At 40.4% G+C, this 127,891-nt stretch overlaps 10 protein-coding genes across 17 annotated transcripts in view; 7 read left to right on the plus strand and 3 right to left on the minus strand.

Annotated features, from left to right (window-relative positions):
* Positions 1-24,446: 24,446 nt before the first annotated feature.
* On the minus strand, positions 24,447-28,911 carry nubpl (nucleotide binding protein-like). Its single transcript, XM_076107411.1, has 11 exons — positions 28,738-28,911; positions 27,260-27,404; positions 27,025-27,059; positions 26,826-26,916; positions 26,686-26,725; positions 26,524-26,614; positions 26,350-26,443; positions 25,747-25,832; positions 25,451-25,571; positions 24,929-25,011; positions 24,447-24,608 (listed from the first exon to the last, which is right to left on the minus strand). Exons 1-11 carry the CDS (start codon positions 28,864-28,866, stop codon positions 24,546-24,548), a joined length of 978 nt encoding a protein of 325 aa, XP_075963526.1. The 5' UTR covers positions 28,867-28,911; the 3' UTR covers positions 24,447-24,545.
* Positions 28,912-29,590: 679 nt separating this feature from the next.
* On the plus strand, positions 29,591-31,872 carry dtd2 (D-aminoacyl-tRNA deacylase 2). Its single transcript, XM_076107413.1, has 3 exons — positions 29,591-29,813; positions 30,704-30,773; positions 31,127-31,872. The coding sequence occupies exons 1-3, from the start codon at positions 29,682-29,684 to the stop codon at positions 31,438-31,440; spliced, it is 516 nt and encodes a 171-aa protein (XP_075963528.1). The 5' UTR covers positions 29,591-29,681; the 3' UTR covers positions 31,441-31,872.
* A 696-nt stretch (positions 31,873-32,568) lies between these two features.
* LOC142967809 (uncharacterized) lies at positions 32,569-43,508 on the plus strand. Of its 6 annotated transcripts, none has more exons than XR_012958964.1 (19): positions 32,569-32,832; positions 33,566-33,689; positions 34,760-34,896; positions 34,982-35,151; positions 35,414-35,609; positions 36,028-36,284; positions 36,353-36,438; positions 36,525-36,586; positions 36,728-36,966; positions 37,294-37,483; positions 37,618-37,656; positions 37,782-37,902; positions 38,387-38,528; positions 38,926-39,069; positions 39,276-39,369; positions 40,061-40,671; positions 41,243-41,507; positions 41,621-41,690; positions 41,942-42,007. XR_012958964.1 is itself a non-coding variant. In XM_076107406.1 (19 exons), exons 2-19 carry the CDS (start codon positions 33,566-33,568, stop codon positions 42,271-42,273), a joined length of 3,132 nt encoding a protein of 1,043 aa, XP_075963521.1. In that variant the 5' UTR covers positions 32,575-32,832; the 3' UTR covers positions 42,274-43,508. The 6 variants fall into 6 exon arrangements, 3 of the variants coding, with proteins under 3 accessions (XP_075963521.1, XP_075963522.1, XP_075963523.1); XR_012958965.1 differs by having other exon boundaries at positions 41,261-41,507; XR_012958966.1 differs by having other exon boundaries at positions 32,570-32,832; positions 41,267-41,507.
* A 359-nt stretch (positions 43,509-43,867) lies between these two features.
* On the minus strand, positions 43,868-47,111 carry LOC142967811 (uncharacterized). Its single transcript, XM_076107409.1, has 4 exons — positions 46,159-47,111; positions 45,827-46,030; positions 45,527-45,737; positions 43,868-44,740 (listed from the first exon to the last, which is right to left on the minus strand). The coding sequence occupies exons 1-4, from the start codon at positions 46,862-46,864 to the stop codon at positions 44,488-44,490; spliced, it is 1,374 nt and encodes a 457-aa protein (XP_075963524.1). The 5' UTR covers positions 46,865-47,111; the 3' UTR covers positions 43,868-44,487.
* Positions 47,112-47,630: 519 nt separating this feature from the next.
* yipf6 (Yip1 domain family, member 6) lies at positions 47,631-51,062 on the minus strand. The gene is made up of 2 exons (XM_076107412.1): positions 50,521-51,062; positions 47,631-49,960 (listed from the first exon to the last, which is right to left on the minus strand). The coding sequence occupies exons 1-2, from the start codon at positions 50,869-50,871 to the stop codon at positions 49,613-49,615; spliced, it is 699 nt and encodes a 232-aa protein (XP_075963527.1). The 5' UTR covers positions 50,872-51,062; the 3' UTR covers positions 47,631-49,612.
* A 236-nt stretch (positions 51,063-51,298) lies between these two features.
* On the plus strand, positions 51,299-55,471 carry snapc1b (small nuclear RNA activating complex, polypeptide 1b). Its single transcript, XM_076107410.1, has 10 exons — positions 51,299-51,570; positions 52,124-52,283; positions 52,377-52,517; positions 53,200-53,304; positions 53,382-53,537; positions 53,689-53,748; positions 53,918-53,980; positions 54,098-54,236; positions 54,488-54,559; positions 54,879-55,471. The coding sequence occupies exons 1-10, from the start codon at positions 51,440-51,442 to the stop codon at positions 54,920-54,922; spliced, it is 1,071 nt and encodes a 356-aa protein (XP_075963525.1). The 5' UTR covers positions 51,299-51,439; the 3' UTR covers positions 54,923-55,471.
* Positions 55,472-56,377: 906 nt separating this feature from the next.
* syt16 (synaptotagmin XVI) lies at positions 56,378-82,962 on the plus strand. The gene is made up of 7 exons (XM_076107200.1): positions 56,378-56,513; positions 69,097-69,342; positions 74,136-74,360; positions 76,765-76,991; positions 80,867-81,331; positions 81,433-81,622; positions 82,231-82,962. The coding sequence occupies exons 1-7, from the start codon at positions 56,378-56,380 to the stop codon at positions 82,542-82,544; spliced, it is 1,803 nt and encodes a 600-aa protein (XP_075963315.1). The 3' UTR covers positions 82,545-82,962.
* Positions 82,963-96,236: 13,274 nt separating this feature from the next.
* On the plus strand, positions 96,237-109,795 carry LOC142967681 (uncharacterized). 3 transcript variants are annotated; one of them, XM_076107144.1, is made up of 3 exons: positions 96,237-96,671; positions 99,525-100,133; positions 100,677-103,438. In XM_076107144.1, the coding sequence occupies exons 1-3, from the start codon at positions 96,578-96,580 to the stop codon at positions 102,479-102,481; spliced, it is 2,508 nt and encodes an 835-aa protein (XP_075963259.1). In that variant the 5' UTR covers positions 96,237-96,577; the 3' UTR covers positions 102,482-103,438. The 3 variants fall into 3 exon arrangements, 2 of the variants coding, with proteins under 2 accessions (XP_075963259.1, XP_075963260.1); XM_076107145.1 differs by having other exon boundaries at positions 96,239-96,671; positions 99,525-100,022; XR_012958943.1 differs by lacking the exons at positions 96,237-96,671; positions 99,525-100,133; positions 100,677-103,438 and adding exons at positions 108,189-108,323; positions 108,851-109,795.
* Positions 109,796-115,299: 5,504 nt separating this feature from the next.
* On the plus strand, positions 115,300-123,890 carry LOC142967708 (uncharacterized). The gene is made up of 3 exons (XM_076107201.1): positions 115,300-115,372; positions 116,632-117,321; positions 120,401-123,890. Exons 1-3 carry the CDS (start codon positions 115,300-115,302, stop codon positions 121,693-121,695), a joined length of 2,058 nt encoding a protein of 685 aa, XP_075963316.1. The 3' UTR covers positions 121,696-123,890.
* A 2,181-nt stretch (positions 123,891-126,071) lies between these two features.
* The window catches only part of LOC142967682 (uncharacterized), a 6,722-nt gene continuing 4,902 nt past the window's right edge, over positions 126,072-127,891 (plus strand). Inside the window, exon 1 of the mRNA XM_076107146.1 lies at positions 126,072-126,791. Within this exon, the coding sequence (XP_075963261.1) occupies positions 126,599-126,791 (193 nt within the window). The 5' untranslated portion in view covers positions 126,072-126,598. The remainder of the gene's footprint in view (positions 126,792-127,891) is intronic.

A 127,891-nucleotide genomic window follows, 5' to 3' on the forward strand; every position in this document is an offset into this window, starting at 1 on the left:
TCAGGAGGACAGTCAGCACCTCCAGGTCTACTAAGGCCCTGCATGGTTTTCTGCAGGGAAACGGTGGATTGTTGGAGGGAGTTGTTTCTCCAAATAAAAGAGTTCAAATATCGTGTTCAAGAGGGAGCTTTTCAATTTAGTTTTTTGTGATTGGTCATGGGCTGTGGGTTTTTTTGTTTTTCATCAAACATCTAATCGACTTATCAAGTAATTGTTTCAGAGCCACTGGCAGAAAAATAGCATCTGTGCTGCCAAAAGAGAAGATGAAGTAAGAAGTTATGGCAAAAACAAAAAGTATGATCAATGAGCATTAAAGTTACTGTGAGAAACGTTTAACTAGTTATGAAAATATAATACTGATGCCTCTACGTGACCTACATAAGTAAACGGGAGCCAACACACTGTCAGACCCTGCTGCAGCACAATGAGAGGTTTTCTAAAGGGACTCTGGTGCTCAGAGACACCACTTTAGTCCACAGGGGCCAACAGAATCAACACTTGAGGTAACTTTAAAGTAATCTGACAAACCTTGAATGTTTATGACCTACATGCAGCGTATCAATATTCATGCAACAGCCCAAATGTTGTAATAAAGTATATTACGTCACATGTGTAACTTTGCCCATTTCTGTGTTTCTCTCATTGTATAACTGTCTTTCTCATCCTGTATATATAGATGTGTCTCTTTCTGTCTTTGTGTGTCTGTTCTCCATTTCAATAATCTTCTTTATTGGCATAAATGTTAGATGAGAGATATTGCCAAAGCATCTAAATTAAAATTAAAATCCCTCTCTCGGTCTTACACACTCTGTCTGTGATGTAATTATATTGCGGATTTCTTTTTCTCTGCAAAACGTGTTTAATTATGTAGAATGTTCCTGTAAGAAAAAGCTAATTTGCTCAACAGGGAATGCAGGTTCAGTTTGTTATTATCACCATAAAGTCCTACTTTTGTGATATCTAATACAGTTTGTCATCAGAAAATTAAGCCATTCCAATTCTGATCAGGTTTTGTAATAAATCTCGACAGTAATGAAGAGAAACATTGCAGCCACTGTTAGATAACGACGGGCCGTGGGTGGACAAAGGAGTCCTCAGTGAAACTCCTTCATTTATATTTCAGTTGTTCTGGGTTTTGGGATCAATACGAGCTGCTGGTTCCAATGGATTCCCTCGAGTGCAATGCTGTGTTAATGAGACTCAGAGCTCAGAAAGACTCCACTCACCCAGATAAGAGTGAACAGACTCAGCGGGGATGGGTCACACATCTAAAATTAAACCCAAGGATAAACTGGAATCAAAAGACTTATAAAGCAGAAAACTTACAATGTTGATGATACTTTAAATCTCTCAGAAAAAGCTGCAAAATCTCCCGAAACAGTCAAAATCTGCACAGAAGAAAACATGATTAATGGAGATGGTCTGTGTCTGTCTCCTTTGGTGCATTGTTCATTTCTAAATATATCCAGCAGCCACACTGGAATCTGATACCAGAAAATGTTTCTGCAATCTAAAATGTAAAACAACGATTAAACCTGTTTGGGGTTCAGCGTGTCAGGATTAAAAAAAGGTGAGGGATTCTTTCTTTCTTAAGCTGCCATTTTGCACCAATGATGTAACAATCCCACAGGGACAAATCCACCAGAGGAGAGGAAACAGAGACCAATTTGTAGAGCGGCAGCAGCAGTGGGACAGAAAACAGAGAGCAATGTAGCTCAGGGACAACTGTCCTAAAGAATAAGATGTACAGTAAGGTATATTTATACGCCATTCATTAAAAAACATTCTGTATTTTAGAGCTGAAATGGTTCAAACCAATCAATTACTCTTTTGAAAGTAAATTACAACAATGTCCATAATCAATAAATCATTTAAGTCTTTTTTTAAAGGAAATGTATTCACTCCCTGGTGGACAGTTTGATAATAAGATCAGTATCAGTCTTATGCCTCAGCCAGTTAGTTTAGCTTAGCATTAAGACTGGAAGCAGGGGGAAACAGCTAGCCTTGATCTGTCCAGAAGTAACAATATAAACCTACGAGCACCTCTAAAGTTCACTGATCTTTATTTAATCCGTACAAAAACAAAGTGTAAATCGGATCTGGGTCTGTCCACGGTGGACCGGTCTCTGCTGGAGGATCTGGGTCTGTACATGGTGGACCGGTCTCTGCTGGAGGATCTGGGTCTGTCTACGGTGGACCGGTCTCTGCTGGAGGATCTGGGTCTGTCCATAGTGGACCGGTCTCTGATGGAGGATCTAGGTCTGTCCACGGTGGACCGGTCTCTGCTGGAGGATCTGCGTCTGTCCATGATGGACCGGTCTCTGCTGGAGGATCTGGGTCTGTCCACGGTGGACCGGTCTCTGCTGGAGTCTGAGCTGAAGGAGTTTCTGGTGAACCTGCATGATTTCATCTGGTTTCACCAGAATCCGACCGGTGGCTCCGATGACGAGCATTAAGAATAACTCTATAGAAACAGACCATCTTCTCTCCGATGGTCTCTTTACTGATGGAGGTCTGATAGAGGATCAGGACTAAACTGAGACTGATTCAGGACCAGTTAAAATATATTTTGCTGCACCGCAGCAGCAGTTGTTATTCACACCTGGTGTGAAAAAGTAAAAAAGGTATCTAGCAGCAGTGTGTCATATGCTTCAGAACCAGAGACCTGCAGAGAAATCACGTCAATAAAATACATTTTATTTGCATGATATGCATCCTCCAATCCATTCATTATCTAAACCAGCTGATCAGGTTTGTGGGGGGCGTGAGGAGGGTCGCTCACACAAATGCATCTAACCTGCATGTCTTTGGACTGCTTGAGGAAACTGGAGCACCAAGAGGAGATCCACGCAGGCGATGGAGAGAACATAAAAACATATATTTGATTGTACATTTTTACAAGAAAAACAGCCTTTATTTTAGCAACTGCATACAGGTACAAACACAAAACACATGCAAGCTTTTCACACACTCTATATCGGGAATAACTCAACACAAAAGTAGAAGTTGCTGAGAAGGTTGACTTGCGTGTGTGTGTGTGTGTGTGTGTGTGTGTGTGTGTGTGTGTGTGTGTGTGTGTGAGTTATTTGAGGAGTTACAGAGCCCATGCAGTGCAGTCAGTGGCTGCCACAGGCGACCCCTGCTGCAGGCGCTGCACCATCAGCACCTCCATATGGAATCTGCAGATATTTCACTTTCTGTCAGCCTTTCATGTTTCACACCTTTCTGGTTTGTAAAATCCTGACAGGACGTATTTTTCTTCTTTTCTCAGCATGCATCCAGATCCTTCGGTTCTCTCACAGCCTCAAAGTTTGTGGTGCTGCAACACGACATTGTCAAACTGGGATGAGTGCAGCAGCAGCAGCTCTCTTCAACCTCTGCTGACAAGGTTCCTCTGAGCAAGGCAGGATGTTTGTTGTGCATCTGTACAACCAGCAGCAAAAGTTGAGTTTCAGGTTAAAGTAGCTTTATTCTTTAATCATTAATTACAGCGAGTATAAGAGGAGCAAAACATAGTTCCTTTGGAAGCACAAACTGAGATTCAACAAGTAGTTAAGAGCAATATATTGATCACAGCAGTTACAACAAGAACAGAGTCAATGTTTGTGTTGAGGAACAAACACGAGACACATGTAGGAACGTAAGATATCCTCATAAAGTCCAGCAATACGAGTCAATTTCTGCTCGTTACATGAATGCCAACAAAACTTAGTTCGATTTCGGAAAAGATCGTGAAATACCTCACGAGGTTTAGACGGTCTTTATACTTCCTCCGTCATCATTACATGGATAACGTATGAAAGAATTTTGACCTACAACTGGTGTACAAGTCATGTTGGTTAATTGGTTGAACAGGATTTCAAATCCATCAGATCGTGGATCCAAAGGTTGGAGTCGCCACGGCTCATGCAACCAATCACATGAGGAACAAAAGAACACAGATGTCTCTTAAAGTTACACAGATAAAATACATAAAGAACAATAATGCATCCATCAAGTGTCACAAATTAAAGGAAACATGACCGATTCAGTTCTTCATTGGAGCCAAAGGGCTCAACTATGAATCCAACATGCATGTTTGCACAGTTTGCAAATCAACCGATGTGCTCCAGTCTCTTCTTTGTTCTTTAAACGTTTGCTGTTCTGGAGCTGAGAGGAACCTCATTTAGCTGCTGGAGGACACAGAAGTTTTAAAAGTCAAGCTTTATCAGAAGCGACTTCCTGCAACTCCAAAGATAATTAATTTGGTTTTGAAGGGTATTTTTCCTCTTCTGATGGAAGTCTCTCTGCAGCTCTTCATCGCTGGCTATACATATTTCTTTGATGGCCACAGCTTCTGTGTCACTGTCTGCTGGATGGATGAATATGATGTCTGAATATAAATCTCCCCGGACAAAGCTGCTTATTCACAGCAATGAGAGAACTCGATGAGAATATAAAAGCATCTGGTGCAAAACGTACACACACTGTCTGACACATTAAATCATAAGCATCATAAATGTAAGGCTCTCTGCTGAGGTGTGGAGCTAAAAGAGACAAAATGGTTCCTGTAAAACTGAGAGGTGTGATGAATGAAGCTTCATTCAACCTGAAGGAACTCCTGAAATCAAAGTCCCTCATGTGTTCACCTAACGCTGGGATCTTTAACATCTCCTTTACACGAATATTCAATTAATATACAAATATTATTCTATTTTATATTTCATGTATGTTGTGTTTTATCGCTTTATATCTCTGGATTCTCTTTTTTTACTTTAATGAGCATTTTTAGATGGAGCCTGAGGTATAAGATTTTTATTGCAAATGACAGGCAATCATTGTTGTGACAGTAAATAAATAAATATCATATACATGTTATTGACATTTCATCATGGAAGTTAACGTGCTATATTCCAATTTTATCCTCAGGTAAAACAATAAATGCAGTTTCAAGCTCAAAAATCCTCCTCGTCACATGTGAAACACGTGTCTATCACATGTTGAAAACTGAAAACCTTTAAATTACAGGCCAGAAATATATTAAATAATTTACATAAATATAAATCAATTATATAAATTCATATGATGAAGGTGTGTTTGATTTGTGAAACAATCATGTTTCCTTTATGATAGATTCACGAATGGGAACATCACATTTCTTATTTTATTTTATAATTTTATTACAGTAATGACATATTAATAATAACATAACATAAAGGAAACTGAATGGTTGATTTGAAAAAAAGGTGAATAAATGACATTTAAAATTAAAAATATATATATTTAATTAAACATTTCAAACACCACAACAAAAACAAAATAAACAAACAGAAATTCAAACTCCAGGTTGAGGTTCAGGTTACTTTTCTTCGTACCGGTAGGTAGACGAGGCATCCATCTCAACACACATTACAAGCAGCACAGACAACAAGACAAACATGATAAAAGTACACAATGCTGCACATCTCCAGTCAGAGAATCCATTATGTTTTGCTCACCACAGCATTTCATAATCTTTACCCCCCCCCCCCCATGTCACATGGTCTTAATCATAATTTGTGCCGACTGGTTCTGTATCAGACGTGGATGCAGCAGCTCTGGATGCTCTGTAGGTCACATCTGGAACAGCTACTCCACCAAAGTTGTCCCTCCGAAGTCAAGAATGATCTCCTCCGTCTGGTTGACTTTGAGAGAGACAGAGTTCTTTTTGTCCTTTTAAGCAGATCTCTGTCGCTGACTCACTCTTCTGCTGTGGAGTCATCGGCAGAAGAGTGATCGCTGTGATGTGGAGTGATGCTCATCACGGCCTGTTGCTAGGAGCTGCACAGTGATGGTCACCGGGGTCAGACGACTGGTGCTGAGTCACAATCGATAGACAGTTTCTGTAGTGAAGCTTCAGTACAAGTGGAGTCAGTGGAGTCACATCATGAACACACTGTGGTACAACGGAAGGTTTCTGTAGAAGTAGTACTAGAAGTACTAGAAGTACTAGAAGTAGTAGAAGTAGTAGAGTTACTGCCCAAATTAGTATTAGATTCACAAAACGGGCAATTTTTTAAGACATTACAAAACAATGATCCATGATACGTGATGATAGTATTTCCCATATATGTATTCCATATATTTTCAGTAGATCGTGGTGTAAATGCAGGTTTGCGTCGCCAAAGAGAAAAGGGTCCAAAAATAGAGATAAGTAAAAGATATCGTCATGAAACTTCCCTCGTTGATTACTTACAATGAGACATTTCTTTTTTTGTTTCACAAGTTTTCTGAAGATCTTATGTTTACATATGCAAATGAGGCAGATTATTATTATGTTAACTGTATATCTGTGTTATGGCTTTGTTCTGCTTCTCCTATTTGAAAATGAACACACAAATAAAATATAGGAATATATTGTACATCTTTCTTTTTGCCCTTTATATAATCCTGTAAATGTTATTGTTTTTTTTATGTTTGATACATTTTATCAGTTTAGTGTTTTGTCATCAAAGCTCTTCTTTATGCACACTTTTATTTCTTTGTAATTAATTCATTCACTTGTTCTAATTTAATTTCCAGGGTAGATCTTTGTGTCCATTTTTTAAAATATATATGTGAATTGGCTTCTGCTCATTTTTTGTGGAAATGTTCTTGCAGATGAGGCATTATTTTCTTAAAATATGTGCTAATGTTCATACAAATCCAGAACAGAAATCTAAACCAAGAACGTCTGCACAAAACCTCACAGCAGTTTAATAAATGTTGAGATATTTCAGTCTGGTGGATCGACAGCGACACTAAAAACATTTACAAAACGATAAAAGAAACAAAGCACCATTCACCAGAAGGTCATTTGAAAAATAACTGTTTTTAGATTTGACTCTTTATTCATTATTTGCACGTCATTGAGATATCCTGTCACTAAAGATGTGACTCTCCCGGCTGGTTTTAATAGTGAGATTTAAAGATTTATCAGCTGATTTCCTGCCCTGCTTCTCACCCTGAACTGTTCCTGGAGCTCTCACCAATAAAAAGATTTAAAAAGCATCACTGAGGACAGACAGAGACTCCTCCAGCCTCCTCTCTTCCTCTCTCACATCATTCAATACTAACACTCCAGGGGCTTACCAAACACACTACTATTTTTTTTCTAGTTGGGAAAATCTCCCTTAAAACCTCCCATTCTGAAAGTGAAGCCCTGAGGGTGTGAGAGCTTTGAAAAAAAGAGACATCAGATGTGCTGAGAGGACGTCCTGTCCTCCCCTCCAGCTCGGCTCCTCTGCTGCTGCAGCTCTGGAGCTTCTTTACAGGCTCGGCCGGTGTTTCATAAACCCACGTTTGTTTCTGTTGCTGGCCGGCTGCTCCTTCACCCTCATGGCATGATGTAATGTCTCACACGTCTTTGTTTTAGATTCAAACGCTCCAGCAGTTACCTTAATCCATCTGTGTCTCAACATGCTGCTCTCTGGTTGAATTCTGTTCTTTTTTTTATTTGTTTCACTTTATTACAAACATGTATTTACCTTCTCAGGTTCTTATGAGAAGATGAGAATTTTCCTGAATATGTTTACTTTTGCTTCCAGCTTTCACAATATCAGGTTTTCACGAGACGAATGTTGAGGCCAAAAGAAGGAATGGTAACAATATATCGCAATAGCTATAGAAAAATAAATGTGAATACATATTGATATTAATGCTATTGTTAAATGTAAGTTTTGTCTCTTTTATGGCAAATTAATTAGAGTCAAAATATGACTGAGTCTGTAACCACAACTGTATTATCACAGTTATCGTCAATACCTGTAGACCCGTACTTTCACTACTTCACTGCTATTACAAGAACTGCTACTGAAAACAGCTCATAGAAAAAGACCAGAAATATAATTAATAGCAGTGGTCACAAGAGCCGTAGTAGGCAAGTCCAACGTCAAAACTTAAGTCAAAACTGACAAGTCCAACGTCAAGTCTTGAGTCAAGTCTTAAGTCAAGAGTAACAAGTCCCATGTCAAGTCCTAAGTCCTACACAAGTCCAACAGTTTTCAGTCCTGAACAAGTCATAATGCACTCTTCACCAAACCTGATTTGCATCTCCATCCTTTCAAACCGCATATTTTGCATACTGCAAACTTTTCTTTGTTAACTACCACATATTTATTCAAATGAAATTACCTTTGATATCATATTTTCCAACTGGTGATCAGTAAGGTAATGTAAGTTCTTCATGGTTCTCTCCTGCAACACATAGTTGAAGTAGTACTACAGTAGTAGTAGTAGTAGTAGTAGATAGTAGCAGTACTCATAGGAACAGAGTTTAGTTTCAGATGTGTAGAAATAAGAGATTATTCTCTCATGACTTCATTAACTCGTGTCATTTTAAAACACAACTGACTCTCCGTCTCTGTGTCCGTCCTTCGGTCACGCTCTGAATAAAACTATGAAGGTCTCCTTCTCCTTGTGAGGGTTAATCCTCCACGAGGGCCTCCCTCAGTCCGGACCGGTCTATTGTGTCTGGGTGTGTGCTCAGCTGGGACGGCTGTAATACTGAACCCCAGCAGGGCGAAGCAGGAAGCTGTCTGAGTATTTATATCTCCCTGCACTGCAACAATACAAGTCCAGCAGGATCTCGCACTGACTCACCAAAACCCTCACAAGACGCCGTTTGGCTCCAAGATTATTACTATGTTCACATTTGGAATTGACCACATAAATATGGTTCTTGAAAGTACAAGGAAGATGTTGTGGACTATTTTCTTTTGGTTTTGTGTCATTTAGTTTATTTGTATTGTTGTTTTATGCTTGGTGTCTTGTCATCAAATGTTTCACATGACACGCAGATAAAAGCTAACTATTATCTTAATATATCATTATAAATATTATTTACCACTTCCACATATTTTTTATACCTTTTCTTACTTTATTTTTGTATTTAAAACACTGTAGTTTAATTACGAAATGTCATATTCGATCCCTCCGGAGTTTGTTTGTGCAAACACTGATGCAACTTTGGTTCAATTTATAGTTTCATTGCATTGATTCAACATTCATGAACTCCTTTAATACTTTAATACGTCTCACTACACACACTGATTAACAGCAGCCACTGAGTCCACAGCGGTTTACATATTCCAAAAAGCTGTTGGAAGGTGCTATAAATGTTTGGAATCATTCCTTTGTCCTCTGAAAAAGCAGAGGAAACTCCAGCACCTTATTAGTGACAAAACAGATAAATAAGAAGAAGAAAAGAAACAGCGAGGCTGAGAAAGAGGCAGCCAGCGTTGTCTTATATGTTAATGAATCCTCCTCAAAGGTCAGCACAATCTGAAAACCGTCCTCTTGTGTGAGACACAGAGTCAGAGTCCTGAAATATTGAAATGTTTGCCTCGAGGCAGTGAGGTGTAATGGAAGTCCTCCTGTTCCCAAATCAACACCTGTCGCTGCTCCTGTCGAGTCGCCTGATGAAAAAACATCTAACTCCAGTAAACAGCCTCGTCACTCACTTCAACGAGACAAACAAAAACAAAGGATCATCCTGAAAAAGAAGTGAAACGTGGCCAATTAAATATGTATAAAACCACAAGTTAAGGATAATAGACTTTATATATGAAGTGGCCGTAGTCATGGACATCACTCATTGGTTTGTGGACGTTTTGAAGCATTGAGTTCGACGATTTCGTCGTCGCCATCTTGTTATTTTTACAACCAGTGAACAGGAAGTGACCATATCTGGACTGAGGAGGAGTGACGTAGAGACGCCGTATACGTCTCTGGTAGAGACCTGTCAATCACTGTGTAGCCCCGCCCTAAAGCATCCCCTGCTTTATGGTCTGTTTGACTCTAAATGGACCATAATGTACTAAATGAACATCATGCTGTATTGAAGAAGACTTGAAACTAGAGATTGAGACCATAAACTCATGTTTACAATGTTTACTGAGGTAATAAATCAAGAGAGAAGTAGAGTCATTTTCTCATAGACTTCTATACAACCAGAGGAGTCGCCCCCTGGTGGACACTAGAGAGAATGCAGCTTTAACACATGAAGCTTTGACTTCACTCTGCAGAACCGGAGGTTGCCGCCTGCTGCAGAAACACCTACAGTAAGTACAGAAGGTGAAAGTTGAAGCAGGAAGTGGACTGTTGGGTTGTTTTGTCGACGTCACCATGTCTCACATCATTACCACGTCATCTATTGGATGAATTTAATGAAGTCTTTAACACACACAGGCTGATAAAGTATAGATCAGGTGATGTTTAAATGTGAGAGGGTTCGTTACGCTGCAGCTTTGAAGAGTCTTTCCTGAAGCTGAAAGGTCACCAGCGTGAGTCCGTCAGATACAGCAACCCCCCACCTGCACTAACAGCGAGTCGCCCTGAAACATCGAGCATCTAAAGTGTAAATGCGAAGCGTGCAGACTGTACAGTGAAACCTCTCCCAGATCTCCTGATAGCGGCACAGAGCGTTTCATCAGACGGGGGGGCTGTCTCCTGACTTCCTCTCTCTTTGATCCTGAAACCCTGCAGTCATATGCAAAGCAGGCTGGGAAGACGCGCCGCCTCGCTGGGAGCGATCGTACAGAGCAAAGAGTGGAGTAGACTGGGTGTTTTCATTCTCAGAGGTTAAAGTCTGTCGGGGAGCTTCAGGCTGACACACCGGAGCTGTGAGGTATAACACGCCCTTCTTATCATAATTATTATCTGAAACAACGACACGTAAAAGGTCCTTAAACTAGTCAAGGATTCTATATAATGACCTGACATCATCATTTACCTTCATCAATCTCTGACGTCCAAGAAATGATTAATCTTGCGGTTTCTTTTTCCTGGTGAACCTCCCTCTGCATCCAAATGCCTTGTCTTATTCTTCCCTCAGTAAGTTCATAGATTTCCCAGAATGCCTTTCAACTGTCGCCACAAAATGGGAGTCACCTTGTTTGTCAGGATCAGCGGTGTCCTCGTGAACTGAGCTGCTTTCCTCCGGTAAAGAAAACTCAACCACGCTCTTTTCCTAAATCTAACTAAGTGGTTTTGTTGCCTAAACGTAACTTCCTGTGAAGTTTATTTGAAAAGACAGTATCCCTCACAAGTGCAGTCCAATTAAGGGTCCCAGTTTCAGGAGTTTGTAAGTAAACTCCAAGCTAAATAAAAAACACACACTGTTAGCCTACCTTTGTGTCTGACTGTAGCTATATGAATATGCTACATTTGTGTTTTCAATCTTATTCTCTGTGTAGTGTTTCTGTGTTCTTTGTGACACTTGCAGGAAACAGTAGCACTCTTTTCCTAATCCTATAAAAATGGCCGACGATGACACGTTCACGTTAGACATGCGTTCAGTCAGGTGCAGGTGAAGTTAGCTTGAAAGCTAAAGTGTGAAGCATATGACAAAGTTACAAACTGACGATGAGGAGTGAGCGAGGTTCATGATGATGATGATGTTTTTATGCTGAGAGAAGAAACTCTGCTTTCTTGAATCTTCAAAGTTCCCTCTGATGGATCCTCACAGCTTCAGTCTGGTATGGATTTGAATGCCCCCGCTGCTAAGCTAACAACAAATAAAGATACACTCGTCTTTAATACAGAGAGCTCAAACACACACACACACACACACACACACACACACACACACACACTCTCACACACGCACAGCAGTATGAAGACATCAAGGAGAGAGGAAAACATTTGGTGACCTATTTGGTTAATTTCATCAGGATATGATGACTTTATCATCTTAGTATGTGGGCGGAGACAACACACACACACACACACATATGCACACGCACACACACACACACACATACGCACACAGGTTTAACTGGTCTCCATGGGGGGTCTTTGCTGCAGAGGAAGGAGCAGCTGGCTGCCTCTGATACTATTTAAAGAAGAGAGAGAGATAGAGAGAGAGAAAGAGAGAGAGAGAGAGAAAGAGAGAGTGAGAGAGAGAGAGAGAGAAAGAGAGAGTGAGAGAGAAAGGTGGTAGAAGTGCAGATCCTTTACTGAAGTAAAACTAGTAATACCACAGGGTACAAAATACTAAAGTAAAAGTAATTTTGCTGAATTATATATAGTTGGATTATAATCACTTTAACATTGCAGCCAATAAAGATGAAGAATATTTAATAACTTAATATAGAATAATAGTACATCGTCATCGAGCTGATTTATATTTTGTATTATCAATGGAATAAAAAGTACAATATTTCCCCCTGAGATGGAGTAGAAGTACAAGAACCTTAACGTTTGTATGTACTTGAGTACGGTTTGGGAACGAATGAGTGTGAAAGCTGAAAGAGAGAGAGAGGTGACAGTCAGAGAGGTGAGAGAGGAGGAAGAGAGGGAGGAGGCGTGAGTTTGCATAAAGGAGAGGAGAGGGAAGGGCGAGAGACACTGAGGGAGACAGAGGAGAGAGAGGCAGAGGTGACATTTAAAAACACAGAAGAAGAAGAAGAAGAAGAAGAAGAAGAAGAAGAGAGCAGAGAGGACGAAGAAGAAGGAGACGTGTTTTCCTTCATCTACTGATTATTGAAGTAATTTCAAACAGTGAAACTAATTTCTTATTTGTTTCTGAGATGTCTTTTGCCAAAGTGCACCATCGGAGTCGTAGTTGACTTCTCTCCATCGGTTGTCATGGACACAGGCATTTTTCGTGCGTTTTCCCACGAAAGTCCAGCAACACGAGTCAATCTACGCTCGTTACATGAAAACAATCTTTAAAAATAAACCTCCGTCTTCACAGGAAACCACTTAGTTAGGTTTAGGTTTGGTTTGGGTTAAATACAGAAGTGCCGTCACTGAAGTACAGAAGTCAAGTGACATAAAAATCAACGTTGACTTTATGTTTCACACGGGGATCGAACAGCGGTCTAACTTGATTAGTTTTAGGAAAAGATTGTGGTTTGGGTTTTAAAAAAGTTTTAAAATAAAAAGTTTGTTATGTTACTGTTGTTAGTAAAACATAATAAAGTCCTGTGTTTTCCACACCGCTCTGATGGTTTATTACTGACTGTCTGATCCTCTTCGTACACATCCAACATTTTCAAACTGTATGGGCCGAGAAAAATGGAGACCTTTGAGATTTTCGGTCTGCGGAGAGGAGAAACTGCAAATGTTTCCTCTTCACAATTCCACGTCGGCTGCGGACCGTGTGACCGTCCTGTGTGGAAAGTATAGCCGAGGCTTTAGTTGGAAGCTTTAGTCCGTCGGTTTCTAGACACGTTGGGAGGAAGACCGTGTTGGAGCTGCTAATTAGCTGAATCTACACAAACACAGAAATGTAGAAATATAAGTTTGATTTCGGAGTCTCCAGCTCCGGTTGCCAGATGGGGAGCACCGGTTTGTTTTTGGTCTTTGTGCAGACACAATGGTTTGGTCCAAACCTGGCAACCTCACCGTGACGGACAGGAAGCTGCACACGGTGAGTCACTGCAGCAACTGTTTGTGTGTGAGTTCATGTAATGAAACGAGACTGATGTGCATCTTCTTGACTTCCAAATAAATGTGTTTCCCGAAATGTTGAACTTTCCCCTTTCAAAGGTATCAAATCATCTGATGACGTAACGCTGACGAGACATTTTCTGGAAACTTCTGCTGAAACTCTGGTTCCTCAGCGTGAGCATGAATAAACATTTGCCGAATAAAAACTAACTGACAGGAACAAACCGATTGAGCCGACACGTACTGGAAGAGTATAAAAGAGTGTGTGTGTGTGTGTGTGTGTGTGTGAGTGTGTGTGTGTGTGTGTGTGTGTGAGAGTGTGAGAGCGTGTGTGTGTGTGTGTGTGTGTGTGTGTGTGAGTGTGAGAGCGTGTGTGTGTGTGTGTGTGTGTGTGTGTGAGTGTGAGAGCGTGTGTGTGTGTGTGTGTGTGTGTGTGTGTGTGTGAGTGTGAGAGCGTGTGTGTGTGTGTGTGTGTGTGTGTGTGAGTGTGAGAGCGTGTGTGTGTGTGTGTGTGTGTGTGTGTGAGTGTGAGAGCGTGTGTGTGTGTGTGTGTGTGTGTTTCCAGAGAAGGAAACAGCCTCACAATCGAAACAAAAGCTTGTAATGAATCACGTCTCTCTCAGCATTCAGTTGGTTTCTTTCCTGTAATGAGTGACCAGCAGCTCCTTCACTCACAGCTGCATCAACAACAACAACAACAACAACAACAACAACTTCACTCACGATCTTCTTCTGGGGCTTTCCTTTAATGTCTCAAAAACAGACTCAGTATTTAAACAAAGGATCACGTATAACTAATTCACAGTAACTTATCAACAGACAACAAGGAGACGTCGTGTCCCAGCTGAACATCAAAAATCAACATGATCACAATTAGTGATGTTTTTAGGTGCAACAACTGCAACGTTCGCCCAATTTAACCTCGACGTCCTACTGCTTTAATGTTTAAAAATCCTCTCAGACAAACAGCTTGACCAGGTATCACCTCCTTCATCTCTGAGAACTACAGCAGTTAGACGTTATTCTTCCTGGAGAACCACTTCAGGTCAAATGTGTTGATTTTTACCAGAGGTTTGGTTTATGACAATAATCTGCTGCTGCTGCTGCTGCTGGGCGCAGAGGGGTTTAATCTCAAGTTTCTCTTCAAAAGGCAGACTTTAACATTTTTGTGCATGTTGAAGATAATCCACGTTGTTCATGGTGTTACTGTCTTCTCCAAAAAGAAATACAAACTAAAACTAAAAACACACCGTCTTATTTTGTACTGTAAAAAAATATATATTACTAGAAACTTAGATGTGGTAGATTTTATGACTCACTTTAAACACATACCATGACATCTGTCCCATGAAAAACATTTTATTATATAACAAGGACTTCTTGATGTTTTAGGTTTTATCTTTTTTATACATACAACATACTGTTTATCCTAAAACAATAATAATAAATAATAACTAAGTCAAAGATAAAAAAACTGAAATATACAGAAAACATAAAGAGAGAGTTCTAAATAACAACATCTGGCATAGTTTATTTTTCATAAATGCATCAAAACATATGTCAAACAGTACATTTTATAAATTTAAAAGTGTGAATAAAACTAAAACAATAATCACACATTCATATTAATTAAATGTTGGTCACAAATGTCTTTTCTTTTCTAATTGAGCTAATTATATGAACAAACTGTTCTTCACTTTTCCATCAGGAGGAATCTGTTCCTGTTGAGCAGAATGAGGAAGTGAGAGCAGAAACATTAAATATAAAAAGAGGAAGAAGAAGAAAACTCTTTTCATTACTAACAGAGGAACCTCGGAGACGGCAAACAAACACCGAAGAACTAAATACTGAAACGTGAACTTCCTCCTGCAGCCTGCGGGACACTGCTTCAGGAGGAGGAACAAGACGACGTCATCGTTAGTCAGCTCCACACACAACCAGATCTTCTGCATCTTCATCATCCTCAATTCTCAAAATGTGTGGCCTTAATCCTGCATTGTACATTTTTACACTTCATAATAAAAGCATGTTTCTGTTTTCAGCTCCATCTTCTTTACGAACTGAGTAAACCACCAAAATGCAGTCGAATTGAAAACACAGTAATAATCCAGTTCATGCATTATTTAGTTTCATAGTGTTTATATTGTAAATGTAATTAGTTCAATGCGTCTTCAATGTGTTTTGAACCTGAAATGTAGCTATGTGTTACTATTAAAGGTTGACATGATTATAGTTGTTTTGTGAATGGACATGTTGTTCTGCTTCTGGTGTTTTATGTAATGGAGTGATTAAGGGCTGATGTGTTCATCATTTACATCTTTTTAGTCGTTGAAACTGAGCAAACTGACCTGATTTTATTCTCAACAGTATTTATGAGGATCCAGATATCGACAACATCTTCACAGAACAAACAGAAGTTTAAACATTAACCCGAAACATCCACAGAACAGCGTGTTCTCTGCTGGAGGTGTCCGTCCGTCCGTCCGTCCGTCCGTCCATCCGTCAGCAATATTTCATAAAGTACTTCAGTTCACCTATATCGCCATAGCAACCTCAGCCTGTTTTTAATTGGAGCCTGAGGCCAGTCTGCATCCCTTTCATCTTCACAGACAAAGACACACTGGATGCAGCTCTGCTCACGGAGACAGATACACACACACACACACACACACACACACACACACACCTACAGAGTGATGTGGTGTCAGTCCTCACTCTTGATGTTAGCGGTTCAGATCTGGTTCGTGAGTGTCAGTTTATCTCTGTTAGGTTCTCAATCTGTCGACAGCAGAATGTTGAAACAGGTTTTTTAGATGAGGGATGAGAGATGAGACGGAACTTTATTCATCCAGAGAAGAATTGTTGTGCAGCGGGACAAAGTAGGAAAGAGTGCAAATAGAAAAAGTATGAATAAGTGTGACAAATACACACAACGCCAAAAATATACACAGGTTAAAGGAAGATATATGTATGAGAAGATGTAGGCAAGTGTATATCTCCATGTTTTCTGCTGGATTTCGGTTGCACTTTGAAACACGTGGTTAACGTTGTGATCTTAAACAAAACAAAAAAGGCAATTAGACTACTTGGTTAGGTTTAGTAAACCAAGTAGTAACAATAAACGTCTAAACATAACATTAAAATAAGTCAATGTTGACTTTTTTACACTGGACACGAACAGCGGTCTCCTCTGTGAATGTCCTGTGTGTTTGTGACCCGTCCTTCCAACAAACAGAGAAAGTTATTATGAAACTTGTACGTAGTTATTTTAACCCAAACAACGATCTTTTCCTAAACCTAACTGATTAGTTTTGTTGCCTTAAACCTGAGTCGTTTCCTGTGAAGACGGAAGTTTATTTTGAAAAGACTGTATTTATGTAACGAGCGGAAATTGACACGTGTTGCTGGACTTTTGTAGGAAAACACTTTGTGCGATAGATACGAACTGTTGTATGAGGATAGATTCTTCTGATTGAAGTGATTCTCATTTTATCCAAATAACATACTTTAAAGTGTATCTGAAGCTTCAGCAGAGTTACATTAAGTGGACATCTTCCAGATTTACTGCATTGTTAGTGCACAATTCCCTCTTTGTGTTTCCCTGGATGGAGCAACACTTTACCACAGATACTTTAGAGTTTAAATCACTTTTTCTGTTTAATATTTCCATTTCAATCACTGAAAGTCCATCCTTCCATTTTCTGCCTGCAGGCTGATAAGCAAAGTAAAGACGTCAGCTCCTCCTCGAGGCGTTTCACAGACAGGTGAGATATATAATCCCTCCAGCGTGTTCCGATTCTACCTTCGACCAGCAGCCCAGAAAACCTCCCTAAAGGGGGGGGGGGGGGGGGGCGCCTGGAGGCTCGAACCCCCTCAGCTAGCTCCTTTAGACTCCGAGCTCCGCTTGTATCGGTGCTAGAGACCTGGGCAGGCTGGTCTCATCCAGCATTTGTAGCAATATCTACGAAAAATAATGCGCCGTAATTCGAAGATATCCCAGGAAAGTTTTTCCGGATGTTATCCACGTAATCATGAACGAGGAAATACAAAGAACGTCCAAATCTCACATCAAGCGAGCGAAAGAGGAGTCGTATGGGTCCAAAAAAACAACGATCTTTCAGCCAGGAGACTTGTATTTCACGATCTTTTCCTAAACCTAACCAAGTAGTTTTATTTCCTAAACCTAACGAAGTATTTCACGATCTTTTCCTAAACCTAACCAAGTAGTTTTATTTCCTAAACCTAACAAAATATTTCACGATCTCTTCCTAAACCTAACCAAGTATTTCACGATCTCTTCCTAAACCTAACCAAGTAGTTTTATTTCATAAACCTAACGAAGTATTTCACGACCTTTTCCTACACCTAACCAAGTAGTTTTATTTCATAAACCCTACTAAGTTTCCTGTGAAGACGTAAATGTATTGTGAAAAGACCGTATTCATGTGTTGCTGCAATTTCGTAACTTTGAGTAGGATACAAACCGAGGATACGCTGACCCCGTATGTACTGAATTAGAAAAAGAATTCATACAAAAGATTTGTTCCGTTCACTTTTTGCCAGCATTGTTTAAGCAGAGACAACCACAGTGAACCTGGAGCGCTGAATTGGTGGAAGGCAACATATTTTCTTTACCACGGACAGTTCTGTACCTTCGGCCTGTTTCTGTGGTGTCAGCCTCAAGTTAAACCTCTTTTATAATGCTGAAAATTGAAAAGATCTTTTTTTTTTTATATCCATTAACTACAAACTACCACACAGCCTGGAGAGATGGATGAGACATTTGTACTCCCGGTCCTACAAAGAGGCTTTTTAAGAATGCAAGTACAAAAGATGTATTTGAAAAACGGTATCTTCTCGCCCGCTCTAGGGGAAAGAGAAGAAAAACATAAAACCAGATGGATTTTATAAAATAAAGTTATTTATCGCATGGATGGGTCGTAGGTAACTTTACAATAAATAACAAAAAGGAAAAACAACGGAAAAAGGGCCTGAAGGTGTTGCTTTAATCGACGAAATGAATACAACTAAAAGAGTTCCAACGAGCTCTACCAGCCTAAATAAAAGAAACAGCAAATCCTCCATCTACATATAATATAATAAAGACAAGCATGAGACATCAACTTCACCAAGAATAAACAGCTTTTCTGAATTAGTTGCATCCTCTAACACGCTGTGTCTTGTTATAATTTGTACAAGAATGGAAATACACACAGAAAAACACAATTTGTGGTTTTGTGGTGACTTCAAGAGTGCAGGAAATTATTACGCGTGGTCGATGTTCGCTATATATATATAGATATATATATATATCTATATATATATATATATATAGATCTATATATATATAGATATATATATCTATATATATATACTGAGAATCTGCAATTATATAGAGAAAGATAATAAACTGTGGTTTTCTATATAGCTATAAATTATTCAGACACACGTGTCTGGCCCCGAGGCTTGAGGGACTCAGGTGAACCACATGGCTTATTAACCCTCCAACACGCACGCACACACACACACGCACGCACGCACGCACACACACACACACACACACACACACACACACACACACACACACACACACACACACCTTTAACAAGACAAAAGAGAGGCTCCCCATCTTTTTGACATGCGAAGTGAACAGGATGTTGCCCTCCATCTTTGTTCGATTTCCAACCAGTGGAGCACAGAGCATCATGGGAAATTAAAGGGGGGGGGGGGGGCAATTTCCCCCGTTAATTCTGTCAATCGTACACTTAGTGAAAGGAAAGGAAGCAGGATGACGAAAGGTTAAAGAGTAACTGCACTTAAACGTGTTTTTAAACTATAAACTAAATTATATAACTGTACTTTAACGAAACACATCAATGCTGGTGTTAATATTGACATTTCTTACCAAATTTATAAAAATCTGCATTTAATAGTTGATAATGACTCAGAACACCATCTACTGTTAAATCAGCACTAATCCTGCAGTCGCTGCATCTGCAAACTACAGTTTTGAAGCCTCGAGTTCGACAACTTGGCCGTCACCATCTTGGCTTTTTTGCAACCAGTGAACAGGAAGTGACCATATCTGGACTGAGGAGGAGTGACGTAGAGACGCCTTATACGTCTCTGGTAGAGACCTGTCAATCACTGTGTAGCCCCGCCCTAAAGCATACCCTGCTTTATGGTCTATGTGACTCTAAATGGACCATAGTTTGCCATCAGTGAATGTGCGTGAAGGGTGAATGACGACATGTTAAAGCGCTTTATAAGTACAAATGTCCATTTACCATCTAACATATAAAAGCCCAGTCGGCAGTTCGTACATGTACAGATATGTTAAGAGTCAAACTCACAGAATTATCAGTATAAAGAATTCTTTGCTCATTATCTACACAGCCTTGACTTGCATTTCCTCTCCAGAAAAGCAACAGTTGTATCGGTGCATGACTGCATTTTTCTGTTCGTGTGAAGCGTCGGGTTTGTGCAACTGTAGCCGATGTGGTTACAGAAAGAAAAACGAAGCAAGAGGAGACGAGACAAGAGGAGAAAATGAGAAAATAAGTGTGGAGAGAGACGAGGGGAAAAGAGAGGAGAGGGGAGAGAAGGTGGGTGGAGGGGGGGAAGAGAAAAGGGAGGTTTCACCTTGTTCTCCCAGAAGAAGAAGAAGACAGATGAGGAGCGTGGGGGTGCAGCCTTAATGAGAGGACACACACGCACACACACACTGACACACACACACACACACTAACACACACACACACACACACACACTGACACACACACACACACACACTAACACACACACACACACACACACACACACACACACACTGACACAGCACAATTGCAACCAGCTGCTGCTGTTTATCCGGACACAAGCAGAGCAGCAAAAGCAGCGATCGCTGCTCTGGGAGACTTATTGTGAAATGATGAGTGTGAAGAATCTTTTGATCTGCTTCATGAGAATCCAGAATAAAGGAAAAGTCTGTCTCAAAATTATAAAGTTACTCATTTAAAAACCACCCAACAAAGTAGAAACGCTATACTTAAACAGTTTAAACTTTAACCAAGTTTTACTCTCAGAGCTCAACTATTGTGTCGTGAACGCTTCTCAACCTTCATAAAACAGCTGCTGTTTGTTAAGTGTGTTTAGTTTCTTTCTGGGGATACAAACCACAAACAAAGTGCATTTACTCAAGTAATTAATTGAATTAAAATCTACAACTTAACAATATGTTGGAAGCTGATGTTGTGCAGCTGTTTTCATCAAACAAGCTGTGATTAAACCGACCTGCTCAGCAGCAAACAGCAGACACACTTTAGAGACTAGCTGGTGAACAAAGTGGAGCTTTCAGCAGCTAAAGAGACGAATATCTCCCTCGGGATGATGGTGGAGACCAAAAACAGAGTTAAAAGAGAGAGAATATAGGACTTACATTCATCAGGTGCAGACAACACAACTCCAAACTTAAAAAGTCCAGATCTGTTTGATTGAATTAATACAAACCGCAATCACTTCACGCCCTGACTGAAGCGTATCAGATGCGTTTTACACGTCCCACGCAACATCAAAACATCATTTTTAAAACTGCATTCTCAAAATGCCACTCAGTGCGTTAAGAAGCAGAAGGAAGTAAGCTGCAGTTCCTCTAATGACCACTACTTGGTGTTACCAAGAAAACCCCATTGAAGTGAATGGAAAAATAATTCTGATAAAATGTTAGGAGACACACAAGCTTGATTGACAGGTGCCCAAATAAATAGAGACGCAAAGTCCCTCCCCTTCTGGTGGTTCTTGATTTAGAAAAAAATATATATCATTATTATTTGATCCCGTTTGAAATGTGCTGTTAAAAAGAGTCGGTGGATAAAACTCATCAGGAAAAGATAACGTTACATTTGTGAGAGGAACACAGCTAAGTTAGCTAGCTAGCTAGCAAAGCGAGGAAACGGCCATGTTGGTGAAGTGCATTGTGGGAGACGAGAGATGTAGTTCACTGATCGATTTCACATGACTAAATGTTACAACAACAAACTGCAAGATTATCAGATTTAAGTGTAAGTCATGGCACCATTAAAAAAATATTCATAAATATTTTTTCCGAAATAAGGTCCAATTGAGCGGAAAGGGCGGGGCTTCACCTCTATTCAGCATTTTTTCGTTTCTCGTTTTGGACAAAGATGAAAGAAACATCTCATTATGACTTTTATTATATATTATCATTATTATATATTATCACTGCCTCTGTACTTTGTTTTCATCAAACAAAAGCTGTCGTCGTCTTCCTCCAAACTATTTTCTTTCTGGTATTGTTTACGAATCAAAGTCTTCACTTGTGATCCCAAACAGAGGAGAAGAAGAAGAAGAAGAAGAAGAAGAAGAAAAGGAGGTTCTATGTAAAAGTCGACTCTCCTACTCATTTTCTTCTTCTTCTCTAATTTGGGAATGCAGGGTGTGGTTTTCATAACAATGAGGAGTTGTGTTTCATTTCACTGCTGACTAAAGCACAAACACACACAAACACACAAACACGCACACACAGACACACACGCACACACGGACACACAAACACACACACACACACAGAGACGACACACGAAACTGACTCAAACAAGCATCTTTACATTCAGAAAGTGCACTCACACACACACACACACACAACCACACACTCATACACAAGATGCATGTGAACAGCACACACACACACACTCGCACAATAATACACGTAAACACACAAAATAATGTTCCATTCACTCACACAGAAACCTGCACACACACACGGACCAGTGTGTATTTCATGTGCATGCAAATGTACAACATTGACTGAACACAAAGACGCCCAACACACACACATACACACACACACACACACACACACACACACACACACACATGAGGAGGAGGAAGATGGAGAAAGAAGAAAATGAAGATAAGAAAAAAGCTGCCGGATGAGTGACAGACAGGCAGCTGAACTCCAGTTGTGATTCGATGCACTTTGAGGATATTTGAATAATCACTGTGATCTGGTGCACTGATTACATTTATTCATCATCATTAGTTCATCATTATTTTTGCTATGAGGATGTGACGAGCATGAGGTCAACTTTGATTCAAGCGAAGACGAGATGAGAGCGTTTAAATGCTCGTTAGTATCCTACACGACTCTGATTATCCCGGGGTCTTATTTTATTACTACGTTTTATATATAACAACCTATGATGTGTTTATATGATATAATGCACTATACGACTAATTTACCCAGTAGTACACAAAGTATCTCAAACTGGCTGCACATTGAAGAATATTACATTAAAATGCTCTTACATGTATTTATTAGTGATGGAAACAGAATATTATATATAAAATAAATAAAAGTGTTTTATTGTTGTAATTATGATTTTTCTGGTAAATGTAAAATGTAAATGTTATCGCTCAGGATTTCTGTTTCAGCTTCTGATGAATTGGTTCCTGTGAGGTAAGAAGTTAAAAAAAGTTTCTTAACATAACGTGAATCAATAATATATTTCGACCCGTTATATTATTCATGTTTCTGCTCTCAGCGGTGATGACTCACACGCGAGGAGGAGAAGTTATTAAACACATCTTTCTATCTCTGCAAGAGCTTTTTATTTCATAACCACACTCTTCATTACAGTATTTGACACGAGATATCCAGGAAAAGGTTGTTGCCGAGCGGATGTAAAGTTTCAGGCTTCGTCTCCTCCTCGTCTGTCTGCTTCGTCTCCTGAGCTGAAAGAAGGTTAAATGAGTTTGATGTCACGTCTCTGCAGGGAGAGGTAAATTAAACATGTCGACTGATGGGTCGACATCCTCGTTCTGTGTGTTCTGCATTCATAATTTACAAACATCCAGAAGCCTCACGCAGTCACACATGGTGTGAGCTCAGTGGGAGGTTTTTAAGTTTGTAAAGCATCAAGGTGAAGATCAACGTGTGGAGCAGGTAAGAGGAGCAGATCGGTGATGGTTTTCTCCCATAACTTCATTTAAAGTGGCCATCCCTTAAGATTGTCAGTCCTGGTTGATTTAGAATTTCTATTAGAGTGAAAACAAAGCACTTGTGCTCAGAGTTTATCTGTCTGGAGTCTTCGGCTGCATCCGGAATTCCACACTAGCATGATATTTTTTTGTGTCCACAACGGAGAAAAACCACAGACTGTATCTGAGAAGTGGTCGTAGTCATCGTGACGTCACCCTTTGGTTTGTGGACTGATGTTTTGAAGCCTTGAGTTTGGCAACCAGTGAACAGGAAGTGACCATCTGGACTGAGGAGGAGTGACGTAGAGGCGTCGTATACGTCTCTGGTGTCGACCTGTCAATCACTGTGTAGCCCCGCCCTAAAGCATCCCCTGCTTTATGGTCTGTTTGACTCTAAATGGACCATAATGTACTATACAACCAGAGGAGTCGCCAACCATGATCGTTCTGCCAATAAAAGAAAACACTGACTGACATCAACAGCAGAAGACGTAACATTAGTGTGTCTGTGACCTTTATTCAGACGAAAGAAAACGAGCTATTTCATGTCGTGATGACATCTTTTTATTCAATATGCAACAAGCTCCCTCTGCTGTTCGTCTGTGGAAGTGCGACATTAAAGAGTCATTCAGGTTATCTTCTCCTGTCACACTAAACTAAGAACATCTTTCAGAAAGATACATCTCTGGTGACCTGATGTTTCCTCGTGGACTCTTCTGTTCGCTGTAAGATTAGAGAGTTTATTTATCAAATTACAACGACTCTTATAAACCGAAGCTGGAAGAGACAATCTTTTTATGAACATTATAAATAATCTCGCCTTTTTTATTGGAATTCTCGATAATGAAGTTTAAATATATTTAATAGTTACCTCTTGCTGCTTTTTAGATCACGCAAAGCTATTACAAATATTTAAATGTCATTTTCAGAAAATCATTTTCAGGCTTTAGTTCATTAAATATCATCTTTATTCAGTAAAGCTATTGTACTAATACACACAGTACACAGTAGTGCTTTGTAATTAACTCATTGTGCGTTACGACAGCAAAGACGTTTGTGTTTGTGTTTGTTAACATAAACGTGTGTCACATTGTTTGTTTGTTTGTTTGTGTCACATGACACGGAGTGTCTTCATGTGTCTCACAGTTTACATCAATCAAGTGTTGACTTCCTGGAGTCTCTGGACCACAGCCGACGCCACCTTCCTGTATGCCTCCGCCTAGAACACACACAGACACACACACACACACACACACACACACACACACACAGACAGACAGACAGACAGACAGACACACACACAGACACACACACAGACACACACAAGGAATGTGGTTTTTAAAAAAGTTTTTTTTTACATTGAAATCTTTCATTGAGTTTTTTGAATGAAGCTTCAAAAGTCTGTCCTCATATGTTATGACATCATAACCCTAAAAACTCCACAAATAGAATAATGTTAATCAGGATTACAGGCGCTGCTGCAAGTGACCTGCTAATATCAAATAAATAAAATAAAATAAGACAGAGTGTAATATAAACCTCTGGGCTGTCAGGAGAAGAGACGACCACAGGAGTCCCTCTGTCTGACGTCTCTCTGATGTTCAGATGAAGAGGAACGTCACCTGCAGACGACACACGGAGATCCGTCAAAATGAGAGAAAAACACCCAAGATTTTATATTTCCTGTTTTCCTCTTTACTGGAATAATAATTCATAAAATGTACAAAGAAGATTTTAAAGAGACAAGATGACTCAGGTGCTGCTAACTTTTACATTTTAAAGGTTTGGTGAACAATTTAAAAGCAAAGAAAACTCCATCTTCAAAGTATGAAAGTAGTATTTTTTATAATAACTATAATAAGCCTGTTTTCTATACAGACAGAGAAAGACTTTTGGACATATTCAAATACAAACTGACCTGATTGTACTCTGATGTTTTAGTTCTGAGGTGTACACGTGTACGTCTCTGATAACTAACACTAACACTACAAACGTCTCATGAAAACCTCCGTCTTGGATTTTAAATTAACAGCCAATGAACTCGCTCGTCCTCCGACTCACCGAGTAGTTTGACCCCCAGAGTGTCAGCGAGCTGTCGGGCCCCGTCGGAGCCGAAGATGTGAGTCTGGTGGTTACAGTTTGGACACTGGAAGACGCTCATGTTCTGCACCAGACCGAGAACCTGCAGGGGACATTGAACACAACACGGTGATGCTCCTGTTACTTCAACACGCACACACACACACACACACACACACACACACACACACACACACACACACACACACACACACACACACACACACACACACACACACACACACACACACACACACACACACACACACACAGGTTACCGGCACGTGAACTTTCTTGAACATCTCGGCTCCTCTGCGAGCGTCCAGCAGGGCGATGTCCTGCGGCGTCGACACGATGACGGCACCTGCAGAACAAAACACAGGTACGACTTCACACTGAGCGACTTTAACTTCTCCTAACAGGAAGACAGGAACTCCTTCAAAATAAAACTTTATCATTTTGCTTTTTCTTAACTGTTGGTGTTCGTTGCAATTGTTTAAATCATTCTATACTATATTTTTTACTTATTTATTTGTTTTTACTGTAAAACACTTTGTTTTGAAAGGCGCTATATGAATAAGGTTATTATTAGGATTATTAATAACATATTCCAATATTTTTAAGCCTCAATCTTTTACTAATATGTATAGCCATTCTGACTACGGGTCATGCTAACTTGCTTTTATTTCAATAGTTTTTTAATTATTATTATTTTTTGTATTATTAATTGTATTACTATTATTATTGTCATATTATTATTATATTTATTATGTTTTATTATTATTATTCTGATTGTTATAATTATTCTTATTGTTATATTATTATTATTATTATTATTATTATTAAATGAGGAGTACCGTATCAGTGAGCGTCTGACTGACCTGCTACTGGGACGTTCTGGGAGATTGACAGTTGGACGTCTCCCGTCCCAGGAGGCATGTCAACCACCAGATAGTCCAAAGACCCCCAGTCCACCTACAAACACACACCTCCAGTCTATTAGAATATACATATATACATATAAATATCTATATATATATAATATTTATTCCCACCTGTCGGAGGAGTCTCTCTATCGCTGACATCACCATCAGCCCCCTCCACACGATTGGAGCCGCGTCGTCCACCAGGAAGCCCATCGACATGCTGAGAGAGAAGAAGAAGGAGTCAGAGCAGAAGAAGAGAGGACATGATTTGTTCGGACTGGAAGGACTCACCAAGGAACCCCGTAGTTTACGAGAGGGATCATCAGATTGTCTGGAGGAAAGAGGAAGCAAACATCCATAAAATAAAACCACCAAACCAGTAAAAAGAAACGATCAGGTGACTTTGATTATAGATAAACGATGCGCCGCACTGTCACTGAGCTCCGGGTTTCCCTTCAGGTTCATCAGTTTGGGAATCGACGGGCCGTAAACGTCCGCATCCAACAGACCGACGGTCTTCAGCTGAGAGACGGAAAGACATCACAATCAACCTGTTTCTAAAGGTTTTACATCAACGATTGGCGAAAACATAGACAATGTATTAAAGATGTTTGTGTAATTCTTCCTCACCGGATCGTTGGCCAATAACCCGAGAGCTAAATTCACTGCAGAGACAGAAAAACAAGACATGAAACACGTCCAACCGGTTGGAAAGTATTTAAAAGTAACACCGTTTTTCTGTTTCTGTCTGTTTTTCTGCAGATGCACATCATTGAGCATCAAATGTGTGTCGGACTAAAACATCCATTTCAGACTCCCACAGCTTTGTCTGGATGTGTTCAAGACCAATACGAGTCGTCTGTACCTGCGGTGGTGGACTTGCCGACGCCCCCTTTCCCCGAAGCCACAACGATGACCTGTTTGACCCCCGCAACGGGCTTCTGTTTGGGGAGACCTTTCGCCATCTGCTGCTTCTGCCTCTCCTGTAAGGCCTTGCTGTCGACCGACCTCTGTGAGGAACACACACACACACACACACACACACACACACACACACACACACACACACACACACACACACACACACACACACACAGACACACAATGATTCATTCCAGACCTAGATCTGTTTGATCTATCAGGAAATTTAGGATTTCTGTAGATTTCAGATGAACAAAGTTAAGACTTAAGGACACTTTGGTTATAGGAAAGAAATGACCAAGAATTTTAAGAAATATTCCCATAAAACACAAAAGCTTAATTTGCTTTATAATATACAATTTTAATACAATAAAAGCTGCTTTTTGGATCATATACATGCATAATTTACCAGTAGTCTAAAACATATATTGGTACTAGCGCTGCGAGAAAGGGAATGTTAGATTGATATAATTTAACGTGGAGTTTGGTGGAGAAAAGGTGCTTTTAAAACTGTCTGAAACTGTAAGAAACAGAGTAAATGTATCTTCTTCACAGTTCAACTGATCTGATATCACTTCCTACTGTAATAAGGCGTTTTATAGGTTTATTTCATCCTTTAATCGTAATTTATTAATGCTTTATAGATCAGTTAAAGGTCATTAATAAGAACTTTTGGGGTGCCAAGTTGTGAAAAATATCTTTTATTGGTTTTGACTACAGACTACAGACTACATAGACTTATAATACTTCTGTATTTATAACTGCAGGCTTATTAGAAAGTGAGAAACCATTTGATTTATTAATGGTTTACATGGTTTATAAATGATCTATAAAGCATGATTGAATGATTAATTCAATTTTGATAAAGACATATGTTAGAATTCAACTGTTTCTAGTACTGCTTTTATAATAATAATAATAATAATACATTTTTAAAAAATTAAAAATTAAATAATAATAATAATAATACCTTATGCTGCTGTTAACATAATTTGAATATTAGAAAATAACAAAACAAAAAGGTAATATCTCATTAACACTCTATTAGACTTATTTATAAAACAAGTTATTGGTCAGTAACAGTATTTGAGAAGCTGCGTCTACAAGTAAAACCCAGACGAATATAAGTAAGCGCACTTCCGGTTGTGAGGTTGAAAAATATATCTTTAGCAATTAAAAGTACATTACATGTGTGAAGAACATATTATCGAAAGTAAATACATATGTTGACATTCAGTTATGTTTTAGGAATGTATTTTAAATAATTTAGTTTAACCCCATAAAAATAAAATAACAGTTATCGCTTTTATTGTGGAATACTTCCGGTCTTCTTCTTCTCGCTTTCTGTCTAGCTTTACGTTAGCATGACGCTGTTAGCTAGTTAGCTTAACTGAAACTCACAGAAGCAGACAGAGATCTTACCTGGCAGCGCGTGAACTGCACACGACACGCAGGTCCCGGTTTTACTTCTGTCCCGGTTCTTGAGACCGAGAGTTTATTACCGGATGCTCTCAGTAAATGAGACAGTCTGCTGTAGGTGAACTGAGCCATGTTTAGCTGTTTGGATGCTACTCAGCTAGCTAGCTTGGCGCGCGTCAAGCTTGCGCAAAGTACGCATGCGTGTGTTTTTTTTTTGTAGCTTTCTTTTCTTCTATAAAAGATGTTTTCTAAATTTAATAAGTTTTGTCTTTTGTCTTTTGTCTTTTTTATCAGAGGTAAATATTGTACTTTTTACTGTACTACATCTCAGAGGTAAATATTGTACTTTTTACTGTAATACATCTCAGACGTACATATGGTACTTTTTACTGTATTACCTCTCAGAGTTACATATTGTACATTCATACTTGAAACCAAACATTTAATTAATATCTGCTTGATTTAATAAAATAAATAGCTGAAAGTGTCTTAACAAAGATGCATATAAATAAATAACAAAACGGTATACTGTCAAACTATTATATGTTTTAATTGACTCATGTATACTTATATTTTAAAACACGTATATTTATTTTGTTGCTCTTGATAGTCCTCGCTTTGCTCTTTTATTTTACCTTGTCTAAGATTTATTTACTTTATGTACAAAAACACTTTCATCTCACACAAGAAGGCGATATTTATTTACTTTAACTGTTGTTTTGTGTTTATTTTCATATTGTTTATCACAAGCTGATCGGGGATAAAGAAAGAAAAATAAGAAATGAAAAACTGCGTTAATAATACGCAGCTTTGAGCACCTTTAGTTGACGTAATTACGGAAGTGAGTGGCGTGAGTTTTTCTCATGATTTCTCTTTGAGGTCTTGAACGTCTCTGTCAGTCGGCAGTGTTCTGTGTTTATTTATTGCATTACGATCTTTAATAAGTGATGACGGAGAGAGGCGGCCCGGCGGCCCGGGCGGTGCTTCAGCAGTGTCTGCAGGCCAGACTGCAGGTGAGACCAGCAGAGGAACCCTCAAAGGAACCCTCAAAGGAACCCGCAGAGGCTCAATTCGTCCAGGTGAGAACGTCTCATGTTGTGTTCATGAACATCATGTTCAGTGTAGTATTCACTGGCATGATGAAATACTTTGAATTAAGTTTTAAAAGTTAAAGAAAAACAAGAAAAACAAACATGAAGCACATTTTGAGAACAGGGAAACTATGAAATATTATTAATATTAATATTAATATTATCAAGCAACATTTTTATTCATAGAAGGTACTAAGTGCTGTACAGGAAGAATACAAATAAAATAAATAAAGTATATATTATAGGAGAGACTTTATTTAAACAAGTAGGAGAATAAAGTGAGCAAACCACAAAATAAAAAGTTATTTTAACTTTTAAACTGAAGGAAAAGGACAGCTCTGTTTTCCAAGTGAATCTGTAATTTCATAAAGTTTATATCAAATGTAATCTCCAGTTTTTATTTTTATCAATCAGATTCAATTTGACAAACAGTGTTTGTACCAATTAAGGGGAGACTTTAACAGATATCATAAGGAAACTTCACCAGTTCATTACTCGCATTAAGACAATTATTTTATATATTACAAGTTTTCTGTAATGTTATGTTTAAATATGCAAATGAGACATTATGTAATGGTGACTCATGGTGAAATCTACAGACACAAACAGAAAGTAGTAAAATAAACACCTGAATGTGTGTGTTGGATGATTTCTTTCCTCTAGTCTGAAAGAAGACGTGTGTTTTGTGAGACTTTTATTTTTAATTCTAACATCATAGAAGCAGTTTCAAATAGCTGCAGAGAGTTATGATTTAAGAGAGAGAGAGAGGTAGAGATGTGTGTCATTAGAGTCACAATAATAAGATAAAATAAAGGGACATCTTACGTGAATGCTGGCTGCTCATTGGTCCACGTCTCTGATGATGCTTCTTGTTTCAGATCGACAGAGGAATGGTGATTTATATCTGCTTCTTTAAAGGAGCCACGGACGACATCCTGCCCAAGATGGGTCAGTGATGCCATTTAACCTTTGACCTGCATATTATAATAACATAAAGTGTCCATATCTGGATCAGTGTGGTACATTATTATTATATCTACACGTTGCACATATTTTTTATACTTTTAATATTTGCACATTTCTTGGTCAATGTTTTGCACTTTTTCATTTCAAAACCAACATATTTTACATATCTTCTGACATATTTTTCCCATTTATCTTGATTTTTTTTCTCATTATGATCCTTGGCTTTTGTAATACAGTTTTTTTCTGTTCTCTCACTATGTGTGTTGTTTTGCACCATGACACCTTGGCTGTGCATCCCTCATTCTGAGGTGTGAATATCTCGTCCTCCCCTCCAGTGTCCACGCTGTTGAACGTCCGGCTGTGTGAGTCCGACTCGGGGAAGACGGTCTCGGTGTCGGAACTCCCCGGCAGCCTGCTCATCGTCCCTCAGGCCACGCTGGGCGGGAAGGTCAAAGGTCGAGCCATGCAGTACCACGACAATATCGGCAAAGAGGACGGCCGGCGGCTCTACGGCGCCTTCGTCTCGCTGTGTGAGGAGAATCTGGCGGCCTCTTCTGCCGAAGTGAAGGTGAAACACGGGACGTACGGAAACAGACAAGTGCTGAAGCTCGACACCAACGGACCGTACACACATCTGATGGACTTCTGAGGAGTCGAGCTCAAGACTGTCTCTTAATTCACGTCTAAATATCCACCAACAAGGCCACAAACAGACTTTATGTGGTGATATTTGATTTATGCATTTATGTCTTTCTAGATTACATTGGATTATGTCACAGTTTGTTGTGTAACCACAACAGACGACAGTAAATAGAATACGAAAGTCTCAAATTAATACTTAGTTTAATTTGTCCTCTGTGAGCCACAGTGATGCAGGATGTGAAGTCTCCTCCGGACCAGCAGGGGGCGCTCAGCTGCGTTTCAGGGACCGGAAATAAACAGCACTCAGTAAACTTGGGTTACAGCAGCTTTTACAACCTGCGTCAAACCTGTTTCTCTGTCAAGTCAGCGGCAAGTGGGATCAATGCCACTTCCGGTTAATCGCTTTTGCTGCCAAAATAAAAGGACAAAAATAACGGCATATATTGTAACGGTTGTTTTTCTTTTTAAAGACCTAAACATTTTTTGGCAATCGATCTGAGCGGTCTGTGTCTCATGAGTAGGACCATGTTGTTCCATAAGGCCCTCTTTGTACAGGAAAAAAAGAATCATTGTGAACATGAACATTGAATAGAAAAATCATGATTTCTGTGATTTATCTTTTATCTTATCTTTTATCTTTTGTGAATTTATCTTCATAGAACCAATAATTTAACCTACTGTTAAAACCTTTCAGACAACGAGAATTTGAAGTTGTGAACATTTAATTTGATTTGATTTTTTTGTTGTTGTAAGATGATGACCATGTTCAAAATGCTTAAATTTGATCAAATACGTCTTTATTGATCACCAGAGGCTCAAATGTGGTTGTTTCAGCTGAACAAGGACGGAAATAAGTAAACGTAAATAGAGAAAGTTAAGGAAAATTGTTAGAATAATAATATTATACATTAAAAATTATTTATATCTAAACAAATATGTAAAATAAAAATTGATTAAATTAACAAATCTTTATTTATTTAGAAAAAATGTCATAGGATTACAAATGTTCTTACACAATGAACAACAAACATGTGCTATACAGTACTTCAAAATCTTGTAGCAATTAATGTATATATTTGAACATAGCTTAAGATATTTTCCCTCACAAGTTACCAGCTAAACGTAAACTTTTATTTTGAAATGTTCCATACCGGATAGAACAAGGTTGCTACCGCTAGCTTAAATATGCGAACCACCAAACGCCACATTCAGCTTCTAGTTTGACCTGAAATGTAACACTTTGCAGAATGTACTTCGACATTTAGACGAAGTAAAAACTATGTAGCTCGTTTATCTCAACAGTTGAGTGGAAAAGTAACGCGTTAAAAGTTGAGTTTTGGCTGAAAGTTGATGACGGTGTAACGAGGATTTTTGTTTACCGGACGAAAGATGTTCTGAGGTGGGAAACGGTTTTTCAAAAACTTACATTTAAATGATAGATTTGTTAAATGAAAACGAGATCAATCGTTATGTGTTATGTGTCACAGTCATGGTGATAGTCTGTGTTTGTTTGTTTGGGTTTTATTTCACCTAGATCGATATCATTTAGTCAATTAGTCAATAAATCTATCTGGTTGTTTATTTTCCCAATTAATCGATTAATTGCTTATAAATTGTCAACAATAATCACAATAACGTCCATCACCTGACTAACAAAGTGATTAATGTCTTAAAACAGCTTATTTTTTTTACTAAATTAATGTCCAAAATTCAGTTTATTAACAGCAAGAAAGGCATTTTTATGTAATAATTAAAAAACACCAACTGATCATTTTGTCTGTGCTGTGATCAATAACATGCTGATCACATGACAGGAACTAAAAGGGGTTAAAACTGATTATAGAAATATCTCAGGGTTTTCAATATTAAATGTATACAAGTTTAAAAATAATTGGTATTTTGCATATTAATTATCACTTAGACAAGTTTAGCATTTGTGAAAAAAATCAAACGATACCAAAACTGTTCAGTTATTTTCCTGTTAATCAATACAAAGACTTTGAAGCTTCAGATCAGATTGACTGATATAATAATTATTTTTGTGATGATTTGAGTCACAGAGTGATCCCTCTCCTCTCTCTCTCCCTCTCTCTTCTCTCCTCTCCTCTCCTCTTCTCTCTCTCTCCTCACAGATGCCGTCCTTTGACTTATTAAATCGCGTGGAGCTGTTCATGCGAGCAGGAACGTTTCCCGTCGAAGCATCAAAGAGCTCAAAGAAAGTAACCAGAGCTGCCAGCAAGCACTTCATCTATAAAGGTATTTAAATATCTACGCATACAGGCGCTTCTTATACGCTAAAACATTCTTCTCTAAATATATATATATATAATATATTAAATAATCTTGATATTGAAGTGAAAGCTGAACATTTAAGAGACGGATATCAGAAAAACTGGACGAGTAACAAACTGTTTAAACTGACTCTTTAAATATAACATAACATAATATATTAAAAAGCAGTGCATTGTGTTACACTGTAGCTCAGATTCTGTTGCTCCTAAATCAGCCCTGATGACGGTGCTGGATCTCCTCTCCTCTGGACATTTCATTGACAGAGTGACTTATAAAGTGTGTTCCAGGAAGAATGTTTAAAGTATAAACTTAAAGGAGACACTACAGACATTCTGGTCTCAGACCGACAGGAACAACATTGGACAACAAGTGGCCCGACGGCCTTGGTGCTGGAACATTCTCATACAACTCAGTCACAGTTATCTTTGGGTGAATTCTTCTTCTGCACAACAATAAGAAAGACACATCTGAAATATATACTCTACTACGTATACTCTACTATGTAGAAATATCTACACTAAGTAGAAATGTACCATTATAGGAAGAATGTTTAAAATATAAACTCACTGGACGGAAGGCAATTTTTGTGTGACTGATAAAATGGTAAAAAAAAGTATTTTATAGAAAGTATCAAAAAACATGAAATACTCGCTCACCTACTACCAGTGTTTTATTTAAATAAAAGTAATTTACAAAAAAACTCTGTTACAAGTAAAAGTCCTTCATTTAACATATTTTAAGAACAAAAGTATTGGCATCAAAATGTACTTAAAGTACCAAAAATAAAAGTTCTTATTCTGATTATGGATCATTTTTGAAAGAATAATAGATTATATTACTAACCTAAAACAATACATCATCATTTATTAGTTTATTTATATTTTGTATTAATAATACGAATATGTAAATGAACTAAAGCTGTCGAATAAATGTAATGGATTAGAAAATGTAAATGGTGGTACCAAATCAAAGTAAAAGTATCTAAATACTTGAATACAGTATACTTGACCCTGAAATGTACTTCCGTCCTGCAGATGGATGTCTGTTGCGCTTCTATCGAGGTCGCCTCCTCCGCGTTGTGAGGAGCGACGAGGAGGTGAGGGAGATCCTGGTCCGATACCATGACCACAACAAGCACGCCGGCCGGGTCCGCGTAATAAAGGAGATAATGGTGAGTTCAGATGAGATGGTGTTGATCCAAATAGAACATTTTAGAGGGATTCACACACACACGTACGTTCCTCTGCCCCGTCCAGTTGATGTACTACTGGGTCGGAGTGACGGAGGCCGTGAAGACCTGGATCCAAGCTTGTGCCGTCTGTCAGAGCCGAACTCCCCCCGAGCCGCCGGCACCGCGCGTCCAGTTCTGCCTGGCTTACGGCTGCGATGCCTCCAGCTACGTTTACCCTCAGCTCAGCTTCCACAGGTCGGATGCCACACAGTTACAAAAGCTGTTAAAAACTAAAAATGATTCTCTTATTGTAAAGTTTTGTCTGATTTATTACCTGGGTGTATCTTCCGTTTATTAGCTCTACATTGTCAGGCTTATTGGCAGTTCGCAAGTGTAGGAAGCGTATTTAATGAGAATGAAATAGGACCTAAGATGGAGCCTTGTGGTGCTCCACAGGCAGACTTTCCTCTTGTTCAGCTTTGTCTCAGCTTTAAAAAAACAGAACTCTGTCCTGCAGGTTTCCGAAGGACAAAGAGCGAAGGAGAAGGTGGCTGGTGGTGTCTCAGAGGGACGAGGGCTCGCTCCGCACTAACTCCTGCCTCTGCTCCAGACACTTTGAGCCGCCCTGCTTCTCGCTGAGCGAGGAGGGTCAGCTGACTCTGTTGCCGGACGCCGTACCGACCGTCATGCCGGTGACGGTGCAGGAGGACGAGGTGACGCAGTGCAGGACCACACACACACACAATAAGTAGGCAGCAAAAGATGGCGTCTGCACAGCTGCACAGATAAAGACATGTGTGACTGTGCAGCATGCTAAAGACCAAAGGCCAACCACACAGGAGCTCACATTAATAAACAAAATGCAGACAATAACAGCAAAAACATGTTTTCAGGAGGACGCAAAGGTTTAAATGAATGCCTCCCAACCTTTAGATCTAAAACCTCCACAAGTGATAATGAAACAAACAAAATACACTTTAATAATACATTGTTAATATATGTAGCCTCAAATTATCTTAGTTTGGTCCCTTTTTAAACTAATCACTCCTGCGAATATCAATTCATGCTCTCAATATACTATTTTATTATTATTTATATTTTTGACTTCCTTCATCCTTCTTGGCTCTTCAGGTTCCGGTCCCTTCAGACGAGGACTTCCTCCAGTCCGGCACCCTGGAGGACCTCCTCTCCACAGCTGCTGCAGAAACTACGGACCCCTCTGAGCCGGCCTTCGATCCCTCCGAAGCCCCCGTGGAGCTGCAGGAGCACCAGTACTGCCTCCCGGGTCCTGATCCGGACTCCGGGGAGGTCCAGACCGTGGTGATGGAGCTCAAGAGGAGGAAAACCGTCATCGAGCCCAGCTTCAAGGCTTACAACCAGATCGCCAGGTAGATCCCCAGAGACCACCACGTGTTTGTTTTAGCAGATCGTGTGTTGAAATGTTTTTATGTTGCAGGTATCTGAGCCACAGAGTCTTACCGATGCAGAGCAAGACAGCCAGAGGCGGTTTGAAAAGGATGGCCAAGCGCTTCGGCCTAAAAGGTGAGAGGAGAGACTGATGCAACACACAATCACTGGTTTTATCCTTTTATTATAGCACCTTCAGAAACCTTTCTCTGCTGTTTCAGATGGAGTGCTGATGTACACGCGAGTCTCTCCTCCTCTCAGAGTGCCACGCAGCAGAGAGGAGGTCTGCATCCTGAATTAATCCTGTACAAGCATCTTAAAGTTAAAGAAATCTGGAGCATCAAACCAGGAACTAATGACCCTCTTTCCTGTTTGAATCTCAAAAATCAACACCTAACCGCGCTGCCTTTTTTCTGGTTCGCAGGTGAACTCGATCCTGCAGCAGGTCCACGACAACCAGGGTCACTACGGCCAGGGCATCTGCCAGCGGATGATCACCAAGCACTTCTACTGGGCCAGCATGACCCGCGACCTGGCCCGCTGGATCTCCAGCTGCCACACCTGCCTCAACAGAACCAAGAGGAAGTGGCTCCGCTGCAGCGTCTCCACCTGCACCAACTGCTGCGGGCCGGTGGAGAGAGGCCTGGGCCTCACCTTCCATAAGTAGGAGCACGTTTCTACATATTAAAGGGAATGTTTTAAGTGGAAAATACATTTTAAAAAGTGCCGGTACTCCAATAAACCGTCGTACATGCTTCTACATGTGTATGTTGTGTCAAAAACAAACCACGACTACAACTACCAGTCGCCTCAAAGAGACAGAAATACATTTTGTGGATTTGTTTTATATTTTTGTTTATTCAGTGAAGAGAAACAAGTGATGCATTTAAACCCAGTCAACAGAAGACCTGCAGTTTAGGTACCATGTGGTGAATTATGTCGCTGTATTACTTCATCTGTGTTCTTCCATCCGTCCGTCTTTACCTCCAGGTTTCCTCTTCACAACCTCGCCCTGCTGGCTCAGTGGCTGAAGGCCGTCGGCCGTCCCAACTGGCACCCTCGTCTCGGGTCGTCCGTTTGTTCGACCCACTTCACCGAGGACTGCTTCGACCGCAACGGGGAGAAGGTCACCGTGCACCCGGACGCCGTGCCCACGCTCCTGGTCCACGGCGACTCAGCGGTGAGGCTCGGAAGTTACTTTCTGTACATTCGGGATCAGTGAGATGACAGAAGAGCGGTAGATGTGCAGTCTGCAGTCGTAAAAACTCCTGCGCTGTCTGTTTTAAAAGCTTGAGTTGTGTTTTTCCTCCACAGACGTCGTCCAGAGGACCGACTCAGCCTGCAGGGGAGGAGGTATGTTCTAGCTGGGGTGATTATTGAGGGTTTAACAAACTATTATATGTATCAGAACCCCAAAAAAAGGTGTCAATCCAATGTAATGCTTTGCACTGCCTGCATCTCTTTCTCTTTTCTTTCAGGCCTATTTTGCCAAGTACGATGCCGTGGAGCTCTACCTGAGCAAACGCACGTATCCTCCTGGACTGAGCTACGTGGAGAAGAACACCTTCAGGAGGTTCTGCAAGCAGTTTGCCATCAAAGGTTTGTAACACATTTAGAATAAATGACATGTCAGTAAGTTTCTCTATGATATCTTTTGTACCAAAGTAAGGCTGAACTAAACTCTATGGTGTCTATATAGTTCGTGGTGGAGCTTAAACTCTGACAGAAGGAATAAAATAAGCTTGTGTGTCTCATAGACTGAGACATAAACACGAGTCACACAGGTTTGCTTGATAACAAAGTCATTTATTTACAGCTAAATAATCAAAGCAAATAGGTGGAAGGAATCTTTGCCTTAAAAGCTGCATTCTCTCTAATGTCCACCAGGGGGCGACTCCTCTGGTTGTATAGAAGTCTATGAGAAAATGACTCTACTTCTCTCTTGATTTATTACCTCAGTAAACATTGTAAACATGAGTTTATGTCTCAATCTCTAGTTTCAAGTGTTTTTCAACATCATGCTGTAATACTTAACTATCCAAAGATAAACTTCCCTTTCATAACTTGTTCTCTGGTCTCATAGACGACAAGCTGCACATCGTGAGGGGCGACCGGGTGCGTTTGGTTCTGAGGAGCAGGAAGCGAGTGGAAGCCGCCATGACGGATTATCACAACGAGCTGAACCACCTCGACGTCAACAAGTGTCTCAGACTGCTCAATGAAAGGTGAGCGGGAAGTTTGTGTATTTATAGCCTCACTGGTTGTTACTTTTTAAATGGATTGAGTTGAAATTTGTATTGAACATCCTAGAAACCTTACATTAAATATGCAACATTTATTAATAATAACAGTTGCTGAATGTTGTACAGTAATCAAATATATATAATAATAATATTTATATTTACCCGAACGAAGAATCTTTAATATTCAAAAAATACTACCTCCACCAGTTTTGACTTTCTGTGTAGTATTGATAAAGTTTTATCACATCTGGAAGTTGTTTGTTTCTGCATAAACAACTGAGTGCCACAGATCTTATAAAGGAAGCTTCGGAGCCAAATGTGCAAATGTTAAATATTCTGCTGTTGTTTTAATTTCCACAACATGACATCATGATATCAGGTACTTCTGGAAAACCATGAGGACAGATGTGCTGCAGTGGATCAACAGCTGCTCGCAGTGCAGCAGGAGGAAGACACCAGTCCACCGATCAGAGCCCAGAGAGTCTCCTCTGACATCACCACAGATACCTGATGACGTAGACAGGTGAGTGGCTTCCTGTTCCTGCAGGAACACTGAGCTTCAGTCCTCGAGCGGGAACAAGTAGCAGTAGTAGAAGTAGTTGAAGTACTTGGAGTATTAATGCCTGCAACAACTGCAGTATAACAGTGTCAGCAGCAGCATTGAAGTTCATACAGTTTGAATATCGTTGTGTGCTTCCTGTTTCTGTTTCTCTGTGTGCGTCCTGACAGCGGGAAGGACGGCGACGATGACGAGGATGATAATGGTGGTGGTGAAGTTGATGATGAAGAAAGGCAGCCGGAGACGACTTCAGAGGACAGAGTGGTAGGTTTCTCAGCCCCGGACGAGCAGGACGACACGATTCACACTAACTGTAAATCCTTAAATCCGCATTTTTTGATGAACAATCGCAGTCGATGTGTCGCGTTTCCTGTTGCTTTTTCACAATTAAAGCCTCCCCGTGTTTCGCCAATCGTGCGTTTTTAATGTGAAGCAGCAGCGACAGGTAATGTCGGGGGGTTGGGAACAGTAAACCGCGTGTTTGTCCCCATTTCCTTATTCCACATCTTCGTTTCCTTCACTTGCGAGGGAATCCTCAGTGAGGAAATGGGACATCATCATGCACTGGGTGACAAGCATTAAGAATAACGATATAGAAACAGACCATCTTCTCTCTGATGGTCTCGTTTACTGATAGAGGTCTGATAGAGGATCAGGACTACACTGTTTCATGACCAGTTCTTCACAGTAACGTTAAATAATAAGTATATATATATATATAGGATGGATATTGGGATGAACCCAGTGAGACACTAGATCACATGCTGCATGTGTAGTTTGGTCACAAACAATAAAATCTACAATACAGAGAGATAATTACTGAATTTAAATACATTGATTGACTATTTCTCTATTCATGATAAAACATTGCTGAAATGCTACATCTCAGATCCTGTTCCCTTCACACACTGTTTTGAAAAAGACAAACACTCTAAACAAACTTTCTGATTTCCAGGAGAACCCTTTGCCCCCCCAGCCTGTGACTCCCATCAGTCCACAGCCCAGAATCCCCATCCTCCTCCATCTAAGAACTCCCATCAACTTCCAGCCCAGAACTCCCATAATCCTCCAGCGAGGGAATCCTAACTCCTCCTTTGTGGCCAGACTCTTGTCTGTCAAGAGTGGGATGCGTCCACAGTGTGAAGTCACCGAGAGCCAAAGCAGCATCCAGGTTCAGGAGGACCAGACACGGCTTCAGGACCAGAAAGAGACGAGTGGCCCTCGGGGCAGTGCCAGAACTCATCACTTTGTCAAAGTCCAGGACAAAACCAAACCTCTCTCAGAGTCACATCCTCCACCTGAGCTCCCAGCACAAGCCCCGAGCGAGCAAAGTCAGCCGCCAAGTCAAAGCAGAGGGCCGACGACCGAGAACCGAACCCGGGGCCGTGGCGGCGTCCAGCGCCCGGTGAGGAGAAAGAGAGAGCCGGAGGCAGCGTCTTCGGCTAAGAGGAGCGCCGGCGGAGGCCTGGAGCCTGTGGTGGCCCCGAGCACCAAACCCTGGCCCGTCTTCACCATCGCTGGCTCTTCCCCGGTACAGCCAGTTAATCCTCTTCCTGAGGTAGACGGGTACGTACAAATACCAGGCGGCAACCTCCGGTTCTGATAAGTGTCTTAAAGCTGCATTCTCTCTAGTGTCCATCAGGGGGCGACTCCTCTGGTTGTATAGAAGTCTATGAGAAAATGACTCTACTTCTCTCTTGATTTATTACCTCAGTAAACATTGTAAACATGAGTTTATGGTCTCAATCTCTAGTTTCAAGTCTTCTTCAATACAGCATGATGTTCATTTAGTAAATGATGGTCCATTTAGAGTCAAACAGACCATAAAGCAGGGTATGCTTTAGGGCGGGGCTACACAGTGATTGACAGGTCTCTACCAGAGACGTATACAGCGTCTCTACGTCACTCCTCCTCAGTCCAGATATGGTCACTTCCTGTTCACTAGTTGCAAAAAAACAAGATGGCGATGGCTAAAATGCTTCAAAACATCAGTCAACAAACCAACATCCTCTTTTTATTTACAGTTTATGACAAATACTGAACTATTTAGTTAATTGATGTGTCTTTATAGTATTAGTAGTAGTAGTTGTATTATTCCTGTGTATGTATTGACGGCTGAATACTTGTGTATGAGCAGCTCTGCTCTGTTTTCGAGGACCAGGAGGCTTCAGGCCCGGACCGTCATCCAGCAGTGCAGTCAGGCGAAGGTGAAGATCAGACCAGCGCTGGACGGAGCCGACGCTCAGTGGGCCGAGGTGGGTCTGAAGGTTCCTTCTGTTGTTTGTTTTGTCTGGATGGAGTTCCATGGAATCTGCTTCACACATTCATGATCCTCAGAGGATGAATCTTGGTGATCCTCTTGACTTTTCATCACATTCCAGACAACCTCAACTGTCCTTTTGGTAAATGTCACAGAGCGTGCTAATATGTTAATAATAGTGGAGATTCAGACATAAAACAAAAACCCTTTTATTTGTTAAATACATTTCCAGTAAACGACGTGTGTGTCCTTCAGATCCAGGAGGGGATGGTTGTGTACGTGTGTTTCCTCCACGGAGCCACCGAGGACGTCGCTTACGAGATGGGTGAGATGTGTTTTATTAATAATAATAATAATCTGGTTAATGCTCCTCCTCACATGGGATGTGCAGTGTTTATTTTATCCTGTAAAGATGTTTTTATCTCTGTGTGTATTTGATTCTACATCTGCTACGTTTCAAGAGGCTATCATCCAATAAATTCAAATTATAAACGTCTTTGCAGTCTAAACATGGACCAGACTTTATATATATATATATATATATATATATATAATTTCCTGTGATCTCCTCAACAGCCAACAGTCTGATGACGACCAAACTTTTCCGAAAGGACTCGGGTCACTCGGTGTGCGTCCTCGACCTCCCGGGGAGCGTTTTATTTATCCCCCAGGACTCCCTGCTCGGCGAGCCGGTGCCCAGGAGGAGGAGGGTGCACCACAGGGGCGGCTGTGAGCTGTGGCGGGGCGCCCAGCTCTTCTCCAGCCTGGTGGCCGCCTGCAGGGAGTTCATGTCCGGCTCGGCGAAGTGCACGAAGGCGGGCGCGGTGGTGGAGCAGGGCGTCTACGGACAGAGGCAGGAGATGGTGCTGAACTGTGAAGAGCCGCTGACGCTCCTGCTGGAGTTCTGAGGAACGACCTGCTGGATTATTCGACTTCTACGAGTCCTTGTCGAGTCCTTGTGTTACTGTTTTCTCTCTGCAGAGACATCTACATTTCAGTTAATAAACGGGAAACTTTTTGGACATAAAAAGTTCCAAGAACTAAACTCAGGAAGTAAAAAACAACAAGACACTTCAGTACTTCTTGCGGTGCTTTGTTTTTGATCCTGCTACCTTTTCTTTTTTTTACACCTTTATTAACTTTATTTATTCCCTGGTTCCTTTGAACCAAACGCAGGTTCAGAGTTCTTCAACACACGTCCTGATCCTCGTTGTGGAAACACACCAGTAGTACTTTTACTGGTTTCTTTGTCTCATCTTCATCATCACATACGGTATTCTTCTTTCTAAAGAAGCGCAAAGCCTTTATTGAGAAGTCTGTAAAACTGCAGCTGAAAACCCAGAAACAGATTTTGTTTCTCAATATGATGATAACGTGACAGCGTGCACGTTTACATCAACGCTGAACTCACGTCTGTACAGCAGTTGAAGGAAAGGTCTGGTGTGTTAAGTGTCCTCAGACTGTAATAGTTTATCTTTTGTTCATGTTTATTCTGTATAGATGAGAGAATATTAAATACATATTTCTTGTAAAAAAAAAGAAGTGTGTTTCATTCTTTGAGTTATTGAAAACATTTGTTTTGTTAAATCAGTTGAACTCACATGTTGAAAAACACTGGAGGGACGTTTTCCAAACTTAATCCTTAATTCTGACCAAAACTGACTATTTAATTATAAAACTATTTAAAACATAATCAGCATAAGTAAAGAGAAACTTCCTCGAGATAATAAAGACTTAAAAATGTCTCATTTATGTCGTGTTTGTAGACTGATATATTATCATACTAATGTTTCAGACAGACTCAAAATCTCACTTTAAACGTACTTAAAAGTATTTCAGTGTGAATTTAGAATGCAGATGTTTTATACACTTGATGATTTGGGAGAAAGTTGTTAATGTTAACTAATATTTTAGGGCCGTCTGAAACCTTTAACTTACTTATCTCTTTTATGAATAATGTATTTAACTTTTTAATATAGAATATTTGTGCATTCATGTGAAACTCAGGAAAGATGTTTTTAAATCTCAACAGGACTGAATGAAGGTTAAATAAAATAAATAAGTTGTACTTTATACTTCATCAGTGCTGCCCTGGTAGTATTTCACTATTTTCGTTTTCGTTATTAAAATATTTAAACTGATACTCTACTTGTCCTGTTTAGCTTTATTTGTATTTTAAGTGTTGTGTTACATTTTGTTTCTGAAATGGTCTGATCAGCTTTTATGTATCGTGTTTAGTTTTATTGGCTCAGATTTATTTATTCTTTGTAACTTTATCAAAGCCTTCGTTAAGTTGACCTCTTGTGTTTCTGTGGCTCAGATCCTTTGATGCACATTCTGTTAACAGTTAATGAAACCTCTTTATGCTAATGAAGAGAATCATCTTTAATAAGCGGAGATTATTTGATCTAATTTACCAAAACACAGACGTGAAAATAAACTCAGTGGACAAAAATATATTAACACAAGGAGTCAAAAAGTCAAAGAAAAAGAAATACCAAATGAAATGATAAATTGTTCTCTTTTAATTGAAAATCATTGTGTTTGTAATCAAATGTTTTACACGATTTCATTTTACTTCAGCGTACAGTCATCCAACGTCACCGTCTCACCTTCAGGCCTTTAACTAAATAATAACTGAATATAAAAGAATCAACTGAACAATCACTCGTCCAGCTGCTGCACTAAACCTCTCTAAAGCTGCTGCTGATGTCTTTCTTGTGTTTGTAACTATTCAGACTGTAACAGACATCACATTCATGAGAAAGAGAGTAAAAAACAAAGCAAAAAGAATAAAAAGCTCAATTCGGCTCCATTTACTGAGAAACTAACCGTGTGACAAAACGTCTCTCTCAGCTACTTAAGTGGAGTGAAATAAATAAAAGAAACGCAGAACTCAGACAACCAAAGTGTCTGAAAACAGCATTTTTTATTCATTAACAATAAATTTGTGGGCTGTGAATGTAAAGGATCTGTAAGCGTGAATATTATCCATGATGTTAAAGTCTGAAGACCTTCAGTACGCTTCACTAATGTTTCTCTTGATACCGGCTCTGTCGTCTTCTTCGTCTTCTTCTTCAGGAGGAATAAAAATCGACTTCCCCTCCCCTCCCCTCCCCTCGTCAGTCGCCCTCCCACACACAGTCGCACTCTCGCAGCGGGTTCCTCTGGCGCATCGTGGTGATGACGGTGATCCGGTTCTCCGACAACTCTCTGAGCTGGTTGATGAGCTCCTGGACGCAGGGGCTGGGCCAGGGGTGCCCGTTGAGGTAGTCCCTCAGGATGAAGGAGCGCTCCACCAGCAGCTCCAGCTGCACCAGGTGACGCAGCCGGTGGAGGCTCAGCAGGTCCTTCTCCGGCTCTCTGCGGAAAAACCTGAGAAAGAGGACGTCAGACGTCTTATAATAACTTTAATAATAACTTTATTTATACGGCACCTTTATGACAGACGAAGCAAAGCAAAACAAAAAAAATAATAATAATTTAAAAAGCAACGACATCACATAAAAGCCAGTCTTTAAAAATGGGTTTTAAGAAGTGATTTAAAAGCCTCATCTCCTCAGGTCACCTTTAGTTTTGATCCTCCTCCTGAGGATCTGAGGCTGCGAGCTGGATCATAAGGGGTCAACATGTATTCTTTATATTTGTGCTCTAAACGTGATCAGTAAAATCTTACAATCAATTCTAAAACGAACAGGGAGCCAGTGGAGAGAAGCCAGGAAGTGATGTCATCTGATGAGAGAGTGACTTCAGGTTGATGTGTGAGAGAGGAAAGGGAGTTACAGTAGTCGAGTCTCGAGAGGATTGGTTTGAAGGAAGCAGCACTGGAAGACTTTGTGGTTTGAAGCTTAAATCTGAGGCATTAAACAGCAGGAAACTAAAGCTATGTGGTGTGTGGAGAGGAGAGCTTCCTCTGTGGTTTGCACTGTGGTACCATCAAAATATTTTTGTTTCTAAAGAAGGTAAAGTGATTCCAGTTTTAAGCATATTTTGATGATTATCGGGATAATATTTTGAATTATTTTGATGTGACTGGTTGTAGTGGTTCTGGTCTAAGAATTTGAACGTGGTTCCGGTCTAAGAACCTGAACGTGGTTCCGGTCTAAGAACCTGAACGTGGTTCTGGTCTAAGAACCTGAGCTGGTTTCACGCCTGGCTCACCGTATCCTGAGCGTCCTGAGCTGAGGGAACAGCATGGGGATCCGTCTGCAGAGGCTGCCGCTGGAGCGGTTCTGCTCGATGTCCAGGTGCTCCAGCGCCGGGACCTTCGGTGCGATGGAGTCCATGTCCTTCAGGGTTATGGCCACGCGCAGCGTCAGCCTGGTCACACTGGACGGAATGGTGGTCGTGTAGACGGCGAGAGAGTTACCGCCTGAGATGACAAAGCACAAATGATATAAATGTTTAAATAAGAAACAAACACAACGTCTGCAGGAGCAAAGGAGGAGCTTTGAGACTCACCGATGATGGTGAGGGTCTCCAGCTGTTGGAGCGGACTCAGCCAGGACGTGAGGCGGCACTCGATGCCCTCTCTGATGTACCTGTAGCGGACCGTCAGAGACCTCAGCGAGGTCAGGCTCCTCAGCGCGTTCTGGGGCAGGATGGTTTCTGGGTAATCAACCAGCTCCAGGCTGGTCAGCGCTGGGCCGCCGTACCGGGCCGCTCCTACGGGAGGAAGAGGAGGAAGAGGAAAAGGAAGAGGAGGGTTTGTGTAGTAAATGGACAAAATATGCAGTAACAAAGAGGCACCACCGCAGGTAAAGAGGCACCAGGTGATCAGTTTACCGGCTCACCTGGATGCTCCGGGTCCGGTGGACTGAGGTAGTCGTCGGGCAGCGGCTCCGGCGGCTCCCCCCTCATGCCCCAGGACAGGTGCTTGAGCTTCTTCAGGCTCAGCAGCAGGTTGTGGAAGACGTTGCAGGGCACCGGCCTCACGGTGTCTAGCCCGTAGCCCTCCCCCTGCTGGTGGAACAGCAGGTACCGCAGGTTGACCAGCTGCGACACGGCGTCGATGAAGTCCACCGTGCACGGCAGCCGCACGTTGCACGCGCTCAGGTGAGTGAGCCGCTCGTGCAGCTGCGCGGTCAAGCTCCACCCGAGTATCGGCTCGTCCCAGGTGGCGTTGCGCACACCGAGGTCCTTTAAGTCCGGGAACCGAGACAGGTTGTCCAGGTATTTCTGCTTGTAGGTCCGACCTCCGTCCACGAACACCACGGCGGTGAGCGACGGCAGGAACTTGACGAGCCGCCGCCACTCTTTGCGCCGCAAGTGTCGCACCGCCACGCGGGTGAGCCTGCGGTAGTTCAGGGTGTCCCAGAAGCCGTAGGTGTAGCGGCGAAGGTCGGACAGCACCACCGTGTAGTCCCTCCACAGGGCCGGGTGGTCCGCCAGCCTCTTCAGGTGCCTGGTGCACGCGCGGAGCGTGTGCTTCTCCTCCGTGCTCAGGTAGCTAAACACGTAGACCCAAACTTCGGGTGGAAGCTGAGGCAGCCCCTCCATCGCTTCTTACGAGGCCGCTTCAAGTGAGCGGAAAGCGGGTACAATAACAGCTCCGCGTTGAGACCATGGATGGATGTTTCTGTGATAAATCCGAGATTAAGACCGGAAGCTGCTGAAAAACTTCCGCTAAGTGTGATTTAAAATGTAAACAACCTGTTTATTTATCGTTGAAACTGATATTAGAGCTGCAATCGCTGGCTGTTTACAATGCGCCCGTTCAGAAACCGTCGCTTTGTGATGACGTCGATTGTTATTCAAAAACGAAAAAATGTAAAAAAAATTAAAACGTTTCCTTTTATTTAGAAAGTATGAAACATATGTGATGGATACTGTATCAATAAAATAAAGTATATTTTAAAATATAATACTATATATGTGTGTGTATAATGTACCCGGAAAACTTGTTAGAAAAATTCAAACTGAATATTGTGTAATTGTCTTCTAATCTATTTCTAATTGTAAAGATTTGATTTAATAAGTTAATTTAATAATAAATCAAATACGTTAATTTAATGACATGTAATTTAATTTAGTAATACATTAATTCAATGGGAAATAAATAATCTTTATTGTATTTATTTTAAATTTCATATATTTTTACATCTTATTGTAAAAATATTCTCCAGAACAATCGAGTGAAGAACCAAAGCTTGCATTAATAGAAAATTAATAGAAATTTACATATGTTTGATGTTACATCAAACATATGTAAATGATTAAGATGTTAAAACAAACTGTTAGTGAACAGAACAGTATGTGCATACAATCACAGCTGATGAAATATATTTAATTTTTCTCTTTTGTTGATGCAACCTAATACATATGAATGAAAAGAAATCAACAAAGAAAGCCTAGTGATTTAGAGAAGATAAAGAACAGGTCATGAGGAAAGTAGAAGCATTTACATCACCGTGACGTTTACAAACAAAACCATTGTCTCATTGCTCTATTTTCTATAAATAAGTTTTACAATTTTTTGATGAACCCACTTTTCCTGAACATGCTGCATCTGCTTCTATACAGCAGTTTGTGACGTCCTACATTTCCCAGAATGCCGTTTAACTCTGCAGGAAGCATTAACGTCATGAAAATAGAATTTAACCAATCAGCTGTAACACGAAGGTAAAGATCATGAAGATCGAGTCATCCTCCCTCCAACCAACAAACACGTTGTTTTACTTTTTCTTGTTGATACAGAAATCATTTCTTCCTGTAGGATTCTTTAACGTCGGTGTAAAATCTTGGTTCCGTTGAGAAGCTTTCGCTCTTTAATCCTGAGGGACTTTAAGCTAAACCCTGTTGAGATGTTTATCTTCCAGAAAAAGAGACACAAACCATCTAGTCTGTTTTAAAATGCATCTCATAACTCTCCTAAATCGTCTTCTCTACCAGGAAAATCTGACTTCTTTAACGCTGGTTTGTTAGTTTTCTGCAGCCATGAGACTTGAGTTTCTTTTCTCCCTCAATGTAATGACCCCGACACACCAGAGAACCAGCACAGACAAGAGGCTGACTGATGAAACACGGCATAAAATAAAGAACGTAACGCAGAGAGCACAGCAGACTGCCAACGTGCAGCATTGCCTGCGTCAGAGGAAATAACCTGATAATCAGGCTCAGTTACTTTGTTTTCACCTCTTAAATTCAAATTATTGTCTCTGCAAACATTTTACCTTCTGCTCATCTGTGCAAAAGACTTTACCCACCGACAAACATCAAAAACACATTGGCCTGTGCAGACACAAAGTTTAACCAGAACTACACACACACCCGGTGAAAGTGTCAGTTTCAGACTTTATCCAGTCCTTGAAGAAAGAGTTTGATATTTTTGGAAGTACATTTATTCCCGTTCTTGCCGAGAGTCTGATGAGAAGATTGCTCTCAGTGTCCGCACCTTCTGGGGATTAACCCCCATAAAATGGAAAGAGGAAATACTGTTTCAACACTTCAGTTTTCAAACAAACAACATAAGGTGGTCATCATTTAGAGATTCAGAGGTGTTGGTACGTGTGAACAGAGCCAGGCTAGCTGTTTCCCCCTGTTTACAGTCTTTATGCTAAGCTAACTGGCTGTAGAGAGCTCTGGAGGCCGAGGGCTCCAAGGAACCGAGCCATGAACCTAAATATTCCCTGCTCAATAACTAACACTTTGTTGCGTATCAACACCAGTCATCCGCCTACTAAAAAACTAAAGTACGCCCCAAAATACTAAAAGAAACATGCTGGAACAGGACAAGAAGTAGAACTAGATTTGGCCAGAGATGTTCGCTAACAGCTCGACAGTCGAGCATCTGCTAATTGAAGAATGTAGTGTGAGAATGAAAGCGGAGGATGTTTTATTAAAGAGTGTCATGAAGACATGAGGTTTCCAACATACCCAGAGAGACCAGGAGGAAAACAATAATAATGTGTGAAGCCCTGTTAGTTCAAACATTCATAGAGCATTTATATATACAAGCATATGGACTTCAGCTTTACAAAGCTCGTAAATGTGAACATCAGCCTCTTAACTCTCCATCTGCAGCACAGCGTCCACCGGACTCCTCTGGATCCGAGTAGGAGCCACTGCTTTGCCTGAACATAATTATTTTTTGAGTTTGATGAGTCTAAGAGCTTCATCAGAGGCCCACAAACACTCACAGTCACTTCAGTAGTCATTCGTCTTCGTTCCAAGGCAGAAAACGGTGTTTGTTTGAGTTCCTTCCCTCATCTTTTGTCCGTTGAACAAACACTTCTTTTCGTTTCTCTTCTACTGTGACGGCGAGAACGTCAGGACCATCCACCCGATCACGAAGTAGAAAAGGAACACCGGGTACACCACCAGCGCCTTGCGGTTGGCCGGCTGGCTGTCGGCGAGGAAGGCCGTGGAGGCGAAGGTGGACCAGCCGAAGGAGGCCGTCACCACCACCAGCCGCACGGCGAAGCTGACCGTCCCCGAGCCGGCGACCAGGACGATCCGGCATACGGCCATGGCCGCCGTCAGAGGCATGATGCAGTACCCCAACACACACAGGCTCTGGAAGAAGGAGATGGTGCCGCCCAGCAGCTTGGAGTTGAGGGTGATAATGATGGAGCCGAACCAGACGATGACGAAGACCTGCACGAAAAAAAAAAATGTATTTCAACATGAAAGTGGATTCAGAGAGATTTAATGCATTATATAAGAAACATATGCAATAATTGAGATAATCAATTCATTGTTTGTTATTTAAGAACAAACATTCTTCAGGTTGTGCTTCTTAACTCTAAGGTTTTTCTTCTTTTCTTTATCTTATGCAATAATAAATGGAAAACCTTTGGACTGTTGGTCAAACAACGAGTTGAAGATGTTATCTTAGACTTTAGAAACTGTTTTAAGTAAGAAGTAGCCTATAATATTGACGTTACCTCTGAGATGTAAGTTAGTGGAGTAGAAGTATAATAGTAGCATAAAAATACTCAAGTAAAGTACTTTGAAATTGTACTCAAGTAAAGTATTTGAGTACATGCACTTAGTTGCTTTCCACCACTGATAAATCATATTTTTTACTCTGTTACTTTGATTGCTTACCTGTATCGTAATGCTGCTGTAGCGAACAAATGGCCCCTTACGGGATTAATAAATTATCTATCTATGAATCTATCTAATAAATAGTACCATTAAAGTCTAATAAATACCTCAGCGAACTGCGGTCCTCCCTGGTAGTCGCTGTCGGCCGCTCCGCCCTGCAGCAGCAGAGCCAGCGTCACGCAGAGCAGCAGCGGGCCCCACAGGTCCCAGTCCCGCAGCAGAGCGGTGCTCCTCTTCGGGTACAGCACGTGGATGAACTTCTTACCCACCGCACGCAGGTCCCGCAGGATGGTCTCCCGCACGGGCTCGTCCAGCGTGGAGAACTCGTCGTCGTTCCGCCGCCTGGTGGAAGGGCCGACGGGCACGGAGATGTCTCCCTCCACCGGGATGTCCTCCGAGATGGAGACGTCCGACAGCCCGGCGAACGGTCTGCTGGCCTCATCCGATGCAGCCGCCATTTTGCTCTGGAGTTTGTCGGTAGTCTCTCAACGAAGGGAGGTAAAGATTAAAGAAATACAAACACAATATACAGCGACAAATGTTCCTCTAAAACTAGTCGACTCAGTTCCAGTTGATCCAGTTTCTCTAGCTGGTCGGTGACAGTCTGCAGCTCCACGTCAGCTGAGGGTTGTTTACTTCCGCCGGACGTGAGGCACGCATATCCGGCTGGTGCATTCAGGTGCATACTCAGAATCAGCTTTATGGGATTCTAAAAAAAAACGAGGATTGTTTTATCAGTCACACCAATAAAAGTAAAATACATTATTAAAAACTTGAACAACGTGTGTGAGTGTGCGTGTGTATATGATAAAAGAATACCGTACATGTATAAAATAGTTTTACTTCCCGACGGTCCACGAAGGCATCACGAGGGCAGGCGAAGACGTCGGGTACTGATGACGCACTAAACCGTCGACGGTCGTTTTTAAATCGTGTGTCTTGTTTACATCATGGATGTGTCCGTTAGTTTGGTCGTTTTTAGTACTTTTTAATTCGTTTTAACGGTCGCCGGTTGAAGCAGGTGGGATGGACTTCTGTAAGAAGCACGTGAAGTCGGACTGCGTGGAGCTGCTGAGCCGCTTCCAGGGATCCGAGTCCGTCCGCTTCCAGGTTTTCTCCAAAATATGGAGAGAAATGGAGTTCTCACAGATTTTCTAGTAAGTTTACCAATAATATATATCACCTTATGTTCTAATATAAGCAGTGGTGCATTTCATTGTTTAAGTACTGTACTTGAGCACAATTTCGAGGTATTTGTACTTTACTTGAGTATTTCCATTTTCTGGTACTTTCTACTTCTGCTCCACTGCAACTCAGAGGAAACTTTATTGATCTCTTGGTGACATTCACAAGCTTCCTGGCGGTATCTATATATATGTATGTATGTGTATATATATACATACATGCATACAGCAAAAAAAATGGTAGAAATACTCTGTTTTAACTAAAAGTCCTAAATTCAAGTAAGTACAAACGTATTAGCATCAAAATATACTTAAAATACTTAAAGTAAAAGTACTCCTTATGCAGAATGGCCCGTTTCAGGATCATATCTGTATTATATTTTGGATTATAATTATTGAGGCATTAATGTGTTGCAACTCTAACGTTGCAGCTTCTACATATTTTCATCAGTAATGACAGAGTGTGACTTAATTAGACATTTTCCTCATTCAACACAGTGTGTCACATGTTGTTGTTGTTTTGTAGCGGCACTGTGAACCACCAAGAGCAGCGAGCGTTCTGCCGTCTGATCCTGGACACCGCCTACATCTTCTTCTTGCCTCCGTACAGCTTCCAGATCAGAGTGGGAGGACTGTACCTGCTGCACAGCTTGTATCAATGTCAGATCACCTCGCCCCGAGAACAGGTCAGGAACACAGCACACGGTCTCCAGAGGGTCGGCCATTCATTCATTTGAATCACACGTGACGTGAAGCTCTTGTTGTGTTTCTGGCTGCAGATCCGTCTGGCGCTGAAGGACTGGGAGGACGTGATGAAGCTTGAGAAGGACGCCGTCAATGCTCAGCACCACGACGCCGTTTACATCCTCCGACAGCTGATGTTGCACAAAGCTTTCAGCTTCACTGCCATGCCCACGATGGTGAGCAGCCTACCTGACATCAACACACACGTTCACATTGGATATTCACTTTAAACCCTCAATATCATTGAATGGAGGAATGTTGCCTTTTAAACAAGGTGAGTTATGACCCAGAGTGCAGAGTGGGATCCTCCAGCCCATTACATTTGTGTATTAAGGATAAATAGCAGACATGTCTGATTGATATGGCCGCAATTATTCTACGAAATTATTTTACACAATGCAATACAACGGTGCTTGAAGTAGACAAAAATAAGGGCCAGTACTCCTCTTTTTCACATGTTGGCGTGTGAATCGGCCGATATCAGATAACGCACAAAAAATCTGAAAGACAAAAGGTTCTATAGTTGAGTCATTATTTCACTATTTCATTAGTCGCTATTATTTCATATCACAGCCGTCCTCTGAACATTGTTTACCCTCTAAAATCATACTCTGGAAATCAAAATAACAGATTCAGAAAACCTTTCAATAAAATCTCGTTCATTATGACGAACAGTTCACGAAGTATTTTAAAAACACGTGTACTTTGTGTCGATAAATTACAGCACCGTCATCATCATCATCCTCCGTGCCGTGCAAAGACTCGTCATTTAGCTTGCAAATTCACTTATTCTCCTCTTTGTGCTTCTCCTTTCTTTCTTTCTTTCTTTCTTTCTTCCTCCTCTTCCTCTCCTGCCAGCTTGCCTTCAAGAAGAAGAGGAAGGTGGAGAGCTTGGCGCTGTGTGAGGAGTTCATGGAGCGACCGTCTCGTCCACAGGAGCTCATCAACATCGAGCTGCTGGAGGTGAGCAGAGAGCTCGACTCAGACACTTTAAAAAGTACATTATTAAAAGCATTAAGTTAAGCGTGTTGTGTTTGCAGGAATTGTCCAACATCGATGAGCACTACGGGAAGCTGAAGACTTCTGTCTCTTCGGAGTCGGAGCCGGCGGATTCTTCCATCAACCTGATCCGTAAAGACCTGGTCCCACAGCTACGCAGCACTGTGGTGGATTTCTACAAGTGGCAGCAAAGGAAGGTAAGACTTCTCTTCAGGTGTTTGTTAAAATGACACCCACAGTTTGGAAACTACAAGAGATGATGTGGTTATTTTAATGCTTTTAAATTGTTTTACGATTAGTACATTATGTAGTTTTTTCCACTCTTGATGTGACGTTTTGTCTCGTCAGAGTGGTCCTGATGAAGATGAAGATGAAGACAGCGGTGAGGGGCCGTCATCTCAGCAGGAGGTGAGTTACATTTCATTCAACTTTACTGAGGGGTTTAAAGCATCACTGGTGCACATAGATGCTTCTGAAGGATATTAAATACTCAAACTGACACGAAGTCCTTCAGCTGTAATAATAACTTTGTCCAGACGGCGGCGCTGTTGACTGACCGGCTGTTTTGTGTTCTCAGTGCTCCAAAAGAGCCCAGCGCCTCGCCTCCATTAAGTCAAAGGCATACGGAGAGGCAACAGAGGTTTGTGTTTCCATGTTAGATTTTCTTTAAATATGTAAGATTTCTTGAAAATATGTTTTATGCTAAATGTCTTCAAGATGCAAAAATATGAAATGTATGTATCCCTGCGTCTCTCAGGCCTCCAAGTCACGGCGCCATCGTCAGGTGGAGGTGGATTTCACGAGTAACGTGGCCGGACCCTCCCACTCGTCACGTTACTCCAGAACAAATAAACTGTCACTCAAAGCCAGAACCTATGAGAACGTTCACATCTCAGGTAAATCCCTCCTGCAACCTCCTCTTCATCTCTCAAAGTTAAGAGAAGAAGAGATGAAATAAAAGGAAATAAGAATAGAGTTTACACCCATCTGAAAGCAAATCAGACAAAGAGGTTGAGTTCTGTTTTTTGCTTTTTTGTTTGATGCTGAAATGTTGTGAGTGAAGCATGAAGACTCTCCAGCATTTTGTCTCGTAGCGTGAATGTTTTATTAAAATATTCCTCACGTACTGCAACTCTCTTCTCGTCAGGTGACTTGTGGAAAGAAGCCGGGGAGATGACTCAGATCAAGTGTCTCACCACAGTGGACTTTGCTCCTAAAGGTACACAACCTAAAAACTTTTACTTTTACACTTACTACAGTTGTTTGAGCACTGTTTTCTGGTCCACAGCGGTCTGTTAACATGCTAATATGCCACGTTTGCATGGACCTTGAATGTCTGTCCCAAATGTCATGACCATATATCTATTTCTTTGGCAATAAAACATTTACCAGGATGAATCTTTCTAAGCTCAAATGACTTTTTCTCTGAATGCCAACTCAGCATCCACCATATTTTACTGTAAAAATCTTATTTTGTAATGTTCAAATGTTGATATTTATTTCAGAGTCCTGTCATGACTCTTTTTTTTTTTTTTTAGTTCATTCAGGAAAACAAAACCCGGTAAAAAGATTCAAGTGGTGATGAAGACCGTTCAGAAGTCAACCTGCATCTTGATACAGCGACTGTTTCATGTTTTAAAGTGTTGAAATAGATGATTGTTATTGTCATGAATTTCCTTTAATCTTAAATGTTCTGTATCATAGAAAATGTGAATGTTGTTTTTTACATTTTAAAGTGTTTTACATTGTTTTTTTAATGAGCAGTCTTTATAGTGACTGTAACTTAAGAAAGAATATTGTTCTAACTTATGTTCTTATTGAATGCAGTGTTTTGTAAAATGTAAACACCAATACGTTTTCTTTTTGCAATTTTACAGCCATCACTTGTTGAAAATGTACCCTGAACTTGTCTCTTAGTCGGATACCTTTAACCTATTTCAGTAAAGAAAGCTGTCGGTTGTGTCGACTAACTTATGCACAAAGTTTAGTAGTGTATATAACTATAACATTTTCCAAAGTTCATCTCTCTGTGCAGCTTCTTCTGTGAAAAAAAAGTTCAAACTGGATTTATGTTCTGCAGCTTTCATGAAGTTTAAATAATTTTATATAAAAGCTATTGTTCCTTGTGTGACATTTGATTCAGACTAAATCATTTGTGTATATTTCATATTGAAAAGCTAAAAGTGTGTGGATGTCCCTGATTTTGCTATTTAGTTCTTCTCCTTGGAAAGCATTTGGTAAGTGTGATACAATTGTTCATTTTACAACACAACTTTATATTGTGACAGAAAAACAGACATAGACCTTAGATAAGACCTAAAAACAGCGTCCAGCATTTTTAATAATTACCTTCAAATCAATTGTTAATTATCATATATTAATTTGTTATTTCATGCATTTAAATATGTAATTTAAAAGTACCTTAACTATGATAAATCGTGATTTCCACTAGAGTCAAAAGCTCTCATAAGCTAAGCGGCCTAGCTAGTTTACTAGCTAAACTTAAGCCTAGTTTAGCCTAGCTGATTTGTTAATCTCTTTTTATTCCCTATGACTGAATTTAGCAAACATTACTACTTATTTAGGACAGATGACAAAGCGTTAGTTAATTAAAATGTACATCTCATTGATTTTTTTGACATTTATTGTTTAATGTAAGTAAATGTAGCTGAATTAGCTAAAGCTAGCCGTGGAAACCAGCTAGTTTGCAGCATTTAGCTTTTGTTTTTAGCAGTTTTCTTTTCCACTATACATTTGTATTTGATGTTTTTCAAATGAGTCAGCTTTTGTCTTAACTCATTTGTAAATAGATATATAACGTTATTTAGTGTTTTTATTTTTTTGTCATTGCAGGGCAGCACTGATGCACAGTTCAAAGACCATGGGCTAAATGTGTGAAAGGTAAATGTTCTCCTATTCTTTCCGAAATTGGATGAATTTAAGCAAATTATTTCGTGACTTTAGGACACAAATCTACATGTAACAGGGGAGGGGGGGGGGGGAGGGGGAATCGTAATCTTAAGGTTGAAATGACCAAATGCGTAGAAACCCCGTTGAGTGTGGATGTTTCCGACAGCACCTGAAGGCGTCACGGTTCACCGCTGTGTGGCTGCAGATCTTTGCGGGTCTGGAGGATGAAGAGCGTGCGGGATGCTGCTGCCTCGGTTCCGCTGGTAGTCTGAGGGGGAAACATCCGCAGCCATGGCCTCGGACAGTAAGTACGGCCGTCTTCCTCACCCTGTGGGCGCCTCTAATGTTGGTTTAATGTGTCAGTGCGGGAGGTTGCATGGATGCTGTTTTTCAGCCTCTACCCACTGTTTCTTTATGTCTGGCTGACTGATAGCGACAGGATGCGTAGGCCAATTCACTATATTTTTACCAAATACTGTCGTTTTTCCTGCGTTTTATCCACATCATTGCCATTTTAGGGCCTTTATCAGCCTCTAAACAAAGACATACTTGTAATATTGCTGCAGTATTTGTTCCTGTGTGGTGTTGTACTCACTCGTTTTAAACTATAAGATATTCCGGGTTTGGATTGTTTATGTAAATCATCAGAGTGGTTATGATGACACAGTATGATTTTAATGTGTTGTCATAGTGTGCTGTTTTATAACGCAGGCCTACAGAGAGCCTGCGGTACCTTTACTGCGTGTTTTCTTATTATTATTAATTCTGCTGTGATGTTATACTTCACATAATCTAATATTTGTAGTGTAAATAGATGCACGTATAATTTTGAGATACTTTTACTTTACTCAAGTATTTCCATCTAATTTATTATTCTACTGCATTTCAGATTTTAAAAAAATACTTTGTGACAAATGCAGATACTGGTTACTTTACAGATTGAGATTATACATAAAGTATGTTGCATTGTTGTTGATTAAACTACCAAAATGAATATAAAGTAATTATCTCCACCTCGAGCTGCAGCGGCAACATTAAGCTGCTGCTTACAGTTAATATAAAAATAATAATTAAAAGTGTGAATTAAATAGTAAACTCAGCAGAAATGTCAGGTGTCATTTTTATATTTGATAAAATACTAAATGAAAGAACTTTAAAATGCCTTTCATATCTTTAAGTCTTTAATTTAAACTCTAGTCCAGTGATTTCAATCAATTTGCCCTCAGACATTGTACCATCTGGATATTTAATGAACCTTTACAGATTTATTTAGAGCTGCAACTAACAATTATTTATTCATCTAATGATTTCTTTTTTTTTTGTTCAGGATAGTGATTTTTTTCAAATACTTATTTTGGTTATATACTATTTAAAAAAAAATGAAGATATTCTATTTACCATGTTGTAAAATGACAAAAGCAAGCAAATCTTCAAATGCAAGAACACATAATCAGCATTTCTTTACTTGATGTATGACTTAAATGATTGATTAATAGATATTTTCTTTTACAACTAATAGATCGACTTCTTCTTTCAGCTCTAATGTTTCCGTTCTACTCATCTTTTCATGCATGTGTTATTACACATTATTAAATAGTGTGACAATCTACCTGAAAACAAGACTGAAGATATAGCTGCAATGTTCATAACATCCCATAATAGATCATTTCACAGTTAAACATTCCAAATGTGTCGGCGGGGAACGTGCTAAATGCAGAATAAGTTAATCGTTTATTCATGAAACATTTTTAGAGACTCTGATCTCATAACCGTCTGCTAACCAGGACAGTTTTCTGGATCAGTATTGGTACAGAGGAGGGTAACGTGGTGCGAGGTCAGCGGTGTACATTCACGTGTCAAAGTTCACCAAAGTTGAATTTGACGCCACATATTTGCTCTCATTATCCGTGAGAATCCAGTGATCACTTTATGGGAAAATACATTTGAAACCATGAGAAGTCAATGATGAATATTAATACCAAAGGTGAACACCAGGTTTCCCACAAAGACAAATGTCATACACAGTTTGATATGACTTATATAACACGTGAACATAACCTCCCTCTCTACATGTGTGATGAGTGTTGTCGGGATTCAAAGTGGCATCGAAGCGCTCCATTAAACAGTAGGAAGCAGTCGGCCATGTGCGTCATGCCGGTTCTGGTTATTGTGGCCTACTTACAGACTGCTTCCATGTCTAATTCATGGTTCTCTGAGAGAGCAGCTCTCAGTCGGGACTCGTGGGTCATATTTATTGCTGCTGACAGGAAATTGAATCCGTGTTTGTTCCCGTTTGTTTGAGCACTGGGGATGTTGATGGGAAAGCAGACTCATATCGGTCAGTTCCAGACACTTTCTCTTTGCTCTGCAGGCACAGAGAGATTTCTCAGAGGGGAAGATGTTACATTTGGTTGAGTTAAACTTACAGTGAGTGAAGTTAATCATGTCACAACTGTCCACTAGGGGGCGATATAACTCCACAACAAGCTGGCAAACCCTAACACCTTTATAACCACTTTAAAATGTACCTTGAGGAACTTTTACCTGGTCCTGAACCAGTCTCAGTGTAGTCCTGATCCTCTATATGAACCAGTCTCAGTTTAGTCCTGATCCTCTATATGAACCAGTCTCAGTGTAGTCCTGATCCTCTATATCAGGGGTGTCAAACTCATTTTCACTCTGGGCCACATCAGCATCATGGTTTCCCTCAAAGGGCCGGTTGTAACTGTAAGACTGTATAACTGTAACTACTCCTAACATATTGTTAAATAACTCTCTCTGCATTTGATTATTGTTTATTCAAGTGTAAAAATATTGTATATGCAGTTATATAAATGTAAAATGATATTTAAGCACATTTCTGTTATTATAACATAAATCATTTTAATTTAGGGTTAGGAAACCCACATTACTCTATCAAAGATCAAACTTTTAAAGAAAATAACAAAGACAAATATCATCAAACAAAAGTTATTACATTGACTTTGTTCAAAGCTATTTTTGTCACCTCTCTGCATCACTAATGTCCCCGTCGTCGTCCCGTGCATGGCAACTACATCCAAGAGCTCCTCACTGAGAGTCAGGTCTTATAAACATGGATAGATGCTCTGTGTCCGTGTTGTCTGTGCTTTCATCAACAGCTAATGAAGAAGACGAGTACCTGCTCGTCTCTTAGCTAGCTGTGTTGTTAGATTGCTGCTAGTTCCTGAACTCGGTCTGCGATGGTGTTTCTTCACAAACTGACATTTGTAAAAGTCTGTATCTGGTCGGAGCTCACCTGCTCACCTACCTTTAGCAGCACTGGGCTGTAGCTTCTGTAAATATATTCTGCTGTGATTGCACTCTGCCTTTTAATTCTTGGACAATTTTATGTTTTTCTTGGAGGCTAAATTTAGCTCCGTGTTTGGTGTCAAAATGCCGACGTGAATAGTATTCCTTCTTCACCGACACGCATCATAACACAGAAGACAGACCCGTTTTTCTCCTTGAAGCACAGACATGTATTCGCTTTCCCATCTTAAATTACATTTTCTTCCCTCTGCATCAATTTTTCTCTTCGTGGACATTTTGGGATTATTTGTCGATCTTTTTCAACTCAATCACTTGTTCGCGGGCCACATAAAATGACGTGGCGGGCCGGATACGGCCCGCGGGCCTTGAGTTTGACACCTGTGCTCTATATGAACCAGTCTCAGTGTAGTCCTGATCCTCTATGAACCAGTCTCAGTTTAGTCCTGATCCTCTATATGAACCAGTCTCAGTTTAGTCCTGATCCTCTATATGAACCAGCCTCAGTTTAGTCCTGATCCTCTATCAGACCTCCATCAGTAAAGAGACCATCAGAGAGAAGATGCTCTGTTTCTATAGAGTTATTCTTAATGCTCGTCATCGGAGCCACCGGGTCGGATTCTGGTGAAACCAGATGACATCATGCAGGTTCACCAGAACCTCCTTCAGCTCAGACTCCAGCAGAGACCGGTCCACCGACAGACCCAGATCCTCCAGCAGAGACCGGTCCACCGTGGACAGACCCAGATCCTCCAGCAGAGACTGTTCCACCATGGACAGACCCAGATCCGGAGCTCCGGAGGGAGGAGGAGAGCTCAGCTCGAGCTTCTCCTCTCTGGGAGCCGACACCGACACCACGCTGCTGGAGACCCAGGACGTATTGCTGGACCCGCTGGAGGGAAGGGAGGCACGGGAGAACCAGAACCAGGACTGAGAGGAGCAGACTGTCAGACCCTGCTGCAGTAAAATGAGAGGTTTTCTAAAGGGAGTCTGGTGCTCAGAGACACTACCACTTTAGTCCACAGGGACCAAGTTTGCCTAAGGAGGCTTTAATAATCAGCCCGCTGGTCTTTGTTGTCGTGTTCTGCAGCGCTTCCTCTCGCTTGTTGTGTCTTGGTGGTGTTCAGGAAGACGGGTCCGCCTCGCCCTCTGGGAGGCAGGAAAGCGGCGCTGATTGACGGTTCATACGGGACGCGGGTCAGATTTCACTGAGAGGACGACGAGGACAGAGAGGTTAAGTTTCTCCTCTTGTTTTTGGGGAGAAGACAGAAAGGAAGGAGGAGGTGAAGACATGTCCAGTGAAGAAGGAACTAAAGAGAATCATGGAGAGAGTGAGTTTTGATTTGACCGTCTTATTCCTGGAAAACTAGATGATGATGATGATGATGGTTGAGCCAAGTTTCTCATCTCTTCATTGTTTCCCCTGCTGTCTTTCCATTTTATTCTACTTTCTGTTGTTGATGGACGGAGAGTCGATGCAGAGACGCTGAAGCTTGTTCCAATATGTTGCATCGTATTTAATCAATGAGATCCTTTACTTGAGTAAAAGCACTACTGTAACATATAAAGTATTCAAACTGTGAATGTTCTACTATCAGATTATTATTACGAATGCATTCATGTAAAAGCAGGATTTTACGATTGTAGCTTTTTGAGCTGGAGCTCATTTTGATTATTTTCTCCATTAATCGATCGATTGTTTTGTGAAAATAGTGAAAATAGTGAGAAACGGCGTCAGAATTAATCAGAGCCCAACATAATTTATGTTTTTTTGTTCAGGAATCATAATCTGTAAAGCTGTCAGATAAATGTAGAGAAGTAAAAAGTGTAATATTTCTGAAATGTAGTGGATTAGAAACAAACATAAGCTTACAAAGTGAATTGTTAAGTTTAAATGAATGGTTCCCTGTTGACCTGTGACCTCTGGTAAACAACAACAACAACAACAACAAGGGCCCACGTCACGTTAGTCCTCGTTTTAGATCAGATTAGAGAGATTTATTTATTTTTACAAATACTGATGAAATAAAACAAGACTAACCAACAACTATTAATATTATTTGTCTGTAAAGGAGAAGAACACGATGGTCCTACTAATTTATATAACTTAAATAATTAACGTAATGTTTGTCTCATATACAAATAATCATCTTATTATAGAAAAAAAAATCACAACATATTTTAATCCTGAAAGTCTTTCGTTGATAAGTTTAAAGTGAAAACATGCTGTTTGAAAAAACTAAATCTAAATCTGTCTTGCTCGTCCAAAAATGTTGTTATTATAACCTTTATTAAATTCAGTCTCTTTTGTGAGAGGGATCAGCAGAAGAAGAAGAAGAAGAGCATTCAGGTTTTATGAAATGTACTCTTTCATATTTAGATCCCGAACAATATTGCTTTAGTTTAGACGTGTGATGGACCAAGAGGATCACGTTTACCTTCTATTGGATGTTAAAACCTAAAGCTGAAATACATAAATACGTGTTGCTGTCGTAGCGGTGACATGCAGCCTGTAACCAGCAGGTGGCGCCTCAGCATCAGTGCTGTAAAGCTTAGTTTTATGGCTCTGATGATCAATATTTGTGGCAGATTTTAAACAGATTAATGGACATTTAGGAGAACTCCTGAATACTGTAGGAGTCATGAAATTCATGAAAAATGTAATGAAGCAGGATTCTTTACAGCTGAACAATGAGATTTATTATCAATCATGACAGTAACAGTCAGTAAAGATCAAATATAATATAAATATGTTTTTTCAAAGAGTAAAAGTATTATAAATAATACTTATAATAATAGTAATATATAAGTATAAATAATGTATATAATTATTATTATTATATTTAATAATATCAATTATTATTATAAGTACAATAATATAAAGTATAATAATGATAATAAAAGAGCCAGGTCACATCAAAACTGTGTTTAACTTTAACTCAAATCAATATATATATTCATATTTGATATGTTTTATATGTTCCACTCTTTCTTACTCTGCACTGCAGCTGCTGCACAGCAATATCCCTCGGGATAAATAAAATCGTAACGTAATTTTGTATTATACTATTTTATCTTATATTGTCTTTTATCAAACTGTCTTAAAACTGCTGACATTTGCGGCGGCAGTCACAGACTTCAGGCTCTCTGGTGAAATACAATAATGCAGTTCTGAAGCTCTTTTAGACGAGAATAGATGAGACCAACGATTGTTCTGCAGATTTGTTCAGTTTGAGACTTTACAGATGTGTGGCTTACATTGTTTTCTTGCAAAAAGAAGCGTAATGTGGGCGGAGTTAAGTGTTCAGGACGTGTGTTCTGTGGATGTGAGTGACTTCAGATGCCTCGTTTTCTACTTTGAGCTCCTCTCCTCTTGACTTCTTCTTATTCAATCGTCTCTTCATCTCAACCCTGGGAAGATCGTTGTCATCCTCTCGGCCAATTGGGACGAGCAGCCGGACGGCGCCATGGAAACATGAGGCCCTCTTACATGTGGGTGGGAAAAGGCAAACTCATTATACCTTAATAGAGCCACTGGGCTGTTTCCAGGGAAACTATGTTGTTCAGGTGCGTCTGCCTGGTGGTCAGTGGGTTTGAGTCAGACTGAAAAACACCATGTGCTGATGTCTCTGGGTTGATCTGACCTCCAGTGCTGAGAACAACAACAGCCAGTGAACGTCACATGACGGCTCTGGAGATCACAGAGGATCTGTAGGTGTCTTTGTCCGTTAACAGAAGGACGAAGAGGGGAGGAGATGTCTCCGCTGTCCATGGTCCTGAAAGTTAAAGCCCTTTTTAGTGTTTTGCATATAAAACATGTGATTGACAGATGAAGCACTGCTTGGATGGACATGAAACTCTCCTGGTAGAGCTGCACAAGATCATAGACTTTATGTAGGAAGTGGACGTAGTCATGGTGATGTCACCCATTGGTTTGTGGACATGAAACAAACCAATGGTCGTCGCAATCTTGTTTTTTTTTTTGCAACCAGTGAACAGGAAGTGACCATATTTGGACTGAGGAGGAGTGACGTAGAGACGCCGTATACCATAATTTACTAAATGAACATCATGCTGTATTGAAGAAGACTTGAAACTAGAGATTGAGACCATAAACTCATGTTTACAATGTTGAAATAATAAAAGCTGGTGGTCTTAACGTAAACCTTTAGGGTCATGACATCATCAAGAGTGTTTCTATATTGACGTAGAAACACTGAGGAAAAGATTTTAAACATACATTTAAATAGGATTTAAACTCCAGTTTGGTGTAGAAGAACTTGACCTCCACCCCATCCAACACCTTATCGAAGTTACTGTCATCTGTAAAACGCTGCAGATCAGATCAATAACAACTCAACATTTGGATAAACTCATGTAGAAGCAGTAATAAATGCTGAAGTCGGCCTTCTTTCACGTAAAACCTCCGTCTGAACGTCATTGTTTTGGAGAAGCTTTTGTTTTCACACCCACAGACACACGAGATGTGTTCAGTGAGGAAAGAACAGAGAGAACAGATACGGTTTCTCGTATAGTAGATGGTGGTTTCTTTAATAAACACATTTAATGACTTAAAATTGAATTTCCGCAGTGATTTAACATCTCAGATTGGTCCTGATGATGATGATGATGATGATGACATCACCATGTTCATCATCTTTAGGAGCCACAGAGGAGGCTCAATAATAACTTTATTCATACAGCACCTTTAAAAACAGAGTTTACTTTGTGCTTTGACGGACGAAGTAAAGAAATAAAAACAACAGAAAGATGAGACAGTAAAATAGATGAAATAATAACATCACTCCATTCGATAAGAACAAACTAAGAAACACAAATAAATATTATATATAAATATATATACAAAAAAAATGTAATAAATTAAATTTAAAAAATTATAATACATTTTTTTAAATAATAATAACAATAATAAAATAAAACAGTAAAAAGACGACATCACATAAAAGCCCGTATGTAAAAATGGGTGTTAAGAAGTGATTTAAAACAGATTATGCAAGTTTACATATGTATTTGTACTTTCAAAGTATACTGATACTTGATACTTTTACTTCAGTAAATTATCTGAATACTGAGGACGTAGCGTTCAGCTGTGTGTTGTTGTAAATAAGGACACACACACACACACAGCCCTAAAACTAATTACCCACATTAGTGAGTAACAGCAGGAGCTCCGTTTTATTCCTCGCTAGAAAAAGAAGAAAGAGGAAAAAGCACTACAAAGCTCCGTGTTCGTCCTCTTCGGGATCTTTTCTTAATGAGCGGTAACAACGTGGCCTTCGTCGTCTTCTTCTCCTCCTCCTCCTCCTCACATCAAAGTGCTTTCTTCTCTCCTCTGGAGCTCCTCACTTCAAAGCCGGGTTGGAAAAGTCAGCAGCTGCATAGTAATCAGGAGATTTAGTATTCACACACACAAACAACCTTTTCACTACCGTGTCGCTGTCGGATTAGCGGTGTTGTGAGATTTCTCTCGTCTCATTAGCTCCGATCCGATGCCTCTCATATTGACTTCTGGGTCACATCGCCTCCTTAATCCTCATTTGTACGTTCATTCTTCATAATTTGATTTTAAGACGTTCGACAAACTGTTTCATCAATAATCAGCTGATCTCCTGCTGGGCCGACAACACGACTCACCTTCCGCTGGGATTATTTTTAAGATTCATAATCTAAAGTATACAAATGTAAATGTTGTTGTCTCTGAGTGAGGGAAAGAAGAAACGGATGAAACTGAAGCTAAAAACTGAACTTTTCTCAGTTTTATTGTTATTGTTTTTACATAATTGAGGCAAATTGAGGTCACTTAAACCACCACAAATCCTCCTCTGTGGTCCACAAATAGTGTGTGTGTGCGTGCGTGCGTGCGTGCGTGCGTGCGCAGCAGGTGTGAGGCCAGACCTTGACCCGGGGGTTTCTTCCTGTCCATCTGGACGTGGACAGTAGGAGACTCTCTGGGTCTCCAACACTGAGCTCAGTGTGTCTGTGACAGTCGGAGCAGCTGAGAGGGGAAACTCCCACTTTACGGCGGCACCCAAACACACCGTCCAGACGTTTACTGTCACTCTGTGCTCATTTTAATTAATTAAGAGTCGTATTCACAGTCGGCTTTTCTACATTCTTTCAAAGAGGTCTTAGTCCTGAAAGATATATTATACCTTCGGGTGAACCCCTGAAGTCATCCTGCTAGTGTGGACTAAAAACAGATAAAAAGATAATTAATTAACCAGCGATACATCAGCACCTGCAGGTTTTAAAAGGACAGGAGCGTCTTCTCTGTCATGATGCTTTTCGTTAAAGTGGAACTGTGTTACAGAAGTGTTCTCATGCTGCGTCTGTCATGAGTTAGTCTCTCTCTGTGGGAGTGAACAGCAGCTGAACATAAAGAAAGTGGGTCGAGAGATTGTCGTGTTGTGTGTGTTTTTCGGAAGAAAACACTGCATGTTTCATGTTATAAAGTAGGGTGTTAGTTGAGTGGTTTGGGGATGTTATGGCCTCTTTCTCAGGCAGCGTTTTAAGATGAATGTTACTGTATTGGTCAGTTTAAACAGCCTGATGCTCGTCTTTCCACGGTATCGGTCCATCGGTTATTGTACCATATTTATTTTATTTTATTGGTTTATTTGGCAGGGACATGGCACATTAATAAAACATTCCTATAAATGCGCCAGAATTAGCCAAAAAGGCTATTTTTCATCTGTAGTCACTGGACAGATGTTACAAAGTCAAACAGAATATAAGATTAAAAGTTACAAAGTTCTGCATCATTTACCCCTTTACAAGCATGCAGAAACAATACGAGAAGAGAGAATATTAATATGAGAAACATTCAGGACACTCTTATACTACATTGAATCATATAAAACAACACGTGCAAAGCAAATAAATGATGTTTAATTAAGTTAAATAGAAACATGGACGAGAGACAAGATTATGTTGTTACTTTACTTAAGTAACATTACTGTTACTTTTGTTTTTCAGGTATATTTTTCATGCTAATACTTTACTTAAGTAACATTTGCATAAACATAAATGCAGCACGATAAAGGAGAATTTTTACTTTACTCTAAAATATTTACTTATTACTTTTACCAACATGAAAACATGAATATCTAGAGCCAGCATTCTGGGCTTCAGTAGAAACATTAGAGCTGTCCTCCACCAAAAGAAATTCTTAGTCGACTAACATTTGTACGATTATGTCGACTAATCGATTAGTTTATTTCACCGAAAGATCTGTAAAAGCAGCACTTTAGATAATATGTTTACCAGAGTTCAGAAGTCATTCAGCATGAAATATTTCACTATTTCACGAAAGAAATCTGAGTTGACGAAGACCAAAACCACCGTTAAGTCGTCTGTAGATATAACTGTCTCATTCTAAGCTAACAAAAACACAACGATTCTTATTTTCAGGTGATTAAACACTAAATAAAAGACACTTATTATATTATATATAGTCGTTATATTGAACCCCTGAACGCTGCACACTGTACCTTTAAGTAAATGATCTGAGTACTTCTTCCACCACTAAAACAAATACTGGTGCATGTGGAGGGATGGATTAAACCAGCTGCTGTTGTTGCTCATTATTTCGCACACACACACACTGTTGCTTGGCGATGTGATTGGATGTTTTCGGCTGCAGATTGACGAGGTGCTTCTGTACAGCGTGGGAGATTCAGTTTCTATAAACGTGAAAAGAGAGAGAGAGAAAAACACACACGGTGGTGTCTGAAATACATAAAACATGTAATAGTACTACACTCTAACACAGAGACATACACACACACACACACGCACACACACACACACACACACACACACTCACACACCCCTACGCCCTCCAGTCCTTCCTTTGGCGTCGGCTCTCTGCAGGATGTGCACTCGTCTCCGTTTGCTGCCATTGATTCACTTCTCTGCTCTCTGAGACGTTACCGTGGAAACAGGAGACTGTGGCCCCCCCCCCCCCCCCCCCCCCCGGTTATTTCTATTCATCCGTGTTTCAGAGTAGTACGCCTCGTCTCTCTCTCTCTCTCTCTCTCTCTCTCTTCATCTCCCCTTCAGCTCCTCTCTTCCTCCTCTTGTTTGTTTACTCTCTGTTTTGTTTTCAATCATTCTGGTTTCTTCACTTCCAGCTTTCATCACTCTTTTCATTCTATTTCGGTCCAGATGTTTTTCTGCCTCTCCATCATTTTCTGGCTTCTCTCTACCTGCCATTTACATTCATCCGTCTCCTCCTCCTCCTCCTCCTCCTCCTCCTCCTCCTCCTCCTCCTCCTCTCTATTTTCTTTCACTGCAGTGTGTCGAAACTCTGATTAAACACCAAGTTAAACCGCAGTCTATGAAGAAGAGTCGTAGTAAGTTTCACCTTTTACTGTCACTCTTCCCCATTGTCATGCTGGTAAAAACTGAAAATATAGCCAATACGAAATATTCAGTCTGCGTTCTTAACATTGCAATGTACATAGTTGTAAATGTAAATATAAATATACATTGATTATTTGCACTTTAGCAAACATTCATCAAAGCCTCTTGCACTGCTGTAAGCTGACATACAATTGTAGATAAACCTGTTTAAGTAACATATCAAACTGATATACGATGTTTAACATGTCCAATGTCAAATAAATGAACTTACGGTCTTTTTTCTTCTTTTATATTTTACTCTTCTTTACTTTGTGTTCAAAGTTCAGATGTTTGTGAGATCTTTTTTCAAATCTCTTTTCTTTTTTATGCAAAATCAAACTTTTATTGTTTTTGCTCAACTGTCTTGTACCAAAGTCTAAAAAGTTTTTTTCCGGACATATTGGCAGCATTAGTTCACCAAACCTTCCATGAAAAACAATCGTAGCTTATCAACCGTAGCCGGACACAACGTTAGCATGGTCAGCTAACTAGCTGACTGTTCTCCTTGGTCTGGGAAATAAAACGTTAACTAGCAGCTCCATCCTGCTCTGTGTTTATCCGGTGAAGCTCCAGGAACACGAGTTAGTCCTCATCCTCAAATGTGTTTGTGAAACACATTGTTTCACCAATCTAACCTGAGACATCTGAAAAACAACGTGGCGACGGCCGTATTCCAACATGGCGTTAGCAGTCAGCACCTGGACCGGCGTGTTGTAGACGTAGCCTTTAGCGCAAGCTATCGGCCCGGCGAGCTTTGGGGTCGTTTTTTGCGTTCTGGTGTGGACGGAAAATATTTTGTAAAAAACGATTGTCCAATCAGAGCTCAGCAGCTGAAGCTATTCAGCCAGTCGTGTAGATAGAATTTATATTTTTTATTTTTGTAGACAGTGCCTTGGTTGAGGACTTTATTTGTCTCAGTAAAGGAAAAACTGACGAACAATAAATTCAGAAGAAAAAAATGTTTATTTAAAATTTTTGCTTGAAAACAAAAAACACCTGTGTGCTCTTGAGCAAGGCACCCAGGGTAACTCAAATACTAAAGTGTCACTCGTTCTGTCTGTGTGCATCACATGTACCATGTGTACTGTGTGTGTGTTTGTGTGCGTGTGTGTGTGTGTGTGTGTGTGTATCCAGACTGCCTGTTTGTGTGGTCTGATCAGTGTGTCATTGTGTGTCCCCTCTCCCTCTCCCTCCTCCTGCCAGTCCCCCCAGAGGCCATCGGCTTCCTGTCGGCGGTGGGCGTCTTCATCGTGGCGCTGGCCGTCCTCTTCCTCTTCATCAACAAGAAGCTGTGTTTCTCACGCGTCGGCGGCATGCCGTGTCTGGAGCACCGTCACACCCACCGGAAGAAAACCCGCCAGGGAATCCGCCAGGGGCTCGGTGAGTGAATAAATATAAAAATATCTGAATAAATATTAATGTATTTGAATGCAGTTTTGGAAACTTAAGGTACTTCCACGTCACAGAAAAGAGTGTTTATTTTTTATATTATTTACATGAATACTCTTGCTTTCCTACAGAGCAGGAGTAAGTGTTCATGCCATTTATTCGTTTTTTAACTAACAGTGACATTGTTAAATATTAACCATGTCTTGTTGCTCATGAATATATCTGCAGCATTGAGCTGCAGGTCTTCTCTCTTTCTCTTGTTCTCTCTTTTACCTGAAGACCAACAGCATATTTTGACATTTAGTCGAACAGATGTAGTCACAAGTCTTTGAGGGTTTTTTCTTTTGCAGGACTTTGTATGGATTTATATGAAGGACGAGTTTGGTTGTGAACTAGTTTTTAACAAAAAGTTGAAGAAGTGACCATATCTGGACTGAGGAGGAGTGACGTAGAGACGCCGTATACGTCTCTGGTAGAGACCTGTCAATCACTGTGTAGCCCCGCCCCTAAAGCATCCCCTGCTTTATGGTCTGTTTGACTCTAAATGGACCATCATTTACTAAATGAACATCATGCTGTATTGAAGAAGACTTGAAACTAGAGATTGAGACCATAAACTCATGTTTACAATGTTTACTGAGGTAATAAATCAAGAGAGAAGTAGAGTCATTTTCTCAAAGACTTCTATACAACCAGAGGAGTGTTCATATTTTCTTAGCACTTGAACTCAAACAAAACAACGCAGTAGTGGGCGTTCTTTCAGCGTTTACTTTCATTTAGACTCAGAAACAAGTGTTGTTTTTTTTTGCAAAGCTTGCCCTGATATGTTGTTCTGCACGTGTACTCGTTTCCCCAAATCTCAAACATGCAACATCAGCAACAGAGCAACAATAGCCACATTTATTTTATGAAATGAATGTTCCTTTAACATACGTACTTATCAATCTTCCCATCTCTGTCTCTCTCATAAAGACAGACAAACACTTATTTCCTAAAATATTTCTCGTCAAGGTTCAACCTTTTATGTAACCTGAAACATCTCGGAGAGTGCGTGGCTCCTTTATGCGTAATGACTCCATTTAAACTCTTCAGTAACAGAAAGAGAACGTGGGTGAGTTTGTGTCTGTGCAGCGGTTTCTGTGGGCGAGTGTGTTTGTATGTATGAGAGAAAGAGTCGAGTGAGTCAGCGGCCACGAAGCTCTGCAGCAGCTCACAATGAAAAATATTAACATTATAATAACCTTGAAGAAGAATTCATCAAAAAAAGAAATTCCAGGAAGAAAAAGAGAGGAAAGGACACTCAGTTTCTTTCCATCAGCCAGTAAAACTCTTTTCTTTACTCCCACTTGTCAAACACTTTGAACACCCAGAGCAAAGGTTCTAAAGGTGAACAAAAGAAGGTAACAGTGTTTTTACATATTGGATTAAAGCAACCAACTATCCCTTGACTAAGCCACGCCACCCCCCCCCCCCCCCGCTGCTACTCCGTCAAGGTGTCAGAGCTACGTTACCACGGAGCCCACACTGTCACTAACTGCAGTCCCTGAAGACATATTATCTAACTTTTGTAAAAAGCCATTTGACAGAGAAGCAGACAGAAAGGTCTACATACAATATGTGTTTTGACATGTTAAACAGGTTAAAAAGATAAAGATAGAAGATAAATTGTAAAAGTGAACCAGCATATCACCTGGAGATCGAGACAAAAGACAAATGAAATTAAGGAACACTGTTCCTCTTTATTCACTCTTTATTTACTTCTTTATTAAGTTGAACTCTTAACGCCGTCCCGTCGTGGAAGCGTAGCACCCACCCTCCGGTTTCCCCTCAGGTAAACACTGTTATCCCTCTCAGGACGTTTGTACTGTTAGCGATGTTAGCATCGTTAGCTACGATGTTGTCATGTTGAGAGCCGTTAAGAAGCAATCGAAATGCTCTCAATCTCGTATCTTTGCACCTTTAATACTATAAACATTTTAAGTGGAGTCTCAATTCAGTGTTGAACTGTGCAAACAATGACAGTAAAGCTTTTAAAATATTGTGATAACGTCGTTACAGTGAGAGCTTCCTCCATGTGGGCTGAGAGTCATTTTAACTCAAAGTTTGGAAGCTTCTTCTTTTTTTTCAGCTGAAATAAAAACGGTTTTTTGTGCTTTATAATTAGAGCAAAAATGAAAGAAAAGAAAAAAAAAAAAGTAACCAGCAGGATGTTTGAATCCAGGACTGTGAGTCAAACAGAGCAAACACTGGTTTGTTGATTCTCACCTGCAGTAGGTGGAGTCTCTGGTATTTCCAGTTGGTTTCCTGAACAAACAGCACATCCTGTTTGGACTCCAGCGGGCGAGGTAAGGCAGGCTGCTGAGTTACTTTATGTTTTAGTCAAATTATATGTGAAAATGTAGCTTAAACCTGGAAACTGTAGGCCTGATTGAAATAGCTTCACTTGAACAAAGAACAATGAAAACTCTCACATGTATTCAAGTAGTGCGTCTAAGTACAAATTCAAGTTGTGACTTGTACTTTACTTCAGTGTTTCCATTTTTGTGCATCTTTATACTTCTGCTCTACTACATCTAAGAGGTAAATATGGTACTTTTTACATCACTAGACCGCTTTAGTTACTTCTCAGATGACAGTTCAAATTAAACATGCACATTAATGCAGCAGTGGATATTAATCCAGAAACATCAGATATAATAGTTAAACATTTTGCTGATCAAGTACTTGTAATAATAACATTAACTTTATGTATATAGCTTCTTTAGAAACAGAACGTTTACAAAGTTCTTTCACAGACAAAACAAAGAAAAAGCAGCGCAATATAACAACAAACACAAGACAAACTAAGAAAAAACAAACAAATAAAAAAAAATATGAAAATACAACAAGAGAAAAAATGTATGAATAAAACTGTGTGTGCGTGTGTGCGTGTGTGCGTGTGTGTGTGTGTGTGTGTTACAGTTGCATGTGATCACTGAGCCACATTGCTCCACTCTGGAGATCTTTTCTTTGAATCCTTCAGAGGACACACATATACTACACACGTATGTGTATGTATATATATATATATATATATATATATATATATATATATATATATGGTGGGCGTGGCCTGTACTTCCAAGGAGAAAGTGGGAGTGGCCAGGGTTCGCTTCCACCGCCGCGTCAGTCATTCAGCTGTTGCTATCCAATTATGGTGAAATTATGACGCGAGAGCAGTGACCCCCCCGCTCTGCTAACAGCTTTCTATTCAGTTCACCAGAGAGAGACGGGGCGAGCGGCTTTGTTCTCTTCTCACTGACTTTATGAGTATTTACAGCTCGTAAAGGAGCCATTATTTTACCAGAACACGGTGGCTTTAACATACTGAACCTCTGAGCTGCTTCACAGTGGTGAAAAAGGCACTTTTTAAGCCCAGATTGAGGTCGCTTTTTAAACCTGTACAGTTGGTTTAGAAGGATCCGAACAAAGCAATCGTATTAAATAACCGCACTGATTGTGGTCACTGATATCATCATGAATCGTGTAGAAATATATCACGCTAATGACATTACAGCACAAACACACCCATTAAGTTTTGCAGCTGAGTGCAAAGTTTCGCCGTCTTCGCCATTTTGTTTTTTTTTGGAACCAGTGAACAGGAAGTGACCATATCTGGACTGAGGAGGAGTGACGTAGAGACGGGTATACGTCTCTGGTAGAGACCTGTCAATCACCGTGTAGCCCTGCCCTAAAGCATACCCTGCTTTATGGTCTGTTTGACTCTAAATGGACCATAATGTACTAAATGAACATCATGCTGTATTGAAGAAGACTTGAAACTAGAGATTGAGACCATAAACTCATGTTTACAATGTTTACTGAGGTAATAAATCAAGAGAGAAGTAGAGCCATTTTCTCATAGACTTCTATACAACCAGAGGAGTCGCCCCCTGGTGGACATTAGAAAGAATGCAGCTTTAACACATGAAGCTTTGACTTCACTCTTCAGAACCAGAGGTTGCCTCCTGGTGGGAACCTGATCCGATCTCAATCTGACTTAACTATGAGATGCACTCTGCAGGTGTGAAAAACACCAAAGCAAAGAGAAAAAGTTGAAGAACACGTCCTCTGACTTTGACCAGAGAAAATAAACTAAAGGTTTTAAAACTCTGTTTCAGGACAAAAATACTTTAAAAACTAACCTGTTTCGTTTGGTTGAAACAAACTCTGGTTTCCTCCTCTCCTCTACTCTCTTCCTTGTTTCCTCTGCTTTCATTCCTTTACTCTCACCTCTCCTTTCTTCCTTGTTTCCTCCTCTCCTCTCCTCCTCTTTCTTCTTTCCTCCTCTCCTCTCTTTCTTCCTTGTTTCCTCCCCTCCTCTCCTCTCCTCTTTCTTCCTTGTTTCCTCCTCTCCTATTTTCTCCTCCTCTTTCTTCCTTGTTTTGTCCTCCCCTCTCCTCTCCTCTTTCTTCCATGTTTCCTCTCCTCTCCTCCTGTTTCTTCCTTGTTTCCTCCTCTCCTCTCCTCCTCTTTCTTCCTTGTTTCCTCCTCTCCTTCTCTTTTTTCCTTGTTTCCTCCTCTCCTCTCCTCTTTCTTCCTTGTTTCCTCCTCTCCTCCTCTTTTTTCCTTGTTTCCTCCTCTCCTCTTTCTTCCTTGTTTCCTCCTCTCCGATCCTCCTCTTTCTTCCTAGTTTCCTCCTCCCCTCTCCTCTCCTCCTCTTTCTTCCTTGTTTCCTCTCCTCTCCTCTCCCAGCTCCTCCTCTTCCTCACCCCCTGTGTTTCCCTGTGTTTGTCTCCCTGCAGTGAGCAGCTACGGTGACGATGAAGATGACGATGGCGTCAGCTCCTCCGACAGTGAAGAAGAGGTCCTGAAGCAGTTCGAGATCTCGGTGTCGCGTTCGCAGAGTTTTCGTATTTCGACGGCGGCGGCGAACATCAGCGAGCAGCAGACGTCGCTCGGCCGACGCCACAAATTCAGCCGACTGTCGGACCAGGAGGAAGGCAGCACCGAGCCGTCGGACTGTGAAGGTTCATCATCTGCACACGTTCTAGTAGAATTATGACCTGCTGTCCATTTACAGATCAACTATCACTGTAATGCTGTAAATAAACCGTGCACATTGATTAGTCCGGTATTCAAAATACCTGGACCTAAATTAAATTATAAATAAAAAATATTAAATAAATATTAAATTAAACTATAAATATTAAATACATATTAAAAATTAAATAAATATTAAAAATAAATATTAAATATGAAATACATATTAAATATTAGATTAAAGTATGAATATGAAATATTAAATATAAAATAAATATTAAATGATATGCTATAAATATATAATGTATTTATTGTTGTTTCTCAAACAATTAGTTTTCATGCATCATATTTTTTATCATATGTAGTTGTTGTCAACTCCTCTTCTATTAATAATAATATAATAATAAAACGTATATTTTGAAGAGCGCTTGACTTAAAGGCACTTTACATGGTAAAAACAGAAACGGTAAAAGCACCAACAACAAAAACAAAGCAAATAAATGACATAACAGTAAAAAGACAATAACATAACTATGCATCACAGGTTAGTATGGGCTGATGTGATCTCTGTTTGTTTTGAAGTATTTTGTGTATTTGAGTGGAGCAGAAATCAACTGTTTCTTTTTTTCCAAAAGGAATCAAAACAAATTAAATTGTTTGCCTCAAAGTTTTCGCTTTGAGGCCATCAGAGGACTTTTGTTGAAGTTAAATTTGAAACAAGGTTTAATTCACAATAAACGACCGCGTCTCCAGTGTAGAATTAAGAAAAGTAGAAGGACACCTGATGATCCTCAGAACAATCTTTAAAGTGAATGTTTCAGGCCTGGTTTTCTTCTCTCAGCTGCAGAGAAACCAACAGATGCACCACTAATCCGTCCCAGTGTCAATGAGCCAAAAGGCCCCAAAATAACGTATTTACTGCAGATTAGAGGCTGTAAAGAGCTCAGAGAGGCTCAGTGAGATCCACCGCTGCAGCTTTAATTAGGACACTCGTTAGTCCTCAGCTGGTTTGTGAAGGAAACAAACAGGAAACTTTTATTCTAATCTCGCTTTTGTTCAATTAGCTTTTTTTGTTGTTTGATCAATTTCAGGTAATCATGAAAAACTGGAAAAAAACAAACAGACGACAAGATTTAAAAACATTTGTATATTTTACTATTTATGTAATTTCTTGGGCGTCATACTCGATTTGTTTGTGTCTTGAGATTTATAAAAAGACCATTTCTTGAATGTCATCAAATAATCATCATTTTCTGTAGTTAAGTATTAAACATAGATTGCCAAAATGTTTAGTAATGTGGTTCCTAAAATGTTCTTCCTAAAAAATTGTGATTAATGATAATCTCAACATCCAACAAAACATAATCTGGATTATTATTTAAACCGGAATCAGGCAGCGTGTCGCAATCTGATGGTTTATGTTTTCACACGCTGACATTTCCTCCTCTCCTTTCTTCCATGTTTCCTCCTCTCCTTTCTTCCTTGTTTCCTCTTCTCATTTCCTTTCTTTTTCTTCTCTTCTCTCCTCTCTTCCTTGTATCCTCATTGTAAAAAAGGTTCATTTTAACTCCGCTTTGTTTTTCATATTTCTTAAACTACACGATAAATTCAGAAAGAAAATAATCATCAGTTGCAGCAGTTTGAACTCCACCATCACTTTTCCCTTTATTGAGACTTTATTAATTTGGTTTCTTTCCCGGGAGCTTCTCCTCAGAGCTAGTAGCTAGCAGCTAACTTGCTAACCAAATGGCATCACGCTAATTATCGTCCCAGTTGTTTTAAAACTAGCAGCTGGTTGTTGGTGACATTGTTCGGTTGGGGTCACTCTGTCTCAACTGGTATTTAAATCCCGTCTTCAACACACACACACACACACACACTGATGACTCACCTCAGCCCGTTGCCATGGTTGACGCCCCGTGCAGCCGTTGATATAACAGTCAGACCGACCTTAATGATGGTGAATTGGAGATAACTGCTATTGATTGGTCCGAGGTACGGCCTGTTCTCCGAGTGCCTCTGTCTCGGGAAAAGGCCACGGTGTGACGGATTACACAACATCACCTCCGGGAACACACAACACTCACAAAACGAGGTTCATGGAGCTTGTGAGACCCAAAATATTTTTTTGTAGGTTATAGTTGAACGATGTTCACATTTATCAAACTGATTCGAATTTTAGTTATTTATACATTTTATTTGATTAAATTCTGCAGTTAATTACTTGCAAGTGTGGAAACCTAATTAGATTAACTAAACTTATTAGATATGAAAACAGGGCGTATAATTGCAACCCTTCTCAAAACGACTGTCCTCACACCCACAGATGTAAAGCCGACCGCCAGAGGAGCCTAATGCTGACTTTCCTCCCATGTTGCCTTCTTCCTGCAGAAATGGAGGCTCAGAGCCAGCAGCGGGGTTTCAAGGACCCGCTCTCCGCCGCATTGGAGGAAAGCGAGAGTGCGTCGGCGGTCTCTCTGAACAAAACCGCCGGTCTCAAGGCATCGGGTACCGGGGAGAGTCCCGCCCCGAGTACAAACCGGCAGGCCGCAGATGGCAGCGAGGAGATGGAGACGGCCGTGGACGTCATGGACAGCTCCTCAGCCTGGAGCCCCGAGGTACTGCAGGCACTTTGACACTCCAACTGTTTTGTGCTTTAGATGATGAATGGATCAAAGTTTAGAGTGTAGAGAGCAAAGACTGTATATAAGAAGTGGACGTAGTCATCGTGACATCACTCATTGGTTTGTAAACTTGAGTTCAGCCGTCTCCATCTTGTTTTTTGCAACAAATTAAAGGAAGTGACCATATTTGGACTGAGGAGGAGTGACGTAGAGACTCCGTATACGGCTCTGGTAGCCACCTGTCAATCACTGTGTAGCCCCGCCCTAAAGCATCCCCTGCTTTATGGTCTGTTTGACTCTAAATGGACCATAATTTACAAAATGAACATCATGCTGTATTGAAGAAGAATTGAAACTAGAGACTGAGACCATAAACTCATGTTCACAATGTTTACTGAGGTAATAAATCAAGAGAGAAGTAGAGTCATTTTCTCATAGACTTCTATACAACCAGAGGAGTCGCCCCCTGGTGGACACTAGAGAGAATGCAGCTTTAAGACACTTCGGTATCGGCTTCATTCTTCAGAACCTGGTAGAGAGATGGAAACGGCAATTCATAAGACAAAAGTGTTCTAAGGAGCATAACATGTCCCAGATTAAATTCTCTGCTGCATGTCTTTATTCTTGTTCTACCTCCACGTTTCCAGTCTGTTCTGACTGTCGCCCCAAAAAGACGTATAATTAAAAAACCTGGATCCAAACAAATCTTCCCTCTCGTATGTTTGAAGTGGACGTGGGACAGAGTTTAGGTCACGTTGTCTCTCACGGCCACGTGGAGGCAGAATGTATAATTTTACTTTTCTAAAAAGAACTGCAGCAAGAAAAACTCTCCAGACCAGACTGACTAATATCAGAAAACCATTAACTTCAACAGATAAAAATAGACCACATGGGAAGTACACGGGAGGAAAATGGAGGATGTTTTTGTCAGATTAATTTACTGCCTTTTGAAGCTTTATATGCTTTTAGTTCCTGGAAAAAAAGAGCTTTCGTCAGCCGAATAAAGGTAAAAAAATATAACTGGGAGCCTTGAATGATTGTAGATGTAGTTAAGAAGTTATAATATACTGTTGATAAATAAGTGATTTGAGTGGCTGCTAATTAAGTTTCTCTTCATATAAAAATGCAGGTTGTTACTTATTAACTGTTGGTGGAGAGTTTAAGGTGTAAAGAAGTGACAGTTGGTTTAAATCTATTCTAAAACTATTTGAGACGAAATGAGAAAAACTCAAAGTTCAACATCATCTGGTTAATTAAGAGGAGTAGAAATCAGATTTATTTGATTGACAGAAGCATCTCATTGTTGCCTGATAATCAAACTTTACATTTCTATGCTTTATTTTTCATTCATTCAGGTTATCACGTTCTTGTTACCTTATTTATCGGTTATATTGTTTTGTTTTGCTCTAAGCGATCAGTATTGATTGATGTATCTCTAGTTAACGGCGAAAGATGAATATCTTATTTCCTCCCGTTTGAACTGTGCCATGAATTACTCATATGATGTTTGTCAGTATAGAAGATCATTTTCTCGGTTATCTTGGCTTGCTCGTCAGCCTCAAGTGGCCATTCTAGGAACTGCAGTTTTTCGTACTTCCGTGTTGGCTTCATATATCAGCCTCGGAGCTTGGAATGTTTTTTCACAGCAATCGATGAAATTAGCAGATTTATTCAAAGGTCTGAGTCGAAGCTAATCTCATCGGCAACAACAAACAGACAACTGTAAATTGTAATTTATATATAAATTATATTAACTTCTACCAGCAATTGTCCACTTAAACCAGTGAGGAGTGTGTTTATGTTGCACCCCATCGCTTACACCAGTACGACCACTAACAAGGGGATCGAAAGGACTCTTTTTCAGGGCCTTTAAGAAGCAATTTGCAGTGATTTTATTTCTATTTGTATTCACAGACTGAGACTTTACAATCTAAAAGACAAATCTTTAGAAAACCTCAACAACATTTCGCAATTTCTCCGCCCCCCAAAAATAAATAAATAACCGTGGCAGGAATTACCTAACGGGGTCAGTGAGCTGACCGCAGCCCTTCTGTTACCCATCATGCTTGGCAAAGGTATCATCATCCTCATCATCCTCATCATCCTCACTCAGCTGTGAGAGGATTATCACTCTGCCATGTTATCCTCTCAGGTTCATGTTGGAAGAAACAAACCAAACACGGCTCACTGAGGCCTCGAGGTTTCGTATAAATAGTTGATATTTCATCTCGCTCTCCGCGCCACCCTAACCCGGCTAACAAACAGAAGCTCATGAATACTAATCACTGTGTGTATATGTTTGTGTGTGTGCGTGTGCGAGCATAAATACGCGCATACATCTACTTAACGTGTATTTCTGTGTGTGTTGGTTCATATAGGAGAGTGGGAATGTAGAATCTAACAACCTCTCAGTCACCGAATCACACTTTGAAATTGGGAGCAATCTGTGCAGCAAACACCTCCCACACACACACACACACACACAAACAAACACACATATACACACACAAACAGGGTGACACTGACATCTAGAAACGCTTCATAAATAGCGGATGAGTTTTGGATCCGTGGAGCTGCGGAGAGCCGTGGTAGCAGTTTATTTATACAGTTGTATAACAGCGCTGCCGTTGCTAATGCTAAAGCTAGCTCTGCTGCTGCTGATAATACTACTATCTCAACGAGTAGCGCTAATATTAGTACGAACACGAATGCAAACGCTGCTAACGTTGGCAGTCAGTAAAAAAAACGCATATTCAGCCAATTTATTGGTATCGTTACTTAAAACATACACGTCGACATAAAAAACTCAATGTGCTGGAGGGGTATTAAATATCATTAGTATACTTTGAATCTTTGGAATAACTGACATCTTTTGCAAAAAATAAATCTATAAATCAAATACTGCAAGTACACTTCATGTTAAATACTTAACTTCTTATATCACAATATCTGTAATATCTACATACTACTACCAGTAACACTACAAGCACTACTATTTAAGTACTGGAAGTAGTAGCTCTACTCTAAAGATCAGCTGCAGAATCACATGTAATACTACATCTGTAATACTTAAACGTGGCTTCAGACTGTGGTATTTCTTCCATCACTGTTTACTTCATAGTGGTGCCTCGTACTTCTTCTACAGCCTGCAGAGGAAGAAGTAGTAAACATGAATTGACCTCCTGACCTGCACGTTCAACAGACTCGAGCGGCGGCTACGTGATTATCTTATCTCTATCTGAGGTTGCCATGTCGATGCCGAAACTCAGCACGGCTCTGTCAACACGCGACGCAAGCGATGTTGTGTTTGAGGAGGAGGAGGAGGAGGAGGAGGAGGGCTCAGTTTCTGTCTCTGAACATTTGAGACAAGCTTTTGACAAATGGTTTATTTTTACTTTGTCTGTATATATAACATAGAAAAATTATAAGAAAAATAGAAATAAGTATAGAAAATGTGTCCATTATATTACAATATACATTGTTCATACAACAATGAATATATAAAAAATAAATAAGAAGTATGTAAACTACACTATATATATATATATATATATATACAGTGTAAATAATAATACGAAAAAATGTGATCTATGATTAAGTTTGTTAAAATGCAAGAATTTAAAATCACATTAACAATTTTCAATATTTTTTACAGAATCAAGTGTTTTTTCTTGATTGTGGTGCAGAAATCTGCATTATTTATTCATTTATTTATTCATGTGTTGAGTCCTTAAGAGAGAAATGTTACTGTTGCACCAGTATGGAGCAACAAAACAAACAAAAATAATGAGCAAAAGAAATACAAAACTTATAAACAATTACAAATACACTTATAAATAAGCTTGATGTGTTTTATTTCCCCTTCTCAGCAAGAGGAGCCTCCCCAGGACGAGGTCTCGTCTCAGTCGGCGACCTCTTCCCTTCGCCCCCCCATCTCCACATGTGGAGACCTGGTCCTCTCTCTGGAGTACCACCCCGACACAGAGAAGCTGCTGGTCTCGGTGATCGCGGCGCGGGACATCCCCGACAAGGCCCGCAGCGGCATGGACTCCTGGCAGGTGCACATGGTCCTGCTGCCCGCCAAGAAACAGCGCCACAGGACGTTGGTGCAGAAGGGCTCGCTGCCGCAGTTCAACGAGACGTTTCGCTTCTTGCGCGTGGAGCCGTCGGAGCTGCAGATGTCGGCAGTCAGGTTCAGGCTGTACGCGCTCGGGGCGTCCCGGATGTCCCGCGAGAGGATGATGGGCGAGAAGGTGCTGCGTTTAGGCGGGCTGGACCCGGACGGAGGGACGATGGAGACCACGCTGGTCCTGGAGCCTCGCAGTAACCTCAAGGTGAGGTGGTGCATTTTTTGTGGGTCTTTGTGCTGCAGGTTTGTGTCGATGTCCGCTTCTTCTTCTTTTTCGCTGCTGCTCACTGTGTTTGTCTCTGCCAGAGCTTGGACTCCCAGATGAGTCTGTCCGCTGTGTCTCAGAGCGACAGCGCCTCGTCCACTCAGTCTCTGACCCACGGCGGTGTCCCCGAGCTGCTGGTGGGCCTCACCTACAACGCCACCACGGGACGCATGTCGGTGGAGCTCATCAAGGGAAGCCACTTCAGGAACCTGGCCATCAACAGACCACCAGGTCTGCTATCTTATAACTTAAATCATGATCACACACATACTGGATAGTTTATACCAAAGTCTGTGTATAAAACTATTTAAAATACATTTTATTTGTCCTCGGTCATCAATTAAACCCAGTGTTTGTGCGCAATATTAGTATTTTACTATGTAGAGAATTAGATTACAGGATTGTTTCAGACTCGAATCCGGACTGAGAGGGGCAGACTGTCAGACCCTGCTGCAGTAAAATGAGAGGTTTTCTAAAGGGACCCTGGTGCTCGGTGACACGACCAATTTTGGTCGTGTCACGACCAACAGTTGGACCAACAGAATCAAGACAAGATGAAAGAAAGTTTATTTAATAACAGCAATAAGTCGCTTTATTCAAATTGAGGATTTTGTTCTCGGTTGTATTTTTGTTGTTGTTAGATACGAGTAAGAGGGGCTACAAGGAAAAAAGGCTGAGAACCACTAACACCTCTAAACTCTAACACACAGAGATATGTGTTTCGAAGTTAATCGATAAAGGTTATTCTTATATACACAAGTTGGGGAAAAGTTTATATTAGATGCTAACATGACAGAAAGAGCTTCACGTTAGTATATCTCCCTCTTCCTCCCCTCCAGACACCTACGGCCGTCTGACCCTGCTGAACTCGGTCGGTCAGGAGATCTCTCGCTGTAAGACGTCGGTGCGTCGCGGCCAGCCCAACCCCGTCTACAAGGAGACCTTCATCTTCCAGGTGGCGCTGTTCCAGCTGTCAGACGTCACGCTGCTGGTCTCCATCTACAACCGCCGCAGCATGAAGCGCAAGGAGATGGTGGGCTGGATCGCTCTGGGCCAGAACAGCAGCGGCGAGGAGGAGCAGCTCCACTGGCAGGACATGAAGGAGAGCCGAGGACAGCAGGTCTGCCGCTGGCACGTCCTGCTGGAGGCGTAACGCCACCCACATTTAGGGTTTTGTAAGAGGAAAGGGAGTTTATTCTTTTTACGTTGGGGGAATGGTTTTGATCGGCGCACCGGATGCTGCATGTGGCTTCAGAGGGGCGATGGATTGAAGGACTTCTCAGAGCAACACTCCACCGTCGTCGCATCTAACAAAGCTGGTTGTTTTGCTGTCGACGAGAGGAACAAATTCACCCGCTTCCGGAGGCCGAAACAAGATTTGAAGTCATAAAGAAATGAATAGAAGAAAAGCCTTCAGCGAGGTTCCACGACAAGTATTTATTTTGTTGTGGTAAAACCTTTATGGATTTGAAGGTTTCGTCTTTGCAGAAGATCCGTCGGCCTCCAAGAGGAGCTGAGAATGTGTCCCACATTTATAGCTTTTTGTTTTTGTTAAAGCAGCTCAGCTGGGAGACGAGGGAGCTGCAGTTTAGTTTTTGTAGTGAAATGCTGTGTTAGAAAGTACACACAAATTAGAGGGGTGTGTGTGTGTGTGTGCGTGTGTGTGTGTGTGTGTGTGTGTGACTTGTTATTTCTGAAGCTTGCTGTTCTTTTACTGTTTGGCAAATCAATGAAGATTTCTGAACGAATGCAGACAGGAAACGCAAAGAAGCAAACGTCCTGAAAATGTAAAACTGAGAATATAATGGTCACGTCCACTTTAGAAAACACAAACAAAACAATTAAACAATAATAATCAATGAGTCAATAATTCAACGTAACTTGTATCAGACATTAAATCACTGACATATCCTCATTTTATTTTCACCTCCACAGCTCGAATTTGGGCTTAAATTAACAAACTAACTTTCTTCACGTTAACACATAAAACGAACAGCAAGCTCATATTTCCAACATGTTTTTCTACTTTTAGTAGCTTTGACTGGAGCTCTTTTAATGACGTCATCTCGTCTTCTGCAATAGTTTAATGGTTCTCCGCTTCTCTCGATGAAGTAATGTTCTATGGAAACATGCATTAATTTGCATTTTCTTTAAGCAAATTTTCTAAAGATTTGGTGAAGATTTGCGCTTCATGTGGATGGAAACCTCATCCTGAAAATACTGAAACAAACACGAGAGTAGAAGTGAAGATGTTAGTTGTTTTTTTGTCAAGTGGGAGCAGGAAGGCGTCTCATTCATATTCAGCAGCACTCATTCATATTCTCCCCCCGACTCGTCTGCTACTACAGGAGGCAGGAAGCGACCGGCAGCTGGAGACTCTTAACCAGCGACCTCCTTCACGGAGGCAAAGCTCATCTCAACGACCCGTCGACGCTGAGCTGAAAAGAGGCTTTAAATATATCGCTGCAGCTGTTGATGATAACATGCGATGAATTACCCTGGAAGTGTGTGTGTTCTTTATCCCCCCCCCCCCCCCCCCCACGCTCACTTGCTCTGTGGTAATTGGTAGTTGTATTGCTGTGGAATCGTACAGTGCTGCTGATAATGCAGGGGATTATATTTGTTTGTGTTGACAGATACTGTAGCTCCAAACCCCTCGGGGGGGGGGGGGGGGGCTGGTTTATTTGAGCGTTTGTTTTCTTCAGGCAGGTGACAACAAAGCTCTCTTTAGAAAACGAAGAACTGCAGCTCGCTTTGAAAAAACCTGCAAAAAAAAGATGGTCTGTAAATGACTTTTAGAAAGTGAAGCACAACAATATATATAGTCACAAAAGAAACCCCCCTTTTTTTTTGGTGCCATGAACACAATACAATGTTAACAAAAAGCCCACAAAGGACGTTAAGCATTAACATTAAGCTATTGCTGTATGTACAAGATGGAAGAAGATAAATGCATAAAACAAAGTATGTGAACAACCACATACAATGTTTATAAGTGAAGACTGTTTCTGAAGATTCAAATGTTGATGATAAACCCGAAACCTCGTGGAGCACATGACTCCAACAAACTTTACCTTTCATAGTTTTAACTGACGTGTTTGTGAAGCAGATGTTTGACAAACAAAATGTCACAGATTAACACAAATGACCCACCACATGAGAAGAACCTGTCCGTCACGATGAGAACACAATGATTTACTTATTTTATTCAGAGGAGTAAAGACTGAAAACAAAGGTCTTTATATTCAAAGATGAATGAGACGTGGACGAGCACAATTCAATGGACGCATTCTATATCTGTTTAATGCAGGAAACGAGCTGTAAAATGCTGACTGTCTTGTGTTTGAACTGGAAATATCTGTGATGATGAAGACTACTTCAGGTATAGATGAAGCATCGGGGGGAGAATAGGAGTGCTGCAAAGGCTGGATGGTTTTTATTTTTCTTTAATTTGAATTCTTTTTTGTTTATAAACACTTTTCAAAGACCAGAATAATGGGATTTTGAGTTTAACCTACATTTGGGCAAAAAAAACAAGTTTACTACAATTAGCTTCTGTTTCGTTAGCTTGTTTTTCTTAGTGGCTATTTCTCTTTTTACAGTAAATGGGTATTTAACCGCTGTATGTGCTGCTAAAACAATTGGCCCTCCTCCTTCAGTTACTGTTACAGCAACAGTTTTACCCCTCAAAATTAATAATAAATCATTTGAATGGCAGCTAATTGATATTAGCTCTGTAAATTGTTGGCAACGTCTCTATCTGACTCGTATTTCCTGCCAATGCAGCATCTTAAATATGCATTGGCTGCATACATGATATCATGCTAATTTAGCTCTAAAGGCTAAAGCTAGCTTAAAGAAACTAACATTGTTAGCTAGTTAGCCATAGCAAGTTACAATACAAGACTACTTCATAGAAATACATGTTTTTACCTCTTTGAACAAAGGTTGGATTTTCTCTTCATTTATCAAACAAAATCATTTATACAATAAACTCCTTTGTGGATTGTGAGTAAACTGTCCTCAAACCACATTAGGAGCAGGATAGATGTTCATGTTAAAAGTGTCGCTAGGTTACTACTGTACCGCTAGTTAGCGGGCCTGCTAACGTTAGCGTCTCGCTTTAATCCCTTACAGTTTTCTTCTTGTTTTTAGTTTTGGAAATGAGAGAAAATACTTCGGAGTGCAATGTTTAAATCACCAAAGCTAGTCAGACCTAAGCTGCTAAGCTATGATTTGACAGTAACTGTTTGGTTAAAGGGTTAAGCTAACGGTCAGTAGTTTAATTTGCAATTAAATTTGATCAGTTAGCTAGCTAGCTAGCTAGCAGAATACCTAACTTTTTGTGTTTTAAAATTAATAAACTCCAAGGCAGTTTTGCTGTGTTTAGGTAATGTGTCTTTTAATGTATTGCGTCATACAAATTAATTTAAATAATTGTTTTGTGAAATAGCAAAAGCACAGACAGTAAATGTCATATTGTAGCACAACAAACTGTGCCAACACATGTTTTTTTTCCAGCATATTACAAAACGGTATTCTAGGTATCGGTAGTATTTATTGCCAATAAGTCACCTAAACGCTGGTCTAAATTAACTACTATTACATGTTGATACCAGCACTCCTATTCTACAGGCTTCATACATGTGAGTGTGAATAGTGACATGAATTTACTGCACAGATTGATATATTTTATGCATGTCGAATTGTTGTACAGAATCTATAATATCTATTATATATTTTATAAAATAGTAAATGGTTAATGTTCTATTTGTATTGACACGTCTGCATGCTCAGTTTGAGATCCCAGGTTGTATTTACAGATCGATCAGATTGTGCTGCCGATGTGATGCCGTCGTAATACTCTGATGAAGAAGTGCCTGTAACATTTTTGAGATGACACATATCCACCACGAAGAAAAAAACTAAAACAAACAGATGATCCAAATTTGCATGAAGCCTTCTTGTTGTTCCCTGTGAATGCTGCTGTAGGTCTGCATGCATGGAAGGTGGCTGCAGGCCCTGAAGTCAAGGCCTGGACCAGGACTGAGGTTCAGGTCCAAGTCAGACCAGATTCAGTCAGGTTCAAGTCCACAACAGGTCAGAACAAAGACCAAAGTCAAGGGAGACGCCATAGCAAACAAAGAATTAAACTTGTTAAAAGTTATTTTTTAATACGATGTTTAAAGGAATAGTTTTTGTGAAATACGCTTATTTGCTTTCTTGTCACAAGGGCAGAACTGGAGTCAGTGCATCATTAGCTTAGCTTAGCATAAAGACTGGAAGCAGAGGGAAACAGATCTGTCTAATATTCAAACCTATCAATCCCTCTAAAGTTCACTAATTAACCATTTTTATCTGGTTTGTTTAATAAAGATTTGCCACAAGTAACTCCTCGTAAAAACCACACACCATCTTCTTAACAGTTCTGTTTTTGTACGGATTTAAACATACAAGATGAGTTCGTAATTCGTGAACTCTAGAGGTGTTAGAAGAGCCAGGCTAGCTGTTTCCCCCTGCTGCCAGTATTTATGCTAAGCTAGGCTAATCACCTCCTGGTTCTGGTTCGGTACTCACCGCACACAAGTGGGAATAATGTCGACCTTCTCATCTAACTCTCTGCAAGAGAGCAAATAAGCATTTGCTTAAATGTAGACTATTCTTTTAGATATACATCAAACATATTTTAAAAATAAAATTCAAAGCATATTCAGAAGACCATTTACGGTCAGTCTTGAGTATTTTTTGGAATTCTTCTTTTAAAACCAGAAATTAAAGAAGCGGTTATAATCTTCAACCAAAATCAGGACTTTTTAATCCACTGTCAACAAAAACAAGATTATAAATTGAGTTATTTTTTTATAATACAATTAAATATAATATCTATTTTTTTTAAGTAGAACACAGTCCCATTTTCATTTTCTGAAAGTCTTGTTATGGTCTTAGATGTTCATTGACATCCAAAGTGGAACCTTCCTGTGGAGACTAGACTGTAGACCTGTAGTCCTGGTCTGGTCTGGTCTGGGTCGTGCATGCTGAGCCGCCACCGCACCCAGAAAGCACTTTTTGTACCAAGTTTTGTCGTTGCCAATAAAACCCAGAAGACCCTGCTGTGGGAACGTCTGTCCGCCATCTGGTTTCTTGGGTCTCCGTCCTGCTCAGATGTCTTAATTCTGAGAACGAGGCTTTTCTAACCACCAGTTAACAATAACAACAAGTTCATCCCGCTCTGATTGGTAGTAGAGATTTCCAGTTTCACTCAGGAAATCACACACAGTGGATTACAGATTAGGGTTTTTTGGGGGAAAGTTTAATCTTTGGCAGCAGATTTAGCCAACAAACATGCAGTGTATTTATTTGCTGTTTATTTGCTGAATAGTATCAAGTGTTCAGTTCACCGTTATTCTTTCTTAAAAATAATATTATTCTTTATTTTTCTCTCTCAAATATTTTAAACATGACACCAGAAGCTGTTTTATGTTCCTGATTTAAACGATCTGTCACTGGGTCACTTTATAATCGACAATTTATTCTCCGAATTTACTGTTCAAGGACATTTAATAGCCAAGAAATAGTCAAATGTATCCAATATATATCACTACTTTCCAACAACATTTACAATAAGATTACGAGTATTTCAGCACGATACAATATCAGCTTGGTGGCATTGTGTTTTAATTAAAAATCTCCAAAAATAAGGTTATTATAGATTATTATTATTATAAAGAATATAACTTCATAACGGTGTTGAAAGTTTAAATCCTTATAGATTCAAGTATAAAATGGGTGAAAGTTGCTTTATGTGCTGGTGATGGAATACATTCTGTAGTTTTACTTTTTTTGTCAGACATTTAATTATTTTTGTCCTGGACAATGTCTGATAAATAGTATTTTTATAGATGTATGAAAGAGCTGATAAAAGAAACCCATAACAAACCATAAAATAATTTAAATTTTTACAAGAAATACTGATTTCTTTTTTATTAGTCATTAACAATATTGGGAAAACTAAACAAGCCAATAAATTAATTCCATTCAGCTTTAGTTACATTTACAAGTATGAGAACCGCTGGACTCAACAAACAAAAATAAAGCTAAAAACAAAACAAACATAACAGGGTATTAAGATAAAAATAATAATAATAACTGTTTAATCACTTTTTGGAAGTGGTGTGCCTTGTGTCAAACAAAACAACAGAAGATATTTGACTTGTGGAGGCGGACATTTGTCTCTGTGGCTCTGTGTCGGTAAAAAGCAGCACACACACACACACACACACTCTCTCACAGACACACTCACACAAACACACACACCTATACACACCTACACTTATACACACACATACACACACGCACACTTGCACACACACACCTACAAACACACACACATGCTAGGAAGACGAGGATTGATGCTGGAGCGTCATCGCCGCGCTTACTCTGTCTCCTAGCAACAAGAAACATCTGCCTCCGCGAGGACCAATGAGGGCGCGCGGAGAGCGGAGCGTGTTGTCTCGTGTTGCCGTGAACGGGATATTTTAGGAGGAGAGTAGCGAGCGTCTCACCCCGGAGGGAGCTGGAGCTGTCTGTCTGTCCGTCCGTCCGTCTGTCTGCAGGAGCCGAGGGAGCCTCTGACTTCAGGCCGAGCTGGAGCGTCGCTGAGTCGGTGTGAGGACGGTAGATGTGGCGCCGAGGAGCGGAGGACTTTACCTGCAGGATTTTACTGACCTGCTGCTGCTGAACGGAATTATTTAAAGGTAAGAAGCTTTAACGGACATTTTTTTGTTTGTGGATTTAAACGGTGGTGCATTTTAAAACAGCAGCTGTACTCGTTTCTAAACTGAGATTAGAGGCGAGTTTATTTGTGCAGCACCTTTCAAACATGGAGGCAAAGGTGAGGAAAGAATAAAACATATATAAAAACACTAAGAATAAATTAAATTATTAGATAAAATAAAGTGCACATGGAGAAAAAATATTATATTTTTTAAACAATATTTATCTCAAATTAAAAATATTAAAAAAAAATATATAGTGAACATCTCTGTTCTCCAAATAAGATTGTCTTGATTTTTTCTGATAAAGTGAAGGATTACGTGTTGATCAAATCATCCTCATAATCCTAATAATATAATATAGTAAAATAATGTATTTGATGAACAATGCTTAAAACAGGGCGGGAAAGTTGATATTTGGTAACAGTGAAAGTCCTGTTACTTTACTTAGTTTATGCACATTTTACACCAATCTTAATGAAGATAAATGTGGTTTTAAGGGAGAAAACATGTCGTTCTGTGCACATACACTTCTGCTTTTAGTGGAAGCATTTGCTGTAAAAAGATCGTATAGCAAGTGTTGCATCCACACACACACACACACACTTCCCACGCAGCCTCTCTCTCTCTCTCTCATGTTTCCATCATCATGCATCATTCTCCCACAGATTAAATATTCGGGCTGCAGTTGGATGTTAAAAAAAAAACAGTGTGAGTCACTGCAGCAGTTTCAGGAGAGCCGGCGTGAATGTTTCGCAACGATAAAGCTTCCCACTGTGTTTATGATTGATTTGTGGCATTTAGAATAACACGCGCACACACACAGACACACACAGACACACACAGACACACATACACACACACACACACACACACACACACACACACACACACACACACACACACACACACACACCGCCCTCTTATCTCTCCTCCTCCTCTTTCTTGAATTTCAATGAGCTTTCAAGGACAGCAGATTTTCTGAAAAGACAGCTCTATAAATATTATGCAAAGATATGATAAACATTAAAGAGGGCAAATCAGGATATCATTCAGCTCTGCACTTACAGTTTGTGAGTATACTTTTAATGTGGAAATATGTCAGAATAAAATGCAGATGTTCATTTACATCACTTTACAAATACATTTTCAACACGTTATGTTGTTCCCTTTTCGTTGTTTTTAATACATTTCTATTTATTTTTTCACCTTTATTTTCATTATTGATACATAATTTTATTGACATTTATTTTATTTATTTTAATTTTATTTCATCTTTTATTTTTTACTTTTTTACCTGCTGACAGGTGTAAAGGCGATGATGAGATGAACCTTTACAAAGAGAGCTGCAGTCATGTAAACTCTGATTCAGACTTTACATCAAAACATGTCAGTGTTTTTGTCAGAAGTTAAAATATAAAATTGTAAGTAGGGTAGTAGTAGACTTATATATCCAGGTCGCACAAATGTGATTTTGGTTGCCAGCCTGACAGATTACAGTCACGGCTAGTTTCTGCATTCATGCTCTGATGTTGTGGTCCTGTCTCTCCTTCCATCCTCCTCCTCCTCCTCCTCCTCACCTGTCTCCTCCCTGCAGGAGTCTGAGGGCGATGTGGAGGCTCAGATCAGCTCAGACGCACTGATTCAGAGAGCTGAGCGCCGGCTGTGGAGCGTCAGCAGCAGGTAATCACATCTGTCACCTCATTTAGCCCAAACGGCTTCACGTGAGGCGATGTCACGTGGTCGCTTTCATTTACAGTTTGGAGGAAAACGGGTGATTTAGGGGCGCTTTTGTGACATAAACCTGTATTCATTTATGTCTTTGGCCACTTGGAGGCAGTGCAACAAGCTGTTTTTTGACAACAAAGATTAATCTTTCAGCCAAGAGAAGTGAAATGAGAAGTCAACGTTGATTTATTTTGTCACACAACTTGCTTATTTCAGTAATGGCACTTCCGTAGTTATTTTAACCCACAACAACAATCTTTTCCTAAACCTAACTCAGTATTTCACCATCTTTTATTAAATCTAAGTAGTTTTGTTGCCTAAACCTAACTGAGTTGTTTCCTGTGTAGATGGAACTTTATTTTGAAAGTGTTGCTGGACTTGAAAACTCACAAAAATGAGAAGTAACTTCTCATCAGATATCACACACGGCTATATGATGATACGTTGCTTATTTATCCAGTAGGCACAGAGAAACTTAATCGGAAATCCTTTTAGCTCTGTTTTTGGTCTCCACCAACTCCTGAATCGTCCGTCTCTTTAGCTGTTGAATGCTCCGCTACAGCTCTCTAAGTGCAGAAGCTGCATCGAGCTGCAGGGACTCTTTGTGGATCCGTCACTAAATGACACATTTGAGAAGGATTATTATGGATTAGCAGTTTTTAAAGGTGAACCAGGAAAACGTCATTAACTTTGTTTCACTGCATTTTAGTGTCAAATGGTCAAAATGTTGTTTCACATAAAAATCTTAACTCAAGGTTAGTTTATTTCTCAGTAGAAGACAATAACACTTGAAATAATGAAGGCACTTGAAAATGACAAAATGTAAACCACACTTTGGTGTCTCATTGTTAGCTGTTTTTTGTGCTTAATTGCTCAGAAGACTTTATTTACGAATACAGTAGTTAAACTACTGTTACAAAGGTTTTCAAAGTTTTGGAGGTGAAATATAACAGAAAATATTTTTAAATACAACATTTTGATAGAGATATTATTGTTCCTCACAGCTTCTTTTAATCAGACTTCTAATTATTTGACTTGCTTTAAAAAGGTCATGATAAGCTTAATTTAAATGTCAGCTCAACACATGGATCATTTTGCTTATTGCGTCTCAGTTGATTGAAAGTGAAATGGACTTTATATATAAAACATTAAGTACTGATGAAGCTTTGAATGTACCAGAAAACTGAAAGTAAAACCTGAATGATACTCTTTGATTTTGTTCGTGCCCTGAAATTTTCTCCAAGCTCACTGTCAATGTTTTGAAACTCAACTATTCAATAATAGAATGCAGTTTCCCAGCATTCCCTCTGTTGCATTCATGTAGTCTAATGTTTAGTTTTGTTCCCTCCAGCAGCCCCTTCCCTGTGAGAGAGACCAAACCATTCAACAACGTCGAAAGTTGCTTACTTCAAGAGGAAATATGCGGAGGAGGAGGATTTACACGGAGGCCTACATGGATATTTTCAAAAAGTATGAACCTCTTCTCGTCTTTCTTTTCAACATTCAAGTTGATCTTCGTATAATTTGATTTGCTCCGTGTTGAGAAACCCTGACCCTCAAGTGTTTCTTGGTCTTTGCGTTGCATAGATTTCTTAACATATTTCCGTGTGTTGTCATTTTTTCTTCACCATCTCCTCCAGCGGTGCTCGTTTCTCATTACATTAATTTCACTCTTTACATGTTTGTCCTTCGGCTTTTAAATCGCTGCACACAAAAGACTCAATCACACTCTTTAACGCACGTTCTCCTCTTCTATGCAGATCCAAATCTAAGTGTTTTCCTCTAAAATTCTCCTTCTAAATGCATGAAAACTTAATGAGACACGAGAGAAAGTCTCAACAGAGGGTGAAACTACACATTTGTACCTTGAGATGATAGTTTATGTCATTGTTATGTCTGATAAAAAGAAAGAACATCTCTGGAAATAAACCGCAAAAAAAAGAAGGCGAAACTATGAAGGGTTTCTAGAAAGAAAAAAAAGAAGCTTATTGAGGTAACTGGTCTGCAAATATTTCCTGGGACCCTCTAACTACAAACAAACTAGAAAAGTGAAGCAAAAACAGACTAAATCTTCTTAATTAACTCAAATATTTGAAGTTATTATACACAGTGCATTTCTTTGTTAATGATGTGAATGTCAATTTTGACTCTGATAATGTCCAGAAAAGCTGAAAAATGAACCTGCATTGAGAAGGCGAGTTGAGAAGGAACTTGCTTTGTTGGATTTCAAAAAACTGAAAGGCAAAACTTCTTGTTTTTATTCTCAGCTATAAGGCCTTCATCATGTTTAAGGGTGTGTGTGTGTGTGTGTGTGTGTGTGTGTGTGCGTGCCATGTCTCCTTTTAGTTGTTTCCTGTTGAGATAAACATAATTTACATCCTAAAACGTTGGTTGTTTTTATAAAATTTGTTAAATTCTTATGTCTGCTTTTTCTGATTATCTGCTGATGTCTTAACAAGAACAATTATGTGAATCACATCAATGTTTTAGCTGCTGAGACTTTATTCTGCAGGATAAGCTACAAATGTTGTCCTCCCTGATGTCCTCCTTCTAAACCACTCGTGATAACAATGCTAAAAAAGTCAAAGTGATGTTCCTGTTTGTCGTCTGCAGCACCTGATACTGCAGGAGGACCGGAGCTGCATCCTGAAGCTGTCCCTGGAGAAGCTGAGGTTCCTGGAGGACCCCGAGGCCTACCTGCGGCGCTCCGTCCTCATCAACAACCTGCTGAGGAAGATCCACCATGAGGAAGAGGAGCTGGAGGCCGAAGAGGAGGAGGAGGAGGAAGAAGTAGAAGAAGAAGAGGAGGAAGAAGAAGAGGAGGAGGAGGAGCTTCTGTACCCAGACAGGAAGAGGGTGAAGGTGCTGGTGATGGACTGCTGCTCTCCGGCGTTCGGCCTAGAGGAGCTGCAACATTACCGGCTGGTGCCCTGTTACCCGTCCGCCGGCTGCCTGTACAGCCTGGGTACCTGCCCCGGCCTCACGCCCAACCACCGGGTCCTTCTGTACAACCTGGACGACAACGGCTGACACTCCAGAACCTTTACTGCCTCTTTTCAAAGCTGGGAAATGCAACGTGGGTTCATGTTACAACGTGTGGTCACCTTCTGTTTGTTCAAAAAAATCACCAGAAAGGAAAGCTGCTGACATTTTCCCTCACAAAAAAACAACCTTTGAGGTACTTGTGGGATTTGTTTTGTTGGTTTTGCCAGGATGTCACCTCCTCTCGACGCCTTGCGGTGGATTTGAGAATTTAAAAAACACCCTGATTCTGCAGGATCAACAGGGTCTCTGATGTCGATGTCAAACTGTCGCAGCATCACTGCCATTTTACTTTTACGTGCAAAGTGTGAGAGACTTGAAGCAGGCTGTTGATGTTGTGTTATTCAATTTTTATTTTTATTTTTTATTATCACTCATGTGAACCGTGAGCGTATTCAGGGATTTACAGACTGCAGGCTACTTTTGTGATGCACCTTGGCTTGCTGATATGCTTCTGTTATCTTTTTATGCTACAGTGTGATTTATGAAATATTCTGTGCAACACTCCCTGCTGTGTGAATCATGATCTCTGAGGTGCGTTCACAGCCTGTGGGGAAGACTGGTGCTTTCTCTGGATTTGATGTCCTGTGTTTTGCATCACTTTGCTGCCCTCTGCTGGTGAAATTATTCATCTTGAAACCTTTTTTATTGACTGATATTTTCAAATCTCAATCGATTGATAAGAAAGTCCCCCAATTTAGCATTTATAAGCAATATGTGAACATTTAATAAATTTGTTTATAACGCACCATAATGCAGCTGTAAGCTGATTTAAGTGTGTATTAATGTAACTCCTGCTGGAGGCACCCATACATAAAGACTGGTATATGAACATAATGAAATACAATGAAGTAAAATAAAGATATAATAGTATAAAATATGTCTTCATATGAGAAGTTATAATTGAATAACAAATACTGGACATTACTAAATACTTAAAACGTTTTGTCTGCATAAAGCTACATTATGGTGTGTTATAAAGAATGTATTAAATGTTTATACAGTGCTTATGATGCTGAATAGTTGGGGGTTAAAGTAATCTTTCTTTACTGTTTTCATTTTGTTAGGTACAAAGTGAAAGAAGTCAAGTTTTGTGGTTTTAAAAAAAAGGAAAATTAGATTTTCTGCTACAAATTTATTTGATTGATTTTCAGCTCCATTGTGTTTTAACAGAGATTCAGGGAGCAGAAAACCTTTAAATTGATATTATATTCCATATTTTCTAACTATCAGTCCTGGTTGTAACAGTCAGCTCAAATGTTTTCACAGCGTTTTGCTAAATTGTGAAAAGATTATTATTTTTATTGTTTAATGTGGCACAAAGCGAGCTTCATAAAGCCGACTAATCTGCTGTATGACAACGGTGATTATTGATCCATCATTGTGTCTCATTCTGTTTTCACTGTCAATGGAAAACAACTACAACAAACACGCAGGCAACTATTAAAGAGAAGCTTGATATTTTAAAACAAGAATTTATATTTTGATGACAATGCATATTCCATATTTAAGATTAACTATTTTGAAAAAGGGTCAGACAACTTTTTTTCAGGTGATTGATTGTCAAATAAAGTATGTGAGGTGACGATATTTTGATGTGTTTTGATGCTTCTTTGTGTTGTGATACAAGTAGAGTATAATAGATGCATTTACAATATCCATCCATGAATCTATCTATCCATCTATCCACCTATCCACCTATCTACCTATCTACCTATCTATGCGTATGGGTGAGAGAGCACAGGTTAGGGTACTGTTAGCATTCTTAAGGAACACAGGTTTTTTACAGGGTGTTAAAGAAGCCCAGTCCTGTGGCTGTAAGCTCCTGAGGTGTCTTTCCCTCTGGAGTGACCTGGTTGACGCGCTCGTTGTACGTCTAGATTACATGTGATGTGCGTTGCATCAAGTACATCATCGCAGAAACGTTTGTATAATGATAGATAGCTCGTTTATTGTCTTTGTTGTGGAACAACGTACAAAAAGTCCCATTCCTTCCACCGACAGTAAATGCACCACATTAGCTTATAGCGGTCAAAACCCTTTGCCCTTCTGGGGTCAAACACCTGACAACCACGGCGATTTCAGGACCTATATACCTGAGCCCAGGACATGAATACAGCGCCACCCAATGTACACACAGAGAAATACAGTTGTATTTACAACACCATATTTGGCTCTAACACAGGGTATGATTGAAATGCAGGGGTACGGTACAAGTGACTTTATTATTTTATTATTTTATTATTTTATTATTTTATTATTTTATTATTTTATTATTTTATTATTTTATTATTTTATTATTTTATTATTTTATTATTTTATTATTTTATTATTTTATTATTTTATTATTTTATTATTTTATTTGGTTGTTTTGTTTTGGGGTAAATATTGTGAGTCTATTGTCTGATCCACACTCCGGAGCAGAAGGTGGCGGTAATGCACCAATAAGATGGATGCCAACCTCCGTAAAACCAGATGAAGAAGAACGGAAAACCGGAAGTCTGGATACAAAGAGCTCGTGGGTTCTCTTTATTTCTTCCCTCAGTCTTTAAACACTGTTGATGCTCCGGCTGACCTTTGAAGAGTTTGGAATGAGACTCAGTTACAGGAATTTAGGTTCAGAGATCTTCTAACACTTTGAAACATGAACTGTTTCTGGAAACTCGGCACGGGACTTGAGGAGCGAGGTGAACGAGCTGACGGAATAAACGTGAGGCTTCACGCTGACGACACACTTTGTAAGTACTTGGACTACTGGAATTACAATATTGCAAACCTAAATTAAAACCAGTAGTATCATGTTATGCTCACCATGCGGGCGAGGCTTGTAGCGTTAGCATGTTAGCTCGTAGCGTTAGCATGTTAGCTTATAGCTACAGCAGCATGGGCCAACAGTGTTGGAGACTCTTTATGGACTGTCGCTGTAGCCCAACGTTATAAAATACAGTTTTTAGGACATTTCACATTTAAAATACACGACGGACAGCGAGTGGGGCTGTACACAGTTTAAATGTGGAGGAAGTGAGTAAAACAAAGTGATGTACTAATAAGAAGACGGTCAATACATTGTTCAGAATCAGAATGGCACTTCATGTTGCAAGCTCAGCTGCCACTGTGTGGCAGAGGTGCCGCGGCAGTTTAGCCTTATTTGACAATGCATTAAGGTCCTTGAAGGTATGACTGTTGGTAGTTGCAATTGGTTTAGTAAAACAAATGCCGGGTTGTAATGGTATGGCTACTCGTTTTTATTAATGTAGCACCCCAACACTCTATAGAGAGTAGACCTACACTGGAATGATGGGGTGTTTGGGTTCTGAACTTCTCAGGTAGTTACCACGAAGGTCTACCTGATTTTGGTGACTTTATATCAGTGGTGGGCCGTCGGGGCCAGCTAAGCCTTCTCTGCTGGCCTAAACAGAATCACAAAGTTATAGCTATTTCATAATTTAATAATTTTTCACAAATACACTACATGTATTATAATTGTTTTCCCCATTAGCTTATTTTCTCATTGCACAGCTCCTGTCTTCCTCTGTTGCTCTGCTTCCAGCCTGCAGCGCTGCTTCCAGCACAGCTTGTTTTAAGGAGAGCTTTTATCCAATCAGATTCAGCCCCTATTTCTCTATGTAAGAGAGGCCCGAGGTCCTCTAGGTAGACTTTGCAGTTTAAGTGAATGGGGATGATATTGTTGATTGTCATAGTCTTCAACCAATCAAATCTTTAGTTTCACATGTTGGGCGTATTCTTTGACGTGCAAGTGGCACCGAGGTAGCCTGCTAAGTACGTCTGCATTAACGTGTGCCGTGATTGGTCAGTGGGCGAGCGCATGACTAATGTGAAATTTAAGGAAGCTGGCAGAACTTAGTTGGAGTAGTTGGAGTTCAAATTGAAAGATATGGAAGAAATTATAACTTTTAGGGTTTTGCTTGGTCTAGTTTATTTAAATTTTTTTTTTAAAACCTAGCTTTGTTTTTTTAACACTCAATGGCTGACTCAGCCAGGAAAAGGATTTGTATGAACGGTGTTCCTGGCTGACAGTGTGTTACATTTTATGGCTGGAAATGTGTTTCATTTTAACTGAGCGTCTTGGTGTTTGGAGCTACGCTAAATCTGCCATATATCGCGTGAATCGCGCTGGACGCGCCGGAGAGGGGGTGCGGCTTATCGCCCTGAAAGCTGTTCAACTGTCCGCTATCAACCATGGAAAAAATAACCTATATTTCTGCTTAGTACGTGTTGTGGAAGTCCCAGATATCACAGTAAACTAAACGTCATGTCTGGGTTCATAACAGTGTCCGGAGGAGCTCCGTGGATTTTATCGAGCTGTATTCACTGTGATGAGTCACCAAAGTATAAAACTTGAAATTAAAAGTTACTTGAAGCTTTATGTTTGATGGAATGATGTAGGCGTGGCGTGGCGGTCATTGTACGTGTTGTCTCTATTCAACAACAAGCTGATGTAACTCCATGGGACTTAATCAAATCTGTCCCAAACTTGCCATACTTGATAACAGTCATGGCCTGAGGATGTCTACAAGCCAATTTTCACTCAAAGTCATAGCGCCACCTACTGGCAACAGGAAGACAGCATTATGTGACAAACGGAATCCGATTTACATGATGTGGTCTATACTTGATGTAGAGCAACATAATGCATGTTTGAGCGTGTTCTCTAGCACCACATAGTGGATACAGGAACTGGTGGAATATTTGCACTTTATAATTTCCAGCGTCGCAGTCCACGCATTAAAAATATGTTTAACTTGTGGGCATGCTGTCCTGCCGGCGTCCCGCCAGTACCCCAGAGGCGCAGGAAGGTGCGAGGGCCCGTACATCGCTGATTGCAGCTTTCATTTTTATTGAGATACATATTCCATGACTTCACCGTTACAAAGTGTAGCATGACCAAAATGATTTCATACATCAATGGCTTCCTCCTGGTTATACTACAACAGTTATTATAGAGAAATGTGCTTTTGTATAATGTAGAAGAGGTTTTTTTTTTTTTTTTTTTTTTTTTTTATAAATATTCAATAACTGTGTGTGTGTGTGGGGGGGGCTGCTCTCAGGAACCTATTCCTCAGAGCAGTCTCTTGACAATGTTTATTAGTTCAGATTGTGTTGTTACATTTCAGTTTCATCATCTTTACATCGATGTTCTCTACGGCTGACTACCAAGGTGGAGTGCTATTGGTTCAGAAACGGAGCGCACCGATGATGCACGTCCACGGTTACGTTGTGGCTGCTTCTGAAGGTTCTATCCACTGTTTCTACGGTGGCAGGTTTACGTACATTAGTCAACTATAACTGCCCACATGATCACATCTCAGCTGGACTTTATGCAGGTTCTTTGAATACTTCTTAACAATGTTGGGTAGTGCCACACTTTTATGCCATGTAAACTATTGATGACCTCATTGCTGCTGGTGCTTTGTGTCTTTACAATTTGTGTCGGCATGTCTGTTTGGTAACTGTGCACAGGGAGTGTGAGAGGGAATGATGGCAGGAAAAATAGTGTATGTACAGGAGACTATTTGCTCAATACTAATATTTCTTTGTAACGTCTCTGTGTGTTTACTATTTTCCTGCAGACGTCCAGCAGCTGTTGGTGGTTAAAGAAGAGGTTCCCCCTGAGCAGCAGGAGTGGAGCTCCAGTCTGGACCAGGAGGACCCAGAGCCCTCACACATGAAAGTGGAACAGGAGGACCCAGAGCCCCCACACATTAAAGAAGAACAGGAGGAACTCTGGATCAGTCAGGAGGGAGAGCAGCTTCAAGGGCTGGAGGAGGCTGATATCAAGTACTCATTCACTCCTGTGAAGAGTGAAGATGAAGAGGAAGCTCAGTCCTCACAGCTCCATCAAAGACAAACTGAACAGATGGAAACAGAAGCTGATGGAGAGGACTGTGGAGGACGAGAACCAGACAGGAACTTGGATCCAGAGAGACAACCAGATACTGATGACAAGACTGGAGACTCTTATGACTCTGATGACAGTGATCCTTGGAAGGAGACCAGAGAACCTCAGTCAGGTTTAAACTCTGTGAAACCTGATGAAGTCCTTGTCAGTGATTCAAGATGTAGTGCTGGTGAGAAACTATTTAGATGCTCTGAGCGTGAGAAAACATTTGGCAAGAGTGGAAATCTGAAGAAACGCATGATAATCCACACAGGAGAGAAACCTTACAGCTGCTCAGTTTGTAAGAAATCTTCTAACCAGCAGGAACACCAAGCAACTCACATTGACAACAGTCTTGGTTATTTCATTTAACCTTAATTTACAGAATTAATACTAGTTCCTTACATCGTCTATTTAATTCTTCCATATTTTAAATCTGGACTGTCTCAGCTGCAGAACGGAACCAAACAGTTGGATATAAATCACTGAATACAACCTGATCAATGACCGCATTGCTGCTGGTGCGTTGTGTCTCTACAACTTGCGGCTTTGCTAGTCGCATATCGATGTGTCCTTGAGCAAGACACTTAACCCCAAAATTGCACCCGTAGCTGTGCCTACGGTGTAGAAATGTGATAGAATCTGAATTGTAAGTCGCTTTGGATAAAAGCGTCTGCTAAATGACTAATGTAATGTAATTTGTGTCGGCATGTCTGTTTGGTAACTGCACAGGGAGTGTAAGAGGGAATGATGGCAGGAAAAAAAGTGTATATACAGGAGACTATTTGCTCAATACTAATATTTCTTTGTAACGTCTCTGTGTGTGTTTACTGTTTTCCTGCAGATGTCCAGCAGCTGTTGGTGGTTAAAGAAGAGGTTCCCCCTGAGCAGCAGGAGTGGAGCTACAGTCTGGACCAAGAGCCCCCACACATTAAAGAAGAACAAGAGGACCCAGAGCCCCCACACATTAAAGAAGAACAAGAGGACCCAGAGCCCCCACACATTAAAGAGGAACAGGAGGACCCAGAGCCCCCACACATTAAAGAGGAACAGGAGGAACTCTGGATCAGTCAGGAGGGAGAGCAGCTTCAAGGTCTGGAGGAGGCTGATATCAAGTACTCATTCACTCCTGTGAAGAGTGAAGAAGAGGAAGCTCAGTCCTCACAGCTTCATCAAAGACAAACTGAACAGATGGAAACAGAAGCTGATGGAGAGGACTGTGGAGGACGAGAACCAGACAGGAACTTCGATCCAGAGAGACATCCAGAACCAGATACTGATGACAAGACTGGAGACTCTTATGACAGTGATGATTGGAAGGAGACCAGAGAACCTCAGTCAGGGTTAAACTCTTTGAAACCTGATGAAGTCCATGTCAGTGATTCAAGATGTAGCGCTGGTGAGAAAACATTTGGCAAGAGTGGAAATCTGAAGAAACACACGAGAATCCACACAGGAGAGAAACGTTTCAGCTGCTCAGTTTGTGATAAATCTTTTAACTATTGGTCAAATTTACAGATGCACATGAGAATCCACACAGGAGAGAAACCTTTCAGCTGCTCAGTTTGTGATCGAGGTTTCACTGGAGGTGGAGATCTGAACAGACACATGAGAATCCACACAGGAGAGAAACCTTTCAGCTGCTCAGTATGTGAGAAATGTTTCCGTAGAAGTGGAGATATGAAGAACCACATGAGAATCCACACAGGACAAAAACCTTACAGCTGCTCAGTTTGCACGAAATCTTTTAACCAGCATGGACATTTACTGAAACACAAGATAGTCCACACAGGGGAGAAACCCTACAGCTGCTCAGTTTGTAAGAAATCTTTTGCACAGAAACAGGTTTTACAGAGACACATGAGAATCCACACAGGAGAGAAACCTTACAGCTGCTCAGTTTGTAAGAACTCTTTTAACGATTCTTCACATTTACAGAAACACATGAGAATCCACACAGGGGAGAAGCCCTACAGCTGCTCAGTTTGTGAGAAATCTTTTGCAGTCAAACAGGTTTTACAGGAACACATGAGAATCCACACAGGAGAAAAACCTTACAGCTGCTCAGTCTGTAATAAGTCTTTTGCATATAAACAGGTTTTAAAGGACCACATGAGAATCCACACAGGAGAGAAACCTTTCAGCTGCTCAGTTTGTGCTAAAAGATTTAAGCGCAACAGAGCTCTAAAGGTACACATGAGAATCCACACAGGAGAGAAACCTTTCAGCTGCTCAGTATGTGAGAAACGTTTCTGTAGAAATGGAGATTTGAAGAACCACATGATAATGCACGCAGGACAAAAACCTTACAGCTGCTCAGTTTGCATGAAATCTTTTAACCAGCGTGGACATTTTCAGAAACACATGATGATCCACACGGGAGAAAAACCTTTCAGCTGCTCGGTTTGTAAGAACTCATTTTACGATTCTTCACATTTACAGAAACACATGAGAATCCACACAGGAGAACAACCTCACACCTGCTCTGTCTGTAATAAGTATTTTACACGGAGTGCAGGTTTGAAGGAACACATGAGAATCCACACAGGAGAGAAACCTTACTGCTGCTCAGTTTGTGCTGAAAGATTTAAGCGCAACAAAGCTCTAAAAACACACATGAAAAGTCACACAGGAAAGAATCCCCTTTAGCCCTTTTACCCAATCAGCCCTCCACATATCCCTTCCAGCGGTGGGCCCATAGGGCGGCTGCTCAATGTAGATTTTTTGGGTTGTTCCTGGTCGAACCATATGTCTCATGTCCCGGAAACCAGACCCTCACCAGCAGCTATATGCTTTTTGTTTCCTTCATTGTTTAATCTAAATGATTGATTGAAGGGTAAATATGGAGACAAGTGTATTGGCATACAGATGAGTATATGTATGTGTGTTTGAGGCATCATGTCTTGAAATAAATCTTTGAATTTTAGTTTATATTGATAATTATTTATTTGATTATTTTCTATGTAAAAAAAAAAAAATCCATGGGAGATGATCAAATGTTTTGCTTTTCCATCTCAATAAAAAGAGAATAATGAAACAAAAGATATCCACTCACAGCAACCGTTGGATACACAAACTACTGTTAAGAGATTGTAGAAAAATATGAAAGCATAAAAGTACAACCATCACAATATATAAACTGTTTTATTTCGTATTAGATATGATTTAACATACAATGTTTTGTTTCATGATAGAAGTGATAGAAACATATAACCTGCTTAGACACTTAATGTAACATAGTGACTTGAGCCTTATATAGTGCTTCTGGTTCTAACTGGACCAAACAAGTTACAGCCAGTTCCATTCTGTTGCTAACTCTGGTACAAGATGTCTCCTGTATGTGTGATGCATGTGGTTACGGGAGGTATTAGTCTCAGAGTAGCATAAAAGAAGCAGAGAAACTGAGATTCTGCTTTTTCCCCATCTCTAGAGACTGGGATAGACTTCTTTAATAGAAGATAGATATCCCTGATTAAATCAGGATAGTTAGCATTAGTTTTAGTACCACTGAGACTGTTTCATTGAATTGAAATTGTTATATGTGATTGCTTTGGAAAAACTTTAATAAAACCACAGCCTTACCATTTGTAAGTGGCTGGATCAAAACTGAAGACTCTGTTGTTTTTTTAGATTAAGTTACCCCTCTTCCCCTGTCCGTTAACCGTGTGATACAGATGTGACGACTGACTCTACCAGAGGAGCTTACGGTAAGTTCCCTGGGTGAAGACTTGGCAGTGTTGGTCAGAAATGGTGAGAAGTTCGCAGCAGTAAAGTACAGACGTTCTCCATAACTATTCATACTGGGTGTTAGGGTTACATCCTACTGAGAGCGCCTAGGGCGTAGCCGTACAAGACTCAGAAAGACAATAATTCCAAAAATCCTAACGATTTAGTTACGGGGTGAGATAAAAGGCCGACAGTATTGTTCCGACACCTCCGTAAGGAACCTAACCCACGCAGGTTGGACAGCCGACGGAGTGACCACCGTGTTAGGTGCGCAAGCCTACCCCGCTTTCCCCGGGGCAGGATCCGTTCACGCTACACTACCAAGCAGACATATCAGAGAGGTTCAGGAAAAGTCCATTCTTTAAAGTAGTTTCCCCGTACTCCTCACTTTAATTATTATTATTAGATTAGTATAAAGATGCAAAGGTCCTAACACCCAATAGTCGTTTTGATCTTCCAGAAAAGGACGTTGATTTTACTGACTCAGCTCAGTCATTTTTATTTTTATTATTCGTTTTTTATTCGGACAGTCCTCGTTTTTGTATCTGTGTATGGTGTTGGTGTGTTTGGACGAATACAAATAAATGTAAATGCAAAAAGAAAGCAGGATTTTAAACCAGAAATGCACTGAGGAACAATAATGACTCTTCTAAAGTCTACACAGGTCACATATCGTAGCAGCACGTCGGCTAACACAGATACTTAAATTATAAAGTCACGTAATAATGACTTACTCCTTGTCACTAAGTCCAGAGCTGTCTGTTGAGGAGTTGTTCTTCTCAGACATACTGAGTCCTGGTCAGTCTGTATCAACACACACACACATACAGGTTTTAATACAAATGGTGGAGTGCTGAATATGGAAGCCAATTTCCCCGACTGTGATGAAAAGTAAAGATCCTGTAAGTAATATTAATGTAAAAGTATCTCAATATTTTGACTTAGTAGGCATGACCAGAGTAAGTTCAAAATATATGTAATTTAAAATGTAATATGTGACGTCATCCACTCGCCGACAATCAGTCTGCTGACACAACGCCCCAGTGCACTCCTCCTTCTCTCTGGTGACTTTAATCATGCCCCTCCATCCTCCACTCTGCCCACATTCACCCAATACGTCACATGCCACACCAGGGACAATAAAACACTGGATCTGTTCTATGCCAACACCAAGGAGGCATACACTTCATCACCTCTCCCTCCCCTGGGACGATCTGACCACAACCTGGTGCACCTCTGGCCTGTGTACAGACCTCTTGTACAAAGGCAGCCAGCTGTGACTCGCACAGTAAAAAGATGGTCCGAGGAAGCCGAGGAGGCTCTGAAAGACTGTTTTGACTCTACTGTGTGGGAAGTATTCAGTGATGACCATGGGGAGGACATTGACAGTCTCACTAACTGCATAACGGACTACATAAACTTCTGTGTGGAGAACACCGTACCCACCAGGACTGTACGGTGTTTTTCCAACTGCAAACCATGGATCACTCCCGAAATAAAGGCCCTCCTCAAGGAGAAGAAGAGGGTCTTTAGATCAGGAAGCAAGGAGGAGCTGCGACAGCATCTCGACAGCTGACAGGAACAGACTGAACAAACTTATTAAGAAGGCCGGCAGTGTGCTGGGGTGTCCACTGGATACGGTGGAGGTGGTGGGAGACAGGAGGATGATGGCGATGAACAACACCTCCCCACCCAATGCGGGACGCCCTGGCAGCTCTGTGCAGCTCCTTCAGCCACCGGCTGATTCACCCCCGGTGTGTGAAGGAGAGGTACCGCAGGTCCTTCCTTCCTGCCGCTGTCAGGCTGCACAACCAGCTGTGGTCCCAGTAGACCACACAACACCAACAACACTAATAATCTGTGCAATAGAAACACACTGCAATAAAAATACCCTGTCTGTATATATAATATTTTAGTTTTTTAATTCTTAGTTATACTTAGTTACTGTGGATTTTGTACTTTTGTACTTTCTACTTAGTTGATACTCTTACTTATTTACTTATTTATATTACTGTTGCTCTTGTTTTTTACTCTGTATCTTGGGTGCACTGTCCACTTTGCTGCTGTGATCCTGTGAATTTCCCCACTGCGGGACTAATAAAGGATTATCTTATTTTATCTACATCCCAGAGGCAAATATTATTACTTTGCAGATTATTCAATAACTAATACTACATATTAATAAACCAATACTTTATGATGTATTATTATAGGTTAAACTACCAAGCAGTATATCAAGTAATAAAATGTGTTCCATCTTCAGCAGCTGCAACATTAATATGATGAACACACAAATACATTAAAAATTATAATCTAGTAATATGATACAAATTATTCAGTAATGGGCTATTGTGCAAGACTTTTACTTTTTTAATTTATTATACTATATTGATCCCTTTAAGGGGGAAATTTGTCTCTGCATTTGACCCATCCCCGTATATAGGGAGCAGTGGGCTGCCAATGACAGGCGCCCGGGGAGCCGGGGGTTCAGTGTATTGCTCAGGTACACTTCGACACGTGACACGTCCCAGTCGAGGATCGAACCATTGACCTTGCGGTTGCCAGACAACCCTCTTAAATCACCTCTGGCCAAATCAATCACACGACTATAACACCGTTACTCTGCTGTTTGGTTAAATCTTTGCACTATTGTTTAGTTAGTTAATTTATATTATTCTAATTTATTGTATATATTGTGCATTTTTATACTCAATATTTTTTATTCTTTACTCTGTTACTATGATTGCTTACCTGTATCATAATGCTGCTGTAGTGAACAAATTTCCCCTTGCAGGATTAATGAAGTATCTATCTATCGGTCCTCGGCCCCATCCTCTTCATTATTTACATGCTCCCCCTCGGTCGTGTCATCAGCAGACATAGGATGTCTTTCCACTGTTATGCCGACGATACACAGCTCTACATCAAAGCTGCCCCAAGCCCCTCTGCAGCCATGTCATGTCTCACCTCCTGTCTTGGGGAGATAAAGGCGTGGATGAGCAACAACTTTCTCCAGTTAAATAGTAGCAAAACCGAAGCCCTCCTTGTTGGCACTCCACACCAGGTTCAGTCATCCTCCATAACTCATCTCACCTTCGACGGTCAGCTCATCCCCCTCTCCTCCACAGTCACTAATCTGGGAGTTAGGTTTGACCCATACCTGACCTTTTATGACCATATAAAACACCTTTGCAAAACCTTGTTTTATCATCTCAAAAACATCTCCAAACTCCGCCCCACTTTAACCCTGTCAGATGCAGAGAAGCTCGTCCACGCCTTTATCTCCTCAAGACTGGACTACTGTAACTCACTATTCACTGGGATCACTGCCAAGAACATCCAGAAGCTGCAATACATCCAAAACAGCGCTGCCAGGATCCTGATGAGAGTCCGGAAGTATGAGCACATAACACCCATTCTGCACTCACTACACTGGCTCCCTGTCTCATTCCGGATTGACTACAAAGTCCTACTACTCACACATAAATGCATAAATGGACACGCACTTCCCTACCTACAATAACTCATCACTCCCCAAATCTCCACCCGCACCCCCAGATCATCAAACAGCTCGCTCCTACGGGTCCCCAACACCAAGCTCTGCACCATGGGCGACCGGGCCTTTGGCTCGGCAGCTCCACGCCTATGGAACAGTCTCCCTGAACACCTAAGGGCAACACAGACACTGGTCTCTTTTAAAACTGGCCTAAAAACCTTTTTATTCAGAAAGGCGTTTCTGACCTAAATCACTGTCAGTTATTTCTTTTGTGTTTCTGTTCATTCACTGTTTTTTTATGCTTACTAGTTATTTTATTATAGTTTGTTTTAACTATGTTTTAACTATGTTTTTTACTATGTACTGGCTCTGTGGCACTCTGAGATTTTTTAATGAAAAGTGCGTTACAAATAAAATGCATTATTATTATTATTATTATTACTATCTATCTATCTATCTATCTATTTAATGTTTTGAATGGAACGGGTTTAATATCTAGAATGTAACTTATTTATGAAGTTTTTTAAAAGTGTTCTTTTTTATTATATTCTTTAATTTATAAATAACGTTATTATTGTGTTTAAATGATAACTCTCATAAAGTCATGATGTTAAACACTCCGGTCCAGTAGGTGGCGGCAATCACCTTAAACTGTGGTTTGTAGTCCGCCATTAAACTGAAAGAAGAAGAAGAAGAAGAAGAAGAAGCAGAAGAAGAAGAAGAAGAAGCAGAAGAAGAAGAAGACGAAGACTCATCTCCCGGTAGCCTACAAAGCTAATGAAGTTAGCTTAGCATGCTAGCTGGAAACAGACCGACGGGGACTTGAGTTATCAACACAGCGCTAGTCAGAGTTTTATGAGAGTAAACGGTGATTTTAACGGAGTTTGTCTGGAGGAAAAGTTTCTGTCGCTGGTGGATTGCTTCCTGGTGTCCTACGGAGCTAATGAAGTTAGCATGCTAGCAGGAAGTAGACGGACCCGAACGTAACCTAGTAACACAACACAGCGCAGGTCAGAGTGAGCAAACCGTGTTTAACGGAGTTTGTCTGGAGGAGAAGTTTCTGTAGTTTAGTGAAGATGTCTAAAGTCCAAATGCTGAGATGTTTAGTCAACCAGCGACTAACTGCGGCTGCTGAAGAGATATTTGGTCTGTTTGAAAGAACGATAGTAGAGTACGAGGAGGAACTTTCTCGTTCAAAAGAGCAGAACGAGCGACAACAGAAACTACTGGACGCTGTTTTCAACCCTCAGCTGCGGTTACACAGAGCAGGTTGGTTCTCTTTATTTCTTCTGTTCATGCTCCGGCTGATAACTTTTAATGTAGTTTGAAGTGAGACTGTTGATTCAATGAATCTGTTTCTTCTTCTGATCTGTTCTCTCAACTTCTAGATGACAGAAAATATTTACACTTAAAGTACAAGTTTGTTCTCTTTGATAACATCACGTGGATTTTGCAGCTCGTTGAGTTCTAAAGTGGTTCATATGTTCATGGTCACATAAGAGTTGATTACATTATTATATCATCTATGGAGCCAAATCCAGGCCAATAGATTTGATCATTTGAAAGTTCAAGTTGTGGTCTTGAACATTGAAAAATACATTAATGAATTCAAAATAAAAATACTTGAATGAAATTTTTTTTGGGTTGAATAGATAGACAGACAGACAGCGGAGCTGGATGAGTCTGTTTGAGAAAGTGCTCCGCTGTCCCTGCAGTAGGTGGTGGAGAGGGTGGTCCAGATTATCCAACATGGATAATAGTTTCTTCAGTGTCCTCCTCTCCACCACCTCTTCCAGATTGTCCAGTTTGCAACAAATGATGGAGCCGGCCTTCTTAACCAGTTTGTTAAGTCTGTTGGTGTCTCCGGCTCCAATGCTGCTCCCCCAGCAGACTACGGCGAAGTAAAGTACACTGGCCACAACAGACCGATAGAACATCTCCAACATCTTGCTGCACACGTTGAAGGATCAAAGTTTCCTCAAGAAAAAGAGTCGACTCATCCTCTTCTTGTACACAGCGTTGATGTTGGTCTCCACATCCTCTCCCAGAACTCTCAGCGGTTGTGGAGCCGTCGTCCTCCTCCTGAAGTCGACCACCATCTCTCTGGTCTTGGCCACGTTCAGAAGCGGGTGATTTCTACCGGCCCACTCCACAAAGTCACCCACAACTGCCCTGTACTCCTCCTCCTGTCCGTCCCTTATACACCCGACCACTGCAGAGTCATCAGAGAACTTCTGCAGATGGCATGACCCCGAGTTGTATTGGAAGTCAGTGGTGTACAAGGTGAACAGGAAGGGAGACAGAACAGTTCCCTGTGGAGCTCCAGTATCACTGACCACCCCATCAGACAGCACACGGCCCAGTCGGACAAACTGTGGTCTGCCCGTGAGGTAGTCGGTGATCCAGGAGACAGTGGACGCGTGAACCCCCACCACCCGCAGCTTCACACTCAGTAGCACTGGTTGAATGGTGTTAAATGCGCTGGAGAAATCAAAGAAAGTGATTCTCACAGAGCCACCGGTTCCATCCAGGTGCGACTGAGCTCGTTGCAGCAGGTACATGTTGGCGTCGTTCACTCCCACATGAGGCTGGTATGCAAATTGCAGAGGGTCCAGTGATGATTTCAACTGCGGTCGGAGGTGGGCCAAGACCAGCCTCTCCAGCACCGTCATCACATGTGATGTGATGAATATAATTTTGATTCAGTTCTGGAATTGTTTTGAATAAAATATTTATTTTAATTTTTCACTTTCATTAATGTTTTGATATTTGAGGTCTTATATTTTTCACTTTCAGATTTTATATTTTCAGATTCAAATCGGTTTTTTTCAGTTCAGACTTTTGTCCCTGATCTAACGTGGGGGGCATGGCATCAACTGAGAGGGGCGTGTAATCATGAGGGACAGCATAACAAAGAAGGCTGAGGACCGTCCTCAACCACGTTGCCTTCAGGGAACGTAGGCACCGTGAGAATTATGATTCAACCCTTTCTATACACCATATTCACGTGTGAAGGCAGTGGGGAAAACTGTGAGGGGCAGCTATCCTGAAGGAGACTTCGAAGGGAACCAGCTACTGGTTCGATTAGTCTTTCGTCCCTAGTCTTTCACTCCAGTCCTGAAGACATCTGCAGGCCAATTTTGAATCATAGTCATAGTGCCACCTACTGGTAACAGTAAGTTAAAGTCTTTATACTTTGGCTTGTTTCTCTTAGTAGGTAAATCAGATCAACATCAAGTTAGTTCCACACAAATGTAAGAAGTTCATAATGCCAGTTCATGAAGCTTTTGATGTTTCGTCGAACGCAGTCGCCAGTTGCCGTGGCGACGCAGTCTTCGCCGTGAAAAACGAAGGTAATTTTGAGAGGCTAAAAATGCTCGAAACATAAGCAAACTTGGCACGCAGATTACAAGCCCAAAATGTAGTTATATAATATGATTTTATTGGTTCAGAGGGACAAATCGGCTCAATAGCATCCCCTACAATATTTTGACGAAGCAGCCCTAACAGTATGTTTCACATAGATTTACAAAATTTGGTAGGCACATGTAGACATAAAAAAAGGTATTGGGGTCTATGCTCTAAACCCAACCGGAAGTCAGCATTTTGAATTTTGTATGAATTTCTAGTGTCGTATTTGCAATTTCCAGGCGCTGTGTATGATGGTCACAGAAATGCATTGCCGCGTCAACCAGAGTCCTGCCAGTACCCTCGACGTGCGTGAAGTTGCGAGGGCCCGATCAATGCTGCTTGCAGCTTTAATTTTACTTGAAATGAGAAGAACATTTATTTATGTATTTCTATGTATTATTTATAATCCATCCAGTTAAATTTGAAAACTGAGAATAATAATTGTTAAAATATTATATGTGTACTTTCTTTATTTGATTTGACAGTTGTTGACCACACACATACGTTGTTACTATATATATGGCACTAAATAACGCAAGTTAGATATTATTGTAATGATCTGGACCTTTGCACGAGGAGATTATCTCAATCTGGACCTTTTGGAATTTTAATTGAATACCCCTGCGTTAGGGGTTCAGTGTCTTGCTCGGGGACACTTCGACAGAGGACAAGGAGCGAACCGTCGACCTTGCGGGTTATCAGACAACTGTTTATGCTGTCTACATATTTGACATATCCTAATACCAAAAAGAAAACTGAAATAATGTATTGTATCTATACTGTCTATTTATTTATGTATTTACTTACCACGGTCAGTCTTGTACAGTCTTGTATTTCCCCTCTGACAGCCAAGCTGGGTCAAAACCTGTCAACCTGTCATCCAAGTTCTCTGCATTTGACCCATCACTATGTAGAGAGCAGTGGCAGTGGCTCCCCGGGCCCATGACAGGCGCCCGGGGAGCAGTTAGGCGTTGTGTTTTGCTCAGTGTGTCGACAGAGGACACGTAGCAGCCAAGGATCGAACAGCCGACCTTGCGGTTACCAGACAACCCTCTCTACGCCATGGTCGCCCCAAAAAATGTGCTTTTGTATAATTTAGAAGATATTTTTTTATTTGAAAAAATATTCAATAACTTTGTGTGTGTGTGTAGGAGGGGGGGGGGGGGGGGGGGTTCTACCTTGACCTATAGGTTCCTGAGAGCAGTCTCTAGACAAAGTTTATTAGTTCAGATTGTGTTGTTATTGTCACATTTCAGTTTCATCATCTTTACGTGGATGTTCTCTACGACTGACTACCAAGGTGGAGTGCTATTGGTTCAGAAGCGCACCTCTGATGCACGTCCACGGTTACGTTGTGGCTGCTTCTGAAGGTTCTATCCACTGTTTCTACGGTGGCAGGTTTACGTACATTAGTCAACTATAACTGCCCACATGATCACATCTCAGCCGGACTTGATGCAGGTTCTTTGAATACTTCTTAACAATGTTGGGTAGTGCCACACTTTTATGCCATGTAAACTATTGATGACCTCATCGCTGCTGGTGCGTTGTCTTCACAATTTGTGTCTGCATGTCTGTTTGGTAACTGTGCACAGGGAGTGTTTAACTGCCATAAAGGTTATTCATGTCATTGTTTAGTATGCTTGTTTATATGTTGTTGTTTGTGTCAGTATGGGTTTTGTTTTGTTTTTGTATAAAAGGGGGGAACTATTGTTGCGTGTTTTGTTTGTACTGGGACGTGTTTGACTGTGGCACAGTGACAGCAGGATGATACGTGAAGCCACTTAAGTCATTCAATGTGGTAAAGTAAACGAAAAGTTGTTACGCTACAAGTTAAAGCAGGGGTCTTACACTCATTTTCCATCCGGGCCACATCAGCATCATGGTCGCCCACAAAGGGCCGGTTGTAAATGTAACTACTCGTAACATATTGATAAATAACTCTCTGCATTTGATTATTGTTTATTCAAGTGTAAAAATATTGTACATGCAGTTATATAAATGTAAAAATATATTTAAGCACATTTCTGTTATTATAACTTAAATCCTTTTAATTTAGGGTTAAGAAACCCGCATTACTCTATCAAAGATCGAACTTTTAAAGAAAATAGCAAAGACAAATATCAAACAAGTTATTACAATAACTTTGTTCAAAGCTTAAAATCCTTTCAAGGGTGCGTTTGCACAATCCCACATGAAGTATTTCATGTGTTTTAAAGCCACGTTTAAAGTAGTCTTCAATGTACTCACAATACATTCCATGTCATGTGTACAGTAACCAGCCAAAGAGCTGCTTCTATGACTGTGTGTTTAAGTATCTCATCATTATGACTTTCTATCTCATCATTTCGACTATGGGGATACTTTTATTATCAACTCTAGCTTTAAAAAAAAACAAAAAAAAAACTTTTATTTTTATTTTTTTTGCTGGCGGATTCGCGGGCCACATAAAATGACGTGGCGGGAGTTTGAGACCCCTGAGTTAAAGTGATCGTGTTTTCAAGTGGACTCATTCCCTCTCGGTTGTGTGCAGCCAGTGAGGTACGTTACGCATGTTAAATCTGTCATTGTGCATATTTGCGTTTAAACTGTGTTTATGTAATGTTAATGTCGGATTGTTTGTATGTCTAAATGTAATTTATACAGTTAGACGGTGGATTGAGGACAGTGGTGTAAAAGGAGGAATAAATCCATCAGTAGAAAAGAACTAAAGGTGTCGTGTATTTCCTGGAGGGAGTGATGGAGTGTAGGAGGGAATGATGGCAGGAAAATGTATGTACAGGAGACTATTTGCTCAATACTAATATTTCTTTGTAACGTCTCTGTGTGTGTTTACTGTTTTCCTGCAGACGTCCAGCAGCTGTTGGTGGGTAAAGAAGAGGTTCCCCCTGAGCAGCAGGAGCGGACCTCCAGTCTGGACCAGGAGGACCAAGAGCCCCCACACATTAAAGAGGACCAGGAGGACCCAGAGCCCCCACACATCAAAGAGGAACAGGACGAACTCTGGAACAGTCAGGAGGGAGAGCAGCTTCAAGGGCTGGAGGAGGCTGATGTCAAGCTCTCATTCACTCCTGTGAAGAGTGAAGATGATGAAGAGGAAGCTCAGTCCTCACAGCTTCATCAAAGACAAACTGAACAGATGGAAACAGAAGCTGATGGAGAGGACTGTGGAGGACCAGAACCAGACAGAAACTTAGATCCAGATAGACATCCAGAACCAGATACTGATGACAAGACTGGAGACTCTTCTGACACTGATGATTGGAAGGAGACCAGAGAACCTCATTCAGGTTTAAACTCTGTGAAACCTGATGAAGTCCTTGTCAGTGATTCAAGATGTAGTGCTGGTGAGAAACTATTTAGATGCTCTGAGTGTGAGAAAACATTTGGCTCCAGAGGAATTCTGAAGAAACACACGAGAATCCACACAGGAGAAAGACCTTACTGCTGCTCAGTCTGTAATAAGTATTTTGCATATAAACAGGTTTTACAGGACCACATGAAAATCCACACAGGAGAGAAACCTTACAGCTGCTCAGTCTGTAATAAGTCTTTTGCACGTAAACGGGGTTTACAGGAACACATGAAAACCCACACAGGAGAGAAACCTTACAGCTGCTCGGTCTGTAATAAGTCTTTTGCACGTAAACAGGGTTTACAGGAACACATCAAAACCCACACAGGAGAGAGACCTTACAGCTGCTCAGTCTGTAATAAGTCTTTTGCATATAAACAGGTTTTACAGGAACACGTGAAAATCCACACAGGAGAGAAACCTTACAGCTGCTCAGTCTGTAATAAGTCTTTTGCATATAAACAGGTTTTACAGGAACACATGAAAATCCACACAGGAGAGAAACCTTTCAGCTGCTCAGTTTGTGATAAAAGATTTAGGCAGAGCGCAGCTCTAAAGGTACACATGAAAAGTCACACAGGAAAGAATCCCCTTTAGCCCTTTTACCCAATCAGCCCTCCACATATCCCTTCCAGCGGTGGGCCCATAGGGCGGCTGCTCAATGTAGATTTTTCGGGTTGTTCCTGGTCGAACCATATGTCTCATGTCCCGGAAACCAGACCCTCACCAGCAGCTATATGCTTTTTGTTTCTTTCATTGTTTAATCTAAATGATTGATTGAAGGGTAAATATGGAGACAAGTGTATTGGCATGCAGATGAGTATATGTATGTGTGTTTGAGGCATCATGTCTTGAAATAAATCCTTGTATTTTAGTTTATATTGATAAATATTTGATTGTTATTTTCTATGTAAAATGTTTTGCTTTTCCATCTTAATAAAAAGAGAATAATAAAACAAAAGATATCCACTCACAGCAACCGTTGGATACACAAACTACCAAGCAGACATCAGAGAAGCTAACCCACGCAGGTTGGACAGCTACCCCGCTTTCCCCGGGGCAGGATCCGTTCACGCTACACTACCAAGCAGACATATCAGAGAGGTTCAGGAAAAGTTCATTCTTTAAAGTAGTTTCCCCGTACTCCTCACTTTAATTATTATTATTAGATTAGTATAAAGATGCAAAGGTCCTAACATTTAATAGTCGTTTTGATCTTCCAGAAAAAGACGATTTTACTGACTCAGCTCAGTTATTTTTATTATTCGTTTTTTATTCGGACAGGCCTCGTTTTTGTATCTGTGTATGGTGTTGGTGTGTTTGGACGAATACAAATGTAAATGTAAATGCAAAAAGAAAGCAGGATTTTAAACCAGAAATGCACTGACGAACAATAATGACTTCTAAAGTCTACAGAGGTCACATATCGTAGCAGCACGTCGGCTAACACAGATACTTAAACGATAAAGTCACGTAATAATGACTTGCTCCTTGTCACTAAGTCCAGAGCTGTCTGTTGAGGAGTTGTTCTTCTCAGACATACTGAGTCCTGGTCAGTCTGTATCACACACACACACACACACACACAGGTTTTAATACAAATGGTGGCGTGATGAATATGGAAGACAATTTCCCGACTGTGATGAAAAGTAAAGATCCTGTAAGTCAGTGGTCGCCAACCCGTCGATCGCGATCGACCGGTCGATCTCTGAGACTTTCCCTGTCGCTCTCCAAAATAAAATAAAAATAAATTCAGAAACACATTGGGCCTCATTCTCGAACATTTTCTGAAATGTTTTCTTACGGACTTCGGAAGACAAACGTCAGAAAAGATCTCCGCCTGATTCATGAACGCCTGAAAATGGGTTCTTACACAGCCGAAGTGTTCTCAGCTGTGCTCCCCCGAATGAGGTGCACCTGGATTTGCATACAGAAACGCCCCGCCAGCTCATTATAAGGGCATGCAACTGAAGAGACGTGTGCACGATCGACAGACTCCACAGGCAACGCGAAAGCAACTTCAGACTCATTAAAATCATGTCAAAGCAGAAAGCGAGCACCGGTCGAGTAAACTGAGACCTAACTTCATCGGTGCAGATACTGTTGCAGAATGTAGATGTGTCCATTCTATTCCACTGTGGCTATATCCACGCCATTGAGTTTAGTGCTTATTTATTTATTCACTTACATTTGCAGTGTTCGTGTTGTGCTTTTGTTTATTTTATGATATCACGATGCCTCGTAGAATCATGACTATAATCCAAATGTGTTAATATTCTCGTATTTATTATTATTATAATTATTTAAATCCGAGGATGTCTGTAGAGTTGATGTGAACGTAATCACCAACAATTTCTCACAAATTCAGCCCTTCCCACTAAATGCCCCTTCTAACACGGAGCGGCCCCGTGGGACATCTCGTGTTTTTTTGAGGAATTGCATTTAAGAAAACTCTGGGCGATTTACGACAGCTATTTAGCGTTCTGAAATTCTGGTCTAAGTTCAGAACGAATCCCAGATGATAAAACTTTCATGAATGCCAAATTTGTCCCGAAAACCGTGTCAGTGGAGTTCAGAAGAAATGTCTTCCTAACTTGTCTGGCAGGTTTACGTACATTAGTCAACTATAACTGCCCACATGATCACATCTCAGCTGGACTTTATGCAGGATGCAGGTTCTTTGAATACTTCTTAACAATGTTGGGTAGTGCCACACTTTTTTGCCATGTAAACTATTAATGACCTCATTGCTGCTGGTGCGTTGTGTCTTTACAATTTGTGTCGGCATGTCTGTTTGGTAACTGTGCACAGGGAGTGTGAGAGGGAATGATGGCAGGAAAAAAGTGTATCTACAGGAGACTATTTGCTCAATACTAATATTTCTTTGTAACGTCTCTGTGTGTGTTTACTGTTTTCCTGCAGACGTCCAGCAGCTGTTGGTGGTTAAACAAGAGGTTCCCCCTGAGCAGCAGGAGTGGAGCTCCAGTCTGGACCAGGAGGACCCAGAGCCCCCAAACATTAAAGAGGAACAGGAGGACCCAGAGCCCCCACACATTAGAGAAGAACAGGAGGACCCAGAGCCCCCACACATTAAAGAAGAACAGGAGGACCCAGAGCCCCCACACATTAAAGAAGAACAGGAAGAACTCTGGATCAGTCAGGAGGGAGAGCAGCTTCAAGGTCTGGAGGAGGCTGATGTCAAGTTCTCATTCACTCCTGTGAAGAGTGAAGATGATGAAGAGGAAGCTCAGTCCTCACAGCTTCATCAAAGACAAACTGAACAGATGGAAACAGAAGCTGATGGAGAGGACTGTGGAGGACGAGAACCAGACAGGAAGTTAGATCCAGATAGACATCTAGAACCAGATACTGATGACAAGACTGGAGACTCTTATGACTCTGATGACAGTGATGATTGGAAGGAGACCAGAGAACCTCATTCAGGTTTAAACTCTGTGAAACCTGATGAAGTCCTTGTCAGTGATTCAAGATGTAGTGCTGGTGAGAAACTATTTAGATGCTCCGAGTGTGGGAAAACATTTTGGACCAGAGGAATTCTGAAGACGCACATGAGAATCCACACAGGAGAGAAACCTTTCAGCTGCTCAATTTGTGATAAAAGATTTAGGCAGAGCGCAGCTATAAAGGTACACATGAAAAGTCACACAGAAAAGAATCCCCTTTAGCCCCTTTACCCAATCACCCCTCCACATATCCCTTCCAGCGGTGGGCCCATAGAGCGGCTGCTCAATGTCGATTTTTTGGGTTGTTCTTGGTCGAACCATATGTCTCATGTCCCAGAAACCAGACCCTCGAGGGAAGACCCGCCCCTCTGCCTCTGATTGGCTACAGCCTGCTAAGCGCTAACGTTAGCCTAGCTATGATGCTAACCAGCGTCTTTTTTCACATTTTCTATTCATTATGTTTACGTCACATTTATTTGTTGCATGTTGATTTATACATTGTGTTATCAAACCAGAGGGGGACTGTTAGTAGGACCCACATTTACTCATACTATTGTTTAAGTATTTGTACTTCATTTTTTGTCCATTTTATTTTCTTTAAATGTATTATATTCTGCTCTGTTATTGTATTGTATTATATATATTGAGCATCTTTCATACTTAATATTTTTACTATTTACTCTGTAACTTCATTTGCTGCTGCTACAAACAAATTTCCCCCAGGGGATGAATATAGTATATATCCATCTATCTTATCTGATCTTGTCTTGTCTTGTCTTATTTTGTTATTTTATTATTTTATTATTTTATTATTTTATTATTTTATTATTTTATTATTTTATTATTTTATTATTTTATTATTTTATTATTTATTTATTATTATTTTATTATTTATTTATTATTATTTCATTATTATTTGGTTTGTTTGTTTTGGTTTGTTTTGTTTTGGGGTAAATGTTCAGTCTATTGTCTGATCCACACTCCGGAGCAGAAGGTGGCGGTAATGCACCAATAAGATGGATGCCAACCTCCGTAAAGGCAGAAGAAGAAGAACGGAAAACCGGAAGTCCGGATACGAAGAGCTCGTGGGTTCTCTTTATTTCTTATCTCAGTCTTTAAACACTGTTCATGCTCCGGCTGATAACCTTAAAAGAGTTTGGAGTGAGACTCGGTTACAGGAACTTAGGCTCAGAGATCTTCTAACACTTTGAAACATGAACTGTTTCTGGAAACTCGGCACGGGACTTGAACAGCGAGGTGAACGAGCTGACGGAATAAACGTGAGGCTTCACGCTGACGACACACTTTGTAAGTACTTGGACTACTGGAATTACAATATTGCAAACCTAAATTAAAACTATTAGTGTAATGTTATGCTCACCGTGCGGGCGGGGCTGCTAGCTTGTGGCTTTAGCATGTTCGCTTGTAGCTTTAGCATGTTAGCTTGTCGTGTTGGCGTGTAGCTACAGCAGCATGGGCCAACAGTGAACATAAACATGTGTTAGTTATTGTTGGAGACTATTTATGGGGCTGTCGCTGTAGCCCAACGTTATACAATATAGTTTTTAGGACATTTCACATTTGAAATACTCGACGGACAGCGAGTGGGGCTGTACACAGTTTAAATGTGGAGGAAGTGAGTAAAACAAAGTTTTTATGCAGGATGCAGGTTCTTTGAATACTTCTTAACGATGTTGGGTAGTGCCACACTTTTTTGCCATGTAAACTATTGCTGACCTCATTGCTGCTGGTGCGTTGTCTTTACAATTTGTGTCGGCATGTCTATTTGGTAACTGTGCACAGGGAGTGTTTAACTGCCATAAAGGTTATTCATGTCATTGTTTAGTATGCTTGTTTATATGTTGTTGTTTTGTACAGTTTGTTTATGTCAGCCGAAACGACGTCTGTCGCTCTTCAACAGGCAGCAGAATATATTGTTAGCCTCTGAGAGCGCTGCGGTCGGAGCTAGTTGTCTTAAGTGTATTGAGAGGGAACCCTAGTCATGGTTATAACTTTATAACAACAATAACCAACAACTAACGCTCTTTAACAGGGCAAAACACCACGACACAACCGTTTGTGACACACAAACAATCTGTAACTAATAATTGTACGTTTATAAAATGTCACTGCCAAACTGCATGCTGGGTACAGCTCTCTAATGTGAAAAATTTAAGTTTTAAAGAGCTCCTAATTATGGATATTATGTGATACAATGTATTTACTTAAGGAAGTTTAGACAAAGAAGTGTGTTTGAGTGTCTGTGTAAGGGGGGGGGGTTGGGAAGTGGCTGGGTGAGGTGTTAAGATCAGAACAATAGGTCAAGGGCCAAGGGGGGGCTTGTTGGACTTCAGCCAATCGATGAGCTGAGAAATGTAACTTTGGAGGGTCAAAGGCTCTTCAAATTGCAGGAGAGATTCAGACCTCCTCGGTACCATGGGGCAGACATACCAGTCTGTCGTGTGGTGCGGATGGCGTGTGATTCGTTTTGTAACTGTTTTTATGTTTCTTGGATAATAAATCCATTACGATTTTGACTTAAACCTGCTGTTGTGTTTTGGAGGCGATTGAGAGCACATGACTGCAGGAAGTGGGGCGATTTCTCCCAGTGTTCAAAAGGTATGGCCCTAACAGTCTAACAGTTGGGAGAGGCTCTGTCGCTCCAGTAACGTTACATTAAAGAACGGAAAAGAGCGATGCAGGCTGAACAAAGACTGAACAACAAAAGGTATTTTGGTTACACACATATGCAACGCTGATTACCGTGTAATATGTGTGGTATTTGTTATAAATGTACGATGGTACATAGAGGGTGATAAGAAGCTGTACAAGGAGGGGCTTAGGACCCAGGGGAATGTAGGCGAAGGAAACAGGAAGTGATAGAACGGAAGACACGCCACATAAACAGCTGTTCACCACTCGTTGGCCGGCCGGTTCTTTTCGGCGTTAATTAATTAATTAATGCTTTCACGTGGGGAAAAAAAATACCGTGAAACCGCCAGAATCTTACAAAATACCGTGATATGCATTTTTGGTCATACCGCCCAGCCCTACTATTTGCTCAATACTAAAATGTCTTTGTAACGTCTCTGTGTGTGTTGACTGTTTTCCTGCAGACGTCCAGCAGCTGTTGGTGGTAAAAGAAGAGGTTCCCCCTGAGCAGCAGGAGTGGAGCTCCAGTCTGGACCAGGAGGACCAAGAGCCCCCACACATTAAAGAGGAACAGGAGGACCCAGAGCCCCCACACATTAAAGAGGAACAGGAGGACCTAGAACCCCCACACATTAAAGAGGAACAGGAGGACCCAGAGCCCCCACACATTAAAGAGGAACAGGAGGACCCAGAGCCCCCACACATTAAAGAGGAACAGGAGGACCCAGAGCCCCCACACATTAAAGAGGAACAGGAGGACCCAGAGCCCCCACACATTAAAGAGGAACAGGAGGACCCAGAGCCCCCACACATTAAAGAAGAACCGGAGGAACTCTGGATCAGTCAGGAGGGAGAGCAGCTTCAAGGTCTGGAGGAGGCTGATGTCAAGTTCTCATTCACTCCTGTGAAGAGTGAAGATGATGAAGAGGAAGCTCAGTCCTCACAGCTTCATCAAAGACAAACTGAAAAGATGGCAACAGAAGCTGATGAAGAGGACTGTGGAGGACCAGAACCAGATAGGAACTTGGATCCAGAGAGACATCCAGAACCAGATACTGATGACAAGACTGGAGACTCTTCTGACACTGATGACAGTGATGATTGGAAGGAGACCAGAGAACCTCAGTCAGGTTTAAACTCTGAGAAACCTGATGAAGTCCTTGTCAGTGATTCAAGATGTAGTGCTGGTGAGAAACGATTTAGATGCTCTGAGTGTGAGAAAACATTTTGCAACAGAGGAAATCTGAAGAGACATATGATAATCCACACAGGAGAGAAACCTTTCAGCTGCTCAGTTTGCAAGACATCTTTTAACACGTCTTCTCATTTACGGACACACATGAGAATCCACACAGGGGAGAAACCTTTCAGCTGCTCAGTTTGTGAGAAAAGTTTCACTAGAAGTGGAGATCTGAAGAGTCACATGATAATCCACACAGTGGAGAAACCTTTCAGCTGCTCAGTTTGTAAGAAATCTTTTAACCATCGTTCAAATTTACTGAGTCACGTGATAATCCACACAGGAGAGAAACCTTTCAGCTGCTCAGTTTGTGATAAAAGATTTATGCGCAAAGCAGATCTAAAGGTACACATGAAAACTCACACAAGAAAGAATCCCCCTTTGCCCTTTGACCCAATCACCCCTCCGCATATCCCTTCGAGCGGTGGGCCCATAGGGCGGCGGCTCTTGTGGATTTTTCCGGTTGTTCCTGGTCGAACCATATGTCTCATGTCCCAGAAACCAGACCCTCACATGTAGTGCTGGGCGGTCCGGTATACCGGTTTTAATTTCCCGTATGATATAAATTTTTCACACACCGTCATACCGTTTCATGGCCGAAACAACTGCTGTCACTCTTCAACAGGCAGCAAAATATATTGTTCACCACGAAGAGCGCTTTGGTCGGAGCTAGTTGTCTTGTGTGTATTGAGAGGGACCCCTAATCATGGTTAATATCCCACAACTAACTCTCTTTAACAGGGCAAAATGCCACGACACAACAGTTTGTGACACAGAAACAATTTGTAACACTAATAATTGTACATTTATAAAATTACACCGCCGAACGGCATGCTGGGTACAGCTCGCTAGCTAGCTAGCCCGGTAGCACAACAGTCTGTTAACAGCTGGGAGAGGCTCTGTCGCTACAGTAACGTTACATTAAAGAACAGAATGGAGCGATGCAGGATGAACAAAGACAGACCGGAGATACACCGATAGTCTGTGCCCAAGAGAGGAGCTGTGTCTGCTGTTTGGAAGTTTTTTGTTTTAAAAAAATCCGACGTCCAAAATACTATATATTGCAAAGTTTGTCGAGCCACTGCTGTTGCCGCTGGTGGTAACACGAGCAACTTACTCCATCACCTCAACAGAAAGCACAAGTTGGAATACCAAGAGTGTGATTACGGTCGTCAGATTCGAGGCCGTCAACCAGTAACGTTGTCGCGAGTGAAACAGTGAAGCCAAAGGGTCTGACATCGCTTGAAGAGGCATTTGCTCGAGGCAGCATATGACAAGAAAAGCAAGCGGTGGAGCGACATTACGAACGCAATAACGATCCAGCTATGCAAGGACGTGGTCCCGCTACAGACAGTCGAGAAAGACGGGCTCAGAGCAATGATTAAAACACTGAATTCAAGGTATGTCTTACCGGGGCGACAATACTTCAGCCAAACTGCTATCCCAACATTATAGGAACAAACGAGCACACCCTATAGTAAGCAAAGCCTTTATACATGATGACATCAAAATGTTTTTATATTGTATGTACTTCTGACAGTATAATAAGCCACTATAAACCTATATAAAAACAGTCACGGGGGGGAAAAAATACTGTGATATACCGTGAAACTGCGGTGTATTGGCATACAGATGAGTATATGTACGTGTGTTTGAGGCATCATGTCTTGAAATAAATCCTTGTATTTTAGTTTATATTGATAAATATTTATTTGATTATTTTCTATGTAAAAATGTTTTGCTTTTCCATCTCAATAAAGAGAATAAAAAAACAAAAGATATCCACTCACAGCAACCGTTGGATACACAAACTACCAAGCAGACAAAAGTTCATTCTTTAAAGTAGTTTCCCCGTACTCCTCACTTTAATTATTATTATTATTATTAGATTAGTATAAAGGTGCAAAGGACCAAACATTTAATAGTTGTTTTGATCTTCCAGAAAAGGACGTTGATGTCACTGACTCAGCTCAGTGATTCATGTAATTTCTTAAACGCTATGCTGCCTGTGAAAAGAGAAACTAGCTCTGTTTGTTTTACTGTTTAAATGACAGCTACACATGTCACTCTCACAGATTAAGATTATACATTAAACACATTGACGTTAACACTTGGCTAACACTCAGTGGTTGTTGGTTTTTTAAATTATGAGTAATGTTACTTTTGTAACTTCAAGAACTTTTTTTAATAACAGTAGCTGTGTACTTTTATTGAAGTGACATTTGGTGTGCGTTTGTCTACAGACGTCTGACCTGAGACACTTGACACTTTCATTGAACACTGTTGGTCTCTACAGGAAATAGACTCCTACAAAATAAGACTGCAAACTACACCTTCATGTCTCAGCTACATGTGCAAATAAAACTGAAACACAATATTGTTAACATAATAATCTATAAATCATCTGACTAATGTGCAGTTTGCGTGCTGAAATAATCCTGACAAACCAATGCATTTACAACTTCCCTTTCTGAATCAGTTTATGTTCCTCCCAAAGCTGACAGTTATCTGAAAGGCTTTAAGTGATGTTTTTCTTTACATTGATCAAAACAATCTTTAGAAGAATTTTAGAAATCTAGCCAGAGAGTGTTTGACTAATACAACATATTTTGGTAGATGATGAAGGAGAATGAGTTTTTTTTTAAAGACCGATAGTGCCATCTTGTGCCTTAATTAATCCAGGCAGTTAAATAAAGTAGATTACTTCATTTCCATTGTGATTATTTTTTTCCGAGTGTGGGCTCAAAAACATGTCTTTTCAGTTAGTAATCATGAGGATGTGAAACAGGAGTTATTAGACACATATATTTAAAAATCACAATTAGATAGGGCATATGAAATAACAAGTTGGAATATAAAATAGGAAAGCGTATGGACCTCTGCAGACTGGATTCAAGAGTCCTGCTTTGAAGTGGCTCTGTTAGATTTGAAGTCACAGTAAAGTGAACAATCTCCTGTCTGCAGTTAAGTGTGTGTGTGTGTGTGTGTGTGTGTGTGTGTGAAAAAAAACTATTAAATCAATCAACTCTTCATTTTCTCTGTGCAGCACGTTGCAATGCTCACTTTAAATGGCTGTTGAAAAAGTGACGCCATCTTGGTCTCCAACAGAACAAGAAATACTTTACAAAGTCCAGTAATCCATTCTGTAAAATAACTGATACATTTGTTTACTATCAGTGCAACTGTCAGAGCATGTTGCGTTCTTCACAACATTAGTTTGGAGTCAGGTGACCAACTTGATGAAGATGAGCAGGGTCTTCAACTTCATCAACTTAGAGGACATTGATGATCCACATCCACCACGATGCATCTCAGTACAGAGACATGACCTGTGCCCAAACTGAAGGACAGTATACACCTTCACACTGCTTTTAGTTACAACTTTCTTCACATGTTTTTGTGATGTGCAGGATGCCACAGGGTGATGGGAGGCACATCAGGTCAGACGCAAAGTAGAAATCAACCTTGTAATATTTTAAAGACATTCCCTTTTGATTGAAGAGCCTCTACATCATCAAGACTTCTGCTGTGCCTCCACGTGCAGCTCATGGTGGGTGCAAGAACCCAGGCAAAATCAGCAGGGGATAGTCGAGTAGTGGTTATACTGGTTATACTGGTTAGGGTGAACCAACAACCACTGCTCCGTTTGTAACTCTCCTTTTGTAGAGTTAGTTTCTTAATGACATTTCTCAAAAACAAACACATGAATATTGTTAAACATATTTTATTTTGTGATGCACCTTGGCTTGCTGATATGCTTCTGTTATCTTTTTATGCTACAGTGTGATTTATGAAATATTCTGTGCAACACTCCCTGCTGTGTGAATCATGATCTCTGAGGTGCGTTCACAGCCTGTGGGGAAGACTGGTGCTTTCTCTGGATTTGATGTCCTGTGTTTTGCATCACTTTGCTGCCCTCTGCTGGTGAAATTATTCATCTCAAAACCATTTTTATTGACTGATATTTTCAAATCTCAATCGATTGATAAGAAAGTCCCCCAATTTAGCATTTATAAGCAATATGTGAACATTTAATAAATGGTTTATAACACACCATAATGCAGCTGTAAGCTGATTTAAGTGTGTATTAATGTAACTCCTGCTGGAGGCACCCATACATAAAGACTGGTATATGAACATAATGAAATACAATGAAGTAAAATACAGATATAATAGTATAAAATATGTCTTCATATGAGAAGTTATAATTGAATAACAAATACTGGACATTACCAAATACTTAAAACGTCCTTTTGTCTGCATAAAGCTACATTATGGTGTGTTATAAAGAATGTATTAAATGTTTATACAGTGCTTATAATGCTGAATAGTTGGGGGTTAAAGTAATCTTTCTTTACTGTTTTCCTTTTTCTAGGTACAAAGTGAAAGAAGTCAAGTTTTGTGTTTTTAAAAAAAAGAAAATTTGATTTTCTGCTACAAATTTATTTGATTGATTTTCAGCTCCATTGTGTTTTAACAGAGATTCAGGGAGCAGAAAACCTTTAAATTGATATTATATTCCATATTTTCTAACAGTCCTGGTTGTAACAGTCAGCTCAAATGTTTTCACAGCGTTTTGATAAATTATTTTTATTGTTTAATGTGGCACAAAGCGAGCTTCATAAAGCCGACTAATCTGCTGTATGACAACAGTGATTATTGATCCATCATTGTGTCTCATTCTGTGTTTTCAGTGTCAATGGAAAACAACTACAACAAATACGCAGGCAACTATTAAAAAGCTTGATATTTTAAAACAAGAATTTATATTTTGATGAAAATGCATATTCCATATACTCTCTGCTTTTGGTCAACTGTCTGTGTCTCCCTGATTAGGTCATGGCTGTCAGAGCCAGGTCGTGACACCATCTATGAATCTATTTAATGTTGTGAATGGAATGGGTTTAATATCCAGAATATAACTTATAAGGGAAGTTTATTTTTATTTTTTTATTATTTAATTTTACTTATAAATAACATTATTAGTGTTTAAATGATAACTGTCATAAAGTCATAATGTTACACACTCCGGTCCAGTAGGTGGCGGCATTCATCTTAAACGTTGGTCTGTAGTCCGCCAATAAACTGAAAGAAGAAGAAGACTCATCTCCCGGTAGCCTACAAAGCTAATGAAGTTAGCTTACCATGCTAGCTGGAAACAGACCGACGGGGACGGAAGTTATCGACACAGCGCTAGTCAGAGTTTAATGAGAGTAAACGGTGTTTTTAACGGAGTTTGTCTGGAGGAAAAGTTTCTGTCGCTGGTGGATTGTTTCCTGGTGTCCTACGGAGCTAATGAAGTTAGCATGCTAGCAGCAAGTAGACGGACCAGAACGTAACCAATAACACAGCGCAGGTCAGAGTGAGCAAACCGTGTTTAACGGAGTTTGTCTGGAGGAAAAGTTTCTGTGGTTTAGTGAAAATGTCTAAAGTCCAAATGCTGAGATGTTTAGTCAACCAGCGACTAACTGCGGCTGCTGAAGAGATATTTGGTCTGTTTGAAAGAACGATAGTAGAGTACGAGGAGGAACTTTCTCGTTCAAAAGAGCAGACCGAGCGACAACAGACACTACTGGACGCTGTTTTCAACCCTCAGCTGCGGTTACACAGAGCAGGTTGGTTCTCTTTATTTCTTCTGTTCATGCTCCGGCTGATAACTTTTAATGTAGTTTGGAGTGAGACTCGGTTGCAATGAATCTTTTTCTTCTTCTTCTGATCTGTTCTCTCAACTTCTAGATGACAGAAAATATTTACACTTAAAGTACAAGTTTGTTCTCTGTGATATGTTCATGGTCACATAAGAGTTGATTAAAACATTTAAACTTAATTAATACTAGTTACTTACATAGTCTATTTAATTCTTCCATATTTTAAATCTGGACTATCTCAGCTGCAGAACGGTACCAAACGGTTGGATATAAATCAGTGAATACAACCTGATCAATGATAGAATGAATTAAACAATCATACAACATAGATAGACCTTGTTATCGGGACACATACAGACCTATGTAGATATTCATGTGTTCAGATCTGGCAGGAGCGGGTTTGGTTTCTGGCAAGTATGAAAATTAAAGTATTGATAATCATAAAATGATTAACATCAATAGGATTATTAAAATATATCAATGATAACAGGGACCATTCTGGGATCAGGGACCAATAACCAAACTGTGGATAGTCTCAATATTGGTGTTCACTCAAAATGTTGATAGTCAAAGTATTTTTACCACATCCAGAGTGAACGGTGAAGGTTTGAATCCGAGCACTGACTATAACATCCAGCTATTATCACAACACAAATACACAAAATCATCACAGAAAACTGCTCCCTAGAATATAACAGTTTATTTACTGAACAATACTGATCATAAATCAATAATATACATCAACAAACATCTATCAACAATTACAAGCATACTACCTAAAAGCAACAAACAATTGTTTGTGTGTAGGAGGGGGTGGGGGGCTTCTACCTTGACCTATAGGTTCCTGAGAGCAGTCTCTAGATGAAGTTTATTAGTTCAGATTGTGTTGTTATTGTCACATTTCAGTTTCATCATCTTTACATGGATGTTCTCTACGGCTGACTACCAAGGTGGAGTGCTATTGGTTCAGAAACCGAGCGCACCTCTGATGCACGTCCACGGTTACGTTGTGGCTGCTTCTGAAGGTTCTATCCACTGTTTCTACGGTGGCAGGTTTACGTACATTA

This window comes from Anarhichas minor, unplaced genomic scaffold, assembly GCF_050575085.1.
Source record: "Anarhichas minor isolate MPS153535 unplaced genomic scaffold, ASM5057508v1 ptg000038l, whole genome shotgun sequence".
Lineage (NCBI taxonomy): Eukaryota > Metazoa > Chordata > Actinopteri > Perciformes > Anarhichadidae > Anarhichas > Anarhichas minor.

Bases quoted from the DNA above. Each gene is read 5' to 3' on its own strand.
- LOC142967681 (XM_076107144.1), top strand. From the start codon at position 96,578: ATGAACTGTTTCTGGAAACTCGGCACGGGACTTGAGGAGCGAGGTGAA. The intron at 96,672-99,524 runs GTAAGTACTTGG...ATTTTCCTGCAG, and splicing joins TCACGCTGACGACACACTTT to ACGTCCAGCAGCTGTTGGTG. The intron at 100,134-100,676 runs GTAAGAAATCTT...GTTTTCCTGCAG, and splicing joins ACCTTACAGCTGCTCAGTTT to ATGTCCAGCAGCTGTTGGTG.
- LOC142967809 (XM_076107406.1), top strand. From the start codon at position 33,566: ATGCCGTCCTTTGACTTATTAAATCGCGTGGAGCTGTTCATGCGAGCA. The intron at 39,070-39,275 runs GTGAGTGGCTTC...GCGTCCTGACAG, and splicing joins ATACCTGATGACGTAGACAG to CGGGAAGGACGGCGACGATG. The intron at 40,672-41,242 runs GTACGTACAAAT...GTGTATGAGCAG, and splicing joins CCTCTTCCTGAGGTAGACGG to CTCTGCTCTGTTTTCGAGGA.
- dtd2 (XM_076107413.1), top strand. From the start codon at position 29,682: ATGACGGAGAGAGGCGGCCCGGCGGCCCGGGCGGTGCTTCAGCAGTGT. The intron at 29,814-30,703 runs GTGAGAACGTCT...TTCTTGTTTCAG, and splicing joins CAGAGGCTCAATTCGTCCAG to ATCGACAGAGGAATGGTGAT. The intron at 30,774-31,126 runs GTCAGTGATGCC...CCTCCCCTCCAG, and splicing joins CGACATCCTGCCCAAGATGG to TGTCCACGCTGTTGAACGTC.
- nubpl (XM_076107411.1), bottom strand. From the start codon at position 28,866: ATGGCTCAGTTCACCTACAGCAGACTGTCTCATTTACTGAGAGCATCC. The intron at 27,405-28,737 runs GTAAGATCTCTG...TGTTCCTCACAG, and splicing joins TGCAGTTCACGCGCTGCCAG to AGGTCGGTCGACAGCAAGGC. The intron at 25,833-26,349 runs GTCAGTCAGACG...TTTGTTCTGCAG, and splicing joins CCAGAACGTCCCAGTAGCAG to GTGCCGTCATCGTGTCGACG.
- LOC142967811 (XM_076107409.1), bottom strand. From the start codon at position 46,864: ATGGAGGGGCTGCCTCAGCTTCCACCCGAAGTTTGGGTCTACGTGTTT. The intron at 46,031-46,158 runs GTGAGCCGGTAA...TTCCTCCCGTAG, and splicing joins ACCGGACCCGGAGCATCCAG to GAGCGGCCCGGTACGGCGGC. The intron at 45,738-45,826 runs GTGAGTCTCAAA...TTGTCATCTCAG, and splicing joins GGAGACCCTCACCATCATCG to GCGGTAACTCTCTCGCCGTC.
- LOC142967708 (XM_076107201.1), top strand. From the start codon at position 115,300: ATGACTTGCTCCTTGTCACTAAGTCCAGAGCTGTCTGTTGAGGAGTTG. The intron at 115,373-116,631 runs GTCAGTCTGTAT...AACTGTGCACAG, and splicing joins CTCAGACATACTGAGTCCTG to GGAGTGTGAGAGGGAATGAT. The intron at 117,322-120,400 runs GTGAGAAACTAT...GTTTTCCTGCAG, and splicing joins TGATTCAAGATGTAGTGCTG to ACGTCCAGCAGCTGTTGGTG.
- syt16 (XM_076107200.1), top strand. From the start codon at position 56,378: ATGCGTAGAAACCCCGTTGAGTGTGGATGTTTCCGACAGCACCTGAAG. The intron at 56,514-69,096 runs GTAGTCTGAGGG...GTGTGTATCCAG, and splicing joins CTGCTGCCTCGGTTCCGCTG to ACTGCCTGTTTGTGTGGTCT. The intron at 81,332-81,432 runs GTGAGGTGGTGC...TGTCTCTGCCAG, and splicing joins AGCCTCGCAGTAACCTCAAG to AGCTTGGACTCCCAGATGAG.
- snapc1b (XM_076107410.1), top strand. From the start codon at position 51,440: ATGGACTTCTGTAAGAAGCACGTGAAGTCGGACTGCGTGGAGCTGCTG. The intron at 52,518-53,199 runs GTGAGCAGCCTA...CTCTCCTGCCAG, and splicing joins TCACTGCCATGCCCACGATG to CTTGCCTTCAAGAAGAAGAG. The intron at 53,981-54,097 runs GTTTGTGTTTCC...TGCGTCTCTCAG, and splicing joins CATACGGAGAGGCAACAGAG to GCCTCCAAGTCACGGCGCCA.
- yipf6 (XM_076107412.1), bottom strand. From the start codon at position 50,871: ATGGCGGCTGCATCGGATGAGGCCAGCAGACCGTTCGCCGGGCTGTCG. The intron at 49,961-50,520 runs GTATTTATTAGA...TTTTTCGTGCAG, and splicing joins GAGGACCGCAGTTCGCTGAG to GTCTTCGTCATCGTCTGGTT.